The following is a 143,855-nucleotide window of genomic DNA, read 5'->3' as shown; positions in this document are numbered from 1 at the left end:
AAATTTTTTTCTTCTTTATTCCTAAGTTGGACCCTGCTTTGCTCTATTCCTGGTCACATCTCACAGCAGACACCAGGGAGCATGCATTTTCATGGGGGCACTGGCATTGTGCCAGCATCAAACCATGACAGTTACCTTTTTAATTTGAAATATAAGTATATCCTCTGTTAGACATGTCTGGAATCATAAAACTACTACTTTTTTTTTTTTTTTTTTTTTTTTTTTTAAGGTAGAAAGCTATAATTCCCTAAAATTTAAAACTTCCGAATAGCGTCAGATTGCAATTTCAGGGACACCTTGTCTTTAACAAAGACAAATATTGCATCTCCATTGAGAATTGCTCTTCAAATTAGAAATTCAAGCCTTAATCTCTCAATCAAACACCACTAAATAAAAACAGCATTTAACTTTTTCTATCACTGTTCCTTGAAATAGAAGATGAAAAGAAGAAACTGTGTTGTTGTAGCCTACTCCAGAAATTCCACATTACTTTGTCAAAGCCTTTTAATGTTGTAAGAGAAGCTTCTGAATTGCAAATAGCTGGGCTTAGAAGTCATAAAAGAATTCCTATAACACTTCAACCGAGTGCACAAATGTTACTTTTAAATATGCTGCTGAGATAAGGAAGACAAGGTCATCCTTGGAGGAGCTGTATTATCCCTTGAGGCCACAGACCACACCAAAGCTGGGACATCCTCGAGCACAGTGTGATATAATCACAAATGAGAAATCGTTCCTGTCCAGTGTGAACATTGCCATCCTCACTGACAATGGTACATGGGAGAATTCCAGTTGTGAGGTTATAGGTGGTAAAATGAGGCATGTGGCAAACTCCTGACAAGAGTCTGTAGCAAGGGTTGTGCTTTCTTCATGAAATTACCAGCAGATTAATCACAAGATCTGTTTTGTTCCTTCTGCTTGAGGCACAGCTCTTCTATAAAAAAGTGAGTAATACGTAGCCTCCAGAAAATTTGCTTCCAATCTACAGGATTAAAGGTCCATTAGTAGATGTCCCTATGTAACTGAGGGAAAAAACCTTATAATCACTTGTGGAAACCCATAAATTTATCTTATTTTCATCTCACCTTACTCTTTGCGCCTCAGCTGGACTACTTAGCAAAACCTGCCAGTCAGAATTCCCTCAGCAGCCACTGTGAGCTCACTGTGGTCAGGTTTTCCAAGCAGGCCCCTCTCATTCCAAGGCCACACACATTCTGCCTTTCCTCATGGGCCGAGTTCAGTAGTTCCTGCTCAGGAAAACACAGCCGTGTCTGCTCCACAGCGGTAGAATGAGGCCATAACTGCAGCAGATGTGCCCAACAGGAAACAACTTCAATGCATGAAAATATCAGAAATATAGAAGAGTAACAGCAGCCCTGGTTACAGCTCTGCAGCTCCAGCTGCTGCCAGAGCTCCTGCAGCTTTGCCAGAGCAGAGTGAATTAAATCAGCTCTGTCTTGGAGCTTCTTTGTGCCATAAATGAGGGAGGTACTTGGAGAGGTGCAGAGGAAAGGGCTCCTGCAAACCTGTCTGCCTTAAGCACAGCTTGGATAGAGGAGAAAACTGACATTTTCTCCTTTAATATGCAGTGCTGCGGTGAATTTTTTTTTGCACAGAATTACTTCAGTATGCAGGAAAAATCAGCAAATGTCTCCCAGTGTAAGAATTTACCTGAAGGGGGAGGGAAACCATTAGATCAGGAACAAGCCCTGTCTTTTTTTTCTGCCAAGTTTTGATGATAAAGGTTTCTTGCAGGAGATGTCAAACTAATTTGACTTCATTTTGGAAATATGCAGACACTGTTCAGTGTGTGATAGAAGTTGTCTGGAAAATGCTATTCCAGGAGGATTAGAAAGCATCCAACAGCTGTGCCAGGTGGCACATTCAGGGGACATTTGCTGCCTGCTAATGTGGAGGGCTTGAGGAGTCCATCCCAGGCAGGCAGATGCTTGCAGCTCAGCACTGAGCTCTGTGACAGTGTGGAAATCTTGGTTTCTTGTGGGTTTAGGGATTTTTTTCCATGTTTCCATTCAGTTATAAAACAATGAACAAGCCAAATGTGTTTGAAATACTTATAATGGGATCAGCACTGTAAGGCGCAGTACAGGCAGTTTTAGTAATAAAGGAAAGGCTGTCCCATGAAGAGTGTGACTCATGTCAGGTGAAGATCCACTCTCCAGGATTCCAGCCAGAGACATTGCAAGTTCCCCAAACCCATACATCCAGTCACAATAAGGAACATTCAAATTTAATTACTTTTTTAAGGTGACTTCATGGGTGAAGTGAAACCTCACTGCATTCCTGAGGTCAGAGTCCTTACCTTGGGTCCATCTTTAAGCTCCCCAGGGCAGGACTGGCCTCAGCAGGACCACGGCTTCAGAATTCCTCCTCCAACAAGTGTATTTATTGATTTCTCCTTTTCCTTAACATAGCCTTAAAAGACCCCTCAGGGAAGAAGCTGTTAAATTCTTCCCACTGAAGGAGCCCTTTCTTCTAGTTTGTAACTACCCACAGTAAGAGCTGTTTCTTGTAAGCACAGAGAGCTTAAATTAGTGTGGTGTGGATCCTTCTGGGGCTTGCTCATCATCAAAAGCATTTCTTCTGTGCTCTAATTCTTCCTTTTTTTGTCTCAGCAGCCAGAAGAGATGGCATGGCTGCAGGCCATGTGATGGGCTCTGTGGGCAGGCACAGAGCATCCTTTGTTTTGTTACTGGCAAGGAGAACCAAGTTGAGATTTGATTTCCGAAATGGAAAAGGTGATGGCTTGTCTGAAGATTTATGAAACAAAATACTCAAAAGAAAAACTGGATGGCTCCTTTGGTCATTTCTTCCTGAGTGTTCATCCAGTTCCCTCTTGCTGTGGTAATCATGCTTGGAAGTGCTCTGTTATCTTCACACTGTGTCTTCAGAAAGTCCTGGTGCTGCTCACGAGAGCCCTGAGTGTTTTTGAGGAATGGGAGAGTCATTCTTGTTTCCCCTCTGTGCCAGCAGCTGCCAAACAAACTTCCCACAAAGAGCTTTTACAAGATCGGGAGGAATTCTTTGTCAGTGGAAATGAATTGAAGAAAAACAGTCCCAAAAAGAGCCTTTCATCAAAAGTCCCTCTCACTCTGCTGGTTTGGGGCAGAGAAATCAGAGCTTAGATGTTCTGGCTGGAGGCATGGAAATTTATTACATCTGCCATCTACTGTGAGTGCAATTTTCTGTGAGTCTGCTGTGTGCTGCAAACAGCTCCATCTTGGTTTTGCTCCAAATGTATTAAAAGAAATCCACTGTGCTTTGTCATTGTATTTACTCCTGCATCTCACCATCTAAAAATAATTTAAGCTGAAAGGATATGAATTTTGTTTGTGCATGGAAAAAAAAACACATAATGGTTTCAACTACTGTGATTTCAAGGAAACAAAGATGACAATAACTTAGAAAGTCAGTGTGTCTGTGTTATCTATGGATTCAAGAAATGTTTAAAGCAGCAAAATTTAGAGCTATTTTTTCCATCACTTACACCTAAGCAAGTGAAGTCAAAAGCAAGTATAAATCAGTGCACAATTGTACCAAAGCAAGCAGCTTGAGAAAACAGAAGAGACTGGCAATTATCTCAAAGAGAAAATGCCTTTAGATTTAAATTCAGTAACAGAAATTGGTGGCAGTCATGGTGGAAAGCCTGTAGTTTTGTTTTAAGCCTCTATTCTTTTTCTTCACCACTGTAGCAACTGTTTAGGAAGCAATATACTGTAGATGAAGCTTGCTGAACTGGAGAATGGAGTATTTCCCTGGTGTCTCTGAGAGACTGTGGAACAAATTGGACTGAGTATGACAAGCTGCACAGTGTTATTTTAGTGGCTGCAGATAACTGGATTTCTCCTTCTAGGCATTAGCTGTCACTAGCTCCTGTATTAAGAGTCAGATCCTGCTGCTGGCCACAGAAGTGAAGGATCTCCAATGGAGCCTCAGCTGTGACTGGGGAAACTTAGAATTTATTGAGCAGGGGCTGCTCCTCAGAGCTCTGGCACCAGCAAAGGTGGCTGTGTGCAGTCAAGTTAAAACTGCGTTTATTAAACAAAATTCTCCATTGTTTAATACAGGTGTAACTTTTTTGTGCAGGTCCATCATGGTGATAGAGGCAAAGGGCCAGATTTTGCCAGATTTTCCCTAGTCCTGGACCAGGACAATTTGTTGGTGGAGTGATTTATTTTTGCCTGTGCTGCTTTTCCTGGCTGTGTTACAAGCTGTGCAGCTTCTCCAACACTTTATGTGTACTGGGAGAAGAGTGTGGTTGTGCTTGGGAAGGAGAACATCTGGTGGCTGGGATGAATTAGAGACAGCTGGGCTCTTTTCATGCTTCTGCCATTGATTTCTGGTTTGACCTTAAGCAGGGAATTCTGCACATTGTTCTGAGCAAGCCTATGGGGAGGCTGCAAGCCAGCTCCAAAACTGGGGCAAAATAGCTGTGCTAGGGTAAGAACCCCTAATTGCCCCTGTTCTTTGGACCTGAGCTGTGTTTTGACACGGCACCCCAGTACTGGGCCAAACTGCTTGTGGCAGCTTATTAGACACACACACAGATTCCCTAAAACTGGTTTCACCATGCTCTACTGCAAAGTGCAGGCATGTCCTTAATTTCTGTGTGGCTCAATCACACATTATTCTGATCATCTTCTGGTTTGTAATGAGGGGAAATAAAATGGTGGTTAAGTCTCTCACAAGCAGGGGTGAGGGGGAATTAGCAGAAATACACAGCAACAAAGAGAGCAACTCCCTGCCCCACTACTTAAACTGGACTGTATATATGTGTCAAGGGACCATATAGGAAAAAAACACAGGACACAATGAGCAATACTTTGAAAATGGATTTAAAAAATCCAAGAAAGCTCTATTGACCATATTTATCATCGTGCCACTGGTCTGTTATAGCAGTGACGGTGTTTAAAAGGCTGCACATGTTTACTTGTGCTTAATAGTTGCCTCCAGCAATTTACATCTGCTAATGCAAAAATAGATAAAGTTGTCTCACAAACCCTGGTGGCAAAACCCAGCATCCACTGTTTCTTTAGTACCTAAACACATGCAAGATTTTATGAATCGAGAACAGCGTATGCCATTTCCAAACACAGACTGCGTTGAGTGGAGCCAAATTTTTTCTTTATTGCACCTTGAAGTACTATTTCATTAGTGGAGGAGAGAACAAATTTGCTTTTTATCTCTTCCTTTACATTGAATTAAACCAGGTACTTTTAAATTATGGGCCTGGAATTACCAACACTTTGGACTTGTGCAGTTTCCCATTAAGTGTGCTAATACTGAATTATGTAACGTGTATTATTTCAGGTGGATTAATACATCAAATCTGTCTGCACCCATTTAGTGTCTCTTAAAAGTGCAAATGTATTTGATCTGGGAGAAGTCTTATGTATTTTATATATAGTGGTGAGATAGCAAAATTTCTCCAATCTTTCACATGCATTTATATCTCTCAGAATGACTAAGGTCAAATAGAAGGTACAGCCCCATCTCTCACCAAATAACAACTGAGTGCAAAATAAAATATTTGCAATCAGAACCTACCAAAAACTTGGCTCTGTGTGTAGTATTCAGACAGAACTTTGCTCTGCTCTTGAATTTGTTTTTAGGGCAGACTGATGTCTGAATTTTTTAGCCATTGGACAGTGAGAATTTCAGTTGATAGTTAACAGTGTTTGTTCTCTAATTAACTATAATTTTTGTGATCATATGCATTAAGGAAAAAAAAAAGCTTCTAATTTAAAATTCAGACACCTTAATAATATAAAATGCAGTCCTGACTTACTTTCCTCTGTAAATAATACAGAGAGCTCTTGTGTAAGCAGAAGCTCATCTCCTGGGTGCAACAGTGCAACAACCCAGGCACAAGCAGGTGAGCCAGGTCCCTTTTTGGGTGATTGTGGCCACAGCTCTCTTCACAGAGAGCAGCAGGCACAACTCTCCCAAGGATTTCTCCTAGGGAAAGGCAGGGAGAAAGCTGAGAGAAAAAGAGAAAATTCTTATCTCTACTTGCTGCGCCTGTAGTTTGGCACATGCGGAATGTGTTATGGAGATTGTTTACCAAGAGTGATTTGTTAATTGGACACCAGAAATGGTTATTTAAATTGATTAGCCAGTTAGCTCAAAGCTGGGATGTGACTGTTGGAGATAGTCATGAGTTTTTCTGTAGTATACTTATAATATAGTATTAGTGTAGTATAGTATAGCTTAATAAAGCAATTGTTCAGCCTTCTGAAATCACTGCATCTTATTCCCTGGATGGGGGTCACTCTTCTGCCACAGATGATCACCTGGTTTTTCTGAACGACCTCCAAATATGTCTGTTTGGTACAAGACCATGAAGGTACCACAGCCCTGGGACCTCTGTGCTGCATCCCATTTGTAAATGCACACCCAGGGAGACAGGGGAGATGTTAATACCAGCGACCAGGGGAGCAGCAAAACTGGAATGAGTTTTCCAAAAGTTTATATTTTGCTTGTCCTTATTAACTGCGGCTGTTGAAACTTTTAACAGCCACTCTGGAAATTGGATGGACAACAGGGAAAGGCAGCCAGGATCATAATCTTCTGAAGGGTGCCATAAAGATGGAACTGAAACTCCTCCTGAATTACCTTCCTCACACACGCACACATTATAATAGAATTAGTAATTCTCATGATTCACTGAAATGACAGTCCCTTGCCCAGCATGATTTAATGGGGTGGTTGTTCCCTGCCAAGGGCTGCCACCTAAAATACTGGATTTATGACCTAGCTCAGTAGCTGAAACTCTGTAAGGTCTCATTTTTAAAATCTAAGATGCTTGAATAATCTAGGCTGGCTCTCTCATATTTGGGAGGACTAGTGGAGAGGTAAAATGAGTTGCATAGAGTAGACCTGCAGAAATGTTTCTGACAGGAATATCCTTCCCATAACCAGTAGAGCCATTACTGATATCAAGGTATCAGGAAACTGTATTATTTTTCATTTCTGTTCATAAGAATTTAATCAAAAAGCCACTGGAACTTATTTCTTTCCTCTGAAGGACTTCCACCAGGTGCTGTTATCCCAGCTTTATCTCCTGAAGGTCTGTTACAGTGTTATAAAAAGACTGATGAGAAAAGGGAATTTTCCTACTAAAATGAGAATAAACCATCATTTTTCATTCTGTAAGACCTGCTCATACAAATGGGACACTGCTACCACACAAAGACAAATTTCTCTGTGTTACAGCTTCAGTCATGGAGTCCAAATTACCTGTGGAAGGGCAGGTCCCATCCTCCAGGTCCTCCTTCAGCCAGGCTCACAAGCTCAGCAAGCCAGATGGAGAAGAGTAATTTGCTTTTCACTGTGGCAGAACACTGATGGCTGTTAATGGAATGAGCAGCAGGTCTTGTTTCTTGTTCTCCTTGGCGAGAAGGAACAAATCTGAGCAAAAGCAGCCTCCGACCAGCCCCAGGTGATGAGTCTGGGTAAGGGCAGCCTCAGATTGGTCCCGGGTGACACAAAGGCTCCTGGGCTCCTGCTCTCCTTAGAAATGATGAATTCTGGAGAAGCAATGCCTTTGACACAGGAGGGAGTTACAGAGTCACTCACTTTGTAGCCCTGCACAGACACTGCCATGTGCACTCCTCTTCCTTCATTATTTTTCCCTGTAACGTCCCCTTCTTCCTCACAATTAGGTTGCTGCAAATGGTTATTAATATTTATAAACTGCTTTGTTGTCTTCTGCAGGGGGGAGGCTGGATTCCTGCTCAGCACTCAGCCATGACTGTCTCCCAGCCGTGCTGTCCTTAATTAGTGTTACCCAGCTATTCCCTGCATCTCCCCATTGCCATGGCAACGTTATTTAATTGCAGAGTCAGCTGGACCCTCTCACAGAGCATGGCCTGGCTCCTCTGCGTGTTCTGCTGCTCTCGGTGCTGTCAGGGGTAATATCATGTTTTATTCTAAACTGCTAATAATTATAATTTAAAATTATGAAGCAAAAAAGTACTGAGAGAAAGGAAAATAAGAATAATCAGCTCCTTGTCAATGTCAGGGATGAAAAACGGGCTTTCAAATAGTAAATAGCATAAGTGGGTTGTAATACCTGGTGCCTTAAGAGGTGTCACAAGAGGGTAGAATTCTAAAGAAATACAAACAAGAGGATTTGAGACTCCATAAATTTAATTGAAAAGTCCCATTAATTTCAATGGGAGAAAGAAAATAATTGTGTGTCAGAATATTACTAAACTAAAATTAATTTGGGAAAAAGCATTTCCTGTGTCTATTGCTGACTTTGTCTGGGGGGAAGTACTTTTGCATTACCATCAGAAAATTTTTTGAGTAGCATCCACCTTGCACATTGTGAGCTTTCCTCTTCTTCTGGCAGGAAAAATGTCACAAGGATTATTTTAATATCATTTTTCCTTTCAGGGGATATGAAGTTTTTGAAGAAATATTTATAAGTTGTTTTTCTTATTTTGGATCCGAATGAGCCATCCCAGTTAAGCATAAATGCACATGGAGAGCAACACTGCAGGCTGACTCAGACTGGGACAGAGTCAAAGAGGGAATTTCAGCTCAAATGGTCTAAATTTGGCAAAGTTAGTAGCAATGGAAAATGGCCTTGTAATGGAAGGAGCCTGACCTGCCTAAGGTGGCTAATTTATGTTAGCAGACAATGTTTTGTGTTTTATCCAAACCACAAGATAGGCATTGCTGTTATTGCTGTTAAGTGGACGTGTTGTTGCAGACTTGCACTGTGAGTTGACAGAAGGGATTTTGTCCCACTCTGTACCAAATCTTCTGAAATCTCATTGCCTGAGGAAAGGAGAGGAAAAGGAGAAAACTTCCCCAGTATTTGTGGTATATTTAAAGGGTTCTTTTCCTTTGTTTGTGCCTATCTCAGGACTGTCTTTTCTTCAGACAATGCCAGTTCTTCTGCCTCTCCCAGTCTGTCCAACTGTTATTTCAGACAGACTGGGAGTTCTCCTAATTAATGTAGCTATTTTATTTTAACTCACATCCAGTTGAATCTCAGACAATTTGGCCAGTGAAATTGGGACTCAGGAAAACACTGAGTTTGTCCCTACTTCTAATTTCTTGTTTTGCCTCCCCTCCTTCAATACTATTTTAATCTGACCCCAATATGACTCAGTGTAATTCAGCAGGAACAAGTGCAGCACCTTGTTCTGCAGCTCCCCATATGGCAGTGAGGGAAGGGAAGCTGGTGCCAATTGCAGATCCAATTGTAGCCAAAACAAGGTTGCCCCATTACTGCATTTGAGGCCATAATTTAATTTGCTAACCATGAAGAGGTGCCAGACCTGCCATTTCTGTGGAACATGGGACATCTGTTTAGTGCTAATGCTGATATGGGATTTGAGAAGAGACATCAAAACTTCCACTCGTTTCTGCTGTTGTATTTCTTCATTTAAAAAAATATTCTAGTTCACATCTCCTTGGTTTCAGTTTGGCATTACTTGAGGCATTTCTAGTGCAGGCAGCCACTCCACCAGCTGCTGTTTAACCAAATGCCCTGAAATGAGAGTTGCCTCTTGGTATTTCAGCATCCAGGTCCATTATGTGGGAGATGAAGTTCTGTTTTTTGACACTCTGTTCTAACACAATGTAAAACAGATTTAATACATGTGTCTGTCTTCACATTTTCTTCTTCACATGCCTTCTACTTCCTTTCAGTGGTTCAGAGCTGAGATGACTCACTCTTAAAATGATAACACAATTTGCTAAATGGAATGTCAAAATACACAGGGAGTTGGATGCACTCTCATGGTATAATTTTCCCCCAATGAGTTAATGTTTCTATGAGTTAATGTTCTTATTGGTAATATACAGTGTGGTTATAAAAAGTGAAAATAGAGCAAGTCTGTGTAGGAGGGAGAAAAAAGCATCAAGGTTCAGGTAAAATGCCTCTGGAGATTGAGTTGGAGACAGGATGATGGATTCAGCTGTTCATTCCCAAAGTATATAATGGCTGTAAGAACAGGCATTGAAAATATTAAAAATTAAAACACGGATTCCTTTATTACCTCTAAATGGCACTTGAGAAATTGGTGAGGTTTAAGGTTGCCGAGTGCACATGTTATGGTCTGGCCTGTGTGAACACCATTGGCTGCCATCAAAAGGGAATGTAATTACACTTCTAATCAGAAATTCATGTTTCATAATCACATCACACTTCCAAATGCATTTTTCCTTTTAGAGTTTCAGAGAGAAGAAGAGAGACAACCCAAGAGAATGCACGGCAGATATGTTTATAACTATTTCTACACATGCATTTGATTGGCAGCCTCTGAAGGGGAAAAAAACTGCATCTGGTGGTGTGGAGCATCTGCAAGTAAACCAGGATTTCCTGGTTCTCTTCTCACCTGTCCCTCAATGAATGAGTCCACAGACAAGCCAGGTAACACCTTGGCTCTTTTTACTGGTCAGCCAGAAATTCTAGTTACTCACCAGAGTCTGAGTAGTTAAATGGTAACAGTCTCTACAATTACAGCAAACGCTTCACAATTCTTTACAGTATTAGAAATACTTAGAGACTGCAGTGAACAAACATATAGCACATCACAGGTGAATTACTAAGTGCTATTCTGAATGAGGTCTGGGAGGGGTTCATTAAGTTTAGAGAGGGTCTTTTGCCCTGTATCAAGAGGTGGCTTTACCAACACACCTGTATCAGATCATGGTCGTCCAAATCAAATCAAAGTTTTCTCTCTGCTTTGCAAAAAGCTGTGCAAACCTTCAGAGAACTCCAAATAGCTCAAACGAATAATAATTTATTTTGATTACACTCACCCTTACACAGATTTCTCTGAAAGGTGGCTATAGGGTATAATTGTCTTTATATTTACATACCTTCTTCAAAAGAGTCTTTGGAGCTGCGTACATAATTCAGTATTATTTTTTGGTGAGAGAGTGGATCCAGATGAGTGCTTCCCTTTGCTCATTTCACAAATTCTGTTAGGTTTTTTTTTCACTTGATCAAGAAATAGAAGAACACAGCTCAGGAAAGAGTCTTGTACAAATAGAATTGGCTATGAGTTTTGTACAAGGACATCTTCTGGACCAGAGAAGTGCAGCTGATGCTCTTAGAGCTTAAGAGGGCACTTTCAGGTAAGCAGTGTTTCTCTGCCAGGCCATCTGCTCTTTCTTGAAGGATTCTTGATGTTGAGATGATGCTTAGTTTAAAGTAGTTCAACTCATCCTCATCACCACCATCTCAAAATCAGCCATGTAACAGTTCTGGACTTTTGAGAGGCGTGGGTTTTCCTTCATTGGACGTGATAAGGTATCGCTCACGGAGACGTGAAGCAGCATTTTCAGCTTCACAGTGTGTCACACAACAACAGGGTTGTTCTGAGGAGCACAGAGGTCACCGAAGCTTGGATGAGAATGGCTGCAAGGGACTTCCATTTTTTCAGTGACCCTGCAGAGAAGACAACACATATGGATATTAATGTCTTGCCCATACGTTCAGGGTTTTCTGTTAACCAGACCTTTCTGGTTTGAATATTTGATTCTGTGGAACCTCACACAATCTGTCTCAGTGCTAGGTACATTGTCAGTACTTCTGGGCTGTGTTTTATGACATAGATTTGCAGCATAGATTACCTTTTGAGGCTTTTCTTTACCTCTGGCAGATTTTATTTTATTGTGGGATAGTCAGGGTTTGATAAATCTGGTGCTACAGAGCCGAATGGAGTTAAGCTGCTGAGGATATTCCCAGCTTATGTGTTTGATGCAGTTTCCTGCAGTTCCAGGCAAGTGGCTCAGTGACCTGAAGGATCCTTCCCTGTCAGCAAGACAAATGCTTCTGGATTGAACCTGTAATGTTCTGATTTCATGTAATGAATCACTGCTACCAGCCTGCCATGAAATTATATAAAAAATGCAAGACAATAAAAGTGTTAAATGATATACCGAACAGCAATTTTCATACCCAATTTCTTTTATTTCTGGGACATTTGGGTGTTTTTCCTGTGTTTTTGTTTCAACATAGATTAATAGGTGTTTAGAAGTTCTGTGATTTGATGAACTTTTTGAAGTAAATAAAGGAGGTTTGAAATTCAAATAGCCAGACACAGCCCAAGCCAGATTCAGCGTGATTCCTGCTAGAGAAGTGGTATTTCAAATAGGATATTTTACCCCTCTGATCATTTGTTTGCAAATATTCATTCCCCTGGTTTCAACAAAGCAAAAGCAGCAAAGGATTATGCACCTTCTTATTTAATTTAGTGTTAAATTTTGAAAAAGTATTTTGGGATAAAGATTCCTCTTGTAATCAGGCTCCAAGCTCACAGTAGCTGTCATTCTGCAGTACTAACCTACAAAATTAATGTAAATCTTGCTTCCCAGAGGAGTTTGGGCAAGTGTACCAGGACAGTGAGTGAGACTGGGTTTGCAAGGGTCTGATAGGAACAGAGACCCATTGAGCATTGAGGGGATTTGAGTTCCTAAATCACTCTTACATATCTGAAAATCCTGCCCAGACCTCTGTGGGTCTATTCACACAGCACATCTGGCTGTCAGCAAGGGAAGTATAAGTGCTAAAAATTCCATCTTCTAATCTTTTTTTTTTCCCCAAAAAATACTGGCCTTTGAGCAGATCCAAGTCAGCAGATTAAAAGAGATTGTTCATAACAAGAAATCTGATAGAAGGAACTTCCCTGGAATAAGCTGGTCTGGGAGGAAGCCAAGTTAACAGTTCTTTTTAGCAGTACTATAGCAAGGCAGCCAGGTTACTGTAATGACCAGTGCTTAATGAGCAACTCCACACTATGTCAGGAAGGAGAACTTGGTCTTGTGGTTATTAAGGATGCAGTTTTTAAGTCATTTTGGGGTTTCAGTACTTCAGCCTTTCAACAGGACTTGCTTCCCACCAATGCTGTCACAGGAGCACCATCTTCATTAGCCCTTGAAGGATCCAAACAAGAGCCAAACTTCAAGGCACACATTCCTAGAAATCAAACTTTCAGCTGTTCACAAAGCTATGGATTTTCCCATCAAAAATAAAAAGTTGCTGAATGGTGGAACAAGAACACAATTTGACCAGCTCTAGAGCTGGGCTAAGGAGGCAGAGACCATTCATGTGTGTCAATGAAAATATCAGCTCAATATGAAGTGGAATTACAGCCAAAATATTTTTAAGTAACCACATGAGCTGTAAAGAGCAAACACCAGTAATGATTTCCAGAATGCCAAAGACCTTCTTCTTAGAGAGAATGGCTAATTTGCTGATGAGTTTTTACACTGTTTTTTTTTGAGAGTAGTGGCCAGTGTGTTCTTCAGGTGGACAGCCTTCTCTGGCACATCAGTTCTTGCAGGTGAATTTATGGTCACACGTCACCCATGGCTTTGTCAGGGGATTTGTTTGTTTTCTCTTAGAAGGCCAATAACAGAAGTACCTGTATTTAATAGGGAAATGAGGAACAGCGAAGCAATTTTTGTGAGCTTACATGTTCTGATCCGTGATAGGTATTGGATAGTATTATTCTTTCTTCTGTGAGACTTCATGAAATGGATTACCCAATTTTTTTTAATTGTCTAGTTGAAAAAAAGTCCTGAGAGTAAAGAATATTTCATTATACCAAGACAGATAATATTATAATAAAATTGATGTGATGAAGAATAGCAAGAATCAATTTTTATGCCTGCAACTAATTTTCTGAATGGGGAGCTACTGAACATTTCCATAATTAGTAGATTCCTTAGAAACTATTAGCAGATTGTTTTCAGGGCTGAACTTCCCATGGAGTTGCACTTCCACTTTTAAGTGCTCACCATCATCAGCTGCAGCCAGAATTCTGAGGGCACAATTTCAATGTTGACACCAAGAAATTGGCCAATACATTTCTAGATCTAAGAACGAGTTCACTGTGTTTATTTTTTTAATTTCAACTGATCCTCACCTCATTAAACAAAAATAAAGTCACTTGTGTGGTATTTTCTGGGCTTACAGGACACTAAACTGAGGCCAAAGGCTACATGCTCAGTCCTGGCTGTTGGAATAGGAAGAGAGCAGAGGTTTTCTCACACAGGTTTTCAGTGGGCTTATGAAGTTGGGCATTGATTGCAAATTCTGCCCCCATGCCATCTTTGTCTGCAGGAGAGTTAGCATTCATGGTGTCACTCAAAGTGAACTTTTACTGCCCACAACAACCTATTTCTGTAGCAAAGGTCACATTTGTTATCTATCAGGATGTAGCAGCACAGTGGAATAATGAGTTGCCACAATGAACTGGCCTTTTTACATTCTGAATGGGCTTCTAAATCAAGAAGAGGGAGCATTGACTGAAAATCATTGGGTCTGTCTGCTTGAAAGGTCACAGTCTGAAATACTGCAAGATCATTTCACCCTGGTTTATACAGTGGAGCAGCTTCTGGTACAGAGCCCACCACCTACACCAACTGTGCAGGTGTCTGGCCTTCTTGGGATTTGAGATGGCAATGGGAAAAAAGAAAGACTGCTTGGATCTGACACAGCTCATAGTCAAGGAAAGATAAAAATCAATAATGGTTTGCTGCGTTTTATATATATATTTTTTTTTCTTTGTGGCAAAATCCACCAGAGCTTGCAGTGGCTTTCCTTGGAGAGAGCACACACTTCCTGAAGTCCAAGCAGAGCTGCCTTTCCCAGCCAACAGTGGATCTCACACAGCCACATGTGGGCAGTACATCTTTCCAGGCATTTATTTTATCCTGCTCAGTACCCAATTAATTGTATCCATCTCCTTCCAGCCTTGCTTCCCAATTCTAAGGCTCTTCTCTTTTCACTCCTCAGTCAAGACAGGGCATTTCCTAAACACAGGGCTGCCCTTTTCAGTGTAGCTAAAGGAATTCACATGTTCTCATGGCCTGTGACAGCAATTTCTTGTTTGCAGATAGTCTGACATTCATCAGGTTTGTCACATGGAGATGCTACATAAAGGCAATACTCAACATTATACAAGTAAAATATAAACTTCAGTGTCAGGCAAATTAGGCTCTTAATAAATACAACTGCTGTTTGAATTGTTTTGGAAAGGTGTTTGGCCCTTGGCATATGAGTGAGCATCCAATGTTAGGCAAAATCTCTCTTTCCTCATTCCCATTTCTTTTACAGATGAGCCAAAGTTCATTGTCAGAAGCGTTTGAAACAAACAAAATGCTGCTATTTAAGTGAAGAATATTGGTGTAGACAGGGTCCGATTCTCCATCTGAAATTTGCTGTGCACTGCTGTGTTATTTACCTTTACAATGTCATGTCAATATAGTCAGGTTTTCCCAGGAGCCACGAAAATATTTAGTTTTACTGCTGCAAGACATTGCTATGACTTACAAAATATCCTGAGCTTCTGGGCCCGGGAATTTGACCTGGGTGGATTTGTCCTCCTGACACAAATCCCTCTGTGGTGCAAGGCAATGTCCCCTCTTTGGTGCAGGAAGCAGAGCTTTTTTAAGGCTGCTGGTCTGAGGCTGCAAAGCAATGTACTGAGAGTAAATGATTCCGTCAGATCTTTCCATCTTCCCTATTGAAACCCACCAAGCATCTCTGAATATCTTTTCCTCGCTGAGTACAGAGCAGTGGATAAAAAAAAAAATCTAGAAGCACATGCACCCCATGAAAACAAAGCAGAGCATTCCATGTCCCACATGGCGCTCTACAGAGGCAGGATGAAAGAAAAATGAATAAACCGTGTCTGACAGATGTTAATGAAGCACAGAGACAGTTTTTAATGAAGCACTGGAGAGTGGCCAGTCTGTTGTAGCTGGGACATCATGAGCCATACAGGAAAAGGACAGGCCATGAAGAACGTCTTTGCTTTCTCAAAAGTGTCCTTCTTTAAAGATTTTTGGGAGAGTTTTTTGTGGCATGCTCATGGATGCAGCAGGAGAACCTCCAGCTCCTGAGAGGCAGAAAAGGTCCTGTGCTGACTGGACATTTCTTGGATCTGCCTGTTAAATCCTCCTGCAGCTGCTTGGGGAACGCTTTCAAAAGGTCAGGAAGCACCACAAATTCCAAATGATAGTTCTTGAATTCAGCTCAGAATAAGGTGGCTGGACATGTCTCTGTTCTCCTGCTGTAAATCCTGCAGTTTAGAGGGATGCTGCAGAACAGCTCTTCCCCAAAAACCCAAAAAAACCTCCAGCCTTCCTCAGCAAAGGAATCAGCTGGTGACAGGGCTGCTGCTGCTTGCAGCAATGGGAGACTGTGCCTGGCAGCTCTGGAGCAGACTTTGTGTTGTGTGCAGCTTTTGTTTAATCTGCCAGGGGAGATCGGGATATATAAATGTATTATGTTTGAAACAGGAATAAAATATTAAACTGAATGCAATAATGGGATAAAGAAACGTGCGCAAGGTTAAATGCAAACTTTGTATATTAAAAAAAAGTCTAAACCAAATGAGTTCAGGGAACTTGTGGACCAGCAGTCTTAAGATGTATTCCACGTTATTAAATTAACTTCAGAATTTAAATTTGGCTTTTGTTCCAAGCAGAATTCTTAAGGAGTTGTGGCTAATTTTCAGCCTATTTAAGAATGTACACTGAGCCCTCCCCAAAGAGTAATTTCATTACTTGCTTGGTACTACTGCCGCTTGGACTTATAATCCTTTTGTTTAAATAACAAAATATTCAAGCCACAACACCTTCCTTACATGCAGCATCACAAAAGATTCCCCTCCATGACTCTGCTGGGGCTGTTGACACAGTGCTCCTCTGCAAATTTCAGAGTATTTCTGGAAAAGGATCTGTTTATAATAATGTTTGTGTGCAAATGATCCCTACAAGTCTTTGCTTTAATCTTGGTTAAATAGTGAAGTAATTAAATACTAATTCCTGGTGCGGGAAAAACATCATCCTCCCATGAGACAAAACAGGAACAGGCAATGTTTATGGCACTGGCATTTTAAAGCTAATTTAAAGAGGATTTATCACAATTAGAAAAAGAGTTAATGAGGGATGTATGCCTATTGTCTGGCTAACGGTGATTCACATTCCACCACCACCATCAAGCTGAAGCAGAGGTTGGAAGGGCCAACTCTGCCTGCCTGCAAGCATCCACGTGGCTGCCAGGGCTCCAGCAAAGCATCTCCAGCATCACTTCCCAAAGAACCAGCGTGAGAGCAGCTGTAAGGAGTATTTAATAGCCCGAGACAACTGCAATGCTATTGACAAGAGAAATCCTGTGGCTTAAGGGCACTATAATTAACCCTGCCTTCCACTGTGGTTTATCTAGAGAAGAAATGCCTGCGACAAATTTCATCAACTGCGCTGATGATCTGTGGGAAGAAAGGTTTGTAGAAATGTGACTAAGTCTTCTCTCCTGCAACACAAAATACACAGCTTACAGAAAAGAATCTAGTAAAAGAATCTGATGTTCCAAATTGTTTTTGCTTTTGGCAAGTTGTAGTTGAAGGTGACGCCTTGCAGAGGACTCCTGGTCTGGGGATCCACATGAAATGGGTTTGAGGTCTAATGCAAACACCAAGTAAATTGTCCCAAAAAGATTGGTAACTTTGGTGTCAATGTTAGCATTGGATTTTTTTCAGTGTTATATTTTAATGTGTTCTTCTCTTGGGACCATGGAGAGGATCATGCTCTAATGTGAAAGTAATTCAGCACATCCTGTTTAAAGTGGATAATTTAACACAGCAGTTTTGACTTTTCTAAGACTGAAGGCTGAATTCCATCAAAAATTAGCCTATTTCCAAGTTACAATACCTTAGAAATATTTTTCAACCTATTAACTTTTACCACACAGTACTACTATTACTTCTAACACCAATCACCTATATTTTTTCCCCACGTAGTCTACATCTTTCACAGTTCTAATTCTCTAAAATATCTAATCATCTTACAAAGCCATATTTTAAAAATTATGAAAACTTATTTCTAATTCAATCTCTCTCTCAAAAATGTCATCTCTATTCCATAACCTTCCTAAGTCAACACATCTTATCCCAGTGTTTACATATAAATATATAAGACCATGTAAACTTTCTATCAAGTTTCAAAAATTCTTTAGAAATCCATTTCTCACATCATGTTTTCTGTATTTAGGAAGCTCCAGTTCAACATTCAAGTATGGTATTAAACTTCTGAGGTTAATCTAGTTAGTTCTTTAGCATGTTATAGAAAAAAAAAAAAAAAAAAGAGAGAGAGAAATGTGGTTGTCCATGTTTTTATATTTTACAGCACTAATGATCCTTTGTTTTCCCTGTCCTCACCTAAAGTCTGCCCCAGCCTCTCTGGCAGCCCTGGGGCTATACCTGGACAACCACAACTCTTCCAGTTCCACACAGAGCTGCTTCAAAAGCTGATTATTTTCCTCGGTGGGTGATATCACAGTTATTTGGGTGCTCCAATTTCATGGCCATTGGGAATCCTTATGAATAAAATTTCCTGGCAGTGGCCTGGCCTGGAATGCTCCATCCTGGCTCCCTTCCAGCCCCACAGCAGGTGAGGGATGGCGTGAGTGAAGCTGCTGTTCCCTCCCAGCTGAAGGGTATCAGCTCTGACAGCACTTGCTGATGGCCACTGAACCATGAACCGTATTCTAAAAGTACTTCTGCTCTACTCACTGCCAAGGCAATTCATGAGCAGTTTGTGAGGGGGAAAAAATTTTAAAAGGGAGCAGGGCTAAGGAGGACATGCGAAATTTTGGAGGGGGAAGAAAGTACTAGGCAATGCTAACTCATCAAAGTAGGCCTTGAAATGGGTAATAAAGGAGATGAAACAGTAAGAGAGGCATCACAGTGAAAATGACTACAGCACCATCCACGTCTGTCTGGTGCACACTTCTCACTCCCTGATTTGAAAGCAATTTTTGACATTTGGGCTCCATCAGAACACTTCTTGTCAAGAGATCACTGTATAGTTTCACAAGTATTATTGAGGATTCACACAGTGCCTGTGAAGTAGATCAGTGAAGTTATTTCATTTTTTTCAGATGAGTAAATTGCATCATAGAAGTGAGGGATTATTTTTTTCTATTTTCCCTGAGACCACAGCAAGCCAGCTTTAAAGGAAGATCCCAAGAGTCCCAGCTCCTGCATCCTGCTTTTATAACCTGCACTGCACTATCTGTGATTTAACAGAGTCCTGGTAAGTAATTTTGGGGCATTAAATGCCATTTCCAATTAGAAGTGGGATGTGTCTATATATGGAGGTAGGTCCAGTGCATTAAAAGAGGAAGAGGAGGTGCTGCACAACAGGATTGTATTTGCCAGTGTCTTGCCAATCAGCCAAAAATATTCCTCAGCAGTCAGGGGCTGCTGCTCTTACCTTGATGTCAGGAATGTAGAGGAGTATTTGGTAAATCATTGGTAATGCTGAAAGGTTAAAGAGTTTTCCATATTACCAAGATCATAGATATCCCACAATTTCATGTGATGATGCCTCGTCCTGAGCAAAAACTTTGATTCTTGAGGATAGTCCAAAGACTCCTCAATCCTCTAAGTGGGAATTTGTGAATATCAGAAGTGTAACTCCTAAGAGCTGGCAGCAGTGCTTCCTCCAGCTACAGAAACATGTATTGACTAGAAAAAATACATTTTACATTTACATTTTAGATAAAGTACACATTAAGCAAAACATTTTTATTTGGGAATGTAGAGGATATACTGAATGAGAGACTATTTATGGAGGTTTGTTGGATGATGCTCCTGATCAAAATTAAACCCCTAATAAGTTTCTTTTTACAAATGAAAAGGGCTAAGCACTAAGATTTTCTTGTTAAAAATATAAAATCATTCTATGGAGTGTGTATTTACAACCAGTCATTAGAAAGATAGAAAGAACTGAAAAAAAAATAACAGGGCAATAACTATTGACTCAACTGATAGCTAAATATTAACCATCTTCATAAGGGGAAGGGAAATTACAAAGGCCTTGGCAAACTGAGTTGTCCAAGCTGACTGACTAAATCAAGAAGTTAAACATCCTTGGGTAAAGCAAACTATGCACCAGCAAAGGTCATTACTGTTTCCTCAAAGGGTTTGTCTCTTTCACTTTGCAATTGAGCTGGGGTTTTAAATACAGTTTTAGTGTGCAGACGTAAAACTCTTGGTCTCTGTTGAACAGAAAGGCTTTGAAAGGAATTTCCTCACACAGGTGTGCAGGTATTGGGGTGTTACTTGCAGCAGATTCACATCGGTGTATGTGAGGGCCACCAGCCATGCAATGGTTAAAGATCAGAGGTGTAATTAGCTGTTCTCTACTGGGCTTGCCTTTAGGCCCCAGAAATAAAAGGATTAGAAGAAGAGCAGTGGAAAGATTCCTTTTATTTGGTCTTCCATTTAGCAGTCTCAGCACCACCAGCACGCTGTCTGCTGCATCTGTGCCATGGCACCTCTCACCATTGCACTGCTATTTCAGGTTGTTCCAGTAGAATTAATTTCCTTTATTATGTCTGTATTCCATTGCCACAGGAGCTACTTAAAAAACTAGAACTGATGTAAAACACCAAGAAACCAGCGATCCCCTTGCTGGTGTGCAGGTAAACACATCTATATTCAAAAGTCTGCTGACAATATTGCACATATTCTGCAACCGATTTGAGCAACGGGAACAATGAGGGTCTACCTGCGGCTCAAGTGCCCCGTTCACAAGAGGATGGTGCATTGTTAACCCAATAAAAGCTAAGATTAAGGCTTCATACCACTGAAGTGAGTCCAGTTGAAAGCAAGCACCAATTTCCAGGTAGTGACCTTGAGCTGTGGGTGTTGCATTATCAGCTGCAGCTGAAAGGGATTTGGTTCGACCGAGGGATACGCACGGACTCACAGTAAAGAAATTATAAGTAACAAGGCACTGCATGAGATGCTGTCTGCCTTGCTCTCAGTCCCTGTTCTCCACAAAGTCAGAAAATTGATGGTAACTGCACAACATGTTATCGTTCATGGGTGGTTAGAGAATTCCAGTTTGAGAGGGCTGAGGTTATTCTTGCCTAGCAGACTAAATACTAACTATATTCCAGTCCATTTGTGTATAGCAATGGAAAACGTGATTTATCTGGGATGTCAGGAATGACATTGCCTTTCATTAGCCATAAATAATGTTATAAGGCTCTGCTCTACTGCTAGGTATGTTCATGTACTGTCAATTTCTGTGCATTTATACACATGCAGAATTAGTAAGGTGGAAATTCCTCAAAACCATGCTAGAAGAAACCTGTTAAGAGCTTATAGGAGGTATTTATTTTATGTTTTAAAAATTCAATAGGCTCCAATTAATCTGCCCTCTGGTAATCCACAGAATAGTGATTGAGCCAGACACTTAGCTGGTGTAATGTACTGAAGCTCTTCTGAAAGCAGCAGTCAGGCTGCTCCTCTAAGATATAAGAGGCCTAGGCTCAATTCTCTAATTTACAACAGGTCTCCTGTGTAACTTTGGCCAAATTCCTTCCATCTAGATAAAAATAGGGCTTTACAGGTAGCGAACAAAGTTCAAATCCCAACAATGCTCAGACTTCCTACACAATACTTAAGAGAGAAAGGCTCAATGGATGGAGTGCAGAATTAAAACCACAGTGGCTGCATAAAGAGGCACCCTCAGTACCCTCACGTAATTTCTGTGTGCTTTGGGAAGCCAATTCTATGAAAGAAGGCATAAATCTCCATATTTCCAGTGAGAATCCTCTGTTGGTGTTTGCCATAATAGCAGAGCACCAGTTTCTTACTGCTTCTGAAGGCAAGTGGAAATTAGGGGCCAAGCAATTCAGTTCAGTCACAACAAAAGGCTTTGTGGGCAGGCATGGAAGCAAAATTTTCCAGTCTCTGGTCAAGCCACAGCTGCGAGCGCATTTCAAGCATCAGTTCTCTGGAATTAGGCATCAGAAGAAGGATTTTGGAGAAATTACCAACTCCAACATTTAATCTTCCTATTGTTGCTTCAGAATTTCAGTGTGAGATTGAAAGGTAAGTGGATTAAGGAGTGTAAAGCATTCATTATTGTAGCAAAGGGGAACATCTAAGCAGCTAAAATTGATAGGTGCTGTCATTTATAATTGCTGAGAGCTTGAGCACCAGAGTGCGTTACAAGTGAGTGCAGTGGGAAGGTTTGAGCTCCTCAGGGTAATGGTCTGATCCCTGATCCGTACAGGTGCAGCTGTCTGGGGGGCAATTGTGTGCAGATATGCCAGTCTGGAAAGGTCTGCCCTGCAGACAGGACTGCAGAGCAAGCACTTCCACAGCAGTGATGCAAAGCCTGGGTGTGAGTGCTCTGCAAGCAACTGGTGAAAAAAGCAGTGGTGCCAGTGCCTTTTGGTGGCTTTGGCGTCTCAGTTCATTACAGAAGAAATCTTTATTGTGGACATAGTTCCGGGAATAAGCGAATGGAAAACGCTTTAGGGGACTATTATGCCAGAAGAAGGGTTGGAGAAGTGGGCCTGGCAAAGATTCTAGAGGCCAAAAGTAACTGAGAAACAAGGCGAGGAAATATTAAATCAAATCAGGAATGTATGGTGGGCCTTCTGTGAAGTGAGAGAAATGTTTTGGGGCAAATTCTGCAGAATACGAGAGGACAAGTATCTGAGGAAGGTGGGTGTGTGAGCATGCATGCAGTGCATCAGGAAACAAGTTTCATGCTCCTCTCATGCAGCATGCTGCCTTGTCAAATGACATCTCACCATAAGCTAAAAGTTATTTGCTTCCTGCTACACTTGATAGCATTTTCTTCATTCTCATCTTCTCCCCTTCTTCCCATTTGACCCGTGACAGGTATTAATATCCACTTTGACTATTCAGGAGCATTTTCTGACACAGAATCTCAATTTGAGAGAAGTGTGGCGATTTATAGTTGAGTTACTTATTGCTGGATCTCAAAAGCTCCTTAAAGCAGTGCTGCCAGAAGACAGTGATTTGTCAAGTGTGTCAGTGGCAGCCCAGGGCTGTCCTTGGTGATGAGAACAGCCTGCATCATACCATGGACAGCTCCTGGCTTTGGGCTTTGCATGGAACCAAACATGCAGGGAGAGCACCAGCCATCTTTCCTTCTCTACTGGTTGTGTAAATCCCTACCAAAATTCAGCAGCGGTGCTTAAAAGCATTAGTGTAAAGCCAAGGCATGTGATTCTCTTAGGCTGAGAGGCCAAAAGTACAGTTCAACTGCATTTCTTTTTAAGCAGAGCTATGTGTACCATTTAGGAGTCTTTCTGCTCTCAAGATCAGAAGTAGGGAATGCATATTTATGAGTGTCACTGCAAGGAAAAATGAGTGTACTGAATTAGGCAAAAAGATGGAAGAACTGCCTGTATTCAGTAGTGACCATAGTAGCAAGCAGCAGCAGACTTGGTGTGATGGTCCAGTATGGGAAGACCTCTGACATATTGATCATGGTAGAAAAAGCAAATCATCAAATAATTTTGATACTCTTCTGTATTAAATATTTCATTAAAAACCCCTCCACTGCTGACAATACTGCATCATTACCCAGAGACAGCTGTGGTGAAAGATGAAGTACAGACAAGCAGAAATTTCCAGTTTGTCTACAGCACTTGTGCTGTCTCTTAGAGTGAGTATGCACAGTGCATCCCAAAGCATCCTCTGCTTTTGGAAATAGCAGTGGGATTCCTGCAGTGCATGAACTGTGCCTTTAGACATAATGATAAGTGTTTCACACAACATTAAATTACTTGTAGCTGCATGGTGTTACAAATGCCACAGCTCCAGCTCTCCGGGTAAAATGTAAAATGTTTGCCAAAAACATCAGTGTGGAGGTGCAGCTAAAGCAGGGAGTGCATTCTGAGGTTTACAGCTGTTCTGGGTAGAAATTCAGAGATTTTCACCTTTAGTTTCAGAGCAGCAACCAGCACTAATTCCACCCTGATACAGAGGATGTACCTTACTGAATCTAATTTCAGCGAGCTCAGGCTCCATGACAGGTCACCATCCAACAGTTTCTGTGAACCTGCAGTGCAGAGGAACTCCCTGAGAAATGCGTGTGTTCCTCTGCTGCACAGGCTGGACGCTCAGGATGGCACAGAGGTGACAGTGCCACAAATCCCCATTTAGGCCACATGTGTTAATCTGTGAGTCCCACATGAACAGCTGGGGCAGTGTAGCACTGACCACACCCAGGTGTGGTGTAAATTAAAGAAATCTGGATCGTTTGTACTCACAAGGTTCAGTCCAACCACAAGCAACCTTTGTTTCTATGTCCAGATTAAGAGCTCGGGTGAACATTTGCCTCCCTTAGAAACAGGGAGAGATGTTCTTCAGCCTTCACTGAGTTACAGCGTTAAAATCTGCATTTATTTCTTTATTCTATTGACTGGCAGATATGTGGCTGATTCTTTCCATTAAACAAGTTGCAAAATTTTCTCTACATCCTGCAGTCCAACAGTAGGAAAATCACTGCCTTTCAAGTGGGGCCTTTTGGCAGGTCCCCATGACTGTCACCACTACTGGAAAGAGTTTTGGGTTGGGTTTTTCACTTCCTAGCTGTGGCGTAATTACTGTGTAATAAAACTTGCAGCTGATGGGAAATTTTTCCAACAAAACACCCCTGATGAGCAAATACTGACTTGTCAAAATCAAAACTGTCCAAAACTCTAGTTCTGAAATTATCAGCACATCTGGTTCTGCATGCTCAAAATGAAACCTAATGATTTTTTTGTCCTTGAATATTTTTCAGATACACTTGGATGAAAAGCATAGTTTAAACTGTTGTTTTGTTAAAGAAAAAAAAAACATTACAGAAATCCCAACATTTTCTCATTTTTACATGGAACTTACACATGACAAAAACCCAAAATGGATTTCTGAAGAGGATGGAGCCATAAATTGCATATGTATGTTAGTTTAAAAAACAGAACGAAACAAAAAAATAAAACACAAAGCGTTCAAACCCTGCAACTTTTTATTCTCAAGCAGAAAACCACCCCAGCAGAGTGAACCTGCATCCAAACGACCTCACTGTCTGCTCACAGCCTCTTTCCTCAGCTCACCTGACACTCTCCATGTCACCTCAATGGACGAGACTCACTGAGACTGTAGATAAAGGCTCCCATGGAATAGAATAATTGATGGAGAGCTCAGAATCATGGCACTGGGTTTTTCTTGTTTTTCTTAAAATCCTGACCTTGGCATCTTTTCAGGCTCTGCCTGTGTTTCCTGTAATGCATTTACTTCATTCAAACTTGTTTTGAAACCGCTTTGTCAGGCAATTGAAGTTATTAGTAAAGTTATGACATTTGTTATCCCTTATAAGAAATGAAAATTAGTGCTTTTCTTTATGAGAGATGCTCAGTGTAACAATAATTGTTGAGCAATCAACTAATTCTATTGATTACCTTGACATCACACAATTTTTTCTTAAATTAGCAACCTAAAAAACCAGTGGGTTTTATTTTCAGAGGAAAGAGGAGCAAAATGGCCCCAGCAAAAGCTAAAAACCAAACTAAGAACACACGTTCATAAGCTTTTTTAAAAACCAGATCCAAACCTGTTGCAATTGTTATTTTTATGCTGGGAAGTCCTCTTGCACTGCAGAAAAGTAACTGGTATTATGAACACTGCTCACTGAACATCAGCTAAATCTCCACCACTCGCTTGTTTAATCATTCCTGAGTTTTTCTACCAAGCACCTGCCCTTTAATTTGCTGCAACCCACCTGAAACATCTGTCAATTTTTCTTCCCCCCCATGAACTAATAATGCCGTAATTAAAATCCAGCAGAGAACTCAGCTGAGATTCCTGGTTAATTAGGACAGGAGGGGGCTGTGTGGGCAGCGTGGCGCTGCATGGCTTGGATTGGAACCAGGGCTCTGTGGGTGATGAGTTTCTGCCAGTCCACGAAGCTTTTGGATGTTTGTTCCAGCAGCCAGCACAATTATTTGATGGCAATCAAGTATTGCTGAAATTATTTAATTTGGGTGCAATGCCAGAAATTATTTTCTGCATGCGTATTTTTGAGGGGTCTGCGTTTAGATATTGTTTCTCTCTAAGAACCAAGGTGAGAAGCAGCAGTGCTGAACTAAATAAACTCTTCCTGAGAGATGTTTTGCCCTTCAGGTGGCAGTGGGAGTGTCACAAAGAGAAAAATGAGCTCCTTGGTAAAGGCCATACCTGCTGCTCATGGGCAGAGATTGAGGGTGTGATCTTCTTCCAGGATTGATTTCCACGCTGATAATTGCAACGCTGCCCAACTAATCAGATCGTTCCTGGTGCTGAAAACATCGGCTTGCTTCAGGTTTGATACTTGTTGATTCCTGTAGCTCAAGTTCTTATACACACATTGGAGATGTAAGGATTTGGAGATTGGCTGATTTCGTTTTTTTTTGGAACAACAGACAAACTTATTTCTAGTTTTATTGTATTTCAGCACACTTAGAGATGAAAACATCAATCTGAAGACCTCATTTATCAAGTAATTTTTTAATTTTAAAAAGCTTTTACAAATTAAGCTTTTTCAAGCTTGCTCGTTGGAGGCAGAGAAATTTATATTGCACCTCAGAGTGAGATATAAGAAATTTTCATCGTGAACTTTAATAATTTGAAAACAAAACTAAACTAAACTTGTAGCACATAGCAATGTCTGAGTAACCTCAGTGTCCTGCTATGCACCAGTACCATGTAACTCAAAAAGCATTCCTGATTTAATTGGGCAAGTGTGTTTTACAACTCTCCGAATTCCTGAAGGGCCTCCCACAAAATAAACTTCTTCAGGTAGCCTCTAATGCAAAGAGATGTTTGGCTGATTCATACATTCTTTATTGTTAGCTTAAATGAGAACTACTTGTTTGCCACTTTCCTTTGAGAACAGAAAAGTTCCCAACTTCTCATATGTTAGTTTACAAAAAATCTGAATTATCAAGTTCACACCTAATTTTCAATTTTGAGCTTGTTTTTATGCAGCATTATATATATTGACATATATATACACATATATATAGCAGTTGCATTCTATTGATGAGAAAACTATCTACAATTGCTACAATTTAAGATTAAGGGAGTTTTTCTTTCTTTGTGAGTTTTCCTGTGATAGTCAAATTGAGGATTCTACCTTCCAGTGGATAAGATATATGATATATTTAATATTTACCCTACTACAGAAAACTTAAGACTCACCATATTCTGCAGTATAATAATAATTTCATAATTTCTTTATAAATCTAGAATCCATTAGAGGACAATACACATCTGGAAAGAAGCTCAGGGAACTGGATGATGCATCTTTGTCTCAGAGAAGGTGAAGTTCAGAAAAGGCTTAGGTAAGTTTCCTGAATATACAATATTTATCTCCAGATAATAGAATATTTATCTCCAGCTTTGATCCAGGGAAAAAGGAGAGCTGTTTCCTGAAAGGGAAGAGAGGAAGTTTTTTGGATTAACACTATATGATGAGGATAAAATCCCAGAGAGAGGTAATGTATAATATCTTGGGGAAGAAAAGAAAAAACCAACAAAAAAAAAAAAAAAAAAAACACAAAAAATCCAAAACCAACTGAAAAATAACAACAAAATGAACCAACAAAAAAAAAAAAAAAAAAACAACAAAAACCTCACAACGCCAAAAAAACACAACCCCACAACAACAAACGAGCAAAACCCAGAAAAAAACAAAAAAATCCAGATTTTACATCCTAAATAGATGTAAAATACTTATTTTCTGCAAGATTCTAGCCTCAGCCTGATGTAAAAGAAGGTAGACATGATTTTAATTTCAAATTAGCTGAGACTCTTGTAGTGTATTATTAAAGGGAAAAAAAAAATTCATTAGAAATTCTCAGTGTTTTAGGAGTGGGAGAAATACAGATTTGTCTAAATTCACCTGAAAGCCCCAGGGCAGTGAGAGGTGCTTAGGGCATGTGGTCCAGGAAATGCAGCAGAGTCACGAGTGAAAATCTGACCCCCATCCACAAAAACGCCACCCCCCTGACCCTCTCCTAGCTTTTGATCACCAATGCATGGCATTTACTGAGGGGTTTTTTTTTTAATTATTTCGAATTGCAGGAGAACATTGCAATGCTAACCAGCTGTACCTGAAGCTCAGCAAGAAAGAAAAACCAATATGGCTGAGAGATAGCTGCTGCATGAAAAATGAGGAGATTCCTTGACCAAGCTTGCCCTCTGCAGGCCTCTACCTCTTTCTGGCACTGCTAGATTTGTTCCTTTTCCTAAACAGGCACATTAAACCTGCTGCTGACACAGCAGCACTTGGACATTTCTTCTTTTTTTTTTCTTTTTTTTTTTTTTAATATAAAATAGTAATTACTTAAATAGATATTTGGGGACAGCTCTGTATTCTTAGTGCAGCTGGGTCCCAAACATGAATTTATTTTGCCCAAATAGCTCCTGATTAGGTTAGCTGTTACGTGAAGCAGTGATGCTAATGGAGATGATGCAGAAGGGATTTGATTTAACCCTGGAGCTGTTTGTTCAAGTGAAGCTCCCAGCACAGCCATACCCAGCAATGGTCTAATGAGCCGCAGTGAGAATCCCACCGACTGCATCCCTTATACTGGATAACAAGGGAGAGTCACGCTGGAACAGGCTTCTGGTGAAGGCAGTGAGAGTAAATGCAGCCCTTGGGAGATGGAGGAGACACTGCTTTGCAGCTCCCCACTTCATGTCTAACGAATAAGGACCTTTTAAGAATCTCTCATTTTTAAACAAAACCAAAAAATCATTGCAACGGCTTTTAATTTTCCTATAAGAAGCAAAAGCAGGTACAGGTCAATGCCATAAATCAATTTATGAATGACAGCTGTTTAAGTATTTCACTCAATGTCCTCTGTGCATGTATGTGATTCTTTGGAAACAGGACTGAAACCTGAATAAGGTAAAAGTATGATTTTTAAAATAATTTATGAGATATAACTCTGCAATGTAAAGCCAGCAAAACTAAATTAATAAAAGAAACTCTGCATAACTATAGCAATTTGGTTTTTTTTTTATTTACAATTGACATAACATCATCAAAATCTCTGGTGAAAGTGATATCACATTGACAATTCTGCTTATGTTGGTATAATACATGTTAGCTGAGCTGAGGCAGACAGAAGCTATGCTGCTAAACACTTTTGTTTCAAAACATTTTGCAAAGCAAAGTTATTTAACCTCTTCCTTCTTTCTTCTTATAACACTCTCTATGTGCTTGCAAGGGGCCAAAAATATCCATTAATAGTAACTAAATGTAATAGTATCTCTTCAATATTAGTAAAATTGCAAGAAGTGCAAGGCTCTCCTGGGACTCTTTGACCACCAACTCGTGAATTCTGAGGATTCCAGCCCTGAGAAGGCTGAAGAGCCAGAGAGGTTTTGTTTCAAGCAGAACCTGAAGCCCACCAGGAGTTCACAGGTCTATACCAAAAGCTGATTTCAATGCAGTAAATGCCAATGAAAAAATGCTTTACTGGAATTTTTCCCCCGATTAGCTCAATAAAATATGCTCTTTGAAATGAGATCTGACTTGTGTTGCAGGTTTAACAAGGGCTAATTTAAATAGGCCCTCATTACAGTTCCAGGGTTAAAGAGCAAATGGGTGAAACACCTAAGTTTAGAGAATATCTTTCAAAATTCTGTGAACTAAAACAAATAAACTGACTTCTGTTTTGACAGCTGGTGTCTGGCTTTTAGCCAAGTAACAGGATAACAGAAGTGTGGAAAATTGAGATGTGCTCATTAGAGCAGTCTCAAATGGAGCCTCATCAGACTGCATGATGGATTCCACCCATTTACTGCAGACTGAGTAAGAAAAAGACTCCTACATTCATGGTACATTATCAATTTGCCTAAGAGTTCTTTAACTTGTTTTTCATAGGGATACTTGCAGGTACACCAAAAATGTGGTTTCCTCCTGCATTCACGTTAAAACCATCCAGTAGATGGGGCCACAGAGTTGTACAAAACACAAAAGAAAGTATGATTAGTTCCTCCTAAAAAAAACCTCTCGTAGTGCAAATAGAGCTTTGTTAATCCATTAAATTCTAATGTCAGGCAAATAATTTATTTGCTTATATCATGTCTTGACTGTGTGACTCATTAAGCTCTACTCAGAGGCTATTTAATATGATTCCGTGTGTGTTTGATACTGAAATAATTACAACTGTCAGCCAACAAAAATTACAGCTGACATCTTAATTTTCATTCATCGTTCATTCCCAGGTATTGTACAGGTGTGAGATAGGCTTGTGATGAAGAGACACAGTGGAAGTCATTGACAGTAATTGTAGTGAGGAAGTCACACATGTAGAAACGTGTGTGTGACAGGAGGAACATGTTAGTGGCTCCTGCTGAGCACAAAGAGGATGAATTTATGAATGTAACTTGGATGCACCATTGGGAATTTTCCCCGTTTATTTGAGATCTTTGCTTGTATTCTTTTTAAATGTGCGGATCAGAAGAGAAGGCGGTGTTTGGAAGCGCCTGCAGGGAGGTTGCAGGAGCAGGGGCGGCCCGGGGCTGTGTGCCGGTGGGTGCAGAGGTTACACTGCGTGCACACGGGATGCAGCGCGGTACCGGCAGCAAAGGGCTCTGAAGGTGTTCCTGAGCTTCGCCTCACGGAACGCCAAGTTCCTCGTGGATTCACTCGTGAAATCCCATCTGGGACCCGGCTGAGCCGCCTCTGCCTATGAGCGGGGGGCCCGCAGGTCCTGGGGCAGGACAATGAGCCCGGGGCTGTGCGAGGTCAGGGGGTGCTTTAGGTCCGGGGTGAGGGGCGCGGGGGTGGCCCCGGCGTCGCCCCAGGGCAGGGCGACATCGAGCAGCCGGTGTAAGGTGCTGATGTGAAGCGACCCGAAAGACGGCTTGGGTTGCCAAGGGAAAGCTTTGCCTGGCGGGAGTCGGGGGAAGCCCTCTGCCAGGGGATGCCCGGGTGGGAGCGCTGTCCCGGGGGATGCCCGGGTGGGAGCCCTCTGCCAGGGGATGCCCGGGTGGGAGCCCTCTGCCAGGGGATGCCCGGGTGGGAGCGCTGTCCCGGGGGATGCCCGGGTGGGAGCCCTCTGCCAGGGGATGCCCGGGTGGGAGCGCTGTCCCGGGGGATGCCCGGGTGAGAGCCCTGTCCCAGGGGAGCCCGGGTGAGAGCGCTGTCCCAGGGGGAGCCCGGGTGGGAGCCCCGTCCCAGGGGATGCCCGGGTGAGAGCCCTGTCCCAGGGGAGCCCGGGTGGGAGCCCTCTGCTAGGGATGCCCGGGTGGGAGCCCCGTCCCAGGGGAGCCCGGGCGGGAGCGCTGTCCCGGGGGATGCCCGGGTGGGAGCGCTGTCCCAGGGGATGCCCGGGCAGGACCCGACCCCGCGGGGCGGGCGGTGCCGGTGCCGGGATCGGGTCGGAGGGGCCGCGGCTGCACCTGGAGGCGGCCCCGCCCGAGCGCAGGAAGGGAGCGCCCGGCGGGGCGGGAGGGAGCGGCCGGATCCGGCGGCGGGGCCGCGGCTGCCGCCCCGCAGAGCCCGCGGGACGCTGCCGGCAGCGGCCATGGCTTTCGGGAAGGCGCCGAGGGACCCGTTCGGCACCGCCGTGGGCAGCCTGGTCGGTGAGTAGCGACGAGCGGAGCCCCCGCGCCCTCCCCGCTGTCCCCGCCGGGCGCTGACCCTCGGCTCCCCTTGGCCTTTCAGAGCGGGCCACGCTCGGGTCGCTGCAGACGGAGGAGTGGGGACAGTTCATGCACATCTGCGACGTGATCAACGCCACGGAGGAGGGGTGAGCGAGCGGGCCGGGGGCTGCGGGGCGCCGAGGTGGCACCGGCGTCGCTCGAGGGCAGGGCGACATCGAGCAGCCGGCGTAGGACGCTGGTGTGAAGTGACCCGAAACGAAACAGCGCAGGGAGCCCGTAGCTTTGGCTCCCAAGGAAAAGCTCTGCCTGTCGCGGGGCCATCGGGGCTTTTACGGATTAGGCTCGGAGGTTCTTCCCCATAGACGCACGGTAGAGAAAGGTGGTGGCGAAGGTTTCTTACCTGCTCGTCACGCTCTGCAAACCCACCTGGGAAAAGGCTTTGAGCACTTGGGTGCCTACAACAATATTTAAAACTCTTGGCTTTCGCCTTGGAGCTCGCCGCCGTGCAGTGTCTCTGGCGGGCTGTGAAGCGCGGGTTGGATCCTGTGCAGGGAGATCCATCCCATCCAGGACTGAGCTGGTCTCTTGCACCGACAGCCACAGCCAGGTTTGCTCAGCCGCTTGCTGCTCTCAACTTCCTTGTTTCCACCTGTAAAAGGGGAAAAAAGGAAACTTGTTCTCATGTAAGGTCTGCTTCAGCATTGCATCTTGAGAACTCATTCTAGTAGGGGCATATTTTAACACTAGATAAAGAGTTTTCTCCAGAACAATGAGGTATGGCTTACTTTCTGCACAGGTGTCTTTTTTACTGTATCAGCTTTTCTCTCCTCTCCTTGTTTTGGATTCCGTGTGCTCACCCGTGGTTCTTAGTACTTGGAATGTCTGTAATAATGACTTCCTTCTGGTTATTGCCATAAGCAACAGCACGCTGTGACCCTCAGTGTTAGTTTCTATGTAAAGTTTCCATGCAACAGAGCCTTTTTTTAAATAAACTGTTTCCTTTTGTGCACAGCTTAAGTTTGCAGAGGAGCTCCTTGTAACTTCCTCCTAGGCAGCTACTACTAGTCACAGTCTGTAACAGAATAGTAGGAGCAGCAGAACTGCTGCATCTAATTAGGCAAATTGTTATTTTAATGCAATATCCAGCTCCTGACCAGAGCATTTCCAGATGCTTCAGTGGGGGAAGCAAATGGGAGTGGGATTGTAGAACAGCTCTCTGAAAGGGAAACTTCTCCACTCCGGTGCCATCTGTCACTTGATGCTCTACTGATGTGCCTGGGTATGACATACGATTAAGAAAAAGAGAAATGTCTCCTATTTTTTTTCTTTTTTTTCTCATGAAGTATAGCACTTCACACAAAGAGATGCAGTAATGGTAAACACCCACCTAATTTCATTGACTTTGAAATGTTTTCAACAAAGATTTCTTTGGTTTTTTTTAAGTGAAACATTGTATTTGGGCCTATTGCTCCACCTTAGATTCTAGAGAGATCCTAAAGAGATGTTAGGACATCTCGTTTATGTTGATCATGAGTGTTGGGCTGGCCCTAATAATTGTACACTATAGGTAGTCCATATTAATGAGGCAAAACTGCTTCCCACGTGTGATAACCTCGATACCATCGTCCACCCTTTTCCTCCTACACAGATAGTTAAAAGATATGGGGTATATATATAGAAATAAAAATGTCTGGGTTAGAAATGCCCCTGTCTCTTGGCTGGGGTGGGTTGTCCATGCATCCCTGGTAGTTACTCAGATGAGTTAAGTGCATCCTGCAATTATAAGATTGGAAGTTATCCATGACACCCCTACTCCTGACAGCACTCCCAGGAGAATATTTTCTAATTGCATCATACATGAAAACTGCCAGTCAACTCTTGATGTATCTGGCAGTTGATATTTCATTTCATGGCAATAAAAGCTAGATATGTAATTCTATTCTACAACAGTGGAAAAATATCATTTTGGAGCAGACTTTGCAGAGCAAAACTTCATCTCTGCATAAGTCTCTGGAGTAATGCACAGTCTGCAGTAACAAACCTGATTCACTGCTTTGTTGTTCTGCTTCAGTGCTGAAGAGATTTTGCTGAAATCAATGGGGCAATTGCTCTGGTTTTATGTGGGTGTAAGCACAGGGGTGGATTTGGTCCTGTGTCTCAGGTTGGTAGTTTTGGTTCTTGGATGAAGTTATGAACTAGAAAACTTCACTGGTAACTTCTCCTCTTTCATTTCTTGTCACAGGCCTAAAGATGCAGTTAAAGCACTGAAGAAGAAGCTTTCAAAAAACTGTAACCACAAGGAGATCAGGCTTACCTTGTCTGTAAGTACAGCTATATTTATATTAATTAGACACTAAGAAGGCAAACAGTCTAAACGATAAGGTGGCATGCAAATTATCTCTGACACAACTCTCCAGGATGTTTTCAGTCTTTGTTGTTTGTGTGTGCAGCACTGCCACAGTGCAGATCAGATGGTTTGTTGGCATTCCATGGGCTCCTGGGTGATGCAAATTCTGGTGGCGAGGTGGGTAGGGAGCTAACTTGTTCTATGTAAAAGTAGGATAGTTCTTATTTGCTCCAGTGACTGTCCTGTGAGAGCCCCACCTGTTTGTGAAAGACATAGAGGTTAGGATATTACATAAAAGCTGCATTTGACCATTCTATTACTCACCTTGTGGTGCTGATCTTAGTCAGTCTAAGCACAGTGTGCAGCACTGGGGGAATGTGTGATATGTGCTTGGTAAAAGGAAATGTTATCACATATAAATGATAAACTTGAAGGAAAAGGTAACCATGGTGAGTTAAGTAAGGGAGCAAGAGGCAGAGGGAGCTGTGTGAAATTCAGACCTTGTGGCTAAAGGTTGGAGTGTCTGGGAATATCCTCACTTGACGTGTGGCCTCTTGAATCTGACAGTGTTCCTGAACTGCCCCCGGGTTTCGGGAGCTGTTGTGATTTCAGCCAATTTAAGATTTACTGGAGTATGTTAATGCAGGAAGTTCTAATACTGTCCTGAGTTTCTAACTTGGATCACTCTTGACTACCAGTAGTGCTACTGTGACCAGAGTCATATCTTTTGTATTTTAGGTTCTTGAGGATTTTAGCTTTTTGTTAATTGGCTAAAAGCATTTTCTTCACCATTTCCTTTTTTGAGGTTTTAGAGGCCTGTCTGGATCACTTTGAGTACTATTACTCATAGGTTTGGTATTTGTTGTGCAAAATCATAGTCTATATCAAGATGTGCTGAGAAGTGATTAGAGAAGATGGGTGGTGGATAGGGCCAAATTGTAGGTCGCTTAGCAATTGCCCAAGTGTCTCCTGACAAGTTAGAGATGCAGATAATTGTTAAACGTGTCAGTATAGACCTCTAGCTCACTCTGTTTCCGCACTTCTTCCCTGGCTTCCTCCACCACTGTCTCATGGGTCATATTTTTGTGTGTTCTGTGTGTTTGCATAATGGGAGCACTGGCTTTGCACTGTCCCTGCCATCCCTGTGTCAGGTCTGTCTCCTGCAGCGAGGTCCTGTTGTGGCTATCTGACACAGTCTCTGCTGATAACCCAGGCTTTAGGTTTGGGAGCTGTTCTTGAGTATTTACAGTGCAGATATGCCCAAGGTGACACCACAGCTTAGCTTTTGAGTATATAAAAGCGGGAGAAGGATCTTGAGCCAGGTCTATACAAGGAAGAACTTTATCACACTGAGCTGGGAGCTCATTGTATTGCAGACAGAGCCGGGGGCAAGTTCAGCTGGGAGTGCAATTCCTGTTCTGTTCCAGCCCCTTTCTCTGTCCTCACCCTCTCCCCATGCACATCTGTAACTTGCCTGCCAGGCAGTCACATTTTCTTGGCCCAGCTGCTGTTTTCTGTTTGCAGAGTTCTTATCCCTGTGTCCTTTAATCTTTTTTCCTTATTTTTTTAAATTTAAATAAGTTCCAGCCTTTCTTCTAACTCTCTCTTTCTAGTTTTAGTTCTTGCATAAGATCTTTTATACTTTCTCTCTCCCTGTGCCTCTGGCTTTTTTCCTTTTTCTTTTTTTTTTTACCAGTACTGCCGTTTTTTTACCAGTACTGACATAATTTTAGCATGTGTAAAATCTTTTCCTTTGATGACCTCATTGCTAGCCATGTGTGGCTTTTACATTTCCCACATCACTCTTCCTATGTGCTGTATCTTCTGGTTTTATCTCCTTAATTGCCTTAATGAAATTGTTCCTGTTTTCCATTTTGAAATGCTTAGATGACAACAGCAATTAACTGCAAATGGAAAAAAAGAAATAATTTTCAATCACTGAAACATAAGCTGTTCCCTCCCTGTGCAACTCTCATCTCTTAAAAATTGTTTTCCTCAGAGTTTTGCAAAAATAAGGGTTCTTTTTGGATGAACTGTTAGTGCCTGTATTTCTTACAATAAGTGTGGTCCTCTAGTTTTTGAGACTCTACATCAGATTGTCTCTCCTACCTACATTAGATAAAACTAAGAAGTATCTACAAATCACATTTCTTAGAAGTGCACTTTGATCCACTGCTAACTATTCAACCCTGGCATCCTTGAATTTAATATTTCTAATGAAGCTGCTTAAGGAGCTCATTCCCAGAGGATGCACACGGAGTGGAGTGTGGAAATCTCCATGGAAGCAGCTCGACTGCGCATGTCAGCCCTGATTTTGCCACTGGATGTGTTAAATCTCAGCAGCGTGTTCCTCCTCCTCGCTCTTGGATGATGCTTTATTTACCCGGAGGAAGAGGGCCGAGTGCCAGCTGGATGATGTGCTGGCTGTGGCTTGGCTTCAGGTGCTCTGAGCTGCTGAGGTTCCTGTGCAGTCACGAGGATGGAGGTGTTTATGTCAGGCCCTGGAGTTGCCTCATGCTCAGGCTTTGATAACACCGAGGGATCAGGGCTGGCACTGGAGGTTGTGCAATCAGAGTGAAGGGGATTAGAACTTTCAGGCAGGAATCCAACAGACTCTGTGTGTGTGTGTGTGTGTGTGTTACTTGACTTTTTATTGCTGGTAGACTTGAGGTACATAAATTCTGTTTATGTAATGAGTACTGAGACAGCTGTTCAGTCACCTGCACAGAGCTCCCTTGGTTTTGTAAAGCATTTGCTGCAGCGCCCCAGTTCTGATCCCTGTAAGGTCTCAGGAGCTGAACAGCACATGGGGAAATTGTTTATTGAATGTGTTCCTCTCACTCCTCCATTCAAAGCAGTGGGCAGAAATTTAAGATTAAATTACTGTTTCATCTTTGTATTATATTGTTGGAAAATATTTTAAAGGGAGTCATTCTTCCACAGAAATTGTGGATGCCCCATCCCTGGAAATGTTCAAGTCCAGGTTGGACTTCACCTGACCATTCACCTGATCTAGTGAATGGCAGGGGAATTGGAACTAGATGACCTTGAAGATCCCTTCCAACATAAGCCATTCTGTAATTACCTAGAATTAAAATTTGACAGGTATTTTTTCCTAAGAATATTTCCACTTATCCTTTTAATTTTGTGTAATTTTTTTGATGCAGAAAAAAATTAGCATGGCACATGTGGCCTTCAGATTTTAGTTTGTTAAGTTAACATTCTACAAAGCAGAGGATCTGAAAAACAAAAGCATGAGGAAGTCCTCCAGCTCCTCAATTAAATGAGTACTACTCTATTTTATTATACTTTATGGTATATGCTGACAAAGAAGAAAAGAAGAAGACATCAAGTGGGAGCAAAAGAAAACCAAATCTCAGTGTTTGAAATGTGAAATCTAAAAAATTCAAGACTTCTGAAAATTCAGTGTTTTTGAAATGCTGAACCTTGATCAAGTGTACCCAGCCCCTGCACTGTAATTGGTGAGTGGCAGCTGAAAGAGCTGCTCATACCGGTTTGGTTTGAGTGCTGCCCTTGGAAAGAGCACATTGCAGTTCCAAACCTCAGCTGGGCAGGCTTCAGGATGTGTTCAGGATGTGTTCAGTGGAGTGTAATCCTGGAGACGGATTAATGGCTTGTTCCCCTTGAGTCAGAAATGGGAGGAAGCAGGATGTTCATCTGGGTATTCTTGCAGCCACCTTGGGGCTGAGAAAGGTCCCTCACAAGCTGCACCCCTTGCTCAGCTTATGGACCAAACCTGGCTGCTTTAGATGTGCAGTGAGTCTTGGAGTCTGAGTGAGGTCTCTGTTGATAAGGAACATAGCTGACCTTCTGCTATACTCACCAGCTTCTCCCATTTTTTGTTTCTGCTTCACAGTTTAGCTTCACCTCTTTGTAGATGCCTTTTATCATTTTAGTTTTGTGGTTCAGTCCTGTAAACCAGAAGCCTTGGGTTACACAGTTTGCATCTTCTGCTGAGTGCAGATCTCTGGGATCAGTTATCCTGGACCACACCAGCTCTGTCGATTCCAGCACTTCCCACATCCTGTTTGCCATTGACAGGAAGTTTAATGGTTTGATTGAAGTTAATTTGCCAATTTTGTTATTAAAACGTGTTTCTGTTGAGTTTCCATTGAGCTGAGTGGTTGGCTTGGCCACCTTGGATCTGTTCCTTCCGGTGGAAGTGGTTGGGACTGTGAAATCCTATTTGCACCATAAATACCCATGTTGAAATTCTAATGAAAGGTGTTATTAGCATGAAAGTGGCTTGTTCATGAATAGTCCAGTTAAAAATAATTGAGTCAAATTCTTCTTTTTCTTACACCAGCTTAGTTTTTTCCCTGAGTGAGTGGGCTGGGCTGGCATAATTGAGTGGAGGATCCAGACCATTAGTTCAGTGCTTTCATTCAGTGGATAAATACTCAGTCCTCTAAGTAGGGAATTAATAATAGGGAGTAATATAACAAGTTTCCCATGCACTGGGTTGAAAATATTTTACACAAAGCATCTTTGAAGTACTGCACAGGCAAATGACTTGGCTTATTAGCATATGTTTCATGTACTCTCTATGAAAAGTAATGTTTTGAGCCAAGATTTTTTTGTAATTATCTTTAAGTTAGCTTTTTGCACAGCAGTCTGTCAGTGTCTCTTTGTTCTACCCTGTTTTCATTTTGGCAATATATTTTCTTCTGGTCTTCAACCTGTTGTCCTGTAAGTTCCTGATCACAGTGGAAGAAAAATCCCTGAGTCTTGAGGCTAAAGAATGAGTTAATAAAATTATTTCACTTAGTCAAACGTAGTCTGCTCTCAATAGGAAAGTATAGTTAACCTACTTTTATCAAGATCACCATATCATCCCTTTAAATACATGTATCCGTTTGAGAATACATTCTGTCTTGTGACATGATTCAGGGGAAATTTTGTCTCAACACCCATGACATTTTGCAGCCTTTTGTTAATGTCAGCCCTTTGCTTTCACCTTTCTATCTCCCCTCTTACGTTGGGAGTGAAAATGAAGCTTCAATTGAAGAGAAAGAAGCACAAGAGTGACAATCCCTGTGTGGGTCATCATCCATCTTTAGATTTGGGCCAGGCAAGATGAGTTCTCTTCCTGATTCTGCACCTGATCTGGTTGATCCCAGTTTCCTGCCAAGTCCCGGGTGACTGGGATGTAATGGCAGTTTTTGACTTCTCTTCTGCAAAATGGGAGTTGTAATCAGCCACCTCCAGATGTACAAGGGAGAAGTGTTATGTCATTACCACATCCTGCTGTGTTTGATAGGGCAGGCACAGTGCTTGCAGGGATCCTGCTCTGAGCATTTGAAGCATGTTTTTGGAAGCAGACTTCCCTCATGGCGTTGAATCTGAGGATTGAAACATTTCAGCTCATCTGTTTCAAATTAATGTGACCTTTGAAACACATGGAGAAATTGTGCTCCAAGTTGGTGAATTTGTTCTTTTCTATTTTATCATTAATCTCTCACTTACAGGGCAGATTAGAGGACAGGCATTTAGTAATCTGATTTTCTTCTCTTGCAGAGCTCTTCAGAATCAGTTAGACGAGGGTACCTATGTGCTAGTGAATTAATTCTATTGCTGAACCTGTGCAAGTGATCTTTAAAGATATTGGCAGATTTCCTGCTGTTAAGGTACCATGTGTTCAGTAAGTGCTGTGACATAGAAACAAGTGTGACCATGCTTCATATCCATTCCTACTCTTCCCTACAACTACTTGAAACAAATTAAACAAACAACAACAACAAAAGCTGTCAAGTTGTGGGTTTTACCCCCCTATTCTTTGTGTAATCAAAGGGGTTTTGTGTGTGCAGCTGCTTGAGATGTGTGTGGAGAACTGTGGCCCAAGATTCCAGTCTCTAGTTGTGAAGAAGGATTTCTGCAAAGACAAGCTGGTGAAACTGCTGAACCCGAGATACAACCTGCCCATTGATATGCAGGAGAAAATCCTGACCTTTATCATGGTGAGTCTGGAGTAAACTGTAGGTGTTCACAGAGTCTCTGCCGTGTGGCAAATGTTTAATTGTGCAACGTGTGTAAATCCTGCGAGCCTCTTTTGAATGCACACTTAACTCTGGAGCTGTTGTGGTTCCTGTTGCACTGAATGGACTTATCCAAAGTGCAAGAAGGGAATGACCTGTCTTTAGGACCATACATTTTAAAAGCATTTTCCTGACCCCCTGACTGGCCATTTCTGTGACTGTTACTGTCCCTGATATTTCAAACCCAGGTTTGGGCACGAGGTTTTCAAGGGATGGTGGATGTGAGTGAAGTAAAAGAAGTTTACCTGGAATTGCTGAAGAAAGGAGTGGAATTTCCATCCTCTGACACTAGCAGTGGTGGATCTAAGGTGAGGATACACAAGGACATTTCAGAAATGAGATGTGTTAATTTTATGGGACACAGAATGCATGTTTGATCTGGGTTTTTTTATTTAAATGCTTCAGGGCAGAATATGAGCAAATTGCTTAAGCACATGTGCAGGAATCAGTTTCAGTTATAACAGCTAAGATAACAATGAAGAAACCTGAACTATAGAGTAGTTTATTTCATTTTCAAGTACAGATTCATGGTTTTGTTCTCAGAAATGAAGCATCTCTGTCTTGAGACTTTAAAAGATCTGTGCATGCTGTTTGCTTCAAAATAAATGAGTGCTTAGTGCTCCAAACTTGTCAGCTTCTGAAAGCCTCAACAAAAATGAGTAAGGTTTTCACAAAAACACATACTGTTGAGAATATGAGCATCATCCATCTTTAAGATTAAATGGAGAGATGTAGAAATCTATAAGAAAATATTATTGTCTGTGTATCTCTCCAGCTTTGCACAGTAAGTGTTATTTAAGCCTCTGTCATAGGTAGTATTGTGTGGCATTTATGACATTAAATATAAGTATGGTTTGAACATTGTGCAGCAGCTGGAAATACAGTACATGGTTTAATGCCATTCTTTCTAGATTTCTTTTTTTTTTAAAGAAGAATTTTCACAAGAGCTTTGGGCAGTGTGAAAGCCATCCATCACTGTGTGGAATCTTGCAATTACAGAATTTGATGTCTATAATCAGTGCAGAGAGGAATAATTCTATCCTAAGTTTGATCTTCTGGTTGAATAGTGAAGTACACAAAAGCTTATGTATTTAAAGGTTGTTTGAACAAGCTGTGTGAAGAATGCTCTCAATAGATACTAATTTTTTCCCTCACCTGGTGCATTAGAGATGACTTTGTCTACCTCACTTACTTGCCAGTAAAAATCAATGGCAAACCTTCTGTTTGTCTTAGCAGACCTGAACACAGTTTTCACCTTAGTCTCCAGGAAGTGAAGGGTTTGTAGTGTATAGTGCAGGCTGGAGTTTACATTTGATGGTTTTTATTAGTCAGTTCAGATGCAGTGCTGGTGAAGCTCCCTCAGGCTGTTTCTGCTTTTCAGTCCAGGAGACTTTTGTGTTTTACCTTCTGCAGAGACCCAAACTTGGCCCTCCAGCCTTTCTACTGCTTCCAAGCAGTAGATCACATTCCAAACTGTCCTTCATTGCAAAATTGCAGTGGCACTCTGGGAAGGACTCTTTGCTCTTGGATGGCTTAATTATTCCTTGCTAGCCTGTTCTTAAGCCATTCCCACTTCAACCTGCGATGGAACTTATTTTGCAAACCCTTTCTAAAAATATTTGATTTCCAAGCCTCATTTCATTACAAAATATCCATTAGATTTATTTTTTTAAATAGGACTTGCTCAACAAATTCCCTGGGAGCACTGATGATGAGGAGTGTATAGTCTGAGACGTGTAGTCTGAGAGATGTTCCTCTCTCAGCAGGATGCCTGCTGCAGTTTTGTTCAACCCAAGCTCTGGGGTTTTTTTTCGTGTTTTCACAGGTTTCACCCCGGCCTTGTGCAAAGTCGTCCCCATCCTCTGCCATTCCTGCCAAACGTTCCTTCCTGCCTCTTCCCGCAGGCCCAACGTTGTTGTTGACTCCGGAGCAGGTGCAGCGCTGCAGGTTTAGGGGAGGGTGGGTCCACCTGGGATGTGCTGTCAGAGTGTGGCTCGAGCAGCCTGGGTGCCCCTGCAGGGACCCTCAGTGCTGGCTTTGTGGAGTCACTGCTCGACTGTGTGGATATCTGATGGCATCTTACAGTGCCCTTACGCAAATTGATAAACGCTGGTTCAGAGATAAGCGAGAAAGGCAACCTTATTTCACGTGAGGCTTGTGTGAAGAGGTTATTATAAAAAGCAGGAAGGAAAGGACAGTTCTCTTGCATGCCTGCTTGCCCTGTATGGAAGTAAAAGGAGGAACAGGGACATCAATGAGAGGGATTAACTGTAAGAAAAACAAGTAGTGCTGTCAGGCTTGGATCTTAGTTTGAGTGCACATTTAAAAGCTGAACTATTCATTTCTATGTCATGTTACCAGAGTAAAATAATGCTTAATAATAATAATAATAATGCTGCATATTATACCTAATGGGAAAGAAAGTGTGTATTAGAGGTAAAAATTATTCTTCTTGCTCTGTTCACCTACACAATATTCTCCTGTTGAATTCCAACAGATTGGGAAACTGTACAGTGAACTGGATATGGCAAAAATGAATGTGAGAGTCATGTCATCAATATTGAAAGAAAATGTTCCTGGCTCTGAAAATCCAGATGACATGAATCTTTTACAGGTACATGATAATTCATTGATGGGGCTATTTGTTTGGTTATAGTTGCTTTTTAAATTGTTATATCTTGTCTTTTAACATCTGAATTCAGATTGACAGATGGAACCCAACAACAGGTTTCTATCTCTCATTTTGCTCAGCTTTCTTTCATCTCCTTCACCTTCCCTTTGACATCTTGATAGTCAGGAAAGGACAATACAGCTTGCAATGCAAATTTCAGCTCTAGGGAATTCCAGTGGCAAAGGAATTTCATAATGGAGCGTTCTCTGTTGAGCGTGTTCTGTCAAACAGCCCCGAGAACATTCCAGATGGAGAATAGATGATGACACAGTGTCACTCTCATATCCATCCTGGAGTTTGCAGAGCTCTCTTTATTACCACCACTCCCTTAGGGGCAGACTGAGGGCCGGTGAAGAATATGAAGCATTGGCTTTGTGTGTGTGACCTCAAAGACTGGGAACTTGCTGTGCCACAGAGGAATTCATGTGCTCTGTAAGTGTAGCCTGAAGGAGGTGTATTGCAATAGTCCAGTGATGTGACAGTGGACCTGCTCATGCTCCTTCTGTGATATTATGTGCTTATGCTGTATTTTCCAGTTCAGAAATTAAAAGTACAGTGTTACTTCAGCATTGCAATAGTGACCTATGTTAATGGAAGCTTTTCAGTTTCACGTTGTCTCTGAGAACTTAAAAAGCTTTTACTACATCCTTCTGTTTCTAACCTCACCTCCAAACTGCTACAATGAGGAAGCATTTTTGACAGTTTTGCGGCATTAAGTGTTTTGAAGAACTGATCTAATTTTTGCAAGCCTTGTGTGCTTCTCCTCCCCGGTGTAGAAATTCTCCTGTGCAATGAACCCTTACTGGGTGCTGTTGAGAATACATTGATGTATTATTCTGGACCACCTCTGTCCAATCTCTGAAAAGGCTGGGAAACAGAAAAAGGTTGTCTTTTATTTCCTGTCTCCTGCCATGACACTTCATGTGTGGGTGCACAGATTGAGCTGCCCACAGTAAGCCAGCGGATTCTTACTGACGCTCCCAGTAATAAAAGTGTTGGCAAAAGGTTGACGACAGGGTGTGGAGTTTCCATATGTAGGAGAGTGAATGAAAACTCATTCCTTTCACTGTTGTTCTTTCTGTTCTTTTTCCCCTGTGCAAGGAGTGGTGTAAAACATCAGGCACGGCCAGCCTGTTCCTTGAACAATGCTTAATGTTCTCTTTTTGTTTGTGGCACTACCCGTAATGCTTGGATTGGACTTCTGTTCTCAGAGAACAAAATCCTTTAATAAAACAGCTGCTTGTTTAGACTTTGACTGAGTTGGAGACATTGATTTTAGTACTTCAGATTATCTGGAGTCCCTCAATAAAAACTGTAACAAGGTGAACTTGATCAGTGTTTACAGTTCTTTATAGTCATTAGTGGTCAGGCTCCTCTCTTTCCCCACCCTCTTTTGGACAAGGCTTAAGATATCATATTTCACTGGAAATAATGTGCTGGCCAATAAATAACTGTAGTTAAAGAATAGTTCAGGATCAGCCAAGAAGAGTAACAAACTTTTGTGCTGGATGGTGAATAGACATAATGAACAAATAGTGGATGGATGTGCAGGAATTTGGGTCCAGATCAGCAGCTGGTAAGAATCAGCAAAATGTATTGGAATTACTGGTGACTGTTATTCCAGCTGTTACTCCATCATTGTAAAATCCAGTTTTCAGACAAATCCATGCCTGAAATTAGTATCTCAATTTCCTTGTCTGCTGAGTATTGATACTTGCCAGTCTGTAATGGAGTCTTTAGAAATGCACATATTTTAAACATGAATCACATAGTAAAGTGTGCAGTTGGGGAGATTTTAAATGTAATTACAGACATTAGGGTGAACACAGTTTTGTGTGTTTTATCCTGGGCTGTGAAGCTACAGCACTGAAAAGTAGAGCACTCTGCAATCCTGACACAGATTTAGAAAAGGGGTGCAAATTTCTTTTTAAATAAATAATTGATTTACATGAAGTATTGTATTTTTCTGAGGAAAAATCAGATCACTTGGAATATCAAAGCAATTTCTGAATAGTAGTGTGCAAAGAGAGTCATTTCCCCCCTCGTTTTTTTCTTGTTTCTTTAAGCAGAGCCAGCCTGCATTTGCCAATGTTGTATGAAGGAGCAAAAATGTTGGCTGAGTTAAAGTTCCTGTTGCTAAAGAATTTGTTTCTTTGAACATGCAGAGTTTGCAGAGGGAAGTAATATAAACAGACTGTCTTCCACTTCACCAGGCAATAATGCAAAATTCTGCTTAATAAACTCCCATAATTCTCCTATCTGCTGATTCTCTTAAGGTTTGTGTTACTTTCTCAAAAATCTATAGATTAAGTTTATCCAAGCTTCCCACTTAAACGAATAGTTGGAGCTTGAGATTTTCACAGAGCACTTCTGACCTTTAGACTAATATTGTCTTTTCTTCAAGCAGACATTGAACAGGATTATGTCCAAGTATCCTGCTGAGTTTAATCAGCTTCAGCCAGGAGGGGGTCTCTGTTATTTTGCAATTTGTAATTTACTCTTTAGAGACACATATATCTTTAGAAATGAAGGTGGGTCGAGAGGTAGAGATTGTGTTGGAGTGATGTGGTGCGGGGAGCTGTGACCCTGCATTGCAGAGATCAAGGACTTGGACATTGTTCCATTTGCAGTGGTTGGTACCTGTGTGGTTTGTGTAAATTAAGGAATGTTCGCTGTGATTCTATAGTGCTTGAGTGTCTTATCATTCATCTCCAGAACCGACACACCGAGAGACCACAGTTACAATTTTTAATTTTTTTCCTTCCCTTGCCTTGGGCAGAAATTGTACAAGACCTGTCGGATGATGCAGGAGAGGATCATGGAATTGTTGGTGACAGTGGAGAATGAAGATGTAATTGTTGAGCTAATACAAGTAAATGAAGATCTGAATAATGTCCTCCTGGGACATGAAAGGTAAGTGCAGGGCCTCTCTCCTGACATTTGGAATCCTACCTGAATAAATACACTTATTGGAGAGATGCTTCCTATGCCTATTGTTGATCCTCCCCATGGAGACAGATTTTATCCTAAAATTCAGAAAAGAAATATGATTGCAAAAAGAGAAAATTATGTATTTCCTGCCTCCTAAACACCTCAGAAATGGTTCTGGAAAGTAATTAGGAAACATTAGAGTGGTGTAAAGCGAGTTAACAGCATAGGCAGGAAATCAGATGGAGGCACACAAAAATAATTTGGAATTTGACATCCCTTTTTGGCACAGTCCAGTGAATTTGTCAACAGCTGCTCCAAATCCTTTGGTGCTGGTGCTTATCTCTGTTAAGTGTCTGTGCTTCCAGAAAAGAACACTTGTCCTCCTTCCTAAACAATTTTGACAGCTTTACTGCAGGAATTGGCCATAGAGCAGCCTTCTGCCTCATTGCATGCTTAGGAGAGTTGCTTGCTGTTCTTAGATGGATTGAAACATGGTGTTCTGCTTGTCTTAGAGGAGAAGATGTTTCTCTCTTTCACACATGAAAGCACAGCAGTACTCCTGCTGACATCCTGGGTATTTGTCTGTTATGGCACTGGTAGCATGACTGCATGCCAGCAAAACTGAAATTAGTTTTCAACTTAAAATTCCAGTGTTGCCCCCCAAAATATAATATTAGTATACTTATGGAGAGTGTTCTGATTTAATAGGAGATACCCTTCCATATTAAGAAGCTGATCTCTTCCATGGCTAAAGAGTATTCTAGGAATCATTATGCATCAAGTGCGATTGTTTTGTATTAAATTTAGCAAATTTGTATAATTTAGTCATCTTTTCTTTTTAATCCTGTTCTGAGTGCTGCACTGAAAATATCAGTAATTCTTCTAATTGTCAGGCATAAACTTTGGGCCTAATCATGACAATGTCTTCATTTACTCTTTAATCTTGTTTACTGTAGTGTTGGTGGATTTTACAGCAGCTATCTTGTAAGAACTGTGTGATCACTTCCTTTAGGAGGTTTTTCCTTTTAATAAGCAACAAAGGAATTTTATTCAGCTTTTGCGTAAATCCACTGAAATCAGATGTGGACTTACATTTTTGTTACAAGTGATAAATACTGTTAAGGCCAGGAGCCTCAAACTGTGAACAGGAGTTTATGGATATAATTCAATAGATTCCTCACTAAAGATATGGTGAGGGAAAGAATTATTAATTTGGACAGAAAACTACTGTATTCTAGTAATGTAATGCTATGGATTGTATGGTACAGGTCTTCCTGAGTGCAGATCCACTGCACCTCAGAGTGGATAAGTATAAAAACGTATCTGGTTAATTTTGTGTTGCATAAGATTTGTTCTTTGTATTTCCCTCTGAACAATGAGGTGTGTAAAGTGCCAGCTGCTTTTAATGAGCTGCATCTGGTTTCACACTGTGCATGTTGTTGGAGGATGAGTTGTGCTGCATTTTCTGTTTCTGATAATTAATGTAGAATCCAAATTAAATCCAGAGCAATCTCAGCTGTGCAGCCAACAGCTCATGTGTGTAACAGTGCCTCCCTCTAGTGTCTGCAGCTTCTTGGTTCTTTCTTGATTTCACATAAATACTTTCTGCTCTGCAGTTGGAAAGGTTTTTTTACTGCTGTTTCTTTATTTATCTATACTCTTTTTCTGGGCCTCCCTAGTACAGTGACCCTGAATAGCAAATGCAGTTGGATAAACTGTCCGTACATCTGTCCAGGCAACTCAGGGCTCCTGGTGCTGAAACACAGTGACCTTCCAGATGTTCAGTGTCACCTGTGTGGGTCTGCTCTGGACCCACAACAGCACTGTTATCACTCCTAGAAAATACATATTTATGCAGATGGAAATTTTTTTTGTTTCCATTTTTTTAAAAAATTCCTGCAAAGGGCTGTGTGCCACAACAGGCGTGTGGGTTGTCCTGGGAGGGCATGAGGGAATGCCCAGAACTCTGAGGACAGAAGGCTTCCTGGGACTCAGCTGGAAGTGTTCTGGTCAGAGGGAATTGGATTTGGCACAGTGGATGTTCAGTTACCTGCCTCGTGTGAGCAGAGACAAACTGTCAGGACTCAGTGCATCCCTTTGGGAGTCCAGAGTTGCTGGGACCCCTGCCAGGGGGCTCAGAGACCCTGGCACACAGCCCAGAACACCTGTGGGTTTGATTATGACCCGTGGAGCAAATTATCATCTTTGTATGAAGACCTGAAAGCCACAGAAGTTTAAGCAGCGTAATAATAAAATTATCACTAGGTGAAAAAGTAGATTTTGGGGTTTTTAGAATAGGGGTTTTGGGAACAAGATGGGGAGACTTGGCCGTGTCCAGCCTTTCTTCTTCTTCTCTACCTCCATCTTCTTCTGTAATGTTGGCACTTTTGGATTGGTTTAGAGTAGAAGCTCACTGTCTACCTATAGGTGATAGGTATTGGAAAGTAATTGTAAACATGTTATACATAGTTTGTAGTATACAGAGATAACACCGCCCCGAGGGCAGTCAGTGTGCCTGGAACTGTCCTGCTGGACAGACCTTGGCAGGGCAGGAGAAAGAATTTTATAGATAAGATACAATAAACAACTCTGAGACCCAGAATCGAAGAACTCCAACTCATTCTTTGAATGTGCGGGCTGAAACAGAGACTTTTCACCTGTTCTCATCCGAGAACAAACCACTGCCAGAGGAGCCTTGGGTTTGTTTAGGAACAAGCAGATGGCTGTCTCCAAATGTGGGGCCAGGAAAAAACCAGCTGGTGTTGGTCATAGGAGATAGCAGGACCACAGCCCTGGAATGGGAGTCAGATTGCCCATAAAGCCAGGTGCCCCAGAGACAGCGCCTGGAGTGCTTGTTTGGTGCCTCTGGAGCCTTTTGAGAATCAAAAGTTGGTTATAACTGGTTTCATATTCTTCTGAAGCACAGCACGGGAATGTAAGAATGAACATTTAACTCTCCACAGGTTCTCACGGAACAGAGTTCGCTTCCTGGAGAACCAGAGGATACAGCGGGAGCGGGAGGAGGTAATTAAGGATGAGCTCCTGAGCTGCAGGATTGTGAACATTCCTTTTGCTCTGCCTTGAGAAAAATACACTTCTGATACATGCAGAATTTTATTCTCTGGTTGAGAGGTACCAGGAGACGGCAGAGTGACGCTACTCTTACTGATTTTTCTAAAGTCTCAGTTGCAGAATTTCATGCAAATTCATGTAGCTAAAGTAGAAAATAATGTCAAATGCAAGAGGGAAGCTTGGGCATGAAAAATGAGAGAGAGATTTATTCAAATGCTGATTTATTGCCTCTCCAGCTAAGCACAATTATCTGCCATGCAAAAAATGAGAAACCATAGGTTCTTTTCATTTGTTTCCTGTTAATGATCCAGAGACTGAAATACTGCTGCACTTTGAGAATTCACTTCTTCTATTGATTTTTTTTCCTGAGTCAAAGCTTTTTCTGAATTGTGAATAATGGCTTGTAGCAAATCTTTAATGACTGTCCTTTATTGATTGATAATTATGGTTGTTAATTATATTGCCCAAAGTAGTTTTGCACATGTTTTGCCTTCTTCTAAGCCATAATTGTACAGTCATCTTGGACTCAACGTGAAAATGCGTTGTGAATGCTGAAATACTGCTGACAATTATTAAAAAAAGGTAGAAGATGGTCTTGTTTTCCTTGAAAAGCCACTATTACTACATTCTGATTATGTAGGTGGGTGGTTTTGCTTGATGGATCCACTGTTGGGTCCAAATGGTGCAGTCTGTGCATTTTTATATTATTAAGCAGACTCTGAGTTTAAAATGCATCATCTTTTATTCATTTATTTTTCATCTGGTGTTACCAAACCTGTGTGATTCAAGCATGTGGTTTTATTAAACCTTTGGCTGGCTATGTTTTAAATTCCAGCACATTCACGGGAGAAAGGAAGGGAGCTCTTTTCTGTGTCCTAGGAAACATTATTGTGGTTTTGATTTTTTTTCTATCCAAAAAGGGACTGGAAAAAATCAATCTCCTAAGTACATATCAAATCTCATTAACACAAGTAAGTAGCATGAAAAGAATTGTACAGGATTGATCAGAAAATCAATATCAAACCTGTATCTAAACGTTCAGAATGGCTTTATAGAATTGAATCCTTCCTATTTTCTACTTCAGAACTGGTTTTCTTTACTTTTTGAAATTGATCTTTTCTGAAATGCGTATTTTATTTCATTAGCTAAATTTCACACACACAGAGTCCTGATCTTCTCTTATACTTAACAATTTTTAATATTACGATTTTAAAAGTTAATGTTTTGCGAAAACAGCGATTTGCTTAAAACTATGCAAGTTTAAAAAAACAATGCAAATTCCTTAAAAAAAACAAAACAGCAGGAAAAACCCCTTGTAACTTATTCTTTTTCAAATGTTAAGCTGTACAGGAAACAGCCATCTGCTCCCTCAAGTGATCTACTTGGCCTCTCCATAGATTCTCCATCTTCTGGATCTGCAGTGCTGCAAAGGGACCCTGCAGTGTCTCCTTCAGCAAGTAAGTGGTGAAGGAAGTTCCCTTCCACTCTGGTTCCCTAAAACCCACAAGAGCTTAGTGGAGGAATCAAGAAGTTCCTTGTAAGAAAGAAAAAAAAAAAATTATACTCCTTAACTTTAAGGTTGTTCTTTAAATTTTCCTAAAAGGAGAATTGAAATGTGCCCATAGGAACAAAATTGTAAGATATTGTAAGGTTTCATGTAATTTTTTTACAGTAATCTTTCTCCCCTTTTACATAGATTTGAGTAGTAGAATATGCTCTGTTTTCTACTGCAGTGAGCCTGTAAAACACTCTGGTAGCTGCTTGTTCTGTAGACTTGGCAGGAGGAAACAGGAGTTTTTTCAGGAGTGTTAGAAGGACTTGGCTTCAAGTACCCTGAATTACTATTTGCAGAAGCCCCTCCTTTACCTGCTTTAGAGAAGTCCATATACTAAAGCTAAAGGTGTGAATGTCCCCCTGCGAATAAATCCCTAGATTTCAATTTTAATCCTTTACAAAATACCAGCAAGAGTTTTAAGTGGTATCTGTCATGTAGAGCTCTGCTGATGCTGTAAATATAGAGATAAATACCTTGGATCTAAGACTTTTCAGAGTCATTAAAACTTTGCCTTTCATGTGGTAAACAGCAATCCATTTCAGAGCTGTGTAGGCCTTCCAAAGAAAAACTTTACTCTTTTAGTGCTCAAAGTACAAGTAGCTACTTTTGCATAATAATGTTTAAATTACCATTAATTATCACTTTGAATTTCAGATGGCCTATCTGCACACCCTGAAGATAAAACCAGGTCTCATCCATCAATTTACCCACAGCTGGATTCAGCAACTCCTACAAAAGCTCATCAGTCCCCGTGAGTAGTCTCTTATCAAGGAATGGGAATGGATTACAGATCCTTAGGGGTATTAGTGCTCTATAATCCATCTAATGAATATAAGAATCTCTGAGGACACAGACTTACTACTTTTACATATTAGTTCAGTAAAACAAGTGCAAATTCCTTCTGTGCTTGACATTGTTTGAGAGGGTTCAAAATACACTTACGCCTGCATCACTGTTTTGTCATAGACAGACATAAATGTAGCTGACTTTTGGCAGGGCAAGGGAGAAACGTGAAACAGGTCAGGAAAAGGGTTCAAGACAGGGGAGGTGTCTTTATAATTCGTGTGCATGGGCCACTGGTCCATCTGCCCATGCTGCTCTCAGTTGTAACACACAGGAAAGACTGACCAGCCAAAAAAATGTTGGAACAATCAGAATAAACAGTTTTGATAGTTTCTTACTTATATTCAATGTATTGCTCTCTCCTAGATTTGCAGCTGAAGCACAAAACAATAGTTTAAGCAGCCCAGCTGGACACACATACAGCAATGTGAACATCTATAGCAATGTGAGTAATACTTATGTTCGGGATGATCATTCTTGTCTGGCAGCTGTCAAATGAGAACTTCTGGATTTACCCCAACTGCAAAGATGCAAAGATCTCTTTTGTGGCTGTTCTCCATACCTCAGGGAATATTCTACTTGGCAACCAGGTCAACTTTCCTCTTTTGCTGCCACAGATCCTAATGTGGAGGCCTGTTTCCTTGGGTCCAGCACAATCCCAGGGGAATTTGCAGAAAGCTCTTGCTCTATTATTTAATTTGTTGCTATGCAAAGCAAGCTGAGCTCTCCTCCTGTTGCCATGATGTTACTGTGGTGTACTTTCTATCACAAATAAGATATTAAAAACAAACATAAAAAAAAAAACCAAAACCTGCAAAGCCCCCACAAAAACACAGCCCACGAAAAAGTCACTTAAACCCCAAGTACAGTGCAGGACAAATGTCATGCTGCAGAGAAACACCCATGACAGAAGGAATGGAAAGAGCCTGAAGGGACTTTGAGATAATGTTATGAAGGCAGTATGAAATAGAAAAGATTAGAAGCAGCTCCCAAACAAACATGCATAGTCCTTATTTTAAACTGCAAATAAAAGCAGATGTTTGAATCTGTGTGGTGGAACAAGTCACACAGAAGTAAATTATACACATGTGCTGTAGAAGACTAAGTGTTGCTTTGAAGGTTGTGTGGAGAATGAAGATTAATTGGGTTGCTAACTGTTGGCCTTGGAATTTTACCTGCAGTAGTCAGAGAGTTTAAAGATAAGCCAGCAATTATGTAAGTTAGGTCAAACCAGTCCTCGTGGAACAATCTGTTTATGCATTGTTTTGCTTGATGTCCTCAGTTGACGACTCTTTTAAGCCCAGTGCCTCTGAACCCAATAAGTCTGCAGGCTGGACAGATTGTGCCATCAAATGGACCATCACCAGCAGGTAATAAATACTGCAAATCACCTCTTTCATGCTTCCTTTTCTTGTTAGAACTTAAAGCCTTTACATAACGGCTGTCAGTGACTAGGAACAGCAACAGGCATTGACAAAGTCATATTGCTCATGGAGTCCATTACACATCTGTCCATTTTAGCATGTAAAGCAGCTGAATCCATAGCAGATAATGTGCTACTTTTGGGAAGACACAAAAAACATGCAGTAATCCTGCTTTTCATTCTCATTTGAATCTGAGTGTGTGTCTCTCTTTATTCTACAGCTACATCAAAGAACAAGTCACAGTCACCTCATTACTACGAGATAATGGAATTCGATCCCTTGGCTCCCACTGAGTAAGTAACATTTAAAATAGAATTTTACAATTCTGTGTTACCAAAGGCAAAATGCCTTTTCTTCTGAGAGGAAAGCCAGACCACTCCACTTAGGCTGAGTTGACTGACCAGCTGCATCATTGATGTAAATGGCAGTGGCTGCATCTTGTATGATTTCTTCAAATATTTCTGGCATAACCAATTAAGGAATAAACTATAGTGTGTTCACTAACTGGCATCTGTAAAAAATGGAAGAGTAATGCTCTATCAAAATTACTAAAATCTTATCCAGTGATATAGAAAGGTGAAGGAAATATAGTCAGGGTCCTGCTGGAGGTGGCTGATTGAACTTCAGCACAGGTAGTTCTGGAACAAAGTAACAATATGAATTCCTGTTCATAGCAATTGTTTTTTTTTTAAGAGTGTTTTTCTACTGCATATGAAAAAAAAATCCTTAATTTAAATATAAACTACAGAAGGGAATGGATGCTGTGTCTCTCCAGAAAACCAAAATAGTGAGACAGCAAACTAATACAAAACCTAACAGATGGCAGAACTCCCCTTTCTAACAGTAAATTGCAAAAAAAAAAAAAAAAAAAATTGACCTATCTGTACAAAACTTATTTCTGAGATAGGGAAATCTCAACAAAACTTCCATTGTTTTTTTTTTTTAATTAGTGCAGTAATTGCACAGTGGTGCCCTTGACTTTTGTGTTCTGCAGTCCTGTTCCCAAACTTGTTTGAACAAAAGTGACAGTATCCAGAGGTTCCTCATTAAATGTACAATCAGATAATCAGGGCAGGGTTGGCTCTTTGTTTCCATGGAGACCTGGGCATCCTGCAAGGGAAGCTACACTGTAAACTTCGGGCAGGATTTCCCTGGTGCCATTTGTCAAAATGAAATGTGATGTAGGAGTCATCCTACTCCTCCTCTTCCAGAGCTATTTATGAAGAAATTGATGTTGTGCTGAAGACAGAAGTTAAAAAGAACACGGACTGAACGTGGAGGTGGAATCCTTTCCTGAACACTCTCTAGTGCTGGTCCTGTGCAGTGCTTCCTGTAACTACAAGTGAATAACAGAAGAGGTTTTGCATTTTGACACAGTAATTAGTGTTGGAGTACTAAGCTGTGTGCAAGTTGAAGAGTTACTTGGCTCCACACCTTGACAATTTGTCCTGAATGTTCAGCTGTCTGCTCTTCAAGGTCACTTGCGTGGTTATTTTAAAGTATTTTGGGTGCCTGTAAAATGTGACTTCCAAATTCACCTGTGTATAAAGTAAGACTTGACACCTGGCACGAGTGAAAAAAGACACATTATATTCACAGAAACTGCAGAATCCACTTTCTCTTTTGGCCTCACTGCTACGTTCATCTCCCTAGAAATCTATGAGGGTGTTTTGAGATATAAATTGTTTTCCCTAAAATTGGCCTCTTAATAGATGTCTGAAGATGTGCAATGTTACTTGCTTACATCCTTAATACAGATTTTCCTTTATTTTCTTCCTAAAAACCCACAGTATAGTTGGATTTTTGTCTTAGGAAGAAGCTAAGCTGGGACACAAAGTGCTGTGTCATCAATAATTAACAGAACAGGAAAAAAACCTTCTTGTTCCTGTGTTGTTGTTACTTTTCTTTACTCAGTAAATATTGGAGGGGGATCAGTTGTTTCTTTCAATATTCCTGCCCTGCAGAGATTCTTCTGGTGAAGGAAAAATTAATCATCTACAATGCAGATGAGCAATACTTACCCATTTACTTTAATTAAGTTGTTTAATCCTGTTAATAACTGTTTTATCTTTTAGTAAGTGCCTTATCTATTTTAATGCTGAATGTAAACTGTGCACTTTAACAGGTATAGTTCTCTGAATTTATAGCTGATACAAAATTTGAGAACTTAGTTCATATTCTTACAAGATAAGCTAATTTTTTTGTGAAATAACTGCATTTTAAACATTCCTTATGTTAACTTTTAAGGATAAGAAGTTCTCAGCTGCTTTTGCAATTTCTATAGCATAAAATTCCAAATAAAAGCAAATGCTTACTGAGAAGTAAACTCTTATTGCTTCCAAGTTTTTCTCTCTTTGTGTATTCCCTGAAATATAAATGTAGGTAGCATTGAAAGTATATTTTAGTGTGAAACTGTGCAGTTTGCTGCAGGACCATTAGAACAACATCTTTCTATCCAAAACACAACCTTGAAGGAGTCTGGGAGTTTTTTAAGTTGAGGTGAAAAGGTGAGTTGCTTTACTCTCATTTTTCTTGTAATTTGTAGTGGTCTGGACAGCAGCCTGAGAAAACAGCTGAAAATAGGATTGGAGGTGGATTGATTTTATTTTTCCCCTATAGCTGGGTTGTACTGGCAGAACCCCCACAGTGAAGGGTAACAAATCAAACTGGGCTGTTGCAGTGTAATCCACAATGGGCGGCTGCTGACGGAACCTCTCCGTGTTTGCAGAAGCACAATGGTTATGGGATTAGCAGGGTGACCCCAACATCTGGGGAGAAGGATGCATCTGACTCCATGATAGCAAAAGGCTAATTAATTACTTTATTATACTATATTATTCTATACTGTATTACACTACATCTAAACTGAAACTGAACAAGAACTGCACAAAATCTCGTGACTGTCTCCTGACCGAGCGTGAGGACACAGCTTGCAGAGATTGGTCAAGAAAACAAAACATACCAGAATCCAATTACCAAATTCCTCCAGGTAAATAATCTTCCAGCAAGATTATTTCACAAAACAACAGGAGCAACAAATGAGACAAGAATTGTTTTGATCATTCTCTTCTCTGCTTCTCTCAGAGAATGCGAATCCCACAAATGGTCACAGAGATGGAAGGGAACTGGCTAATGACCAAGGTTAGAGCTGGTGTTACAGAGGGAATGTGCTCAGTACTGTGCAAATTTAGGCTTTCAAACTCAGGCAGAGAACCCACATTTTTATGGAACTGCCACTTGCCAGGGGCATACTCCTTTTCTTCTAAAGACAGTGGCCAGAATAAAGCAATGGGTGGAGAACTGCCATAATCAGTTCAGCTTTCAGAAGGACAATGGACTAAAGAAAACTGAGGTAAGAAGTTGGGTTTTTTCCCCCCTAGCCTGGATTCAGAGATTTGTCTTGATGTTACTTTTTCTTCCCTGAAGCATACTGGATTTATAAAGCTTGCTGCTATCTTCATATACATATATTTCACTTGTGTGGGCTTCATATGTTCTGCTGAATAAAATGCATTAGAGAGATGAAAGAATGAAAAGTTTTCATTAATAAACAGTGAAGCCCTGTATGTCATCCAGAATCTGTTTAACCAACACAAGTAACTGGTACAATAATGGATTTTAAAGATAGCATCCATTTATTTTCAAAAAAGCAGTTTTTGAGTTACTGTATGCGAATATAATTGAGACTTAAGTAACTGGACATTGCCTTTTCAGAGTCCATGCTAACCAACATCACCCTTACTTTAGTGGATCTTCTCTGCTGGAAGGTGTAGAAAGACATGGCCCAGCAGAGGAGATACTGGCTGATAATAATTTCTGTCTGAAAATGAGGAGGCTACTTGAACTTGCTCCTGGTTTGCAAGGCAGTGATGAAGTGTTATTGCACCTACTGCACAGATAATGCCCGAAAGTGACATAAACACCACTGATGTCTTCTGGTGGTAAAAGAGTCCCCCTGGAGAGCTGCTGCACTGCTGGGCAGGCTCAGGCCAACTCAGCCTCTGAATGGGCTGATCTTGGTTTTTGAGGAGACACCTATGGTGTTCATTCTGCTGCAATTCAGAGCAGTGATACCCTGCCCCACCCTCAAAGCATGTCAGACACAAGCCAAGCTTGTCTCTTGTGGAGGTGCCCAGTGTAGAGCCCTCTGCAGAGGCAAAGTGCACTCAACAGCACCACACGTACTTCAAATGAGTGGGACACAACACAGAAATAAGATGGTGTTTCCAGATGGAAGCCATCCCAAAGGTCTGATGTGCTTACACTTAAATTACTGTTCTCATGATAACAGCTTTAGAGCAGTCTGCTCTTACCAAGTGAACTACTGATGCAGTAATAACATGAGAGGGTGCATCACCTTCTGAACCATCTTCTCCTCCTGTGCCAGGCAGGCTCACACAGAAATAGCAGTCTAGCTTTGTTTAGTTATGAGATTACCTCAATTTATTATCTGCGTTTACCTTCTTCTAAAGTAACTAAAATAACATGCAAGTTATTTTCCAGAGCCAGCAATGGAATTTTAGATAGTTACCAACTGATTTTTTCTTCCATATTTAAAAGAAGATCTTAATTCACACATTGATTTAAGAATTTGCCTTGTGGTATTCAGATAACATCTTACAAGAAGATAGCCTGAGAAAAACCCTCTCTACTTCAGGAACAGTGTGTTCCCTTCCGCTGTCTGATGAAGAAATACTATCCCTAAGTAATAGGGATACATTAAGTTGGTTTCCAAAAAAATATATATATACATATACTTTCATAACAGCATGTGCCCATGGAGGTTTAATAGTATAATTTCATACTGCACAGTACTCCTGCAGTTTTTTCTTCCAAGGAAAAACGGCATCAAAACTGGCACTCAGATGTAGCAGAAGTCAGATTTTGTAGAGAAGGCCTGTTACTGATAGCCAGGAAGTGGCAACTTCTGTCCTTCCTTTGCTTCAAAGAAGGTGTAAGAGAGAGTAATCAAATCAACTTTAGCCATTTTAGGGTCCTCTGCAAACTCTGGGTCAATGTAGAAAAAGACAGGCATGTCCACTTCCTCCTGAGGATTTAGCCTCTGTTCTTCAAAACAAAAACACTGCAGGTGGGAGGAAAAAAAAACCACAATTAGACAAAAGCAATGATAAATTTTATCTCTGTCAACATGAAAGATATCTTAATGGTTTAAAATAAACTCTCATTCCCTTTACACCCCTAAAATCCTGGGAAGGATCAATAGTAATTTTGTTACTGTGATGATGTAGAAAAAAAATATATTACCTTTTAATCAAGTGTGTAAAGGCATCAAGGGGCCAGCTGACACCATTCTGCCTGCCCTCAGAGTGGTACTACATAACAGAGATTTTGGAGCCACTCTGATGGGATGAGCAGCTTGATGTAAGGGCAGTAAAGCTAAGAATGAATTGATGCACTTTACCATTTGAAAAAACAATGTATTTTCTTAAAATGTTGGCATACGAAAAGTGTTGTCCGGGATTAAAATGCAATTTATGGGTAACTGTTTTCTTTTGTGTAAAGGAAAATGCAATCTTTGCTTTGTTCATACTTACTTGTATTTTATTGAAATACTGTCCTGCTTCAAAGGGGACAACGTTGTAGGTGGAAATTCCAATTATTGGTTTGTCAGTAGGATTTTTTGCTTTATAAAATGCCAGTGCAGTCTCTCCTGGTACCACCTGTGTAACATAATTGTACAGTGATTTTATTTTTTTTTTTAATTCACTGCAGCCCTCCACCCCTCAAACCAAGTTCTTTAGACTTTATCTAGAATTAATTTTCTCTATTGCTGTTTCAAATTGGTTATTTCACAAATAGTTTTGATTACATGCAGTTCACCCATATTCAAAATTAAAAGCTTCAATACTGTTCTATGTATTTTTAATTTTACCCATTTTGCCTGAGTCTTCTATTATCCTCAGCAGTTCAACAGCACACAGAGCATTTTTAATATGCAGATTTAGATATGATGTGCATTTAATTTCTGAGCTTATTCTTTCAGTACTGGACTCAAACTATTAAGTAGCATAACTCCTTATTTTGAGAACTAATTTGAAACAGAAGAGTCAATTTGTGATTTTTTTAAATATTAAAAAAAAGTACCTATAAGGATAGGGCAATAGGAGAAATGGTACAGATTTAAATACACTGTTACACTGTATATACTGTTATACTGTATATTTTTAAGTATATATACACACTTTTATGGTGTATGTACAACGTGCATGTGGTGTATATACCATGAAGTGTATATATAAATATAGCTTCAATAACTTTTGATCGTTTAATGGGGTGGCAGAGGGCCAGCTACACACAATGTCCTTTAAGAAGGACATTGCCGTGCTGGAGCATATCCAGCAAAGGGTAACAAATCTGATGAAAGTTCTAGAGAACATGTCTGGGGTTGTTCGGTCTCAAGAAGAGGAGTCTCAAGTGGAACATCAGTCTCTGCAACTACTGACAGGAGCGTGTAGTGGTGTGGGGATCGGCCCTTCTGCCGTGCCTGCACTGAGAGCACCAGAGGAAACGGCCTTGGCAAGACAGGGAGATTCCCATTCGATATCAGAAACATTTTCCACTGTTGGTGTGGCCAGGCTTTGGGAAGGGCTGCCCAGGGAGGCGGCGGAGTCCTCACGGCGCTGGGCCTGGTGTGGGTGCTGTGGTTTAATGGTTACGGTGCCGCCTGCACGGTCGGACCGAGTGATCGGAAAGGTCGGACCGCGACCAGGGCTCTGCAGGGGGGAAGGCGGTGACTCACGTAGATCTCGCTCTGCTGCGGTTTGAAGTTCCACTGGATGCTGGCGTGCGTGTCGGCGTTGAACGTGACCCTGATGAGCCGGTCCCGCACGGGCTCCATGCGCTCGATCCGCTCCGGGTCGCCCCCCGTGCCCGCCGTCCCGCCGAGCCCCGTGGCCTGTCAGGGAAGGGCAGTGAGGGCCCCGCGCCCGCGGAACCGGCGCCGGCCGCGAGCCCCCCGTACCTGGCAATAGAGGCGGTAGAGCGGCACGGCCGCGTACGACAGCCCCACCATGCCCACGGCCGCCGCCGCGATGTAGCCCACGGTCGAGCGGTTCCGGCGCCGCCACTCCTCCTCCTGCTGCCGGGTGAAGGGGTTGGAGCCCCGCACGCCGCGGGTCCCGCAGAGCCCGGGCCGGGGCAAGGCCCCGAGCCGCAGCCCGCGGGCACAGCGCGCCCAGCCCCGCCCGCACAGCGCCATGGCCGCAGCGCGGGGGCTCTCGGGACGGGCGGCCGGGAACGGGGCGGGGAACGGGACAGGAACGGGGCGGGACAGAGGCGGGAACAGGGCGGGAGGGAAGGAGGGAAAGTAGAGACGGGGGCGGGCCGAGTCGCCATCGCATCATTACCCTGTGTGCCCACTCAGAGCGCGCTGACCGAGGGGGTCCCGGCGGAGCCGCCCGTGGCTGCCCCCGCCTCGCTCGCCAGCGGGACGGCTCGGGCGCAGGTTGTGTACGAGGTAACTGGAGCAGCCCACAGGCCGGCGGGGTTCCGCGGCTCCGGTTACCCGCGCCGAGTGGGCTGTGCTGGACGGGAGTGGCACCGAAGGGCCGGCCAGGAGCGGGGTCACCGGGAGCGCGGTGGTCCCGCAGGTACACCGCACCGGAGGTACCTGGTACCGGAGGCGTGCCCCGGGTCCCGCAGATTCCCGCTTGTCTCTCAGGTTATTCCGCGCTGGCGGCCCCAGGACGGGCGCTGGGTGCGGAGCTGCTCCGGGTGGTCCGTCCGGGGCCTGCAGTTTCTCCCCTGTTGTAGACGCTTGACACCGGTTGTTTGTTTGTTTCTTTTTCCCTCGGTGCTTTACTTCTCGTTAGTTTCATTTGTTCATTTCATGAACAAATTCAGGCAGAGGCACTGACACGCTGCAGAGGTAGCGAGCGCTGTAGCGGTAACCTGAGGACGGGCAAAGTCGGCCAAGTTCACAAACAATAGTTTTTCACACGGCTGGTGTCATGCACTGTAATAAAATTTGCTGTAGCAATACTTGAATTTACTGCTTTAGAGCTGTGTCTCTCTTCTGTGGTGGTTCCAGTAAGGTGAATCACACAAGGTCTCCTGGAACTTTTTCGTTTTCCACATTGAATAAGAGAATGATAAAGGCTCGCTGTAGCCATTCTGTGTTATTTCCCCTGTCTTTAGATTTTTTTTTTTTTTTTTTTTTGGTTTTTGTTGGTTTTTGGTTCTTTAGTGAGCAAAACCTGAAAGTATTTACTGCAGGAGCATTTGTGGCATTCCAACGCGGATTTAACATCTTTTTCACACAATAAGTACGGTCACGCAGGAATTGGAGGGGTTTTGTGGAGGCTGACACTGCACCTGGGGATTCTGCTGTGTGACATTGGTGCCAGGAGCTGCCCTTGCTGTGTGCTGGGAGAGTTCCTTGCCCCACTTGCTTTGGAAATAATTCCTGTTCTGCATTGTGGCATGTGAGGGTTCAGCCGTGCACCTCACAAGGTCAGGAAGATTTCCTACTGCTGATACAAACAGATATTTTTTGCATTAATGCTTTTTTAGCATTTTTTGAAATGACTGTAGTTCAGTACATCCATGGTTTTGTATTTCCTGTCAACCTGTCGTATGTACTAATAAAAGCACAATGTAAATTTCTGGAGCTTTTGCTACATTAGTGGTGCGTAAGCCCATTTTGTGTGTTTAAGCCCATTTTGTGTGTTTTGGCCTGTTCTACGTACTTCATGTGAGAAGTTCAGAGACACTAAATACCAGAGTGTAAGTTAAAAAAACATGAGAAAACAAGACACACAAAACAAGACTCCCTTTCCAAGTAACTTTACATGGGGAAAAAAAGGGATTGTCTTTGCCTTCAGCAGTTATGTTGTATCGTCCTAGAATTGTAATCTGGTTTTTCTCCTATTTTAGAAGATTTTGATCCTGTAGGAGCCTGTTCATATGTCAGAGCTCTTAATTTTGAACTTTTATTTTAATAGTGCTTCTAAGAAGATGTCCAGTGCAGATCCCCTCACAAATACAGAGAAGGAGTAAGTACTTTTTTTCCCTAGATGCAGAAATACAGTTAATGGATTGTAATATTAAAATTTTTGCAGTTTCATTGGTAGGATCTTGTCTTGATGAAGACTTAACATAACTTTGATATTGAAGCAGTCTGCAGTAACATCGTAGGAAAGCTGACACCAACACCAGTGAATTCACACTTTAAGGAAGGAATTGTCCCTTAAGCTTTTCATTATTTTAATTGGCACTTGGTTAGGACTTGTTTTGTAGAGATAAAACCCTGCATAGAGATTTCTTAATTTAATGCTTCTGAACTATGAAAGCATACTTGTATATAGTAGGTCACTTCTTTGTACATCTGGGGTACCTGCAGTAGCATAAGACTGGAGGTTTTGTATTACAGTGCATTACTTTTTCAGAATACTCTGTTTCTATACCTTTAATATTTTATATGTAGTACTTAGGAACCATTATATTTTTTACCCGTGTCACAGGGTATAAAAAAATTATGTTCATTCTATAAAACGTAATCTTATCCACTTAGAAGTGGGATCAGATTTTAAATGTCAAATATGGATTCAGTCATGACTGAAAAGTGTAACTCCAGACCCTTTCCAAACTGCAAATAACCACACCAATGCTCTCATCAAAACCAGAATTAAAACCAGGCACAGGCAGCTCTTGCTGGACTTACCATGTTTGTTGTACTTGTGCAATAGAATCCAGCAAAGAGTATTCAGAAGAATAAAAAAAAAAACTTAACATAGATTTAGAATTATGCCACCTCATAAACAACTTGATTGGTTAGAAAAGAAAGACCACAAAACATTCAAAAAGCTGACCTGCTTTTTACTGGGACCTGAAGAAGCCCAGTTTAATAAAAATAGGTTTAATAAAAGGTTTAATAGGTTTAATAAAAATAACTTTTTGCTTTTTAACAAGGAAATTGGAGAGCCTTGAGCCATGCATTAATTGGGGGATTTCTATGGCAGAAAATGTGATGCTAGTTGATCTGAGTGATGTATTTTGACAAATGCTCCTGATATTGATACCACAAATTGAATTCCACTGGTGTTAAATACAGAGGTCGTTTTGTTGGAGAAAATCTGTTGGTACTTTATCTTCTGTAACCTTGCCTGGAGCAAATCTAATTGATATGAGGCTTAAAATATCAATGGCTTTTCTGTAATGCTGATAACAGCAGCAGAGTGAGCTGACTGAGGAAATGCTGCAAAGGGGCAAATTTTCATCTCTGAATGGATGTGGTCACTGTGCCAGAGGGGCTTTTCAGTATTTGGGAACTGGGAAGGCTGCTTTATGTTCCCATCTCCATCTCTGACCTGCTCCTTACTCTGTGGTGGGTCACTCTGCTCCTTCTGTGTGTGCACTGACCACTCTCTGTGAACGCTGTTCAGCAAGTTCGCTCTCAGCAAAGGGATCCTTTCCCCAGAAGGATTATCTGCTAATGAAACCACAGTCACTGCAGCTTTAAAAAAAAAAAAAAAAAAAAAAAAGGTGCCTGAGATAAGCTTTTGCATTCCTGGCATAGCCAGCCCTCCTGCTGCACCTCCAGGCCTGACAGATGCTGTCTGATCACAGGGCTGCTCCTGGCTAGAGAGGATTCACCTTTCTACTTAAAGCCCTCAGTGAGCACAGGGCAGTAGGCTTGCATTTCAAGCTGCAGTCTTGTTAGGATCTTTTGAGAGAGGGGGAGTAGTAGGGGTACTTCTGTGGTAAGCCTGGAAGGAAACATTCATTAACCAAACTGGTGGCAATGATCAGAATTTCTGAAAATGTGCATTTCTCTGCAAGACCAAGTTTCCTATCACAGGATCTGACCTCGGGGAACAAGGGTGATACATTTGACTTCTTAAACTACATTATTCACAGTGTAATGACATAAATTTGGCAGTTTTGTTTCCTTTCACAGAAAAGTACATGTCAGCTTGTATTTCCAGAGAAAATAAATAACCCAAGTTCTGTGTTGACTTTTGACTGCTGTATCTTGAAAGTCTAAAAATCAAGTTAGATCATGGCACAAGCCAGTACCGTGATTGAGAATGAAAAGTAATAGCATAATGGCATTTGTTTCATTAATACTCCCAGTCTGCTTTGTTGGCTTTCCCTTTTGTGTGGCTGTGCATAATGCAGTCTGCTAGGAAGATTGCTTTAGAAAGGTCATGAGTTACTGCTTTTGGCCTTGTTTGCAGGGTGTATGTAAATAAATTTTAGAAGACCAGGAGGAAATAAGTTGCTTTTAATCATCGCATTTGCCTTTGGCTGCTGGATCTAGATTGCTTAATCACAGTGTAGTAAATTTTGTCCTTTGCATTTATCAATCTTTAAAGTTGCTCTAAATGGCCCTTTCAAAGGGAGAAAAAGTCAGCATTACCTCTCTAGGTGAATTAGCGCATGTGACGCAGAGGCTTTCAGAGAAGATTAAGTAGGCAGAACGCTCAGCTGGAGCTCTGTGTTTGGGTTTTTTAGTTGTTAGCAGAAATCATCCTGCTCATAACCTTTATCCGGCTGAGCTGGAAACCTCCAGTGCGGTTTGGTTGCGTTGTCCTTGTTTTTCCTGCTGTGCTGAAGGATGTCCTTGCTTTCTCCAGGAGCTGAAGATGAACCAGAGCGTTTTGATGGTCTCTCTCTCTTATACTGGTATGCTGAGCCATTCAGTTCTGAGGGCATTGCTGTAGTCTGTAATTGGGCAAAGTACAGGAAAGATCATTTAAAAGCTGATAATTTTCAGCTTCTTTTCATCAACAGCCCGAGTTTATAATTTAGATTTTTGTGTGTCAAGTGATATGTGTTTTGTGAGTAAAGTGTATTATTCTCCCATTGATAAACATAGGTAAATGTTTTGTTTGTGCACATAAATGGCTAATAATTTCTCAGGAATGGAGATCAGATGAATATCTGGAGCTGTGTGTTCTGTTAAGTACTAAAAGAAATAAAACCCAAAGTTGTTCAACTTCTTTGTGTATGCTGCTAAAAGTAATAGAAGCAGGTTCATTTTAATTGCCTTTACTGGAGCATCTAGACAAAATGTTGCACACTTAGTCTGTTAGCATTCCAGGACTTCAGCTGGAATGTTGAGTTTAGTATTTTTTAGTGTAAGAAGGTTATAGTGTAAATTGTGGTGAGTTTTACTTGTTTATTTCATCTCTTGCCTCACATCTTCTCGATGTGCTAAAACCTTCCTTACAGGTGCTTTTGCCTGGCCTCAAAAAATTAGTATTGACAATTGATTATTTAATTTGCATATTTTTCTGCAAAAAACATTGAATTATTTTTTGTTACTACCGCCAACTGGTTTAAAAGCATATTTCCTTATTTATACTGTTGAGCATGTTTCTAAAGCTCTGGGAGAAATATGCTAACATTTCACAAATACTGAAATTGATGACATAAAATAAATGTTGGATGGGTGCTGAATACAAGTAATTTTAGTGAAATTGTTAAAGCTCTGTTTATTTTATTAGAATTATGACAAGTAGCTTGACTTGAAGATCTGTGTTATATGGGGGAAAAAACCCTAACACTGAAAGCCGACTAGATGTGATATGCTAAACAAATTCGGGGCATTTGAAAATCTTTGCTTTTGCCTTTATGTGATGAAGTAATTTTAAACTGCATGTGTTGGAGGGATTGAGTTTTTAGAGCATAAAGAGACCTGAGTATCTTGTAAAAGTTGTCTGTCCAAAGTGTCAGTTATTTCTCATTGTAGGTGGCAGCATCACAATTCCAGTGTTTCAGAGGTATCTTACTCCTCTCCACTGACTAATAAGAACAATTAGTTGTGTGTTCTTTGTGTCTTCTTTGTGAAAATCCGTTTTAGTTCCATTAGGATCTCTCTTTGGAAAGTATTGCCAGTTACTTCTGAAAATGTAGGTTCTTTCCTATTGATTGTCCTATTCTTAGATTTGATCATATTTCATTATTATTTTATATGGTAGTATATAAAGAGGTTCTACAATTTCTGGCAAACTCTAAACTTCAGACTTAAAGTCTGAGATTTGATCTTTTCAGACTTTGCAAAAGTAAAACCTCTGTGTCGGTTTGTGTGGGGTTGAAGTAACTTCTGGTCTTGCTTTTTAATTTTTATTAAAAAATTGCTGTATGAAAACTGCTGAGAGGGAATGGTAAAGCAAAACCAATAGCAGTAGCAGCAAAAGGCAAGAGAGAAAACATTGAATAATTGCCTATTTTAAAGATCAGTATACCTTGTTTAAGATTTCAGAGCAGGACAAAGCATGACTGGGATGCTCTCCTTCAGCCTCAAAACCAATTTGTGGAATAATTGCAGTGACAGTCCTGGGTAGAAATGCAAAATACTCTGTTCTTGTCGTGTAGTAGGAGCTTGTCCAAAGAGTATTCTTAAATAAATATTGAGCTTGGGGATTTGTTCTTCCTTTCAGGCTGTGATTAAGTAAAAGCAGTTTGGTTCACTTTTAGCCTTACAGAGGGCACCTTATGCTCTGACATGTCATGGCATGGTCATGTGCAGTCCTGTCAAACACACACCACATCCACTGGGTTTCGTTATTTCTTTTTAGCCCGTGAAACAAATACTTCAAGAAATACTGCAGTGAAAATGATACAGTGCTTGAAGCATAGGTTTACTTTTTGTTTCTAAAGGTTATTAGAATTATTAGGTATCTTTTTGTGGCCAGCCTTTCTAAAGCAAAGGCTAATTTTGCAAATACTTGGAAATACAAAATTTTGGGAAATTGTTGCTTTTCAGAGCTAGTGCTTATCATTTGATTTAAAAAAATCTCATCCAGTTTTCTTCTCCAAACCCAAAAGAGCTGCAGATGTTCTTTAGAAGCTGGATCTCTTGGCTAGTGCTAGAATTTAAGAACATTTGAACCTTCTAGAATTCTCTCCCTTCTGGCACAGCACCTTTTAATGATGTCCTCTGGCTTTTGCAGATGTACCCAGTTTCAGGCACAGAGTTCAGGCTGTGTGCTGGATTAGGTTGTGTGGAAGGATTTGGGTCACTGTGTCCTCCACTTTGATCTTCTTTCCCACCCTGCTAATGAATTCTTGTTTTTACATTTCACTAGGACCTTCTAGAAAATACAACACTATCTAATGGAGAACAATATGTAGGTCAAAGCAGAAAAACCTCAGTGGTGCTTCTGCTATTTTCTAGAAGAGATCTACTGAGTCATCTTCAAAAATATTGCAGTGAAAGGACAGAGGAGATATAATACAACTAACTTTTTTTTTTTAGCCCATAATTCATCTACATGAAAATAAAACCTGGTAAAGGGTAATCTGGATTTATTTCCATTCTTAATACTCTGCATTCTCAGAGCAGTGTTCTGGTCATGAGTCTGATGAAATTGTAAATTTAAGTTTCAAAACTCTTAATTTTACTTTGTATTCTTTTTTAAGTCTGTTGCATGATCAACTGCCTTCAAAATATTTCTTTGCCTTTAGATAATTCCAAGTGCCATGGAATTGGTGTTTCCCCTTGAAGTGGGAAGGTACACAGAGGATCAGGCAAAAGAGTTTGGAAAGAAACCTTTTTTACAATAGAGACAGAAATCAATGTTGAGTGAAGAAATTAGTAGATTTGGGAAAACATTATGTCCATAAATATAAAAAAATATATTTTAGATATATCTGGAAATAATTTTATGCATTGGCTTAGCTATGCTTTTGTTCAAATATTCATTACCTAATGAAAACTGATTTTACGGTATGTTTTTCTTGCCTAAATGAAGATGGACCAGCTTGTGGAATTTTGTTTCTATTTAATCACAATGCCTTTATTGCACAAAGTGGGATTCACAGTTCAGCCTGAAGTGCTTTGGGGGAAAAGGAAGTAAATTCTGTATATTTATTGTACCTTTTCATCACAACAGAGTGATTTTTGGCTGGGGAGGTGGTGGCTCAGAGATATCAAACAATATGAAGTTGTCAGTGAAGAAAGTTGGTTTGGGTTTGTATTTGAGTTGAAAACACAGTCACTGTAATTTCTTCTCTGTTAACACAGCTCTACCTACGTTTCTGTAATTTGATTTTATTTTGTTCCCTAGGACCATTATGGGCCCCCATGGAATAAATCGAGCCGTTCACCGCATCTCTTTCTCTGATTGCCAGAATGGATTAGGTAACTAAGATTGCACATTCTGTTACTCTGAGTAAATCAGGCCTGAAAACACCTTTGGCAGCTCATACCTGGCATCAGGAAAGTTTATTTGCCTTTCATGGAGTTGACTGCAAATGCATTTAGCACAGTAGAAGAACCAATTCTAACCACAGGTGGAATAACCAATTTTTCCCTTTTGTTTTTTGTTTGTTGTTCAGGAGTTAAAATTATTGGAGGTTATCGGGCACAAACAGCAGAAGATTATGGCATTTTCATAAAGAGAATTCTGCCTGGGGGGGTGGCTGCTACAGATAGTAAGTAATTTTAACTTTTTTTGGCTACAAACACACTGTGTATAAAAAGGTGTCAAAAGAAGTCTTTATTTTACTTTGTGGGTAAGGATATTTAAAATAATACGGTTTGGTCAGGATCTGTGAGGTGTTAGCTTACTTTAAGATAGATAAATGAAACTTGGAACCTTTATGGGAAAAGATTTTAATACACTCAGGTCTTGAAAATGTGTTCAAATCTAGATATGGCTGGTGAAAGCCACCAGCAGTCTTTCTGGCAATTGGCAGCTCTGTTGAGTGAGTGTTGTGATGCTGAATCACTTTTAATGTATAAAGTATAAGAGTGAGGTTTCCTGTATAAACCTAGTATTTTTAATTAGTTCTGATAATTTTTATTACTATTTTTTAATGTTGGTGTGCTGGTAGTTAAGGTCTGTATGGAGAGAAGAAATTACTCTCAGTAGAGTGCAATAATTAAGCTACAGAGTTCCATCCTAGGTCTCTGTACGGTTTTTTTTTGAGATGCCAGCTTGTCTTGTGCAAAATGATCATTTGAAATAATCTGCATCCACTTCCTAAACTTGAGATTTTCAGGAGGTTAAAGGTAGAATTGGTTCTAAAAATTCCTTTAGCTGACTTTATTGATGTCTAAAACATTAATATATCTACACATGGTAATTTACAGTAATGTTAAGAGCAAGAGTCAAATAAAATTAGTTCCACAATTGTAAAATATAAATTCTAGTCTCAAAAGTATTTATGCTGTGTGTAAGTAGTACAAATAACTAAATGACAGTTATTTTTGGTGGCTATTCTGTTGTTAGTAAGATTTTGATTTATAGGTTCTAGTCTTATCTCAATTATCTGCCTTACTTAGGATCAGATGCCAAGGGTCATAAAGTTGTTTAATGCATTAAGTCACATAAAATTGAAAGGAAAGGCCTGGGTTAATACAAAATGTTCACCATTTTCTTGTTGATTGATCCATCACTGTTGGTTTCATTTAAAGGCCGTTTGCTCACTGGGGACCTCATTCTGGATGTCAATGGAGAAAACCTGGTTGGAGTAACAAATGAAAGGTATCTTCATACTGATTTCTGAAAGTTTATTAGAGCTTGGAATGTTACACATGGATTATTTTGGACACTGTCAGTGACTGATTGAAAGAGCACAGCTCCCCTGAGATCCTTGGAGTTCTACTCACAAGTAATTTATCCTGTAGATCTAATGCAGCAAAACTGTTGTAGAAAAGTGAAGGACTTTATGTGCTTCTGTAGCAGCAGAATCAGCTGGTTTGTAATGACACAGATGACAGCATGTGTGTGAAAACAGCAGTAGAAGCTGTTAATACAACTATCTGCTGTTCAGTACTGATGAATGTGAATGGTGGCAGCAATCATGTAATGGCACAATGAAAGGGGAGAGAAGGAGCTGTAGGTGGTTTCTGTGGATGGATCTGCAGAGATCAGTGCAGCTTTCAGTGTTGGAGATGGAGATTGAAAATGCAAAGGAATTGCATTTTCTTTTGTATTGCTGGGGGATATTCTGAGCCAGGCACACCTGAGCAGTTGCTTTTGTTGGGGTGGGCTGTTAATCCTGAAGGAGGCTCAGGAAGGCAGCAGGATGGCCCAAGGAGGGATGGGGACAGAAGGGAAGGGAAAGAGAGGTCAGTCCCAGCTTATTGCTGTCAGCAGATGCACCACAGCCTGTCTTTTGCTCTGTTCCTTGGTGCTCACTTTAAGTTTTGCTGCTGCCAAGCTCTTTTCTCTGTATCTGACCATGCAAATTATTAACTACCTTAGCAATTTGTCCATTTTCCTGCTCTTCTAGCACTGCTCAGTTCTTGCCAGCACCCTGGTATATTTATTTGGCCTTTTTCTGCCCCCTTCTAGGGCTGTTGACATCTTGAGAACAGCCTCAGCCTCTAATCACATGTCTCTGCTCGTTGCTAGAGATGAAGAAGCAAAGTAAGAGAAAAATTGTTTTAACCTCAAAACTAATAAAAGTCCAGTGCTGTTTCTCAGGGTGGGTGGGTGAGCTTGCATGAATTTTTGTTTCAGATTAGTTTTAATTGCAGAATTCCACCACATGTCACATTTTACTGCATGGTGTTTGATACCAGTTCATTCTGAGATTACTTGCATCAATCACTTCAAGTAGCAAGCTCAGGCCAACTTCAGTTTACAGAGGAGGATTGGAATCCAGCTAATGCCATTAAGAATTATCTGCTGTGATAGTTTTTGAAATACTCCTCACATTTTAAAATGATGAAAAATGAGGATTCTATTAGAGCTACCAAAGAACTGTAAGGTTTAAGCTTGTCTTGCCTTCTGACAAAAGGCAGATTCAGTTGTTTTTTCCCCTCAGAAGTTTGCTTTTCAATTTCTAATGAGCTTTGAATAGTTTGGGTAAGTAGGTTAAACTATTCACTGCAGCAGGTAGTCTAAAGCACTTTTCATTTTAAGGACATTTTAAATACATATTCATTTTAAGGACATTTATGTTAAATATTGCTCTAACCTGACTGATGAAAGTTTAGCATATAAACCAGTGTTGGTAGAGAATCATCAGCAATGTGACAAACCAGGTCTGTGTCCCCTTTTGACTTAAATCTAGGGAGAAAACAGCTGTTATGTAATTGTTTTTGATAATCATTGCAAGAGTATCTGCTGTTATTTGCCTTTCCTGGGATGTTCCACTTCCAGAGTAATCTCCCCATAAAGGATTTTTCTCTAAATTCCTTTAGCCTTTTGTCCAAGTTAAGCTTCCTCTTTCTGTTCCTTGAATTCAACATCTAAATCACTCTGTAGCCTCTGATCTCTCCTTTTTTCAGACTGCCTAGATAGATGCGAGGTCCACTCTTAATCTGCTTTGATCTAAAGCATACTGGCCTAGTTCCTGTAAACTCCTGGAATAATTAAAATCCATCAGTCCTTTAACCACTCTGGGGGGGAAGTGCAGTGGCCTGGGCAGAATTGGTCACTCCATGCAGTCCCTCACCAGCCACCTTATGATTTTACATTCTGTGCTTAAAGATTATTTGATTTACATTCAGCTGTGTTTATGTGTGTACTCTGGGGCCAGCATTAGCACAATAAATGTTATTTTTTAAAAAATAATGCACCCAGCATTTTTGAACAACCTTCAGAAGTCAAACTAGAATTACCTGGGAATTACTCTCCTTGCAATTAGTTAATTTCTTTTCTCTCTGGCTAATTCTGTATATTAATTTGGTGATGTTTCTGGCTTACATCACTCTAGATAATATTTATCTTTTAAATCAGTTAGCACTGAGGTAATCAGAGCTCAGATTAGAAACTTTTTTTCTTAAATTAGGCTGGCTTCAATATCAGATAAATCAGGTATTTTTGTATTTTCTTCAATGCCTGTCATGCAAGATGTACATCTTTGCCTGTCTGTTACAATGTGAATGGTGTCTGCAAGGAATTTCTGCTTTTAGTAGTTAATAAATATTTCTTCTGTCCTCTTGTTTTTAAGGAGCCTTGATCTTTGTCAGTCTTTTCTGGGTTCTTGTTCAGTGTAATTGAACTAAAAGCATTCTTTAAAAACAAGAGTATGCTATAGGTGTATAATCTGATTCCCTCTAATATAAAGAAATTGTTCTGGAGCTTGGTAGTACCACTGTCTTATTATCTGTAGTTGACTTTATTGCAAGTTTTTAAAGTTTTGTAATTCAGGGTAAAGAGAGGTAAAAATAAAGCTTTTGTACCAATAGTCCATTTTGTCCACAATCTGTTTTATTCCCATCTTTATCATGCATTACATGATTTATTTTTTTTTTTGCCTTTTCTGGCCATTTGACAGGGCTTTCCTCTTTCAGTGGAGGTTGAGCTTCCTTCTCTGAGGAGGAGCAGCTGTTCAGTACAAGCAGTGCAGGTTTCACAGGATCCATTCAAACTGACAAAGAAAATCTTTTTCTTGGCACAGGAAAGAATTTCATGACCTAATGGATAAGTATGGCTCTCACAGTGACACAACCTCTGCAAGAACTTCTCCAACACATCATTTAGCTGGTGAGAGATCACTTCCCAGCCTGGAACAATCCTGGGGGGCAAAAATCACCCTTGGGTGGAGTAGAAACTTGTACTTAAAATTGCTTATTTTAGTGGAGGTGTATTGGAGGAAGTGGCTGTAAGTCCAACAAAACACCCATGTACCTTGAGGAACTTGTGTGTCAGTTTCCCTAGCTCTTTATTTAAATATACTGGTATCTACTTTCAATTTTGATTAATTATTTATATGAAAAGTTTTTTTGTATTTGTAGCTGAAATGTGCCACAAAATGCTAATAGAAATTTGATCCAGAGCACTATAAATTCTAATCTTTCTGGAAATGCTGCCTAATTGAGATGCCTTTATATAGCATGGGGGATTAGTTTGTTTTGTATTTTACACCCAATTTGAAAGAAATAATCACTTGTTATGTTTTAAAAAAATATTCCTGGAACTCTGGGTGGCTCTCAGTTCTTTACTGTGCAGGCATTTTTTTTGTTGTCTTTTTTCTTATATGAAAATAGTCCTACTGAACTTTCTTACATGAGTTGAAATTTTGTGTTTTTTTCCCAAATGCGGTTTTTATTCATTTATTTATTTTTATTTCTTTTATTGAAGCAAAATCGAGAGACAGCCTTTCTTCTGGGTCATCCTCAAGGTCACAGAGTCCTCAGTTGCAGTTGAAGGATAACATCACCAGCAGCAGCAGAAATAATTCTGTCCCACCACCATCTCCAAAGCTTCCAAAGTAATCTCCAAAACTGACTGAAATGCTGAGGAAATGCTGTTATTTGGCTGGTCAGGAAAATTTGGGTTGAGCACTAAGTGTTAAAGTTTGGTTTTATTTTTTAACTTCTAGTCCTGAAGCTCATAATACCATTGACATTGCAGACTAATAAGTTTCTTTTCTATGTATTTATTGTTCATGTGGCAGAAGAAGATTAATCAGGTTAATTTTTTTGTGTCTCCTAATGAATTAATGTTCCTGATTTATATGTACCCAGATACTCCCATAAGCCTTGGGATATAGTATATATTTCTACTCTATATAGCAGACAGGAGTTTTTAGCCTTGTAAATTAAAGTATAAATTCTTTTTGTAATTGTCAGAAGTGCCTGAGGTGGCTGATTTTGTAGTAAATAGTGTCATATTTGAACGCTAAGATTAAATGTATAATATTTCTATTTGTTACTGTAATACATATTTGCAAAACCTGTAAGATAAAATAAGCTACTGCTCCAGTTTTTATTATCTAGTTCTCTGAAGTAATTCTGTTTTTCTTTCTCTTTGTGTCTCTAGTGACAGTGCATTTCAGATTATCTCTGTTTGCAAAGGAACAAGCCTAGGTTTGAATATTGTGGGAGGAATTAACAGAAATGAAGGGCCTTTGGTATATATTCAAGAAATTATCCCTGGTGGTGATTGCCATAAGGTAAAGACATTTTTTCCCTTCCTTCCCCTTCAGACACCTGTGGTTTTTTGCCTTCATTGCTTTGGTATGCTACATCTGCAGTTATACTTTAAATACAAAATGTGTTTGTGTTCCTCCTTGCCCTCTCTTTTAACAGAATTATCTCACTGCAGTGTGACAGATTTGCATGGTAATGAAAATTTATTCATAAGTTCATTTGAGGTAAATGAGGATCTTATTCCTCAGTTTATGTATGAGAAGGTACAAAGCCAACTTCTATAAGAGATTGCATGATGCAAAGTAATGCAGGAAGGATGGGACAGAGCTACAGATTGCACCTCTTTATTTTCTTGGACACTCAAAAAACCATATTTCCCTGAAACTTAATTTAGATGGATCCTTGCAGTTGGAAATCGTTGTGTAGGCAAATTAGAAAAAAATATTCTGAAAGTGCAGACTAATAAAATGTATGAATTTGTGTTGGTTATTGTTTTAATTTGTGACAAATGCAGTATGTAAATCCAGGGGGATTTGTCAGTGTAAAAAGTAAATAAATAATGTAATATCCTGGTTCAGGTACTCAGAACTGTTTATCCAAGTGTCTCCTCTGGCATCCTGAGTAATTATGGTTATTTGGAAGTGTAGATAACCAGCCCTTGCCTCTGGCCCAGCAAGAGAGGATGAGCTCAGTTCATGAGCAGTGGGGTTCTGTTTGTCCCCAAGCAGTTCATAACTATTTGTTACTGAATTTCTGTAGACTGAGTTTAATCCTAAAATGCAAGCTGGAAGATACAAATACAATATTTCTCAAAGACCTCTTTCACTAGGTAAATGGTAATCATTTATCTTTTATTTTCTCCTATTTTGTTGTGTTTTCTAAAACATTTTTCTCACTGTGAAGATATAATTTAAAGCCTATCACACATAATAAATAGACTGAGGCTAAGACATCAGTTTCCATTAGGCTCTAATATTAGCAATAATAGAGGTAATTTCCCAGTACTGGTTATCCTGTTTGGGAAGGTGAAACAGGAAGCATATTTTAAATGTCTGCCACGTGAGGGCACCGTTGGATATCTTAGAACATGCTAGATGAGAGCAAAATGAAAGATCTACAGCTTTATTCTTTAACCAAAACCAAAATACTAAGTGACAAAAAAAAAGATAGTAAATTACTGACATAGGTGTGAAACAAAACAGCAAAAATTATGGTATGTGGGTGTTAAGCAGGTAAAATTATACTGGTTTTAAGAAGATATTTTATTTATTTCCTATGTGTCATCTTCTGTACACTTTTTTTTTCACATAGAGTAATTTTGTGTTTGATTTCTTAGAAGCTGAAGAGCAGAGACATGTTCTGTGTTACATGATGTGTATTACATTAGACAAATGTCAGAACTCTGTAACCATAGGTGAATTACATGAATTTCCAGTTGAATTGTGGAGGGCTCTCTGTAAAAAAAGAGTCTCTGGCTCAGAAATGTGAAATGTTCTTGTGCTGGTAGAGAGTTTGCAATTAATTCAACAGAAGCACAATGCTGACAATATTATTTCTGTCATGGTTTTGACTGGTGAGAGTACTAATAGATCAGTCTGGTTTTCTCATTAACATGGCTGGTGAGTGTCTGAAGAGTTCCATGTATTGCCATGAACATTTGATTTTGAAATACAAATTAATCCAGCTCAGAGCTGAATTAATTAGTAAAGAAGCTTCCTAAAGTCAGATGGGTCAGTGCTGGAAAAATCTCTTGTTTGTTTCCATGTTTTTTTGTTTTTTGTTTTTTTTACAGAAATGTTTAGCTGAGTCCAAAGTTCTTCTTTATACAATTTCTGAGGTCTGTTTTCTCTGATGAGTTTTTATAATGACTGCTTTAATGGTAAGGGATGATTGTTTAATCTGTTTATTTCTGGAGGATTGTCAAGCACAGGCAGAATGCAGAGCTGTTCTTGATATTTTTTGTCCTAATAGAACCAGGGGAATTTGTCCAAGTGTTGTGACTATACAGTTCTTTCTGTAGTGTTAGCAATTAATGTCAAGTTTGTGGGTTTGGTTTTATATTTGTTATTTTAGGATGGACGATTGAAACCTGGGGATCAGCTTGTGTCCATCAACAAAGAGTCCATGATTGGAGTCTCCTATGAAGAGGCAAAAAGTATAATCAACAGAACAAAGATGAGGTATCTGTTACTGTCAAACGGCCAACCATCCAAAATGGTTCAATAGATCATATTTATGAGCAGATTAATGTGAAATGGGGTTTTGTGTGCTTAGAAGAAATGAGGAATACTAATTTTTTAAAATACTCAGTTGTAATATTATTTCATAGAAAAGATTCAAGTGCACCTTTTAGACCTGCAAAATTATGACACTTTAATGTTAAAAAAAAAAAAACACAGTATTTGTCTTTGTAATGATGGGTAGCAAAACATCCTTTTAGAAAAATAATTAAATAAACCCACACGGTGTTTGGAAATGTGTAATTTTTGCAGAAGTATAACCTTATGAATAATATAAGTATACAGTATGTTGAAACTTTTAAAATTTTCATTCTAGGTTTGAAAATTTTTGGGAGATAGCTTTTATTAGGCAGAAAAACGTACAGAGTTTTCCACAGAATCTGCAGCATCCTTTCAGCCTCTTAACATCTTCTGTAGCACATGGAGAGCACCAGGCTGCAACTCTTGGTCCTCTTCCCTCTCCTGCTGGGAGGCTGCTTTCACCATTCCCTCCAGATGCTGTGAGTGTGCTTCTTAATCCTCTTACAACAAACTGAGCAAATGCTTGTTTTCCTCCTAATCGTAATTGAGTTTCTATTTTATTAAGAAAATGACTGTCTGTTTTCCTGCTCAATATTGTCTTTGGACTATCAACACTTTTGGAAAAACCATGTTGTATAACAGGAGAGTAAACCACACTGATGAGAGGAATTAGTTGACTTGGGGTAAGAAAACAAATTAAATAAGCATTAATTGTGTTCTTAGATACTAAGTTCTCCTTCACTGTTTCTCTGAGGTTTTGGAATTAGATACAAATAGTTATGTATTTCAGAGACAAAACACTCCCTGCTTACTACAAATGTGTGAGTACAGTACAATTTCACACTTGCTCTGTGACAATGAGATTTTTGCTTAAAAACAGTCCTAGAAGTATGGGGGTTTCCCCCATTCTTTTGGCTAAGCTGCAATTGTTTTAATTCATACAGCTCACCTTTAGTGTGAAGAAGTAATGTTGACCATGAGAACAAAGATTTTAAAACTAACATTTCAATATTTGATAGCAGGTTTTCAGTTTGTCATATTTTTAAAGATAAATAAAGTATTGCCTTAGAAGAAGGAAGAATAAAATGTTCTCAAATATGAAATCAAAACAGGTGAATTTCTAATCTTACATTTGTACTTAAAATGCTTGCCCATTTTTCTTTCCTACTAGGGATATAAACTGGGTTGCCTAGAGAGACTGTGCTGTCTTAATCTGTGAAGGTTTTCAAAACCCAGGATTTTGATGAGGCCCCAGTTGATTTTTTCCAATGCTGTTCCATACCACCACCACCCCCTCCATGCCTTTCTTTTTCTTCTGGGGTTGTTTTGATCTCCCCAGCCCTTTTTTCTTCCCCCAGTCTTCCTTCCTGTCCCTTTTTTCATGAACCTGTGTTTCTGCTTTGGCTTGTGATCTGCTTTAGAAATGGTATTTCATGACTTTTCGTTTCCTCTCCTAGATGGAAACTGGAGTCAAGATGGGAGAGCAGTCTCCAATTACTGCTCCAGACAGCAATCCTGCTGATGTGTCTGCCACGGGTAAGTGCTGATTTCATTCCCTGCCACCCTTTTCCTTGCTCATTCAATAACAGTCAAACAGAACATAGTGCATAGTGAGACTCAGTAGTCTTTAAAAAAAAAGGGAATATTGCTCTGTTTTTATACTCCTAAATAAAGCACTGAGATCAATGGATTTTTAGTAGCTTCTGTCAAATATAACTTACATTGTCTCTAACAAACAGCTGAAACCAAACAAAAATGAGTGATCACAACATTTGCTATACAGCAGTCATGATAATAGACTCAGTAGAAACCTGATAATGAAGACTCACATATAGATCAAGATTAGGTTGCCATAGAAACTGTGCTTTCTTGATTTGATGAAATTCTGGGCATGTATGCTGCTTGCATGGCTTTTTTGCTTAAATCAGGGCAGCATATTGAAAGGCTAGAATTAACATGCAGCTCTCTTAACAGCTTTTCCATTAGTAACAAATACAATCTATCATGTATATTTGTGTTTTAGAGTCATGACATTGTAACAAGGACAAGAGTTACTTTGATCACATCTTGAAATATTTTGAAAACAACATTTAAGGAAAAACAGGGTTTGTGAAACATGGTCAGAACCAAATCTGAGCTGAACAATTGTAATTCCTGTGGGAAACAAGTATGTTGTGTTTAGAAACAGTGTGACACAATAATGGGAGTCCCCATTGGCACACTGATAGAACTGGCTCTGTTCTGTATTTCTCTGTGCACACCCGAATATTCTTTTTCTTCAGGCAGTAGCAATTAAGCTTAAGCTGAACTTCTCAATCTCATGTCTAACATACTGAGGAGAGGAAGAACAAATGCACAGAATCTGATTCATTCCAGATATCTCTCCACTGATAGTATTTAAATTGTACCTGCATTTATTATACCCCATATTAGATATTCAAATTTAAAATGAAGCAGTTCCCACATTGCAAATCTGACCAGTTGGTTCCCTGCCATGAAGGGTGAGCTGAGCAAATGTAGGTTGTTGAAACTGGCAAAGTTTTAGTATTGAATACACCTGAAGTTTTTACATATTGGCTATGACAAACACTGAATCAAAGGAACAAGACAAAAGTCTTTTTTTTTTAATATATTCAGTATATAAGACTCTTGGTTAATATAATTCAGTACACAGGAGCTTATTTTTTTGAAGATACCAGGAGGGGCACAGTCTCTGAACACATCTGAAGAATGTAGGGAGGGAGTAGAGCAGAAAGCACAAATACTTGCAGCTCTAGTCATGTTTCATTTTCTTCTTATTTAACAGCACATCTTTAAAAAACCTGCCACTTCTTTCATGCTGCCCTTTTTCAAGGATAAACTTTCAAAGATAACCTTGAAAAATTAAAGCATCTCTTAGATGAGATACTCTTGTTTTTAACACTTTATAAAAAAATCAGCATAGTTTTGAGAAGTTTTTGCCCAAACTCACACACGAGGCTTTTTCATTCTGAGCTGAAGGGAAATTGAACCAATTCCACCAAGGTTCTAGCTCACTGCCTTCAGACTTTTAATATAGGATGTGAGAGGTGTTAATGTCAGAGATTTTCAAGATATTTTGGTTTATGCTTTTGGCATGTAAAGAGAATGTAAATTACTTGGAGCTTGGAAACAGATATGCTGTGAAACTAAAAAAAAATTAAAAAAAAAAAAGAATTCTCTGTGATTCCTTCTGTTCCTTTGGAGAGAATCTCAAACTGCAAGATCCTTTTCTTGTCAAACACTGGTCTGATTTCAGTATCTTTTTAATTCACTAATGAAATGATGAATTAAGACCTACATTATATTTATAAATAAGGAATGCAAACAATGATATTTTTTTTTATTTGCATGCGTCTAAAATCCAAAGTGATAGTCCAAAAAACCCATTTAAACTTGTGTTTCTGCCTATAAGGGTAGAAAGGGGCTGATGGGTGATGGCCTGATGGACAGGAGTTCTTAGAAAAGTGTTCCTTCCCAGGAAAAATTACCGAGGGGCCTGTGGAGTTCAGCCTGAGCTCCATGCCATGTGTGGGAGCAGGTCGTTCCCTCTCTTCCCCAGTGTTTTCTAGATCACTCCATGTGCCAGTTGCCAGTTACACTGAGGGTGTGTCTTGGAGGTCTCTCTTGGAATTCACAAGTGTGTTTCCCTTTCTGTTTCCCGAGTATCGGTGTATCTCTGAGAGAAAATACCACAAGGAGAAGCCATATGCTTGATGGATCACTGAAAGCCGTTCCTGGTTATTTTCTGTTCATTTCCTACTTGTCACTTTTCTATGCAAAAAAAAAAAAAAAAAATTAGTGGAAGTGATTGATACCCATAGTTTTTGTTGGTTACAATTATGTCCTTTAAAAAACGAAGCCAGTCTAAGGATTAACATGTATTTTTGGCAGGTGGGTATTTAGCTGGCATCCACTTGATGAGCAGAGCTTCAGAACAAATTTTTTCAAAGCAATAGTTACCACTGCATTAATATTATTTTATTTTTTTTTATCTCTTAGTTATTGCCCCCAGCCAGAATGATGATTATGAGCCCCAAGGAAAGAACCTGAGTATTCATCTCAAAACAGAAAAGCTGGAGAGGGTAAATACTTAAAAATCTTGATTTCTCCTTCTTCCCCCTTCATGATACAGGTAAAACATCTGGACAGTATTTCTAGGCTGACAAACTTTAAAGTATAAATGACACACAGAATTATCTATTCGGTGGATCTTTCATGTTGCAGGCCAATATTTCAGTTTATGTATTGGGCAAATTACTGTTTTTGTTAATCTAATTACTGATTAACTCTTCTGGGAATCAGAACTTCCCTCAGGATTTTTAAAGCAGTTATTAAGGACAAAGGGGTTTGCTTATTACACTCATCTGCATTCAAGGTTAAATAATATCTGAACATCTCTCAATTAGAAGGAAAAGTCACTGAGTGGCTCTGGAATAAATGTGTTGTCAGTGAGAGTGTACCAGGATACAAAGGCTCTTTGAAGTGTAGGTCTTTAATTACTCCCCCATGTCCCTGCAGTCATTATCCTTCGTCCTTTCTTTTTTCACTCCAAAATAAGTTTTTCCTTCCAGGCACTGAATTATCTTGGGATTCAACTCACAGATGAACAGCAGCAAGCCCTAAGGCAGCAACTTCATAAAGATTCTAAAGGAACAGTGTCTTTTGGAGGTATTAATTTGTTAATTACCATAGAAAATAATGAAAAGTAGGAATACAAAAATTATAGATAATAACCATTAATATATTTCTTGTCAGTATTGGGCTGCTGCAAATAAAATAATAATTTGAGGCAAGAACCTTTTTTTGCTGTAAAAAAATAAGCTTGAAGTTCTACTTGAAACTAAGTAATGGGAATGCAAATCACAAATTTATTTTATTAAGAGCAGCCTTGGGAAAGTTTTATTTTGTGCTCAGAAAATCTTGAATATTTTGTTCTGACAATAGGGAACTGTAATAGTTCCAGAAATTATTTGGGAGAGTTTTGATGGTTAAAGAAGCTTCTTGAGGCAAGTAAACAGATGGATCACTTAATTTCAGTATGTGGGAAGCAAGAATATTTTAACTATTGCATATAGAAACAGGTTTGCAGGGAGACCATCACAATTCTTCCAGCTAAACTTAATTCGGATGAGAATGAGTTGCTTCTTGTGGTTGTAACAATTTTGGTTGATGACACGCACAATTTAAAAATATTTTTCAGAAACTGTGAGACATGATGGTTCTGATGCTAAAACTGATGGAAATTTCCCTTTCCCTAAAGTCTGTGAAAAACACTAGTGTGTGAAAAATAGTATTTTATACTTAAACATCCAAAAAGATCTTCAGCAAGAAAAATACTGGGTGTTCTATCAGATTTTATGTGGTTTAAACTGACCTTTATATTTTCACATTTCTGTCATAGTGTAGCAGAATTTTTAAATCCAAAATATATGGGTAATCCAAGTCATGTTGATTGTGCATTAGAGACTGCTTGTGTTTAAAACTTTCAACTTGGTCAACATCAATTTCACCAAGCCTCTGTCAAGGGTATAAAGGGTCTGAAAAGGAAACCATGAGCTCTGAGCTAGCAGGAAATTTTTCCTTTTTCTTGTCTCCTCTGGTGAAGTCAATGGATTGGAAGGGCAGGTGTGTACACCTGGTGTGCAGACTTATTTCATTTTTCACAGACACCTGCCAAATGCAGAACCTCTCAGGTACCTTGAAGGTGAACTTCACACCACCTTTGTTTTCTTTTCTCCTTCACAATTTGATTTGAGGATCCTTAATTCCAATGTGTTTGGCATTTTTATTCTCATCAGCTTTACCAGAACTTTCTCTTTGAAGATACCTCTCTGATTGTCTTTTTTTTCCTTTAGAAAATTGCATTTATCAGAGTGGCTGCTCGTGGTGATATTGGCAGTTGTGTTGCATCAATGATCTGTTACTAAACTGAACTTCCAGGCTACAACAACCAAACCTGAACTGGTTTTTTTTCCTAGATTTCATTGAAGTTTCAAGGAATCTGTTGTCTGTGCAGTCAGATGAAACTGATGATGGCCACAAATCTGAAACCTTTGGGACGGGTGAAGTTGCCAGCTTACAGGACTCACAGGTAAAATATGTGCCTGGTCAGTGTTTGAACAGTTGGGAGGAGATTATTGGAGAGTTTATTGTATGTAAAATAACTCCAAATCTTGGGCAGATGTTTGAAACAGCTTTGCAGCATGGGGTTCTTTAAGATAACCTAGTTTCTGTGAAGCTTTTTTTAAGCAGCCTAATTTGTAGAAAGCAGTTAATGTAATTAAATTGTGGTTTGTTGTTGTAAGTCTGGACAACATTGATTTTCTGAGGTTTCTTAATAGAATTTGGATTGCTACAACCTGTGTGATTGAGAAACAATTACTGGGCCCAGTGATTTGAACTACTGCTACAGTGAAAATCATTTTATTTTAGAGGTGACTTTAAAAAAGAGCATTTTTAGTATATTAACACTAAAATATAATGCCTTATTATTTAAAATATGGAAATAGTGACACATTCTTGATACTTTTAAAAACACTTTATTAATCCATTTTAAAAGGAAAAGTAATTGTTCATTTGGAAGATAAGTTGTTTAAAATTTTATTAAACATTTTTAGCATTTTCAGATCTATAAATCATCCTAAAATTAATATTTTCTTCTCCTTTTATTAACAAGAACTTTTAATATAAGATGTTAAAGATTATGGAAGACATAGTTAGCAATCCATTCCAACCTTATATATTTGTGTACACACAGTTTGTAACCTGTGATTCCTTGGAGGATGATGTGGAAAAACTTAAGAAAGAAAGAAATGAAGCTTTAAAAGAAATTAGCAAATTAAAGGTAACACTTATTTTTTTATTTGCTTTAAATTATTCAAGAGACTAGGGGTCTTTTTTGAGTGTGTGTAGGAATTTATTGGTTATTTGAATTTCATGTGCAGTTTTTCACAGATAAATAAAATGGCCGTGCAGACAGTCCTAGTCACGTTTGAAGATTGCTTACAATGTATTTGTGGAGACAGTGTATTTTAGCCAGTTTACTGAATGCTAACACATTTTTTAATCTGGTCTATAGAGAAATGAGACTAAGCAGACATTTCACAGAAGTGAATGTATAGAAATGATTGATTTGCATGGCCATTTTTTTTAAAAATGATTCTAGTAACTGCAGAGTCTGAGTGTGTGCTGATACTTCTGAAAGGAATCAGAACTGGAGGATAAATTAATCTGTGTGCAAAATTAATACATCTTTTCCCAGACATTACAAAATTCCCATGTCCTAAAGCAATAAATAGGATTTCTTAATACCCCAGGTTGCTACCACATTCCCATGGTCCTGAATTTCTTTTTTAACAAACCTTAAGATAGGAAGTTTTGTTTTCAGCTTACATAACTCTGGTTCTTCAACAGGAGTACTGAGCTTGGGACAAAGACAATTTTTAAAATTGCCCATTGGTCCAAAAAATTTCTTGCTGTAAATTACAGAAACATTGGGTTGAGATGGCCAGAGGTCAGTTCTCTGTTCTATGCACAATGATTCTTCTTCTGAGAGCTTTGTACTGAAATGAAAAAACCCCATTTACATTGAACACAGGGAATTCTGACCAGGTGTCCCTAAATTGCTGATGTGGAAAACTGACAATCATCAATCTATAATAAATTTACTTATTTCTTACACTCTTTTGCACCCATCCCAGAAATGTTCAGTAAATAATACTAAAATACTCAAGAAACTTAAACAGCCTCAATGAACTCACAGAAAAGTTATGTTTTAGAGATGCTTTTATCACTGGTTTTATAAAAGTTGTTGATAGAAGTTAAGTATTGTTATCTGTAGTTTTGAAAGAGGTAATTGCTTTAGGATCAAAACTCCTTGTCTTTCAAACTTATTTATCATTCTTTTTTTTTAATAGGAAGAACTGTCTGAATCTGTGAACTTACAGAAGCAGTTAGCAGAGCAGCTTCAAGTAGTCAAGCAAGTATGTTGAAATCTCTAAAAATTATAATCATGTAAAAGTTTTTAAATTTTTTTGTGGAAGGGAGATAGGAGCACTTCTTTTTCTCTTAGTGCTCATATAGGGTATAATTTCACACTGATTTCAACACAAAGATGGTTCTTGTGCTATAAAGAGCTTTTAATTAAAAGTGAAGAATTGATTCTTCACCTTTTAGAGCAGTAATCGATTTCTCTGCTATTGAATTGAGATAGGAATCCTGAGACCAGCTGGATCAATGAAGTGGGACAATTATGTAGTAGAACCTTTCTAGTCTTAAGTGTTCTTAAAGAGATTTTGCTGCTCTTAGGCAACAGTTGCCTAATTTACAGTCCTAACATTAACTACTTTATATGTCAACCAGTCTTAAGTGTGAAAAAATTACCAGGAAAAAAAGTTGTAGTCAGGGTTTTCTGAGGAAAGTCTCCAAATTTATCTATAATTATGAGCCAATAAATCAGAGTGTTTGGCTTCCTTGTGTCTCTTAAAGGAAATTCCCAATTAAATGTAAATCCCATGTAATTTATAGCCTGGATTCAAACCCAAGGAAATTTCCTGTTCCCTCTTCCTCCTGAACACCCTGTCAGCTTTTCCTTCTAATGAGCTGGCTGCTTTCCTTCCCTCCTGCACTGCTGCACCTGTTCTTTGTGGGTTTCTCATGTCACATGTCATGTAAAAATGCAATATAAAGTTTTGAAAATCCCCTCTATTAAGATTAGTTTTATATCTTGCTCCTAAGATTCGTTGAACACCTTCATTATTACCTTTATTCCTTGAATATACAAGAGCTTGCTTGGAAGCTTTTTCCATTAATATTGTGTTGTTTCCTTCTGTACACTGTGGGAAATAAATTGGGTTATCTCCTGGATATAATTTACTTGGAAGATTGTTCCAGTAATGCTCTTGAATTCCCATCTCTAATGGGCTGACTGTGTTGTTCCAGACCAGAACACTTGTTCAGTGTTATTAGTCCAGGCTAAAGCTGGTGCAGAGTACAATCCCCAGTACAAACCTGCTTTTCCTGGGAAGGCAGCCTTGGACAGGGCTGCTTTAAGATGTTTTAATTTCAGCAGTGCCCATTTGCCACCACTCGAGGTCCTCCCGCTTTTATTTTTCTCAGGTACTGTCGTGCTGTGGTGAGATTCAGTTTTGCCCTGCAAACCTCCCAGGGATAAATACTGATTTTGTTGTAGGCATTGAAAGGGTTCCATGTAGTGAAGTGAAAGAGAAATACTAAATTATATATAATTATAGCATTGTATGATCTATTTTAAGAGATAAAAGTGGGCTTTAAATGGGCCTTTTCTCCTGTTTATATTTGGTGCACGTTCAAGTGCATTATATTTATTATTATATATATTTCTGTTGTTTAAAAACAATATTGGCACTGAGATTCACACGGATAAGTTTTTTAAAAATAGGCTACTTATAGTACAAGTTGCCATTTAACTTATGATGTGCATTCCTGCTTGAGCTGGTTAGTGAAAGGAGTTAATGAGTACATTATTGAACCCTAATGGCCTGATTAAAAGTAACAAACAACCAAAATAAACAAAAAACCCAATTTAAGGCTGTCCTTAAGGTCTTCTGACTTTAGCATAATTTAAACATTCTTTTAAATGACTGCTTTCCTGAAAAAACAACGTTTTAAATGAGGATTTAGGTTACCAATCATATATTGAGGTATATTTTGTGGTATTTCTCTTTTCTACTAATTGTTAATTGCAGAGATTACAGATTAATTAAGACAGGGGTACAAATATTCTGGTTAATGAACATGCTTTGTTAGTACCAATTCATTAAACAGTGCTTGACTCAGTAATGAACAGCATGAATAAACTCTTAAAATTAGAAATGCTGCTAAACTTGCAGTGAGGTAGTAATTATTTTCTAATATTGATGTGAGACAATTAAAATCCATTAATTGATCTGTTTTTGCTTTGAAGTTGTGATGTAGCACTATATCTTTGGGGCTTCCTTGAAATCATATGTAAGCTGGGATTGGCACAAAACACAGAAAGGCATTTCTGAGTACCTGAAGTCTTGCCAGGAGCACGAAAGTGAAATCTGTAATGGTGTCTTGTGTCTTCCTGGAGGAGTTGGGCTGGATCCTGTGCTGCCTGAGAGTCCTGGGGTATTTCAGCCTGAATGATCCCTTCTGTAGCACAGCTTTTTCTGGGCACTTTCTGTCAGCTGGAGCACTCAGCTGAACATAGGAAATGGGAGAGGTTGTGAAGATAAGAAATTGTTTGTGGCATCCCAAACTCCTGGACTTGGTTCATAGTGCTGAGATTTGCTATCTGTGGTTGTTTTCTCTGAGGGGAAAAATAGGGGCTTTGAATGACTGCTGTTTTGGAAGCAGTATCTAATCTATTTTACCCTGCCTGAAAGAAGTGTTTGGTTTATTTCATTAGGTTTTTTATTTTAATACATAGTAAAGATATTCAAACGTCTTGTAAAGGATGATTTCAATATACAATTTTTGTAGAATTAATCAACAAGCATGATTGGTTTGTAACTACAATTTTCACAGAGTTTAAAAGAATATCTTAGTTTAGGTGTTTGTTGTGGCTGGAATAAAACTTGGATAAAACCTTCTTACACTTGAATCTATCCAAAGAAGAAATAGAACCTGGCTTAGGAAGAAACCTGTACCTTAAAATTGCTTTTTTAAGGATTCAGCTTCTCTCCTCCAGCTGTTAGCTCCTTATTGGCTGTAGTGGCTTCATACCAGATCAGGACAATGGGTCCCATGAGGTGTTTATATAAATGAAATATTAGCAGCTGCAGATCCCCTATCTGTTGTGCCTTAGAATCCTGGATTGGTTCGGGTTGGAAAGGACCTTAAATCTCATCTCATTCCACCCCCTGCCATGGAGAGGAACACCCTCCACTATCCCAGCTTGCTCCAAGCCCTGTCCAGCCTGGCTTTGGACACTTTATCATACATTTGAGTGGGACAAGAGCTCATGTTGCTGAAGTGGGTATTACCCATCAGTTCTTCACTGGTGGGGCCCCCTTACCTGCCAGGTGAGAGAGCCCACTGTGTGCCCACAGTGCCAATTCCAGTAAATGGAGAATGGAAAAACCCAATGCAGTAATTTCCCTTTGTGCCCCTCTGCTCCAGCAAACAGCTCTGGTGTGTCAGACAATTTTACTAATTCAGTTGTAGCGTGTGTAATTGTTTCATTGTAATGTAAGAAGCCATTGTTCCTTAATTATTCCTTTAGGTCTTTCACTGTTGAAATCTGGTCATACTTAGTCTGCTATTACAGAGAAATTAATATTCAACATCTGGGGTTCCGAAAAAACAATGGAGGAGTAAAGGCAATTCTGGATTATAAGAGATTAAACCTTTATCTCAAGGATGTCTTCTTTCAAAATGAAGACCTCCCTTTTCACAATAGCAATTTTCTCCTCACTTTTCTCATGTCAGTTTATTTAAATAATTCCTGAGTGTGGGTTTTTAAGATGCCACCCTTTCTCAAGGACTCTGTGTTCATTTATATTAGTCAAACTTAACGTCAGAGCATCTTTTCACTTTTGTCTCCAAGAATCTTTTTCCCACCTCCAGCCTGTTTCCCAAGGATGCCTCTGCTGCTGAAGGCTCCCAACTCATCCTCTGTAGCAGCAGGGCCCAGCTCTTCTTGCTGTTGATTCATTTTTTTTCTTACATTGGCAAGAAAGTGCCCACCCCAAAGGCAGTAATTTGATTTCCACTTCTGTAGGTTGGTAACTTCTTAGAAGTCCCTGTGTTCCCTGAATTGTTTCTAGGAAAAAGGAGTGCCAGGAGCAGCTTGCAGGAGGGGTGGGGTGATTGCTGTGCTTTCAGGGAGTGTGAGCAGTAATGACCCTCACTCACACTGCTCTCAGTGCTGTAAACACACAACTTTGAGGAAAAACACACACATCTCAGCTTGGGATGAGTCTGTGCTTCCAGGTGCAGCTGGTCCTTGTGTAGTTCACCCAAATGCTTCCAAAGGAAAAAAGAAAATCATTCTACTTGCTGTCAAATTAAAGGTCACTTAAATGGATCTCTTAGTGCTTCTGCCCTGTAACAGAAACCTCTAAATTATGCAACACCAATGTCACCTGTGTGCACTAATGGTGTTGCTGTTCTGCATGTGTGGTTACTTCCACTGCTCTATTTTCTGAGAGTCCAGGATGTCCCTGGCCATTGTCCAAATTGGTATTATATTATATTGCAAAGATGAGAAGATGATGTACTGGTTTTATGTCACTGAGATTAACTGATTTGTGGCCCAGAATATATTGTCTATTAAGAATAACAGTGTAGAGGTTAAAAGTCATATGAAGCTGAGATTGGTAGAGCATTTTACAGAAAGAACATTATCACAAAATATAGGAAAACCTAACTTGAAGGATATTGATTGTACAGGACAAATGCTTCTATGTTAGGAAATAATTAAATCTGCATTTTAAAGTTTAACTGACCTCTCTAGACGTTTCTTTTACGACAACTTTTATTTGCAATTGCTTCCACAAAACAGGAAGATCTGGTCATCTAGGTTTTTTGGAAACAGCAGTTTCAAACCTAGTTTCTGGAAGGTTATTTCCTCCCCATGGAAAAGAGTCATGGTGTGTTTCTCTTCTATGGGAGGAGAAACACCCCCCTGTTTTCCCTCTAGTTCCGTTCCCAACCAGGATATAATTATAATTATAAAATGTAATAGGTAGACCAGGAATAGAATATTCACCTAAGTATCATTAACTGAGCAACTTCTACAAAAAAACTTCTAGCTCTGTGAATTCAGGTATTCAAATCTGATAACTTTAATTATTCAGAAAATTGATATAAAGTGACTTTTCCTACAGATTAATTAATAGCTGACGGAAAAGATGGTTCAGTGATTTTGGTGCCAGTGAGCCTGTACATTTTGGTGAGCAGTTTGTTTGTTTTATTCCTAGATGAGTGTAAACAAACTCCATTGTACAGACCTTTAGTTTGGCTTTCTAATTTACTAATCAGTTAATTTCAATTAATATTCAGTCCTAAAATGAACTGAGCAATATCTTTCTTGAAAGGAGATTTTGCAACATTTAGGGATTACGTTAGCTGAATTAAACGCTAACGGTTTCTGATTTTCTGTACATTATTTATATGTAAGTTTTATCTATCACTCTTCTGTGATAATCCAGGATATTAGGAACATAATAGGACCAGGAAAGAGGTAGAAAAATAGATTTTGAAAAAAAGCACTGATTCTGAAAAGAGTGTGGACTGAATTACTTGCATTAAAAGTCCATCCACATGATGTGTATGCTGTGACTAGAGTGTGAATTTAAGCAATAAAAATAAAATGAAGTAACATCTCATTAAGGTAATTTTTGGTGTGAAAGCAATGGGGCAGATCAACAGCATCTGGTGCATTTCAAGAAAACTTTTCATTCAAGTAGATTTTCAGTAATTATAGAACTTGTAATTTAATTTATTAGGAAAATTATGTCGCTGTACATAGCTGCTTTTCATTTGCACATCACAATGTTAAAAATTAGCCATCAAACCCTCTAACCACGACCACTAACAGGCAGCCCTGATGCCAACTGCAGTTGTTGTGAGCTAAATCTGCTCTTTTTTTTTTTTTTTTTTTTTTTTTTGGTAGCTGGAGTTGTAACTTCTCCTCTGAATTATATAATCTGCAGGAAGCCAAGGCAGCTGTGGAGGAGACGCGAGCCCTGCGCAGCAGAATTCACCTTGCAGAGGCTGCTCAGAGGCAGGCCCGGGGCATGGAGCTGGACTATGAGGAGGTGATTCGCCTCTTGGAGGCTGAAATTGGAGAGCTGAAGGCTCAGCTCACTGAGCATTCTGGCCAAAATAAAGTAAGCAAAGCCTGTCAGAGTTACCATGGTTTCCTTGCTGTTGTCATGTATCTGGTTTTCATTTTCTTTTCATCTGCTTTTCTAAAGTAGGTCACTGTTTGTCTTGTATTATTCAATAACTGGGATGATGTGGATTGGAGAGGGTAATGTGAAGTGTACAAGGCTTCCTTTATCCAGACATCTTTGGGCTGGAAAAACGGGAGCTCCTGGTATATGTGGGTTATAGGTCAGAGTGGCACATCTCAAGCATTAAGCATGGAATAGTTTCTGAGCTGCAGATGTATTGTCTTTAAAGAGTACACCTTGCATATATTTTTATGCTTTTGTACTCATGTGAAAATGGCCTTCAGGTTTATGTTTCTGTTAGGCAAATAACAACCATGTAAAGTCCAGTCCTGTTCCAAAGTAAATTTAGATGTAATCAAGGTAATCATTTGAGTCCTGTTCCAAAGTAAATTTAGATGTAATCAAGGTAATAATTTGAATGCTACTAATCCTGCAAAAAAAAAAAAAATTATTTGAACCTCATATTTTAAGTCTACTTCACTACTTCATCTCCAGCAAGGCATTTCAGAACAGGCTAAGAAATAAAATACTTGATGCACTTCAAAAAATTTTTTCATAACTCCTGACCTGTGTTTTTGACACAGTTTTAACAAGTGCAAGCAGGTTGGCATTTGTGAGGTTACCTTGCTTTTCTCATGAAAAATGAATGTGCATATGACCTGGTGAAGAAAACCTACTGAAATGTTGTCTTGTTTCATCCTGAGAATTAATTTAATATTTCAAGACATTAGAAGGTAAAGTCAAGCTCTGGGGTAAACAAGCTTGCAGAGAACAGCTTAGGAAATCCCTGTGGCTCCCAGGAGGAATTCCAATTATCTGAGTGTGAGTGATGAGGTAAATCACACCCTGGATGTTTTTTCTGAACATCTGGGTGAGATGCTCCATCTTTTATGTCAGGTGTTCTTGCATCTAGACTCTAGAAAACTGTTTGTTTTCTAGGACTTCTATAAATTGCCAAATTTTAAGAAATTCATACAGTGTGGGTTGCTTTCCTGGAGGTTTGTTCCAGAGATTCTAGCTTGAGTTCCTGAAATTCTGACTGAGTACTACAATATCTGTGTGGAGATTCCAATCTCTGCATTTCTTATCCAAAAGAAGCAGTATTAAGTAGGTCCCAACTCCATTTTATAGCCTTTTGTCCCCACCCTGCTGTAAAAGGGGAGTCAGTTACAGGAGCCAAGTTTTAGGCAGGGTCACACCTGGTTTTTTTTCTTTAATGCATGAGTAAATCTCCTGCTAAAACACATCCACTAAATGGAATATAACATATGTTGAGGCATAAATAAAAATCAGATTGGTCCCTCTCACTTTTTTAGTGGGAAAGAGTGAGTTCTTTCACCAGCTTCTTCTCCAGAGTTTACAGTGAAATTATCAAAAAAAGGTGTTTGAATCAATAAATTCTTAGACATTCAGGGGGGATGATGATTCTGCATCTTTGTACAAATTATTTGCTTCCAGTGAAGTTAGTAAGTGGGGTTTGGTGATTATTTTGTAGGGGTTTTAGAGTAGGTTGTGGGCTTTCAGAATGATCACCGGCAGTGTGATGAAAAAGTTTATTTTTAACTACAGTGCTTTTTCTGTATTTTGGAGAGATCTTTCTAGATCTTGTGTCCAGCAGACAGCTGTGCTGAGCAGAACATGCCCAGGTCCACGTGAGGACTTTACTCACGGTCCTGTCACAGGAACAGTGCCAGGAACTCTAATGAAACCCAGAGCCTCCAGAGCTGGACCTAACAGGGCTCACATCTTCTGCACTGAAGGAGGGAGGGATGCATAACACTGATCAATAGGTTATACAAGTGCATGCAGAGACATCCTAGGGGGTAATTTCCTCCAGGATGTGCCATAATTACTGTGTTGGCGGATGGATGTGTGGATGCAAGCTAGGGGACTGAGTTTGTTCTGGCTGTTTATGCACCCTCCTGAGCTACTGTCACCATTAGGCTGGTATTTTTGATCCATTTATCAGTCAGTTCAAACTCTCTTAATTTTCAGCCCTATTCCTGTTGTTCTCTTCGAATTTTAATTTACCTTTCTATCATTTGCCAAAATCTGTTGCTGTTTGGAGCTGATTCGCCAGCTGCTCAGACATTCCAGTTTTATGTTTTACAGAAATGTAGAAAACAGCGTGTTAAACATTCCAAACACTCTGTTCACACTATGTCTCTGTGTGAACCATGGGAGGAAAATTATTAGAATAAAAGCCCTAAAATACTTTTCCCAGGAGAGCATTCACGACTTGAGAAAGAGGGTTACAGTGCTTGACTGCCAGCTGCGGAAATCCGAGTCGGCCAGGAAGACCTTTGAGGTGGCCACTGAAAAGTTGCTACAATTTGTAGAGGTAACTCTGCCTTTCATTTTTAACAATATCTTACTTGGAAAAGGGTTTTGTTGATGTTTGTGAGGAATGAGTGTAGTAAAATAGCTATAAACCAGTTTGCAGAAATCCTTTCGTTCCTACAAATATAGATGATGTGTAAGTGTGCACATCCATCTGGTAGTTTACATAATCTTTGGGTTTTGCTGTACTGGACAAATGAAATTGATCAGATAATTTTCTCCACCTAAACTCTCTGAATTTCTATGAAACTCCTCAGAAGAAAAAGGCAGAAAAGCTAATAGTTGATAATTCTTTAGCATGTAATGAAACAACAACAAAAAGAGGGATATGGTTTTATTTACTTCATTTAAAGGGATTATAATATTTTGGTTTTTATTTTTGCCCTTCAAGCTGGGAGAAACTAGACTACTTAATTGCAAATCAAGTCCCCCACCCCCAAATAGAAGATCAAACTATAAGGTATTAACTTTTTGACTGTGTTGATTTATAAACTGTTAACTTCTTGACTGTGACCAACAGGTTGTGCATGAAATACTTTCAGATAACTCTACTTCCTCAACAATTTTAAGGTAATGAAATGGCAATATTAATAGTGAAAAACTCCACTATTGTTTCCAAGTCTCAAAGAAATGCCTTGTAGCTAGTTTTTTCTATACTTTTGCTGTATAGTTCTGAGTGTCATTTTATTGAAGGAGAGGAAATGGTGTGAATTATAAATTAGGCTTTCAGGATACAGCTTCATTAAAAACCTCTGAATTAAATTAAATTAAAACAGTTAGTAATTACATAGCTATGATTGTCTGGATGTTTCCATGAAGTAATTATAATGTACTAATGATTAGTTAAAATGCAAGGAACCTTAACAGTGGGTTACAATTTTTTAATTTTTTTTTTTAGATTTTCCTAGGGGATTTTGCATCACAATGAATGCAGTAGCATATAAATAAATTGATAAAATGTATATCCATTTATATTTTGTTACTTTTCTTGTTTAAAAAGCTGCTGGGAATATTCAAGAAGATTTAAGCAGCCTTTGGTCCTTCAGAAAATTGGCATGATTGTGGCTATATATTGCAGATAGCATTTCATTAATATTTATGTAACAGTAAAATTGTTCCCTCTCTTTCCTGCAGTTTTTTTTCAATGCAGCTCTCAAGAAAATTAAATGTATTTAAGTGAAGTGAACTGGAACTATATTTCAAAATACCTAGATAGGCTCAGACCCACTAGGATATTGTAGATAATGGGTGAGATGCAGTTCCCATTGGCACTGCACACAACAACGATGTTGTCTGTTTTATAAAGTTCACAGAATTTATTTTAATGAATGGATTAATTATCAAATACTAAGCCGAGGTGACAAACTGACCCACTAACAGCAGAGAAGATAAGAGTTGGGTCCCATGAAGCAGTGTCCCTTCTTAAATGCTGGTATGAAAATTCCATTCAAGTTCCTTTCCTGACGCCCTCTGAGTCCTTGATACTGCATTTTGAGTTCTCAATGTTATTTGAATTGAACTTTCCAAAAACCTTCATTGTTCAGCCAGGACTGCTGCTGGGGCTGACCCACTGGTTTGGGAGCATGAATCTTTTTTGTTCATACAGTGAGAACAAAAGCACTTCAGAAAAACAAGTTTACCTTGTTAAAAGGAGCCGTTTCCTCTGTCATATTACAAATAAACACTTATTTTTTTATTATCTTAGTGACAGGAGGACGTTGTCCACTAAAGCACTTCTGGCTCGGCTGGGAAGGGTCGGACCCACTGTCACAGCAGCTCTTGCAGCAGAAGCCAGGGACCTTGCCAAGTCTGTCCGTGCCATTCTGGAAGTAGATTGTGAGTGAGTGTGTCCATCTCTGTGTGCTTTGAAATCTGCTATCAGTTCATCAGCCAAGAAGATGGATAATTTCATTTAAAATTGGATGTGAACTGGCTGAATAAATCATTCCTAGCATGGAAGGACAGAGCAGGTTCAGTGTCAGCTCAGGCAGCATCTTCATCAAACTATAATTAGAATATAAAGTTATTCCAGAGTACATTTCTTCACAGGAAAACTTACAGCACAAAATTAATGCCAAAGTGAGGAATGTGAAGATTACCAGAATCATGTAAAACTAGCAGAATTTCATTACTTTAATGCTCTGTTTTTCATACTGGAATATTTACAAAATGTTATTCTGCTGGATTTGCATGAACATGTATCAAAGTGTTTTAATGAAGATGTTGTTGCTGTAGGGGGTGAATGTAGGCAGCAGTTCCATTTGGAGATATCCATGTATGTCCTCAGGTCATGAACAGAAAGCTGTTCCCATTGGTGAAAATGATGGTAATTCATGAGAGTGACTGGAATGACCTGCATCAGTTGAAAGTCTAAGAAACAGGTTTGAATTATCATATAATTCCTGGTTCAGATCATTGAAATAATTGTGTATTTTGATGGTATTTGCCTATAGTTGGGCAGGCATGTCAGTTCTAATCCAATTTTGATTTACAAAAATGGAACAGAAATGGTACGTCACAGGAGGTTTTGGAAAGGTGGTTAATTATGGTTGTCCATAATTCTTGTATCAAAGGACTGTTCAGGAATTAATTTAGAAAGAGACTGAAAAAATGGTTGTTGAGAAAATAAGATATGAAAAATAGTTTTTTGATGTTATTTATGAAGCATTGATTTATTACTCATTCTGTGGCAAAGAAAGCAAAATAAGAAGATAAAATTTGTTCAAAAGTGTCCAGAATATTAGAGTTAGAATTACTGGTGGAGTGAAAAGAATAACAGTGACCAGGAGAGGAGATAATTGGTTTTCCACCAATGATAATCATAGTTCTGTCACACTGAATTGCTCTTATTACACTACGCAGAAAATTGTGCAAAGAAAACTTTTGGTTTTAAATGCAGCTGAATTCTACCATGTGGTTATGTCCAAACATAATGGGTAGAATACATGCTAGAAAGCTCTGGAGCCACAGCAGGGATCCATTTTATGAACCTGAGAATTAAAAATAGATCTGCAGAGAAGGATTTAAAGATTGAACGTCATCTTTCTGAGTTCATTCTGATTTGGAGAGCGTTACAGATAAATTTGGGCTCTGACAGGCTTGGGTATGAGATTAAAGCTTTAAACCTCACTGGCTTTTTTCTCCCTCTCCCTCCAAAAAAAAGTAGTTAAGGCAAAGGAACTATGGAATAGCATTCTGTCTGCAGTGTTCTCTGCCAGCTTCTCACTAAATGTTTTCCATGTGATCTGAAGTTTTCTTGCAGATGAACTGTCATAGAAAGTGGGCTCTTGTGTATGTGGTATTTCATAAATATCATCCATCAAAGAGAAAAGTGTAATAGAGACTGCAGTGCAGACTGAAGGGTTTCCTTCTCCCAGGAAGGTGTCCACAGCATAATAATTGGTTATTGAATTGTTAGAGAGAGAACTGGAGTTAATATTTTTCAGGTTGCTCAGTGGATCAGAATGTCTGGCTGGGAAACCTCTGTGATACATTTTACCTTCTAAATAGAACTTCTCTTTCATTATTTGCTTCATTCTTGTAAATACGAACTAAAGGAGCCCCAGCCAAAATTCCTCTTTGATTCATTTACAATACATGTGAAACAAAGTCTGGGTGCCAAGAAAATGTTGCAGAGTGTTTTTCCAACAGAAAACTGCTTCCTTTGTAAAAAAATCTTCCTTGACAACCAGGTCAAAATGACATATTTATAAGTTATCTGCACAAACTATCCCCTTCCTCTGTAATAGCTGACATTTTGCCTGAGGGAAGAGGCTTGAAGAATTTCAGTGTATTCCTGAAAATCTTCAAGAACACGTTGCCTTGTGATACTGCTGCAGATCAGCTCTCAGCTCTGCAGGCTGAGTGACAGCTCTGTGAAGGCACTTGGGTGATTCTTCAGGCGAAGACTCTGGGAAAAGAACAACAGCTCCTTTTCCAGGGCTTACTGCTTCAGGATCCTCCAGACCCCAAATGCAAATAATGAAGTAATAAACAGAATAATCAGGCTCATCCCTTGAAAGAGCCATTCTTCATCTTCTTTAAGGACTGTAAGCTCTTTTTAGAAACCAAGCCTTGAGAGGCCGTTCTGCTTTACAGAATGTGAGCATCTCCTGAACACTTGAAATGACTTCCATCATGCAGAGGATAATAATGCCTCAGTGAAGAACTGCAGCATTTAAAAGTAGTTGCTGCCTGCACTTAGTAGACCATATGGTGCAAATCATGCTACAAAGAATAGTGATAGCATTTTCTTCTTTTCTATTACAAATTTAGAAAAGGAATACACTGGGTACTGGTAATGACCAAAATCTGATTAACCCTGGAACATACTTATCTCCTCATCAAAGAGCAGGCAATCAGCATTTTGAAATGGGCACTCATATAACACAGCTTTCAAGTAGTTTGGCTGCTGATATCCTCCCTGTGCCTCTGACACTTCTGTCCAAAAATACAATCTTGCTGTAATTGACACAATTCCAACCATCCACATCCAGGAAGTGCTCTGAAGCCAGGGTCTCCACTCAGTGGGAACTCAAGCACTGAATTTTGAGCTTTTTTATCCCATCACGTTCCCGTAATTTGCTCTCAGCCTGGGATTTGACATGAGGCAATCATGCTGAAGTTCACTCAAATAATATCCCAATTAATACAGATTCCAAAACTCCTACTTAATTTACTCATATTGATCTTGCCAGTCACTATGCATTTGATTTTGAAGATCCTACAGGCAGAAGTTTAGTTGCCTGGATCTTATATTCATTTCCCTGAATGCTGACTAGATAAAAGAATAGAAACTGCTGCTGCTCAGCATCCATTAGTCCCTGTTCTCTTGATGGTTAAAATTGCTTTTGATTTTTGGGCAATGCCTTAGATCTTTGGCATTAAAAGCTGAAATATTGGATCTATCCATTTCTTCAGTTTAGGGATTTTTCAGCTATAATGTGTTTAAATGCCAAAACCATTCCATAGTCAGGAAAGTGTCAGTTCTCCCTTCCTGTTCTTTTGACAGTGTGGGTGGAACTAAGCTACAGAGTAACAAGGCTTCACAAATAACAATTTTGCTATTTTGAAAAGGGCCAGTATTATTAAGTATTCATATACACACAGGCCTGGTGTGTTTGTCTATCACAACAGAATAAATGCTATTTATTTATACATTTATTATACATTGTTTATTCATACATTTTTGCTATTCTGTTCTTGAATCTTGTATTTTATGAACACAGCAGTGCTGTAACTTTGTGCAGGTAATTGGCTGTAGTTCATCAGCCAGAACATCAGCTGCTCCCCCTCCCCTTTCTGCCTTCTGCCTGTACATCAAAATCCAGCTGTTACTGTGGCATGTCCTGTTAACTTCTGTTACTTTGGCTCCTGATATTAAAGATGCTGTATCTTCTTGTATTTTTAGTATTAGGCAAAATTATTTCCTGCAAGGTCCAGCTTGAGGGAGGAGTGTGCATTGAGGGAAGTCCTCTGACATTCTTTCTGCTGATGAACTACACCTGTACCTGTCCTTCCCCCCTGGAAGCAGCATAATGACAACTAAAGAGATAACTCTGTGTGTTCATTGTTCTGGCAAGGCCATAAATATTTCAGTGAATTACTGAAATCAGAAATAGAAGAGCCCTGATAAATTATACAGAGTGTATCCTGAACACAGCTGTACAGCTCCCTTTTTAGTAGTTTTTGCTAGCAAAAAAATTAATATCACTGCTGTGTGCTTTAAAGGTAAAAAGCTTATATTGGTCAGCTAAACATTAGCTGAGACAGTACTTCCACTAGAAAATATTGATTTGGTGACATTAATATGTATTATTTCTTTGAAACTTTTAACCACAACAGAAGAAATGAGTTTTCCCAAAAGGAAATTTATCAACTGTTTTATTCAAAGGAAAATTTCATGGTTTTTCTAGTCCCTGAAGGTTGATTTTTTTTTTTCCTCCTAACAAAAATACTTGACAGTAAGATAGTTTCATTTTTGTCAAAAGTAATATGATTAAGTTATTCAATGAACTTTTTGCTGTTGAATCTTATTTGAGTTGACATTAAAATATAGAAATCTCAGAATTACATTATTTTAATTTTTACAATAAACATCAGTTATATCCAAGTTGAGAAGTAGATCTGTTTCACATTATATTTCAGACCTTGTTAAATTTTTGCCTTCCTTTGAAAATCAGAATGTTTCATTAAAAATTTGATACCTTTTTTGCAACTCTGTAGATTCATTGCAAATCAGATCACAGGAAGAAACCCAAAGGTTTCTTTAATTTTTATGCAAGTACAACTTATGTACTTGCATAAAAATTAAAATTCAAAGTTGCATAACAAGGGAAATGGCTTCTGTAATCTTCAGGAAAAAAAATCCAATCATATTTAATATCATTTTACAAGGATGCAGTCAAGAATGCAAAAGCTTTTTTCTACATAACTATTTACTTGCAGCAAGACTTTTAATTTTCTGGAAATCATTTAAATGTCCAATTTTGCCTGCTTGGTAAAAAAAAAAAAAAAGAAGAGTTGTAATTCTGACAGTGTTCATAGAACTGTAATTTCAAAAAGAAAATCTGCCCAAGAATTTGAATATGTTTCATTGCAACAGAAAATAAATGTTGCAACTAAGAAATGTAATACTGAACAGTATTGAAAATACATGAAATTGAGTGTGTATAAAAATTAATTTGAAATGGGAGCACTAAACCTCTGAGACAAGTCCATTCTCTCTCCAGTCAGTAAGTCTGATACAAACTGCTTTACTGATGTCATTCCTACACCTTGATTAAAATTATTGCCCCAATTTTAAAAAGGAATTTGAGTCATGAAGCAGCTGAGTTGTTCGTTCACAGGTAAGAACAACAAAAGCTCAAGGATTTAACAAAAGTCTTCTGAATTTAATACTTACATTTTTTTCTGATTAAGTGTCTTATTGATGGGAAATCCTGAAAGGAGCTTTTTTTTTTTTTCCTTCCTGGACAGTATCGTACAATTACTAGAATTTAGTGTTACACCAGAGATGATGCTCTCCAGCAGCCTTTGGTAACTGTCAGGTTTATCAGTGACTTGTAAAAATTCTTTTCTTCTGGTTTATTATTACTGTGTGTGATGTTTATGCAGTGACTTTTCATTGAACAAAAATGCCTGGGCTATGAAACATTGTCAGGGAGCACCTTTGCACTGTCTGCCCTGGAAATCTTCATCAGGGAAGGAATGACTGATGAGGAAGCACAGACAGCCACACGCTCCCTTTCAGGTTTCTGACAACATTTTACTGAGTTGGTTTCTTGCCTTCTTTATCATAATTGCTGCAGCTCAGTACAGTAGGTCTGCTGCAAAGTTTCAGTGCTGTGTGCTGGATCCACATTAATTTTGTAATGCATGGTTATCCACATATTTTTTAGGTGTTTTAGACTTAGAGCTGTGGTTTTCAGGCTGTACTGGGTCATCAACCACTGAGCTGCAAAAGTCTCATGTCTGATTTACAGCTTGTCTGCAGAACCTGGACTCTTTTATATTCTTTTCAATTGCAAGATTCGTTATGATAATCTGGGATAAGTTTTGATGTTGGGTGGTGATCTCTGACTGAAAAAAAAAAACAAAAAAAGAGGCTTCCAAGCTGTAAGCATCATCATTGATGAAATACTGATATTTAAGTGCTTCTCTGTACTTAGAAGCAGTGCCTATAATGTTATGGAAATAAGTTATGCCAGTGCAGCCAAATCAAGGCTAATAAAAATAGAACAGAAAAAAAATTCAGAATAACCAAAAAAAAAGAAAAAAGGAAACAAGACCACAAAAAACCCTTTTTTACCTTTCACTGTGGTTTTGTTGTTTTGTTTGGTTTTAGTGTTAATTTTGGGGTGTGAATACAAGTGCTGTCTGATGAGCCTTGAAAACATTCTCTAAACCCTGTTTCTCTGGCCAGGATTGCCTTGGGTTTATAAGAAATACTTCAAAGGAGTCAAGAGAGGAGTTCTTTGGTGCATAATATAATTAAAATGTATCACCTCCATGAACACAAGACATAAAAACGCCTTGCAAATGGGAAGCAGAACAAATGTCTGCATATAATGTAAATTACACAAAAGTGTAGAAAAGTAGCACTCAGTAGTTTGCCAACAAGGCATCAGAAAAGATTTAGCTGGGAAGGACCTGCAGCAATTAGACCGTGCATCCGTGTGCCTCCAGCAACACAAATTATTATTAGCTCAGACAAACAGGTATTTGTCTAACATATCCCACTGCTTCTGTGGGCCAGCTATTGCTATCCTTAATTATCTTTGCCACCAGATACCTTTTCCTTTGGCTTAAATCCTTCTCACTGTGGTTAAAGCCTGTTACTGCTTGTCTTGACCCCACTATTTCCTCTTAGTGGGAGCATTTAAAATATTTGAAGATCATGTAGCATCTCCACCCTGTTTGCTGTTCCCCCAAATGAGTGACGCCAGTTTGGTGAATTTTTCTCTGCACCACATCTCTCCTGGCCACTTCCTTACCTTTGCACTTCTCTGACTTCTCTCCAATTCATCAAAGTTATATTGAGTTCTGTACTTGAGAGCTTCCTGCAGGAGACAAAAATGGAATAACCTTGTTTGCTTTAATATGAACTCACACGATGTCCCAAATGGGGCTTCCTTTCCCCTGTAGCTCCACGTTACTGGTTCCTGTGAAGTTTGGACTTTCTTCTACTCCCAGAACCAAAGGTATTTGGGTGTGCCCACTTCCCTCTGGGCAGCTGATTATCCACATCTTGAATACAGCACTTTGTTGTTGTCTTTATCCAGCTGCACCCTCTTTACTTCAGACATTTGATCCAGTTAGTCAAGCCCTTACAAAATTCTAATCTTGTTTTTCAATGGCATTTCAAAGAAAGGTCCTTTTACCAATGGGTTTTAAATCCTGAATTATCCCCAAACTCCCCTTCCTTGGGCTAAACCCACGTTTTGTTGAGTGTGAGTGAGGAATGACATTCTTTTCACCTAACTGGCCTTACTTGGGGGTTTTGTTACAGGGCTCAGGAACTAGACCCTGCTTATTCAATTTGGTGTCCAAGTATCAGAACATTACAGTGATTATGGACAAGCAGAGAAGCCAGATAAAAGCTGACACTAATAAGGACAGAATAATTTTAGACTCTGATCAAATCAGAAAATACATTTAAATATCAGTTGTGAACAAGTTACATGCTGATTTATTGGTGATTGAATATGCATGTTAATCCCCATGTTTCACAGCCCAGAAAAACACAATTTAGTGTCTAAAGCTTGGATTTCAAGACAGTTCTTTAATGTGACCTAGATTTCAGAACTCTGTTGTTGCTGCTAGAAAAGCAAATTATTCTCTCTCCATTCACTTACCTTTAATGAGAAAAGATGAGTCAGCTTTTGAATAGGCACTGCCTGTCCTGACTTTCAAATCAAAACATTTTAATAATGAAAAACAAGTGATATAATAATATCTTAAAATACAGATGACCTAACAAGATTAGTGCAGTCTCATTAGGATAATTTCCAGCATTTTTAATCTCTGAAAAAAAAAAAACTTCATTAAAAATCTACAGACTTGTTTCATTCAGACTGTGACCCCTCTATGAAAAAATTAGTTGACTTTGTGCCTCTTCCCATACAAGTTGTATTTGCTTTTGGTAACTATGGAGACTGAAGTCAAAACTCTCCAGATTCAACAATTTTACTGGATGGTAAATACTTCCTGAACTGTCTCTCTATTAATTTCTGTTGACATAATGCTTAGAATTTTGATATATTAATCCTTCAATATAGCATGGTGTTTTGACATAAGGGAGGAAACAAACTTTGAAATTCTGTGGCACGGAAATGCAAATGGTTCCCAAGTTGGAGAAGACACCCAGGGGAGGCAGGAGTTGGTCTCTGCCCCAGATCAGCGTCTGCAAGGCAGAAAATACCCTGGTGAGGCAGGAGTTTATCCTTGAGGGCTCAGTCCCAATGCAAGTCTGACATCCCCTGTTTGCACTGGCAGGGAGAGCTCAGGTTGAGCTGGCTGTGGGCAGGGGTGGGTACCCCAATGTCCCCCTGTGGGTCGGGGTGTCAGTGAGCACCTGTGCCACCCTTTGAGGTGACCAAATCCAAAGTGACCCTTGCAGTGGAGCTGACCCAAAGCACTGTGTGTGCTTTTGGCAGGCAGGGCTGAGTTCATTTTCTTTGAGCATCCTGAGAGATCTGGATTCATGCTGACAAGGGGAAGGGGGATGAGCAGCATTCCCTTTGTTGGGAATCAGTGTGTGCTGGAGCTGTCAGGGCTCATCTTGTCTCAGAGGGCTCGTAGGCTTTGCTGTCAGCTCCTGCAGTTGTCACATTTTTTCACTTCTCCTCAGTAGGTAGGAGTGAGAAGCTGAGGGCCAGCAGAGTTCCTCAGACGTACACGGCACAAAAGTGTGTTCATTTAAATGGAAAGAAGTACAAGGAAAGTTGATTGCCAAGAATGAGAGAGGAAGCTTTTTCAAAAGTGTGTTTTAAGGAGAATTTGCTAGAGGAAAACATAATTACTTGGTGCTTGTAAAGGAGACCTAAAAGAGGTACAAAATGCATGTATGGCTCACACTAGATGTGTTACCTCATGGCATGAGGCATATGGATCATTAACTGGGAGTTAAGGAGGGAGATTTTTGCCTTGCATTAGTGATTGCTGTGGGTATTGTGTTTGGTAACAGAAATTTTCTTTTCACTGTAAATTTTTCCTTTACACTTCAGGTAAAGTTCAGTATGCTAAATGGAGGCACTTTGTGATTTTTTCCCCCCTTCGGATTTATAACAAGAAAGGAGATCCATCTTAGATTTTAAGAACTTTTAACATTATTTCTAAATTGTTTAAAATTATTTCTAAAAACCTTTCTTTTACCCATGTGTAGCTAAAAGCTTTTTTATATCAGGCTAAAAGGATGTCTTGAGTTGATATATTCTTACAATTCTTGCTTCAAAAGGAAAAAATATTACTGTGGTCAGTCCTTGCTGTGAGATGAGCTGAGCAGAGAGTGGTTCTGTCTCTCTATTGTAGGTGGTTTATGCCAACCCCTTCTGCAGTTTAATTTCATCATCAGTGCAAAAAAAGTGAGATATTACTTAGCAAGAAAGGCATATCATGTAATACTATTGCTTTTTAAATCTCAGACAATTTCTGCTCCATTCCAATTTTAGGCAGTCATTTTAATTTGTTACCAATGAATGCTTTCTAATTAAACTTGCATTTAACGATCACATGCGTCAGTGAGCAGTGGCAGCTGACAGTGATGGAAGGGGGTGGAAAGCACAATGGATGCTGACAAGAGAACTTGATCCAGTGAGGGAAGGAGATGGGTGAATTCCAGAACAGAGGAATCAAGGGAGCACGAAAAGAAGGAAACTGGGGAAAAGAAATGATTTCTTGGGACATACAGTGAAGTATTCCAGGCTATTCCTAATTACCTGGTTCTGGTGGTGAATGCCCTGTGTGCAGAGCCTTAAATTTCTGCAATAAGAATGGGTTATTCCAGGTTCTTTTTAATAATCTGAAAGTGGCTTGTACCAATTCAGAACAAGAATGTTCCCCAGAGAGTAATGCCATGAATTTAACTTCTTTTAGCCTATATGGCATTGGTGTGAAATTCCCCAGTGCAGGACTGTTTCCCTAATTTAAGAATTAATTATGTGTTCCCTGTGTTCTCTTCAGCAGTTCAAGATTCATAGGTATAAACAAAATTAATTTCAATTTAATTTATGCAAATATTCCTCAGAAATTACTTTGTAACTTGCAGTGTGCTCAGTCAGAATGGAAGCAATAATGCATTCTTGACTCATCCCAAGTGGACAGCATCATGTTAACAGTCAGTAGTGGGAAACTGCAAAGAAAAGCTTGCAATTAATTCATAGAAAGGAATATTTAAAAAAAAAAAAAACTGGAAGGGGCTGAGAAAAATGTAATGAGGAACATGTGTTTACCATTTTTCAACCTTAGCAGGGAGCAGTACCAGCCCTGTGATCCTCGGCACTGCATTTCTCTCACTGTGTCACTAATTGAGACTTGGCTGTAGAAGCCTTTAACACTAAAATAAAACAAAACATCTTTAACTTGGCAAACAAAACAGATGGGAGCCACTGGAGGACATGGAACAGATTTCTTTTTCTTTGCAGCCTTTTCTGTGAAATAGGTGGATTTCTGTATTCTGCAGTTTTCTGATTTTTCTGTATCGTCTCCACCTTATCAACAGATTCTTGAGCACAGTCTGCCAAATAATTTGGAGTCGTTGATCACTGCATCCTTTTGTATTTTCACTGGATAGCCAGTAGCATTTTAGAAAGAAGCAGTGTAGGTGAAAATTACAAAAATCAGCATCAAATAATCATTATGTTAAATGCATTTTTAAAAGCAAATACTAAGAGCCAATGGATTATACAAAATCCAGTGTTTGTTTGGTCAGAAGAAGCTGCTCTGAAATCCCTCCCAGCTTCCACTATCCCTCACTTTTGAAGGTTTATGCTCTCCTGAGCTAATGCATTAACAAATGTATTGCACCCATTACTGAAATGTTACAATATTGAGGGACAAGCAGCTTCATGGTATCTTGGCCTCCTCAAAATCCATTTTTGAACATCTGACCATCAAATGTGTGATGTGGAAAGACTTTGGAAGCCAGTTGATTAGAAGCATATTGAAATAAGCTTGGCTTTTTGATCCAAGTTGCTAAAGAATTACTTTTTTTCCAAGAGGTAATTATTTTGTATAATTTTGACTACTACTAACCTCCTGCACAGATTAAAATGAGCATCGCTTCCTCTGTTTGCTTCTTATCTTGTTAAGCACCTAAGAGTTTTGTGAAAGTAGATAATTAGTTTCTCTGAAAAATATGTACTTTGGGTTTTTTTTTTCTGTTGTATTTCCAACACTCAGCTTCTGAAAAGGTACAATTTTAAAGATAATTCTTTATCCTTCTTAAAGACGCAGCATGAACCTCATTGCTCAGGTGACTGTAGCACTCACTCATTTCTGCAGAACTTCAAATTGTGCAGAGTTTGTCGTGACTTTGGATTTCCTTGTTAGGTAGGAGAGGAAAATGTCTGTAGTAATGTCTGACCACATGTGCTGTTTGAGGTCATTCTTGTTTCCCTAAATTTTAGTCGGTTGACTGGTCATTGTTCATAAATTGCAATTGCTTTTGTGTTCAAACTGTTTCTAATTAACTGTACCAAGCTTTTCACAGACAAGTATTAGAATAGAAGAAAGACATTTATAACAGTTTGTCATTTCAGAATTACCAAAAAGATCTAAAAGTTGTTCATATAATCCTTCAGCATGAAACACAAGCTATTTAATAACCCCTCCTAAATTTTAAGTTGTAATTGTTTTAATCCAAGATTAATGAGTTTGCCAACGTAGATGGGTCAATATGTTATGATTAATAAGTAGTGGAAAAACACAAGCTCATCTTTCACCATGCCCTGAATGTCCAAAGTAAGACAAAAACTGTTCCTGAAGCCTGGTTTCTAGGAACTGAGGGGACACAAGCCAATCTGCCAACCATAGTCCAAATCAGCAGAAGTTTCAGTTGCTACTATTTCCCAGATGTCTCTACTAGAAGACTACTGAGTCATCTTTGTTTTATTAGGTGACCAAAAACAAAAGAAAAAAACAATTTTTTTTTAATGGAATTTGATATGTGAAAAAAAGGAATGGAATGTCCCCTCAGCAGAGTATTATTTATGAAAGGAAACATATTTGGTTTTGGGAAGAGCACTTGAAATGATCTAAAGTGACACACAAGCAAAAGCCAGGAAGTGCATATTCACTGCTGAAAGCTGTTTTCCTGAACCTGACTGTTCATTATTTAATTCACAAAAAAGCAGGAATATTACCGATTAAAAACAGCTTATATTATTGATAGCCTCAAAAAATACAATTCCATTTTGTGCCTGCACCCTTCTGAACACTCTGGATGAACAAGGGTGGATATTTTTCTGCTGATTTTTGCTTTAGTTGTGTCAAATTCCATAAGTCACAGAGAGGAGTTCTTCTGCTAGTCTCACACCATGATACCTCTCTGGGATATTCCCATATTCCAGTAGCACTTAGCCAACTAAAACCAGGCAAGTTAGAGCCAACAAATCAGACCTTCATCTTTCCATCCCCTTTGCATTGCTTAAATAGCTCAGAAGAGAAGAGCCAAAGGCACTGGGGATCTTAATTAACACCTTTTCCTTTATTATTGAACCCACTGGAGGAAGGTTTAAATGTTGATAAGAGCTGAAATTGATGGCTATTGAAAAGAGATCAGAATTCAGAACCACATTTATCAAGTGACAGAGAAAACTGGTTTTAATGTCCTTTAGCAAATCTTATGTATCAGAAACCCTTTTAGCAGGTAATTCCTGTTTCTTAAAAAAACCCATCATTTTTGAGACTTGATACTAAATACAAATAAATTATCAGGAGATGAATAAAGGGTATGAGCTGGCCCATAATCTAGTATGTAAAAAAGACATGTACAACTGAAAAAGTCATAAAAGGATATGTAACAAAGACATCCTTGTTTCTGTTCTTTATCAAAGAATGGTTCATTGTGATACAGAATATGTGTACAATGTGGCTTTAGCATTGCAGGTAGATACTACATCCCTTAAACTTTAATATTAAACTTAATATTCCAGATGCTGACTGTTTACCCATAACAGGAAGGGAATCACAGGCAGAGACCCTTTTAATGGTGGATAGCAGAGGTGTGAACAATGCTGGAAATCAGTTTGTGTTTCACAGTAAGAGCACTTAGGGTGGGATTGGCACCCCTGGGAGGCAGCTGTCCCTGAGCACTCCTTCCAGGTCCATCAGTGCTGTTTGGTGTCTGCTGTGATGGGAGGAGGGTTTTAAACTCTGGCCCCAAGGTCAAAAGAAAGCGCTTAAAGACATGCTTATCTAGAAGCATCTAAGTAGGGCAAATCTAGAGAGAATCCTAGTGCACAGTGCATTCATTTTAGAGATTCTTACTATAGGCTCTAAATATCTAATTTCCTTTGAGTAATTTTGTCAAAAATTAAGCAAAATAGAGCGTTTATGGACTGCAGAATTTTGATGTCAGGATTGCAGTGGTTGGGTCAACTGAATGTTCTGCTGTTGTATCTGCTTTAGTACTTTCATCTGCTGATCTCCACATACCTTTTGCTTTAATAATTTTTAACTAGTTTATTTGATGGTGGGGGGGAAAATCACCCAACCACATTATTGCAGTTTCTAGGTTTGATAACTTCCCAGGAAAATGAGGCTTTTCCCCCAATACCTGTATTTCCCCCTTTTTCCTTTAGAGACATGAGGGGTCATGCCATGCGTGGTGTTATTGAGGGAGAGCACACACATTCTCTCTTGGGAGCTGGAGGCAAAGTCTTCCATGTCTGTCACTTCCTACAGGTTCATAATTGGGGCTGATGCTCATCTCTGTCTTTTCTGGGACCCACAGTGTCAGTGCTGGTGCAGGTTTTGTCCTGTTAGGCCAAGGAGGTGACGATCAATGAGCTCCACACTTGTCAGGGATCAGGAAGGTTCTGTTTGCCCGAGGGCTTCATTTCCCCTCAGCTTTATCCAACTGCAGAGCAGTGGTTATCCACCCAGTGGTTATCCCAGCTGGCAGCTCAGGGAAGGAGGAGCAGTCCCCAGGGACCCTGGGGTCTGTGCTGGGGACTGCTGGGGCACAAACAGCAGCAGCTGGTTCTTCGGTTGTGTTTGTCACAGAGAATTACAGACATTTCTTTGGCATTAACCCTAATTAAATGCGCATACTCAGAACAAAGTGCTGGTAGGTTATTTTGTGTTTTGACTAAAGCGCTCTCTCTCAGGAGACTGCTCTTCCTTTTGCGTGCACAATTGCTTTTGCAGTTTTACCTTTTCTTTACCTTGCAGAAGGTAAATAGTCACAAGTATTTGAATAGCAAGAAGCCCTCTGTTTTCTGCTGAAATGAACTAGTTTTTAAATACTGTAAATCTGTGATTTCTTAAGATGATCTATGCAGACAACTGAAGCCAAATATATTATTTATGAAGATTCATCAAGGAGACTGTAGCAGTTCACACTAGAGATTATAAATATGCAGGAAATCTGAGATTGCTGGAGTTTATGTAGGCTAAATCCTGTATATTTCAGACTGTTTTTCTGACTTTTTCTGCTCCTTTACCTCCCATTTACTCCAGGTGAGAGCTTAGCAGCCTTTCAAAGCAAGTCCTGGGACAAGCAACAAATTTGACCCTGGAGGGTGTGAAAAAATAAAGCAGGAGGAAATAGAACAACTTATGAATGATTCATGGAGACAGTGAGCTTGGAGGAAGTGGAGATGATGTCTGGGGAAATTCGATGCAAAACATGAGAGCTTCCTAGCTACCAGGGGAAATACAAGAAGTAGAAGTACAAATCTGAAAGGGAAGGAAAGTAATAAAGAGAACAGCACTAAAAACCTAGTGGAGAGCAAGTAAAAAATTTGGAAAATAAAAGCATTAAAAAACCTATAGATGTAGGTGGAGTGTGGCAGCATACAAAGAATGGATAGGATACACAATCTAATGCATACAAAGTCAAAAAGGCAAATAAAGCATTGGAGATATTTCCAGAGTTCCATTTCTAGGTGACAAATGTATTCAGTGAATTTGAAAAGCAAAGTGTTCAGTGTCTAAGGGAAGAGTACAGAACATTTATTGCTACCTATGTACAGTTCTTCAGTTAGAAGAGGAAAAAAGGCCATAATTTTAATCAAATCACCAGTGGAAAAAAGTGCAATTATCACTGATAAATGAAACAGGTGATGTAGGGGATCTGTGTGAGCACAGAGCAGATCCTGGGCTTTCACTCATAACTGAGCAAATCTCTTGTCATTTATTTGGACATGCATGCTTCATGCAGGAAAAAGGAAAGGCCAGGGCAGATGGAAGCAATTGAGGGATGAATCCCATAGCCATTTAAATAATCAGAAAATACCCATGCTGGATAAAGGTCCCATCTTTCATGGGAGAGGAAGGAAGAACCAGTGAGCATGTCTGGCATATTTATAGTTTAAAATCCTTTTCTTCCTCCCTTCATAATGGAGTCAGAGCCCGAGAGCTGCTACACAGCAGCTGCTTTGTGTTTAAAGGGAAGTGGCTGTGGATTGTTCTCTTTGAAAGGCAGTGGGTAGTGTGTTTTGAGGAACAGATTGTATAGATCTGTTCTCAACTGAAAATGGGAAAAAGCTTGATACAAGTGACTAATGGGGGTGAAACTGATAGAAAAAAAAAAAATTTAATCCAATGGGTTTTTTCTTTTCCAAGCTGTACTGGCTGATCACAGTGCTGTTCTAGTTCCCAGTTCTCAAGTTCTGGAGTTCTGGTTCCTTGTTGCTCCTCACTGGGTGCCTACAGGTGTAATTCCTTCCCAGGAGGTTTGCAGCAGCTCCAGGGTGCCCAATCCTCATTCAGTGGCTGTAATGAGCTCTGTTCATACCGGAGAACTGAAGTTAGCCCTCTCCAGACTTTTGAGAAGAACCACACTAGGGAGAAAGGTGTGACAACAGAAGAAAGTCAGCCTTTTAAAAAAGAAATTTAAAAAAATAAACATGTGCACTTAGGGCAGTCCTTGGGAGGAGGCAGCTTTCAAAGCTCAGATGGTGCGTGCAGTCCAGCACATTTTCCAAATAGAAGTTTTAAACCAAAAGCAGGCTCACAGATGGTTCTAATGAGCTGGTCTTTGAGATACACTGGGACTTGAACAAAAATAGTTTAACTCCTAAAACACTAACATTTCGAGATGAGTTTCAGGCAAAACAACTCAAGAACAATTTATCTTGCACATTTAAATTTTATATATATTTCTAGTCTCAAAAAGCCCAGTTTTTCAGGACCTTGCACTTGCCATTATGTACTTTACAGTACAGTATCACAAAAGCAGGAGCATTTTGACACAGGGACTGATGCTTCTTCCTCCAGCACTTTTCAGACCTTACAAAGAGTTAGTTCTGAACAAATAGTTATTAAAAACATAAAGATTTGCTAGGAAATTTAATTTTTAAAGGAATATAGAATAGTACCCTACTAGAAGTATTACTCATCATTCTAGTAATAGGAGTATCATCAAATGACACTTATCAAAAATATCATCTGTTAATAAATCAAATCATCAAAGCTAGTAGCTTTGTGGCACAGCAAGTATTTGTTAAACGGTATTGTTTATATTATTATCTGTTACAAAAATAGGAATTGATTTATAAACTTTTTATATTTGAAATGACAAACATAACTTACAGTATCTCAAAACTATGTTCTCTGTTTCACTTGAGTTTTGAGAGACTTCTTATTTCTTTATCTCCTCTTAGGTCTGCCTTATGGATGGGAAGAAGCTTATACAGCTGATGGAATCAAATATTTTATCAAGTGAGTAGTTCTGGGGAAAACGGGTCAGAGTTGAAATAGAAGCACATCAAACTAAACATATTTTCAGTCCTGGAATTAATGGAAACATTTATTGCACTGTATGCTGTTTTTTCTAGAATATAGTGAAGATTAATTTATATGATAGGGTTTTTTTAATAATTATTCCTCTTAAAGACTGAAGGAAATGGTGAAAAATATAATTCACCTCCATTCCATATATATAATGATCTAGGTAATAGTAAATTATTCTAGCTGCTGAGATTTCCACGGTATTTAATTCTTATAGGTGCCAGAAACACAGTTTTGCAGGTGGAAACACAGTTCTGCAGTCTCCTAAAAGAGAGGAAGGGCAGCAAATAAATTATTTTATCCCAAACTCTTTCAAAAGTCACGTAAATAACACTGAACTTGATGCATTAACTGGCAAAGAAAAGCAGGGGTTTTTTCCTTTTTTTTCAAGCACAGTGTTCAGTTGTCCTTGCCTCACCCCGTGCTGCCTCGAGCGAGATGTATTAAAGCAGACATGTTTTTTTCTGCAGAGGTTTCCAAACACACTGTATATGATCCTGCATTCCAGCTCTAATCAAAGGCTGCCTTTTATTTTCAGACAGATGTAGGTTACTACATGAGATTTATACAAAAAAAAAAAAAAAACCAAAAAGTAGAAAAATAGCTTAGGAAATGAAAGTGAATTAAAAGCCAATTTCATAGCAATGGAAATAAATGCAGGAGCAACTATTAAAATAGAGCACTGTTCCCTTGGGCTCTCTGTTCATGCAGAGAGCCATGAGAGGACAGCTGGGAAGTTGAGGTGGATGCTGGACTCTTTTCTGGGTAATGCTATGGGTTTGTGTCTGTGTGACTGGAAACTGAGCTTGAAGATGGTATTATCAATAAAAGCAAATAAAATTTAGAATCAGAACAGAAGAAATGACACATTCTTGAAGCATTCCCCCTGGGATTTTTTGTTTGTTTGTTTTTTCCTGTGTTTGTCATGGTTATGTATCTCAGTGGCTCAGCAGAAAGCTGGATTTGCTGGATATGTGCAGACAGGTCTTTCTGAGCTCACTTGGATGCTGAACCATTACAGATGTGACAAGCAGATGCTTATTAGCAACAGCAGAATCTCAGCTACTCTAGGTGGTGCAGGCCTAATTTGCAGAAAGCATCAGATGTTTGCATCTTATTTTATCCTTGCTGCAGCTACAGATTGGAAGTTGGGAGTTCACATGAAAAAGCTTTTTCAGGAATTTTTGTAGATCTCACTGTTAGTGACTCTCTTCATTTGCTTCTGGTGACAGTGCCCAGGTTTTCCATTGCCGTTACCTTCTGTAATCTGTCCTAAAAGATTCTGCCTGTCAGTCTTTGTGAGGAAGAAAGGCAAGGAAAATTTATCCATTTAATGGCAGAGAAGGGTGTGGAATCACCCTTCACGACCACTGGCTAAAAACTTCTCCTGAGTGGAGTCACCACACTGAAGTAGTGTTAGAGTTCTCAAAGCAGCTCATTAGAATGGAATTAACTGAGCATTTCAATAACACATCATGGTAATTAATATTATTTTTAACTGTTTCCTTGTTTTGCTTTCATCACTGTTTCCAAATGCCTTTGCAGAGTGTAAGCCAGGCTGTTTGCATGCCTGGCAATCCATACCTCTTACTGCACTCTGTAATGTATATGAAATCAGCTGTCAACTGTTTGGAGCAAGGAGCACGGCTTGCACAGTCCCTTGTTTCTAACACCAAATGGTGGAGGTTTCAGGGTGAAAACCAACACTGAAAAGATCCTTTTTCTAGAAGGAACTTAGCTTGAGGGGACATTTTATCAGCTGATCCTTTCCAGTAGGATTTAATCTTAATTGTTTAAATGGGGATTATCAGAATAGTTGATACTTCACAGCCCTGGTACTAATGCTGTAACCTTCTTGTTCTCTTTATGTCAATCCTTTTATTCTACTTTAGAATCCTTTCATTCATTTTTAGCCCAGTCAAGGCTATGAGGGGCTTAAGAGTATTTCAACACTTAGCCCACTTCCTGTATACAAATATACAATCAAATATTATTTTAATTAGCAGTTGCCTTCAGTTCCAACATGCTTTATTGGGCCATCAAGTAGCTGAGTCCATAAATCTATACATTATAAATCTAATGCAGTAAACACCCCAGAAAGGAATCTTAATAGCACATAAGCTTGAGACAGCTTGCTGTAAAATTTCCATAAATATCTCTGAAGGGGTGTAGCAATATGAGGTGCATGAGAAATCAGAGTTTAAAAGAAGCAAACCAGCTGGCTTGTGTTACACACTAAAGTGAAACCCACTTATGTGAATAATTGACATGAATAAAACATTTACATCGGGCTGAGCAGCTCCCTGTACCCACCAGGGAAAGCTGAATCTTGTCCATGAATCCTGACTTCAGGAAAACTTTTGAAATCACCACTTTTATCCAGCAAATCATTTCAGCTTCAGTAAATTATTTTCAATCAACAGATTGTCAGGACTAGGCAGTGCTGCAAGTGTGAGAAACCACCCTTTAGACTTCTAAAACTGACCTGAGCCTGGGCTGGGCAATTAAGCTCATTTTTACAGCTTTACCATGGAATAGCAAACTGGAATTGAAGCCTCTCTGAGTTAAAGCTCAGTGTGCACTAGGAAAAATGCTAGTTCAAGTGTCTTACTAAAATGAAATAAATTAACAGTTACCAAAGGACAAAAATTCCAACAGTAGATAGGGATCAGCTTCACTGCAAATGTAACTTCCCTCCTTCCAGGCAGTAAAGGTGGAATTTGGGCCCAGATATGTTTTAAGACAACTTGTTTTACTTTAAAGTAACAGAGAGGAGAAGCACTGTTGTGTTTTTACGTAGCAATACCACCTGTCATTCACACATGGCACCAGATTCGTGCCCCATCAAGAGAAACAAGGCACTGGTGCCTGTTTCCTCACCAATTTACACTTGGAATCTCAATCCTTTTTATACTGGCTGGGTATCCCATTCCAACGTTTAGTTGTTCTCACAGTGAAGAATATTTTGTTGACCTGGACAAAATTTCCCTTGAAGCAACTTGTGCTCCTTGCTTCCTGTCTGTGCCCAACATCTTTGTGAGAAGAGTGGGCTGAACACACCAGTTCCTTCAGCATTTCTTCATGTGCCAAGTTCTCTGACCCTCTCATCACCTTGGTCACTCTCCTCTGGATCCTCCCCCATTTTTCCATTCTGTGTTGAACTTGGAGGATCAGTGCATTGAAAAGACCCCACAAAATAAGGTAAAAAGGTTCATTAATTAATTTTACTATGAGGTGATTGATGAAGGCATTTTTTATGTTACTGATTTTCCAATAGACATTTCTGTCCCAAACAGACATTTCATCTGTAAGTCCCAGAAACACAAAGGGGCCAATGAGCCCTCATAAAGTATCACCTACACCCAGATGAGTGTGAGAGCACTTAGAGTCAGCTGGGAGGCATTAGGATGGGAAAAGTTTTGTAAAGAGGGGAAACGCCATCTTATTCACTTTTGAAGTTTTCGTGTGGCTGGTTTTGCCCAGACTTAGTTCAGGTGTTAAATGAGTTTACAAAGTGTTGTAACAAAATCTCACTTTTGCTGTATGCTCCAGCACTAAAATCCTGCGGTGCTAACAGTGTCTATTCATTCTGCCACTGAACTGATTTTGTGAATTAGGAATTTCTGGGTTTGATTTTCAAACAGGAGAAGGAGTCTGTGCAGAACTGCCCTCCCAGGGAGGCACCATAATCCTAATTAATGGTTTCATCCTGATAGTCTAAAATCACACAAGAACAGCATAAAACCCCATAGCTGGGACACACTCATTTTTCCCCAGAAAACCCATTCTAGTTAATCTCTTCCATCCTCCCACTGTGTTCACCTTTAACATATGGCAGCTCTGTATCATAAGGCTGGCACCTAAAATTAGGCAGGCCCTTGCTATGCTCCCTCCTACTCCCACCCACTCCTTGCATATGTATGTGGTTTGTAAGGACCAGCTGTGAATTTGGCCCCTGTAAACACTGTTTCTCTAGCATTTTAATAGGACTAGATTTCAAATATTCTACATTAGCAGCTATTTTCCTCAAGAATGCTCATCTTAAATTTTCACAAAAGACAAGTAGAAGTTCAAGTATTTTAAAACTTTTAGGATCTTTCCCCTTAGATGTATTAGGGCCTGTGATGTTTTCTGTCTTACAACAAAGGGGAAACAGTAATGCTTTGTTTAGGGTTATCCTTCAGCAATTTATCTAAAATTCAGAAGTTTCCCATGGAGGCATTGTGTACTTCAGGTGCTCCACTGGAAGGTGGAGAATTTGCTCCAGGTTAAGTAGAAGCCTAAAGTCAATAGTTAGAAAATACAGATTAAGAAAAACCACACATTATGTGTTCAGTGGATTTTAAAATCATGCCTAACAAATCAGGTTTCTACTTGGAAAGCAGACATTGTATTTAGATACTATAAAATTTTATTTTGTTTGGTCTTGCTTGGGAAAGAGACACCATTCACTTTACTGAAAACTGGGCATTCATAGAAACTGTTTATCATTTTAGCTGAGCTAAGAATAGCAGAGCATGTGTGATAGATGAAGAACTTCTGTAGTATAAACATTGATGGTTTGCAGCATTAGAGTTAAAGGTGTCATCATAAAAGGAAATAAATCACAATTGATTTTACTTACTGCATGGTAACTTGAAAATATAAATTTGTTCTTTTCCTAAATGTTCTCTGCACATTTCTACTGTTTTATAAATGAAGGATGCAAATCCCAACACACTGAGGTGTGTTAATTTCTGAATTCATTCCTGAATACTCTGGTGTATTACAATATCCTGGTTATCTGCAGGTTATCTCTAGCAAGGGTTGTGGCTCTTGCTAGAAGAAATCAGTTAAGTTCAAATCATAGCAGACCTTATGTAGAAGTAAATTTCTCCATGTTCCACTTAGTTTTCAGTCAGTTCAGAGTAGCAAACTAAGAAAACTCATGATCTGCCATACTGATTTCAGCATGGAATTGAAATTCCCCTGGACTGAATCCAGTGCCAGCTCTGTTCCCAGCTCCTTGTAAAGCAGTAGGCAAGTTACTTGCACCAAAATTAGCAGTTATCAAGTCATCATTGTAGGTGTCCCCATCTTAACTCTGATGTTTTGTGGGTAGGGATGGGTAATTTGAGGCATGCAGGGCTGGTTCCACCAAGTTCAAAGAAAGCTGCAGTTACTTTGCATCTCTTAAAATTTGGACTTTTCCAATTTTACATTTCATTAAAAAAGAGGTTGTTTTTGAAAACAATTCCTTTTACCTGTCATCCTCAAATTCTCCTGAATGAAAATAAAGAATAGTTATATAGTCACAAGAAGTGGCAAATATTTAAATAGAGCCCAGAGCTGTGTCCATCCATCAGCTCAGCATCAGCTCACACTCCTTCTGCAGAAGCTGTGTGATTCTGGCTAGTCCTGACATGTTTCTCTTAGATTTTTGGAATTCAGTTTCTCTGATTCTCACTGAAATCATTTTGCATGACTGTAAGTAAAATAATCTCAGATGTAGAACTAGGAAACTTGGCATTGGATTTTATGATAACATGAGCTTGTAATACAAGAATGTTAAGACCTTAAGCTGCTTTTAGTTGGGCAATCTTTTTTTTTCCTGGGAGGTTGTTTGTTTTTTAATATCAAGAACCAAAATGGAGAAACATTCTCTCAGCTTCTGGCCTGTCACAGAAGGCATCTGTTAAAATTTCTTTTGTGAGAAAACACAAGAAAGTGAAATTCTTTTGCTCCCTGGGTTTTGGGAGGGCCGTCAGAAGCAGATCAAAGCACACAGCAAGGTTTTTTAGGATGTGCTTGATCTGGAGCAAAGTCACTGCTCCAGGTTCATGTCAGTTTAGTGCACAAGGAGTTTAAACAAAAGCCTTGAACGTGCTCTGCTGCATTTGCAAATACACAGCCCTGGGATTCTAGTGCAGCTCACTTCGAGACAGGACTGTGAGTAACTGCACACATTGAGCCAGCACTGCCAGAGGAGCAGCATTGGCTGAGGGGAGAGATTCAGGGAGATTCAGGTAGATTCAGAGATTCAGGGAGATTCAGGTAGACTCAGAGAGATTCAGGGAGATTCAGAGATTCAGGGAGATTCAGGGAGATTCAGGTAGATTCAGAGATTCAGGGAGATTCAGGGAGATTCAGGTAGATTCAGGGAGATTCAGAGATTCAGGGAGATTCAGATAGATTCAGGGAGATTCAGGTAGATTCAGAGATTCAGGGAGATTCAGAGATTCAGGGAGATTCAGGTAGAGTCAGAGATTCAGGTAGATTCAGGTAGATTCAGAGATTCAGGTGGATTCAGAGATTCAGGGAGATTCAGGGAGATTCAGAGATTCAGAGAGATTCAGAGATTCAGGTAGATTCAGGTAGATTCAGGTAGATTCAGAGATTCAGGTAGATTCAGGTAGATTCAGGTAGATTCAGAGATTCAGGGAGATTCAGAGATTCAGGTAGATTCAGGGAGATTCAGAGAGATTCAGAGGGATTCAGGTAGATTCAGAGATTCAGGTAGATTCAGGTAGATTCAGGTAGATTCAGAGATTCAGGTAGATTCAGGTAGATTCAGTAGATTCAGAGATTCAGGTAGATTCAGGTAGATTCAGGTAGATTCAGGGAGATTCAGAGATTCAGGTAGATTCAGGTAGATTCAGGTAGATTCAGGAAGATTCAGGTAGATTCAGGTAGATTCAGGTAGATTCAGGTAGATTCAGGTAGATTCAGAGATTCAGGTAGATTCAGGTAGATTCAGGGAGATTCAGGGAGATTCAGGTAGATTCAGAGATTCAGGTAGATTCAGGTAGATTCGGAGAGATTCAGGGAGATTCAGAGAGATTCTCTGAGGGAGACAGATTTCAGGTGGTACTGTCAAGCTGAGAAGTGCCTGGGATGTCTCTCAAACCTTAGTTCTGATTCAGCCTTGGCTCAGATCCTGCTGTTGTTAGTGATTTTATTTTAGTTCAGGCAATTTGTTTATTGTTGACAGTTTTTAATGATGCAGCACACACTGTTTGGCTGGATAAATCTTCTTCCTAGTGATTACTGCCCTCTGAAATGGCTCATAGATTTTTCTGAGTAGACAAGGGTTTAATTGGTTTAATCAAGGAATAAATAGCAAGACTGTCTTCTGGGGTTTCACTTTATATCCCTCAATCTTTAATTAATACTCAAGCAAAATCTGCAGTCTTGGAGGGAAACACAAGAAACATTTATGTTGCCTCAGGACACAGCTCCATGAGGTGACAAGTGCTCTTGATCTTATTACACCAGTAAAATTAAGGTCACTGACATTTTCCAGGACCTGCCCAGCATCTCCTGGGGTACTATTAGAGGTTGCATGTTCCTTTTGTAAGAGGGTACAGGCTTAAATGAATTTTAACAAAAAAAGGAAAAAGAAAAAATGAATGTTTCCATTCAAATAATCCTATCTTGATAAATGCAGTGCAAAAACCCTTCTCAAGCTGCCTTTAGGATTCATGTCTGGTATCTGTCATCCTTAGATGCTCTCAGGATTGATTGATTGATTGATTGATTGATTGATAGATAATACTTGCATCAATGTCACTCAGTTGTTTTATTTTGCTCTAATTGCTTACCTGCTAAATTAAAATGCTTTAGTTACAGCTCAGAATAAGTTATTCCTGGCAGATCCTCCCAGCATTTGCTCTTCAAAATAGCAAGAGTTTTCCAGTGCTTGACAGCATTTAGTGTCTGCTTTCCAGCCCCTGGCCTTTCCAAAGGGGATTCCAGCCATGACAGACACCTTGGCTGGTGTGTGCTGCCTCCAAGAGCTGCAGAAACAAAATATGAATATACCAAGTTTAAATTCATAAGGGACAACAGCAAAGTGTTAAAAGCACTGGCTCTGGAAAGCTGAGAAATAGTTTAAGTGCATTCCTAAAATGAGGTGCAGCACCAGCAGCTCCATATTATATTTAATAGAGTAATGGAGTGATTTAGAAGCAGGTAGAGATTTGAGGGCAACAGAATTGACCACTTGCAGCATTTTGGCCATCGTGTCTACCAAATATTGCTGTATTCATCTAAACTCCACAGCCATGTGAGGGAGCCAGCTATTGCCTTGATCCCATGGACTGCCTTCAGGAGCAGCAGCTCCTGGAACTCTGCTCCATTGTGACCTGCTCTGATGGGAAGGGTGATTCTCCTTCCCTGCCAGGATGTGAAGGTCCTTAAGATGCTGCTGCAAGCTGAGACAGCTCCACTATAGTGCAGGATCTATGTTTGATTATGTATTTTCTAATTATACAACATTTCCAAATGTGCCCAAGGAATTCTGATCATGGCTTAAGAGAGTTGCTTTAGAGAAGCATGAGAATAAGAGCTGAGAGCCTTCTCTGAGGTGTGAAATTTGGGGCAGTGGGTTTGAAAGGGATAAAGGATCCTTGCAAAGCAAAGGGGAGCAGGATCAGAAGGACCTGAAAACAAAAGCCAAAGGCAGTAATTCCAGCAAATCTTGTGTGGAGTCCAGCACAGAGTGACACAGAGGCTGTGCTAGAGCAGGCAGGGAGGAGGGAAGAGCCTCTGCAGGGAGGGTTAAGTTTCAGGACCTTCATTCAGAGGCATTGTTCTTTATTTTCCTGTAGTTCTGGCCCTCTTTGGCCTCCAAGCCAGCAGTGCCCAGGCCTGCATGCCAGTGGGTAAGAGGGGGTGAGGAGTTGGTGTTCCCTGCCCTCTGGCAGATGGCACACCCTCCTTCCACAGCAACTGCAGCCCTTCCCACGGGGAGATGTGTTCAGGTGCCAAAGCACCACGTGGAACAGATTCCTGGCTAGTGTAGAGCACATCCCCTTCAAACCCATTGCATCTACATCTCACAGTGCTGTTTGCTGCAGTCTTTAATGAACATTGCAGTAGCAATGAAGCACCAAAGGGTGAAGCTCCCAGGGTGTGCAGTGTCCCTGGCTCAGCAGCACTGGGGCCACCAGGCTTTGCAGAGATCAGGAACAGCTTCATCAAGCATCAGTATTCTTCAGCTGAGCACTCTGGTGTGTTAAAGGGCTAGTGAAGATCGGGAAATCAAAAAGCAAAGGCAGGTTAAAAGTTTAGTGAAATTACTGCTATGGATTACATGGATTTAGTTTATGGGGTATGCTCATTAAGGAGGAAAACGTGGGGCTTGTGTTGTTTTACATGAGCAGAGTTTCGCTTTCATCTTCCATACTGCTCAGTTTGGTAGAGAAGAACAGGGCTCATCTGAGGCCAGAATTTGGCATTTTAAGTTCAGATACAGCTAAATCCTTTTTGGTCCCTAATGAGTAATGGTCCCTATTCATTAGGAGAGTTTGACTAATTGCTTAAGGTGGCATCTCCTCTCCTGAGCTGATCCCAGACAAATGGATCTTGCACAAGGTGGCTCCTTTTAAATCTCAGGAACCCTGGTGCAGTTGAAACATTGAGCCAGGTGTTGTGAATGTCATCTCATATCAAAATGAGGGAAAACCAACTTCCAATAATGCATGTTAGGTTTGTAGGGCAACATCCTGCACTGAGACCCACAGCACTGGTGCTGTCTGCAGGACTTCATAGTTCCCTGTTAGGCTCCAGATTTTGGCCCTGGCTGGAGAGCACAATTTAAGGTGAAAAAGATGTCTTGATAATGCTTAAAATCTTTTTTTAAATCTGCAGATATTTTTTCCAATTGCTTTTCTCTGAATTTTTGAGTTATTCTTTTCTTAAAAGATTGTCTGAGATAGTAGTTTTAAAAGAAATAATTTTCCATGTGAAGAAGGAAGAGCCATAAGGAGAGTAATTATAATGGCATTTGAAATAATCCGCTACTATTTCTTTGCCAAAACATCCCTCTGTGCTCATGTTTTGTTTTCCCAAGCTCTGAAATTTGTCCTGCAGTTTGCTAATGTTAAAAAGACAGCCTAATCTACTGACATATTTCCAGATCAAATGTTTCTGTTTTCTAGCAATAAATTTGGCTGCCCTCCGACAGCAGTGATTTGTTTGAAAACCTAAAAATCTTTAAATGTTGCTAATTGCTCTGAAAATGTTAAATTAGACTTTTGAACAGGAACATTTGCAAATGGAAAATGTTGTACATTTAAACTTTGTAATGCTGGCTTTCCAAATACTCCTTTAATATTCAAATCAGTTGCATCAGTTAAACAAAACCTAGAGGTAGATTGGGACTCCCTCTCACTTTTTATTGCTGGCCCTAACACACAAATCAGAGAGGATGTATTTCTAATACAAGAATGTTCTCCAAACCAGTAAATCTGGGATTATCTCTTGGGACTGATTATGTCAAAGCTCTTTAGTCACAGCACTTTTGGAGAGCTAAAAATAAACAGCAGCAGGGTTTATACATTTATTCTCTACCTAAATAATCTGCACGTATTGTGTGTGTCTGTCTACAATGTGAGACATGGTATCTGGACTTAATGTTTATTTATAAGGGCTCTTTTCCTAGGAAGGATTTTGGCAAAGGGTTTAAACCAAACTGTCTTAAGAGAATTGCCTGTGGGATAAAGTCTAGAGCAAGTTGAAAGGGGCTGGGTTCAAACCAGCATCAGCCTGACAACAGAGCAAAACTTGGGCCCTGTGTCTTGAAAGTGAATGAAAACTGCTTCTTTTCTTTCTTACCAGTGATGAAACAATCTTCTGCCATCAAATACAGAGAAAGGTAACCCAGATTTCAGTGCCACAGTTTTGCCCTGTTAAAGATCTGGAGAATTTTGTGCATTTAATTTGTGTGAGAGCAAACTGAAGTTCTGAAAGCAGCAGCGGGAAGTTGGGCATGCTGTCCTTTGCCTCCTGGCCCTGGAGAGTGTAGGAGAAAAATCTTCTGAAGAAGAAACACTTGACAAGGAATTTTTAGTTGGATATGTCGAGAGATCTGTGGATGCCTTTCCATGTAACTCTTGACTCCTGTGCAGTCCCTCCCATTGCACAGGGTTGATGCTGCATGCTCAGGAGAAAATGGAGCCAGGGCTTCAGGTACACAGCAGGTCAGGGCACGCTACACGAGGAAGTAAAATGGGAAAAAGAAAAATATTCTAAATTCGTCTTGTTCTTATTTAAATTCAGCAATGGATTGCTCAGAAATGGTTTGATAAAAGCAGGCAATATAAACACTTAAAATAGTGCTGGAGGCAATAAGTCTTGCATTGGCAGAGGTGGAATGGATGGAATCCAGTTCATTCAGCACCTGTAATTCTGCAGTATTGGAAGAAGTTCTGTGTGTTATACCAGTAAATCACATCCTGGGACTTCAATTTGGAGCACATCCCCAATACTGAGCCTTATTGACTGAATATTTTAATTGGGAAACAAGGCATTTCCTGACATTATAGAAAACATTGCAGAAATATGCAGCAAAGATATTTTTCTGAGTATATTTACAAATGTAAATATATTCATAATATAAATATGAATGCATACATTTCCCTGTGTTGTGGAATAATGGGAACAGTGTTCTTGGTTGCACAGACTTTATTACCAAGTCTCTCATAAAACATTGTAAAACAACTCTTTTCATGTTCATGTTGGCTGTCACCTGACTTTCTAAAGGTAAACATTGGAAATGTTTGGCAAGTTGCTCTTATTCCTAGTAAAAAAGTACATTTGCTTTCTTAGAATGAAAGAACTACTGTCCTTAAGAGTGATCATTGTCTGCTGCAGTGTATTTTCTGTAGGAATATGTTTTTAATTTTTCCTTTTGTTTTAATGCCTGTGAAACTGATCCTACAGCCCCAGTAATGCATATTTTTGTAACAAAAGAAGGAATGGAGTCCATCCAGTCCTGCTCCCACCAAAAGAGCACTTCTGAACTGGTTTTGCACATAACTTGAGCTTTGGGGTTTGATTTTTGGGGTTTTTTTTTTCCTTAATGTATGAGAATAGAGAGTATGGCCTTTGTATTCCACTTTGTTTTCCTTGTGTGGTCCTTGCTCAGGCATTGCCTCAGTTGAGGTAGTGCCTGAATTCACACATCACCTGTTCAGAGCAGGGATTTACATGAGGATTATATTTACCTTTTGGTGAACACTGTCATCCTCATCACACCCAGCAGATTCTAAGCTCAGTGCACTCAGCTGAAAGGTGTGAATAGTCTGATCATGGTGATGGCAACAGTGACCTCAAACCCATCACCCAGTGTAGTGGAACGCTGACTCGAATTCCGGCTTCACTGTCTCTGTACCTGTACTCAGTTATTCATGGCAGTGTTCTCACAGAGAGGAAGACAAAACCTGTCCTCACTTGAAAAGGTAAATCCAGAGTAGTTCTTCAAATTTGATTAAAGCAATGCACCTGGAAAGTGAGTGCAGACCTGGGGTTTAGGGACACTGTTAGGACATGTGAGAAGAGCCATTTGTCCTTCATGGCATTTATTATACCTACAATATTTTTCAGCTTGTTCTTGTAGTGAACTTATATTACAAAATTAATCTTTGCGCTGACTTTACTATAAAAGCTGTGAATTTATTAGCAAGATTTTTTTTCCAAGTGAAAAGAAGCTATTTCCTTTCCCAAGAACACATTATTCCAGAAGGGAGAAGAGGCAGTGTGTTGCCCACACACAGTATGGCTCACATGCACACACCACTCACAAGGTGTGCAGTGTTCTCACCACAGACTCCAAACCTGTCCATGTGTCTGTCCTCACTGAGCCCTGCTTGGGCTCTTTCCATTCACACAGAAGCTTTCCAGAGACTATAAAGCAGCTTAGCCTGCATGTCAAGGGTAAGGTTTAAACCTTAAAAATCAGCACTGATGCCCTTTTATTGTGTGTGTAAAGGCTGTGGGAGCACGTCCAGAATTTGGGCTAGAGGACATGTAGAAAACATAATTTTTTTTTTTAGTTTTTACTCTTTCTGCAAGGGGAATTAGTTAAGGATGCTAGAATAGTAATCATGGAGTTGTTTGGGTAGAAGTGATCTTAAATACCCCCTCATTCCAACCCCCCGGACAGGGGCACCTTCCACTATCCCAGACTGCTCCCAGCCCCATCCAGCCTGGCCCTGGACTCTTCCAGGGTTCCTGTTCTAAAGAGCTGAGTGTGTTTCTACAATGGGATTCCACATTTGCTCAACTTCCCCTTGACCACCCTGCCTCCCTCAGGCTGTAACCAGTGAGATGGCCTTGGTAATATCCTGCTGTGTTAATTGTCTGCAGCGGCAATAATTAACAAGAAATGTCACCAGTCTGCGTCAGGAGTCTCATACAAAAGCCTTCTCTTTATTGCAGTGGGAATTGGAACCTCCAGTCCAGGTTCTGGCTCTCTGCAGACTCCACGTTTTGTTTTTAGCCAGAAAAAGACAATTCTGTGTTTGAAGGTGTCTTAATGATTGTTACAACTCCAGACTCCGGCTGGAATTCCTTGTTTTGGGATGGGGAAGCCTCTTTGGGGTTGCTGATAGCATTTCTTGTTGGTTTTTAGCCACGTGACACAGACCACGTCCTGGATCCACCCCGTGACGAGCGCCCTGAGCTTGCTGTGCTCCGAGGAGGAGGAGGATGGCATCAGAGACCCCAAGAGCTGAGGACAGCTGTGCACACAGGAGTTGGTCTGGTTTTAGTCCCTTAGTGAGCAGATGCACAGGTTTTAATCTACCTGCTTTCTAGTGTGATGTAGTAGTAGCTGGTGACATTTCTCATCAAGCTGGAGGAAGTTCTGCTGGTTTTGAGGTGGGTTTGTTGATGTGTGCTACAAAGGATGCAGGTGCCACAGGATCGGTCTCACCTTAGGGCACAGTCCCATCTTTTCATGATTTCCCCACTGACCCATCATTTCCCTGACCTGGAGCAGAATTTTCCAGGGCAGCTGAAATTTTCACAGCTCTGAGCAACTTGTGATTTAAGGTGGTGGTACCACTGGTGGTAGATTCCAGATTCCATTCCACTGATGGTTGACTGAGAGATGCAAAGTGAGGTGGGGTTTTGAACCAAAGTTAGTGAGAATAATGGGGATAATTTAACTGCAAACTCATATTTCTATGGGAAAAATCTTCAAATAAGTTTTGCTACTAGAAATTTAGTGATTTATTATGAATATTGGCGCCCTGATGACTTTTTAAACAAATACTAAGATTGGTTGTTGAGATTTAGAAAATGTGACTTTGATAAGTTGTCAAGTAAAAAGAAAGTTTTCATAGAGGACATCATACTCTGACAACAATATGAGGCAATATGAAAATTATTCTACTTTTGTGCTCTGCTAAACCGGTACAGACACACATCAAATACTTCAGTGGAAGCTGTGAAGTTTCAAGTACAATGAAACTTGTGAAACCACCTCCAGGATCAGCAGAAATCAGTCACCTCCTCAGAACTGGTCTTTTAAGTAGAACAAAATCATTTTGTACACATCAGTGATGTTTTAAAGAGGATAAAGAAAATGATGGGGGGTGCAAGTTAATGAACAGGTTTCTGTGTACCTCAATAGCACAGGATATTTTAAATCTCATTATTCACAGCACAATGTCTGATGTCAGCTTTGTCAAATGTATGATTCTGTGCTGCATTTTTCTGGAGGCTCTTTCTATGTGTGTTGTGTATATAATGGTGGGTGTTTCTAATGAATGAGACAGACTGAACCTGCAGGAGCACCGATGGATATGCCAAAGGAAATCTCCATCTCTGCTTCAGTCCAGGAGGGAGAAGGGGATTGTGGCAGTGTGAGGAGGGCACAGGCTGCAGTCACATTTCTTCAGGTCTGTCTTCAGCAGGTGTGGCATTGGAGTCAAGAATCCTTGTCCTCTGAGGAATGAATATGAAAACCAGACTCACTCTCAGTTCTGGTGCCTTGACCATGCTCTCTGTCCTCAGCAGTGCAGAGCTGTGCCAGGTCAGGCTCCCTGGAACAGTTGATCCTTTTGAACCAAAATAATTCACCTTTTTTTGAAATCCAAGTCAGGCCTCTGAATAGCAGCCCAGTAATCTCCTGCACTTGGCCAGAGAGCTGGAGAGCACATCACCAAATGTTCTTCCTGAAGCTCACAAAAGAGGCCTTTACAGGCTTTGCAGGAAGTAGACGTCAGGGTATATTGAATAAGCAAATAGGAAAAATTTGTTTTGTACTTTCAACTAGGTCAGACCCAAAGTATCTGTGAATCTACACAGGTGGTGTGGATTAGGGAAAAAAAGCTTGCTCAGCAGACCTACAGTAACTTACATTTCTAAGAAAACTTCTCCTAGCAATAACACATGAATGGTTTAGCCATATTTGCTCCAGTGGCTCCTGCATGCTCCACAGCCTCCTTTGTGCTCCCAGAGAGCTCAGGCCAAAGGGACAGAGCATGTGCTTCAGTCTCAGGCTTGGACAATCCAGAAGCATTTTTATTTAAACCCCTTTTCTCAGAATGGCACAGACTCATGACCTACAGAAGATATGTCATCTGAATTCCTTGTGGTGTTTGCTGTAGTAGTCATTTGGATGCTTTATGGCAGCACTTTCTGTTCCTCCTTCAGTGATGCCCAGCCTGCACACAGATTGCACTCCCCAGTCCTGCCCAGGAGAGGTTTGAGCCACCACTGCCTCTTGCAGCCTTGGGTGCCCAAGGGGAGCAGCTCCTTAGGGCTGGGCAGGGTGGCTCAGGGGCTCTGCAGGGCAGGGAGAGCAGCTCAGAGCTGTCCTGTGGATCAGCTGCAGGGCACAGCTCCGCACGTGCTGCTGTGCACGGGGACAATCTGCCCGCTCCTCTCACTGCCACCGCCCACACACCCCGTGTGGCACAAACCTGCAGCCTCGTCCTCTCTCTCTCTCTCTCTCTTATAAACTTGCCTAGAAATTAAAGATGTTAGAAATAGATCTCTGCATCTCTTCAGCTGCTCCAGTGAGCGTTTCCCTCCTCAGATAATCCACCAGTTCACATTCTCCGGGGTTGAGAATACATTTTCTTACCTACCATCTCCAAATGTTCCAATCTATTTTTGTACTCTGGTATACTTGTTTCCTAGGTTATTTCTCTTGATCTCCCCTTATCTCTTCCTTTATGTGAAATAGTTTTGTGAAAATTATTTTGCTTAAGCTGAACTGTGTATATTGAGAAAATTATTCTAGCATAACTTGGAACAGAATTTGTAAAGAGCAGTTGTCAACATATGCAGCACTGTAAACGGCAAATTTTCATTTTTATTCCTGAATTTAAAAAATTGAGTGGAAAAGATACTAAAGTGCATGTGATAGCCTTTAAATTAATAAAACTACACCTTTATATTGTAATGAATCTGTCCCACATTCTCCATATGTTGAAAAGCCTCTTGTAACAGACTGCTTTAGGAATGGTTTGGTTAATTCCTGGCACTCAGGAGGTGCCTGGTGCCACTGGGGTAAGGAAAGGAAAATCCTTTAAGAAAAATATTTGTGGTTGTGGAACAAGCTGGGCTGTGCAGGGCTGACTGTGGGCAAGACTCTCCAGGAGCTCAGGAAATGCTGCTCTGGCTTGGCTTGCGAAATGTTTCATTTTCTGGGAACTGATGGGATTCTTAACCCTCAGCTCAAGACACACAGGACTCCAAACCCAACTCCAAAATTCAGTGGCCTTTTTGCAAGTGCTGCTCTGAGTGACTTTGGTGTGGCTCTATTTTAAGCCAGCTCAGGAGCCTTTGTTGAGTTGTGTGCTCCTGGTCCTTGTGTGTTCCCAACTCCAAAGGAGTCACACCAGTGACACCAGTTCAGCTGGCACCTGTCAGGCCAGGCACTGGGGCCAGCTTTGCAGAGATGTTTAGCAGCTTAAACATGTTCGTGGAGTTAATGGGAATTAGGCACCTAACCTACTTAGATGCTGCTATAAATGCTGCTAGGCATGTTTAGGTACCTAAATACCTTAGTAAATCTTTCCCCTGGCTGCTTGCAGTGATAGTGCACCAAAAATCAAATACCAGTGACTAAAGCCTCACCTTTGTCCTCTGTAACCAGCTTTGCCTTTCCCTGAGGATTCTTTTCATGTAACACTAAAAATACCAGCCAGCTCACAGGTTGTACCATCCACGCTCTGCTCGTGTTTTCTGGTGGCTTGATTATTTATTGTTCATTCTAGATTTTTTTCCCACCAACAATGGCTGATGTTGGCATGGATTTAATAGGTTGGTATTTTCACAACACTCATCTAAGACAGGATATTTTATTACAAGATAATACAGGTGTTATTTTAGTTATTTTATTACAAGATAATATGCTGTTTACAGCAATGCTCGAGACTCTAGAGAATTGAGTCCAGCATTTTTCCAAAGCAGACATAAGCTGTGTTCTTCCTTCATCCTTCACCTGGATGTTTGCTAGAGACGTTGAACTGCAGCTACACAATCCCACAATCCTTATTATTCACTGAGGGCTCCAGCGAGGCAGGTTGCTGCAATGACCCCTCATCCTGATGAGGGGGAATGCAATTTCTCCAGCCAGTCACTATGGGGAATTTTGGTTTCATTGTTAGGCTTCTTGGCTAAAAGCAAACCATGAAAAATCAGTAGTTTTGATGCTGTTTCACATAAGTCACTATTTCACCCTGACCCCCAGAAGCTGCACTCTGATCAGAGCTGTCTTCATCTCCTCTCAAGTACCCTGCCTGTCAGCTACTCACAAGGCAGTATTTCCCTGTGGTCCAATTATTATTATCATCAAGAACTATCCTTGCTCTTGTATGTGAAGAGAATTCATTAAAATGATTGAAATGGAAAAAGAAATAAAATTATGTTTCCTGCCTGAAATAGAAATGTAACAATAACAGCACTTCTATGGGAAAGAGAAAGGATCCAAGCAAAGTATTGGGGTTCCTGCTGATGTTTTCATTTTCACTCCAAAGGCTGGTAATGCATCCCTGTTCCTTTCCAAGCCCACTGTTCCTGAGAACAGCAGGAGCAGGGAGTTCTCCAGGGACAGGGAGATCTCAGGCCCTGGCTGAGCTGCACATTTTATCTCCAGGCTGAGCCCTGGGGACCCATCCTTAGGGGTGTCATTGGTCACTGTGGGGCTCCCCCGTTCCCAGCCACAGACAGCTGCTCATCACTGATGCCATGGCACGAGCAGGGGAGCCCAGGAAGGACCTGCCTGGCACTCCCAGGCCATATTACACCATCAATGCAATGCAGAACTCTTGACAATAATAAAAACACAGAGGATCAGGAAATAGGTCCCTAAGTGTTGAAGAATGCCTGTCTTGTTACTTGGCTAATTGAAAGATGCAACCAAAAGGAATTTTGGTACTAACTGAGAATGTGTAAATGCAATTATCTGTTACTCCTTTCTCTGCTCAGCTTTGGGCGTGCACTCCGGTCCCTTGAGCCTAAACTCTCCTGTGCTTAACCCATTCTGGCTGCAGATGCTGAAGCAGCACAGTCCTGCAGGCTCTGCTGTTTCCAATAACCACTTAGAATCCTGCAGAGAATGATACAAAAGCCAAAAATGAAATCAATAGTAAATGTTCACTAACAGGAAAACTCCTGTGGCTGGCTGAGGGTAACAGAAAAATGTTTTACTGCTGTGCTCAGAGGCTGTTGGGTACAAAACCCTGAAGTCTGTTTCAGGCCAGGTTTGTTATTGTTGCTTGTCCCAATGTTTTGGATACACAATTTAACCCACTTACAGGAAACTGGAGGAAAAGGCCTTGGTGATTTCACCACATTCATAAAAATGCAGGTTCTCGTTTATAAGAAAAGTCAGTAGTCATCCTGACTGATGTTTTGAACAGCACCTGTGGCTGCTCCCAGGGAGCTGTTCTGGGCCAGGGGTGCTTGCCTGGAGCACAGGGGGAATCAGCAATTCAGCTTCTGATGTGGCTGAGGGAAATTACAGCTCTCCAGGTCAGGAGAAGGGCTGAGTTCCTTTTTCTGCTATAGCCAGAAGGGAAAGGGCTCTGGGGCTGGAGTGAGGACAGGGGCACCCTGCCAGGGGCATCACCACCTCCATAAGAGCTGGATCCTAGGAAGTGTTACCAGGGGAGCTCTTCCTTGCTCTGACAACTTTTAGCTCATTATAGTGGAAAACGCTGAATCCAAAAACCAGTGTGCTCTGCAAAGCCACCAACAAGCTGTGGCTGCAGGCAGGGAGGTGAGCAAGCAGAGATGTGCAGAGCAGGCTGTCATTCCTGGCCAAAGCCAAGGCCACGGCTCAGCCTCCTCCCTCTGTGCCCACTGCACCCAGAAATTGTTCTTGGACCCATCCATCTACAGCTCTCCTGCCCTGGCCAGTTCTGATCCTTCCCCCGGAGCAGAGCAGTGCTCAGCTCACTCTCCCTGTCACTGCCACGTTTCCAAGGGAAGGACTGCAGCTCTAATAGCTCCCAAGTGGGTAAATTGAGTTTGCAGTAATCCCAAATACCTGAGATAAGAAGCACAGCTCTGCCATGGAGGCTGAGGGCTTTAGAAGCAGGGAGGCACAGGGACTCAGATGGATGTACGTGCCTCATGTCGTGTCCCTGCCAGGGCTGGAGCCTAATTGGATTTCACAAATGTGACTTCTGTGCCTCTTGATCACAAAAACAAATTAAACCCCAAGAACTTCTGAATGAATCCATACCTGAAAGTTTGCCTCAAAAATTAAAAAGTCTCATTCCAGCTCTTCCTCTGCCTCAGCAGGGAAACAAAATGAAAACTTTGGAACTATTGCTTCAAAACAAATAAGAGAAGCAAAACACAGCCAGCAGATCTGAATTCCTGGGTGCACTGAATAAAATCAGTCATGTGATAATGATGGGATTTTCTAGAACACCTTTTAGGCATGCAATTTCTGCATTAAATCTATTCAGATGTCCCTGGAACATCTGCTTCTTCTGTAAAATGGGAGTAACTGCCACTTTTTACACTGCACTGACAGCTACAGATAACAGCCTGGTAATTGCTAGCAGGAGCTACTGCCTAACCAGGGATTTTCTTCAAAATTAACTTGCCAAGATTTTTAAGACTATTGCACACGATAACCCTGTGCCGGTTCACACAGCTCTGGGAGGTGGAGTTCGTGTTAAATTCTAGGTAACAGCAGGATTCAAAGAGATTCCAGCCTCCCTTGAAGGCAGATCAGACGCGGCCGGTGCTTGGAGCCGCGGCAGCAGAGGGAGCAGAGCAAATCCCAGATTTGCTGTTAACGTGACCTAAAATCAGCGGGAGCTGCTTTAGCACGTGGGTGCCATGGGCTGCTCTGCTTCCCTCCAGGGAGACACCGGAGCACCTGCTGAAACCCTGGGCAGCCCCCAAAGAGAGGAGCCATTTATAGGCACTGGCTGCCCGGGAAGATGCACAGCTCTGCAGCAACACGGTCCTGGCTGCTTTTCATCTCCTCCCTCTCTGCCTATGTTTATTCATGAGTCAGGGTGCAGGAAGATGAAAAGGCTGCTGGCAGACTTCTCCCCGGAGTCTCCTCTTGGAATGGTACCACATTTCCAGGGAAGCCTCACTTGTGCTCCCAGCAAGGTTGATCCTCGTGGGAATGCTGTCGTTCCTCTGCAGCTCTCAATCAGGCAAACATTGTCATCCATAGTAACATTATCATCCAGTAAACCTCATCTGCTTTGGGGAGATCCAGAGCTGGAGTGAGAGTTTACTGCTCTTGAAAAACTCAGTATTTTGATGGATTAGGCCAGTGCCAGGCTGTCCCTCTGATCTTTACAGCAGCCACTTGAACAGCTGAAAACAGCACCTAAAAACCAGGGGGCTGCTGGCACACAGGGCTCGAGCAGAGCAAGCTCTGCTACAGAAAACCCAGCTGACATCTTTCTTTGTGAAAGGGAATAGCAGCTAGTGGAACAGAAAAGAGAAATCCATACCTGAATGGAAGTGACACTAGGAAGGATTTCTGAGCTCAGAATAGCTCCTGCCATGCTCTGTCACAGCCTCACTCCGTGAGCCAGGGAGAGGCTGCCAGGGTTCTCAATTCTTGTAGACAAAGTCCTCTGCCTGGAGAACCTGCAAACTGGAATAAAAATCAGTCTGATTTTTGTAATTTTGAGGGGAAGTGTTAAAAATATTAAAAAGAAATCACATCTCCTCTTAACTAATATAAAACTGGAAAGCCTAATGGGTTTTTCAGTTGATTTCAAACTCCCATCAGTGTTGTTGGTGCTGCTGCTGTATCACAAAGGGGTCTTTGCTGACAAGTTTGTTCTCTAAACAAAGCAAAACCACAGCATTTTATGTCTGCAACCACAGTGTGTGTTAGTTACAGGGTCCTCTCCCATGAACTTTGCATGTTTTACTTTTTATTCAAATTTACAAGTACACTCAGACAACAGAAAATCCTATGTTTATAATAAAAGCAGTGTTCCCTTTTCAGAAAAGCCTTTTCAGTGGTATGGATCACCATAGACCCTTTTCTGATCCTTATGTCACAAATAAGACATTTCCACAGATTTCTTTGAATTTCAAAGGCAGTTGCTGTGGCAGGGAGCTGTAGCAGCTGCGTTTCAACAGTGAGAGTGAACTGTTGTAGTACAGATTACTCAAGAGCAACTAATCTTAGTGTAACAAAGCCTTTGATTGACTTCCAAAGGACCTCAGTGCAACTCTTAAGTAAATCAGTCTCACCTACTCACAACACAGACCAGTCAAGGTGTTTTCTTGCAGGACAGCATCTCACAGTGTCCCTGTCCCAGGCTGGACCCCCACCAGCCACGTCCATCACCTGCTCCAAGGGGCTGAGGTTGGCTCAGCTCTCAACAACCCCCAGCACCTGTCAGGATCAAAAACCCAAATCCAGCTGGGGTCTCAGCAGTTCAGTTTTCCTATGAGGAGCATTTTAAGAGGGTTTGTGCAGAAATCTGCAGTGACTGAGGCTGACTCTGATGCTGTTACTGAGCAGACACTGCCGAGCAGCCTCTGAGCAGCTCAGTGAAGGGGCTTGAGAGATGGAGGATCTTCATCCAAAAGGATGTTCCTGTGAGGTTCAGAGAAGTCTGAACTGCTGTAAGACTTCCTACTGGAAACAAGTAGCTGGCTGCTGTGTACAAGAGGATTGCAACCTGTCAGTGTCAGAACAGACCTTGTTGCTTTACATACCTAAGAAATCCCACAGTTAACTCTGGCAAATACTCACATGGCATACAGGCATTACCCTCTTAAGATCCCCCCTACCTGATCCTACAAGGAACAGGGACAAAGAGAGGGACACAACACTGATGAAAAGTCAGTGACTTTTCCAAGGTCATGCAGCAAGTGGTGGCAGGGGTTGGAGAGCCAAGGTCACCAGCCTGGTGCTTCCACCCCTGCACTAAACTGTCTCAGTAAGTGAAGGCTCCAGATCAAGTGTAAAGGTTTAAATTACAAAGAAATTTTTATTCTTCAAAAACAGTAGTTCAAAAAAGTTTTTAACTTTTTAATCTCCTGCTCAAGTAAATAAAAATAATAAGACAATATGAACTTCTTGCAGAAAGGACAGGTTTTCCAGGAAAGAATTTACACAACTAGTTGACAAGTCAGTTAGATAATGACCAAGATAAAATAATGATGCTGGATATCTGAGTAAAGCATCAGAGAAATATTCCCAAAATCTTGTCTAAAAGTCTGCAGCAGCGGACGTTTTTTTTCTGTTGCATGGAAGCTTCTTGGCCATGGAGGCATTGCCCTGCCCGATGGCTCCAGGACAAAGAGGAAGGATTTCCCCAAGGAAAAGAACAATCCCCGAGTTGTACAAGCACAAATGCAGAGCTCTGTGAGGGGCTGATTGTGCTGAATGGAGCCAGCGGATGGGACTCTGTATCCATGGCAGCTGAGGAGGTGACTCACGGCACCACTATAAATACAAACTTGCCTGCAAAGAGCACACGAGTAAAATCTGCATTTGTACTGTGTTTGCACAACAAGCTTGATACACCCGGCATTCCCAGGGCATCCCTCAGGATGAGATACTGGTGTGGAACAGGAGAGACCCCACGGTCCCCCTGCTCTGCCTCCCCTTGTCCCAGCTGGTGGCACTCAGGGACGTCGCACCCCGGCAGCGGCAGCACATCCCGGGCTGAGGGGGGCATCGTGCCATGCCACCCAGGAGGGCACCTGGGTACAACTGCAAGAGCTCAGCTTTCAGTAATTCAAAATGTTTGCTTCACTCAGGAGCAAGCCCCTGGCAAGGGCAGTGAGAGTGATGGCACAGGAGGAGGAGGTAAATGGGCACACGGGACAGCCATTAAACAGCTGCACACCACCTCACCTGGGTCTCTCCTGGGAAGGAAGAACACAGCACTAGAATGTCTGAAAGTTCCTAGAAGGAACCGCAGCCCTCGTAAAGCCATCAGGCAGAGCTCTGCTGGCAGCCTGGAATTCGCATCAGCAAATTGTTCGGGATGCTGGCGCTCGCAGAGGAGACTGCAACTTGCCTGCCTAGGAGGAAAGGGGGAAAGGCAAAGAGGCAGCGTCCCCAAAGTGACAGAAGTGCCCAAAGTGACAGAAGTGCCCAAAGTGACAGAAGTGCCACTTGCCTCGGAGCGGGGGGCTCAGTGCCCCTGGCGCGGGGGCAAAGCCCTCTGTGGGTTTCAGACCACGCTGCTCCCCCGGCCGAGGGAACGGGGCTGGGGACGCCCCGTCCCATTCAAGCGTTCTGAACACTCCAGCCCAGCAGCACAGGACTGATGAGCCTGAGTTTGTGAGAGGGGCAGAGTTTATTTGGGGGTTTATATTCATTCTGTTCTGGCCTGTTCCATTGGGCTCTTTGCTCCGGCTGAGCGGTGATGGGTGTGAGCGGGGAGAGAGCCGCGTTCAGGCTGCTCTGCACTCAGAGCTCTTTAAGAGATAGAAATAGGACTTTTTGAAAATATTGTACCGAATTCTTAATGATTTTTAGGAGGCACAAATAACGCTCTCATTACAAGAACCTTCTTCTCTCCGCACTGTTTAAATATCCCCTGGCTCGGCAGTCAGAAAGCTGATTTGGTTCAACACTTTTTAAAAAATGCTTTGAAAGAAATAGTGATAGACAAGCACTTCCTCTCCATTCAGGGTCACAAACCAGATGAAATCTCACTGCTCTGGTAATTTTTTTCAGGTGTTATTGTATGGCTTGAGATTCCAATAAAATGGAAAGATAATCAAATTGGAATCCTATTAGTATGTACCTTTTGTAAGGTTAGCAATTTCACAGTATATTAATTTTTTCCTAGATTAGTTTAAATGTGTAGCAGCACTTGATTTAACAGAGCTGCATGGGCAGACAGTATTTCAGCACCGTGAACATCTGTTCCGAGTTACCAAAATTCCAGCTCAAAAACAAATATTTCCCCCATAAATCAACCCAAACATTATTCTGAGTGTTGTAACAGATGCAAAATGATTCTGGCTCCTCTCTGCCCTGTGGTTTGGCTCTTTCCTTAAACTTGATGTGAATATATTTATTTAAACACTTCAAGAAAAACACATCTGAAATGGCTATTTAAGCTTCCTTGGAGTGTGTCTGATGTTGGTTCAAGGTTTATGGTCAGTTGACAGACTGCCTCATTAACGACAGATTCTATTAATTAGTGGAAGCTCTGGTTACAACTTTGCAGATAAACCTGTTCTGGAGCATCACTTGAAGTCCCATTCAAGTGTTCTGAACACTTCCAGTACGGATGAGCCTGAGTTTGTGAGAGGGGCAGAGTTTATTTTGGGGTTTATATTCATTGCCCCCATTGTTACTGCTGCTGGTCATCTGTCATGAGCTAAATGAATCAGAAGAGGTATTGATTTTTCTGGCATAAAGAAATGAGATTTGTTTATTAAACATGAAATTTGGAAAGAGGCTTTACAAGAGGGTTCCCAGTTAATGGTCTGAGTATGTGAATAAAAATGGTTACTTAGGCAGAAGCAGCAATTCCATACTTGGAGGTGTTTAATTGCATTAAGCTTCATATGAGCAACTGGGATACAAGATTTTTTTTTTTAATAGTTTATATGTAACGGCTCAGCCAGACAAAGAGAAAACTGAATTGTGGTACCATAAATAACTGCAAGCTCCTGTATAGAGAAAAATCCTTTTAGTTCGTCCCTCCTTGCACAAAATACTATTTGGGGGCAGAAACAAGGCCATGCTTTGAGGATGACGTTTTGGAGTTGTTAATCATTTTCTGTCTTAAATGCTTGGAGAAAAACAGTGTGTGTGGACTAAATATAACCCTGCCTTTAGTGCTGGTTGGGAAATGGGAGTCCCAGGCCAGTTCTCTCCCACAAACAATGGGAACACTGGCCCACAGAGAGACAGGATAGCAGAGGGAGCACTGCAGGACCCAGGAGTCTGTGTCAGTCAGTGGGAACCACACAGGGAGTTCAGCCATAAGAACCTGCATTATTCCCTTGAAGGGATGCCAAAGTTGTTATGAAGTTGAGGGCTACATTTTCCAAGGCAATTTATTAATAAGGCATAGCAGTAGAAATACTAGGGAGCTGCAGATATGTAAACCTGCATAAAAATGTGCACTTTGTTCAACATTTGTATTTGTAAAGAGATCAGAACCCATTCTATATGCAGTAGGCTACATGCTTCTATGGCATTATACATTAGCTTTATACATTGTTAATTAGACCTAATTTAGGCCTCAAAAAAATCTCATTAAAATTCTGATTAGTGCTGTTGGCAAGAAGCCATCTAAAAAGCCTCTATTTCTTTCTTTGATAAGTTTGAAGCTGCTATAACAAACAGTAAAAATAAGATCACAGCCTTCTTTCTCATGCCAATCAACATAATGTATTCTCCAGGTCAAAGTCATTTAAGGGAAAATACAGGAGGAGGACATCTATCTCCCTCCATGGATGCTGTCAGGTGGCTGTAGAAAAATAAATGTTTATGCCCTTTGGCAGTTAAAAAACCCAAACAAACAAAAAACCCCAAACCTAAGAAACTTGTTATGAAAAAGACAGTTTAAAGCCTTCAAAACTAACTTACTCTGAAGCCAATTAAGTAAGGGGTTTTTTTAAAGGTTTAAAAATTAATGGGAATAAAAATATTACAAAGCTGGTTTAATATTAAAACAGTTTTGTCTGATGTTTTCTGCATAACTTACTGCCTGATGCTTTCCATACAGCTTGTAGTCTAAATGCCTGGCCAAGAAAACATACAGACAAGAATATCTTTAGTCCAAATACAGTCAATTATGCACCCACATTGCTGCAGATCAGAGCAGATAACTTTAAAAGAAATCATGGCATAAAAAAAAAAGTCAAAGGCAGAACAAAGCAACAAACAATAGCAGAGCTGCTCTGCTTCCTTGTGCCTGTGGATGTTGAGGGGTTGTTAAGATACAGCTGCCAGCTATCACTGCATTCATCTCAATTAACTTTCCTTCTGATAAACACCCAGCCATGCCACTGAAATCCAGCCTTAGTATTTCTATCAGTAAAGCTGCTTCTGAGTTGGAATATACATTTTTAAAAAGGTCCAACTTACTCTATTTTTCAAATAAAGTAGGGAGATAAACACACACAGAATCCAGGGTGCATCTAGCTCTTAAGACAGTGTTCAGTCTCTGTGTTGCTCTGATATTTGCATAAGCAGGTTTTCAAAAACCTGGGAAGCCTGGTAGGCTGATATTTAACATATTCTGATATGATATGGCAACTAGTCACCAGCTGAAATTCCTGATGAGAGATTTAAATAGAACAAAATGGGCCATGAGAGAGGTGGTAATTTAGCAGAATGCCCTGGCTGGGTGTACCTGGGGTACCCACAGGGCACTGTGGGCTGGCAGCTGTGTCTGGAATCTGCTCAGGTACTGCATGGAACTGAGAGGGGGAGTGCATTAAAAAAGAGGGGGAAAGGAGCACCCCCAGTCTCAGAAACAATATTTAATTAATCTAAACCTGCAGGACAAACTGCATACAGTTAATAACGTGCATTTCTGCACTACTTGCTGCTGTTACAGTAATTCTTTCATTAAAAGACATAGCATGACTTTCATGCCTTTATATTTAGAAGCCTGATTTTTGTCTGTAGGAATTTTCCCAGTCTTCCACAGAAGGTCAGGCTTTCCTGCCAAAGATAAGAAAGGTTTATCACATTTCTGAGTTCTTAATAATTTAAACCCATACGATTAAGAACTGGTCTTTGCTTTCTGCATTTTGTTTTTTCGAGAGGGAAACCTGGGAGCAAGGTGGATGTCACAGAATTAATCACAGAAAGAAATCCTAAGCTTAGGGCAGCCTAGCAAGCCTGAAGCCCAGGGCAGCAATCACTTCAGTGACTTTGAGACAGCTCGTTGGAGAGCACGGGTTTGCAGTATCAAGCTGTACAGATCCCGAGCTGATAAGCCTATGCATGTGGAATTCTTCAGGCGAAATTCTGCCTGACCTTCCCCAGCACCATGCCTCCGGCAAGCTCTCTGAAAGCAGCCATTTGAAGTCAGAGAAATCTGGGTCATTGACTTCAATAGAAACTCTGATTAAGGAGGGGATGATGCTCAGCTCCTGTACCTTTCACTCCTCCCTTCTGCTGCAGCTCTGCCTGGGGATGGGCTGTTTTATTCTGTGTTCGTGGGTGCTCTTCTGTCTCCAGTAAAACCAGTGCCAGATTCCAAAATCAAACAGCCTGAGCATGTAAGAACAGCTATTTCTAAACTGTCTTTTTGCAGCACGCAAGCCAAGAGTGAAAAAGAAAGGGGAATGGAGTGCAGAGGAATAAACGGAAGGATCAAGTTGTTTTTCCCATTGGCACCAGCTGGGAGTTGTCCTTATTGAGGGGAAGGTCTGACTGAAAAACGGGCCAGCTACTCCCTTATCTGTTGTCTCAATCCAGTTCTGTCATCTGGCTGCTTACACCTACTGGGTCTGAATAATTTGCCAAGGCACCAAAGGCACGAGGTGCCTGGAACGGCCTTGAGAGTCTGGTTAATGCTTTACAGGAGGAAGGTTGCTTTAAAAAGCAGAGCAGAGTTTTGTTCCAAAACTGCAGTCATCACTGAGAGCCACACTTACTGAGTTCAAACCAGGTCAGCTGCCCAGGCAAGAACATGTATTTGATCTACCCTGTCATGGTAAAGGCTGCCTGCAAACTTTGGCAGAGAAAATTATTAATCTTTCAACTCACAGCATATAAGCAATGACTAGTAATGCCTATTTTTCTGAGAACTGGAATGCCTTTTGGAACCACCCCAGATTACTTAAGAGAAGTTCCTCTGCCATCACCCAAAAGCAGTTCCAAACCTGTCTCTCCCACATTCAATTAAACTTTAAAAAAAAAAAATTAAAAAATAATTTTAAAAACAGGCAGGAGCGTGGTTCATTCAACAGGCATTTTTTGTCTTGTGAGGAGCCCCAGCAGCTCGCTAAGGGGACAATAAATATCCATTTTTCAGTAATTCAGTGCTGTGGGTAGTGGCTTTCACTTGGAAAGCCAAGTGAGGCTTTGAGCAGCACCTCTGTGGAGGGGAGGGAGCTGGGGGCAGGCATTGCTCCTCTGTGTCTCTCGACCTTCTCTTCAAAAGCTGCTGCTCTCCAGCTCAGCTGGGTGTGGATATCTGAGCGTTCTCATGTGGCTTTTCATGGCCCTCCACGTTCTGCGTCACACAGCTGGAAATGCACTGCCCTGAGAGGCCAGCCTGGGAACTTGCACTGTTTGGGACAAATCAGAACTAAAACAAGGCTGAATCATGAGCCTTTTCCAATTCTCTCCTGTTTAGTTTTCTGGGGGGGCTGTTTTTTGGGGTGTTTTTGGTTTTGGGTTTTTTTAAATTGTTTTGTTTGGTTTGGGGTTTTTGTTTGGTTGGTTTTCTGTTGGTTTTGGGGTTTTTTTGAGCATCTCAACTCAATCCTCTAATCCATTATTTTGGCTCCCAAAGGGCTGAAGTGCAGATCCACTCAGTGGATGAACCAGTGGGTATTTAAGGTACTGTAAACCATTTGCTTTTTCAGTCTGTCCTGTGCCTTGACCCGAACACTTGTTCTGCATTATTTATCCTCTCCATCTTGCAGCTTGTTCTCTGCCCGCCTACTGTTGTAACTCTTTTCTCCAGACAGAACATATTTAACAGAGGAATGAAGTGACAGGAGCAGTTCAGCTGTGACCATGCAGATACCTGACTAGAAGCTTTGATCTCAGGTTTGAGAGATCTCTCACTGCACATGCAGTACTGGCTCCCATTTAACCCTGAGAGAGAAAGAGAAAAGCCTGAATTCTTCAGACCAGTATGTATTTAAATACACACAGAGTTCTAGATCATAAGCTTGACTGTACAGTCTCTGTCTCCAAGCATGGCAGTGGGTGTCTCTCCATCTATCAGTGACCATAATTCTGCTGAGCCATGATTAATGCATCATCTTCCTGCCCCACTTTTATCCATGCTTATGGAGAAAATACAGGTAAGTGCCTTGGAATATACTGGCCAGATGGATCCCTAAAAAAGCCACTTTCACTCCAGCTTTCTCTATGCAGAAAAAAAAAATGCAGTCATGTTTCCAGGACATATTTCAGAACAGAATTCCCAATTTCCATTACAGGCTATGCCAAGGCAATGTGTAAGAGAATGGGAACTGCTGCAAAACAGAGGAGAAAATGAATCTCATGAACCGTGCTGGAGATTTTTACCTAAAGCCTGCAGTCCCTCCTTTCTAAAACGAGTTTAAAATAACTTGGAGTGGGGCAGGGGTGGTTATTGAACCTTTAGCAAAGGGGCACGAACAGATTCTGACGTAAGGGCAGGACTGAGTGCAGGCCAGGCCAAGGGTTACCCAAAAGCGACATCCGCGCTCCCCGCTGTCCCCGCAGTCACGACCCGAGCCAGGTGTGACCCGCAGCGCTCCGTGCGCGGCTCCAGCGGGAACAGCTCCGAGCGGCAGCGGCTGCCGGAGCTCCCGGGGGCGCTTCTGCCCTAGGGAGGGCTCATCCCGCACGGTGCCCCGGGGCCGGACACGGGGACACGGGACAAGGCGGCGGGCGGGAGCTGGGGGGACATGGGGACGATGACGGGATCTCGGCGGCAGGAACACACGGCATGGCAGGGCAACAGCAACAGCCCCTGGGCAGGGCAACAGCCCCCGGCAGGGCAACAGCAACAGCCCCCGGCAGGGCAACTATAACAGCCCCCGGCAGGGCAACAGCCCCCGGCAGGGCAACAATAACAGCCCCGGGCAGGGCAACGATAACAGCCCCGGGCAGGGCAGCCTCCCGCCTGAACACTCCCTTCCTCCTGCAGGACGCCGCTCACACCCCCTCCCCGGCCGGATCCCTATCCCTCGGCAGGACAACTTCCCTCAGCAGGAGCCGTGCCACCGGGACACCCCTTTTCCTATACGGACACCCCCTTTTCCTATACGGAACCCCCCTTTTCCCACACGGACCCCCCTTTTCCCACTGGAACACCCCTTTTCCTATATGGACACCTCTTTTCCCACACGGACCGCCCTTTTCCCAAACGGACCCCCCTTCTCCTGTACGGACACTCCTTTTCCCACACGGACACCCCTTTTCCTATATGGACACCTCTTTTCCCACACGGACCCCCCTTTTCCCACACGGACACCCCTTTTCCTATATGGACACCCCTTTTCCCACACGGACACCCCTTTTCCTATACGGACACTCCTTTTCCCACACGGACTCCCCCTTTTCCCACACGGACACCCCAGCTCGGCCGTGCTGGGGGTGGCGCGGGGGGCGCTGAGGGAGCTGTGCGCGCGCCCGCCCGCGGCCCCGCCATTAGCCCAAAGTAGGTCACGGCCCGCGCGCGCGCGCTCACGTGACGGCCCCGCGCGCGCTGTCCCCCGCGCCGCGTGACCGGCGGGCGGGGCCGGGGGCGCCGTGAGGGGAGCGGGGTCGTGTCCTTGTCCTTGTCGCTGTCCCTGTCCTTCCCTCACGGACCCGGCGGTGCCTCCTCCGGCACCGCGGCCAGCGCTCTGCAGGTGTCGGGGTGCCCGGGCCCCCGCCCCGCGGTGCTCGGGACGCGGTCCAAACCGGCCTCTGCCCGTGGGGCTCCGGCTGAGCAAGCCCCGAGCCCGCCCCGCAGAAGCCATCGGTGTCCCGGGGTGCTCGGGGACCCCGGCTGGGACGGTCCAAGGCCGTGATAAGGACCCTTGAGTATAAAGATTTTTCGACTTTAAAACGGCCTTGTAGATTGTCTTTGCTAAAGAAAATAATCACACTAAAAATAAAATAAAATAAAAATCTTATGGCACATTAACCACTGGGTACTTGGTTTGAAAAGAATTGGATTTTTCATACAACTGATCCCAGTGATGGAAACAACCATGGGAAATATAAATATTGGTTGAGATAATTTTTTTTTAATAGGGCACCCATCAAGATATTTTCAATACAAAAACTAAGCAGCTGCATAGTCTTTCATAAGCCATAAAATAGACATTTTAAGGGTGAATGCTAAGCTAAGAACACATGCCAGAAATTGGAAAATGGAGAAATTCAGGTACTGTATCATTAGCTCTGTTTTGTCTTGGTTGACTTTACCTGGTGTGCACCATGTGGGGTCAGCCAGTGGTCAAAACAGCACAAAGGAATTAGCGGCCACCTTTGGAAAAGTGTAGCAAGTAAAAATCAGTAATTTGTGTGTACAGACAACAACGTGGTGTCCTGACAGCCTGGAATTTAGGTTAATTGGGATGAAATCTGCCTGTGTAGCATGGCTGGAGTTAAATTACCGTTCCTGTTGTGTGAGACTGAAAATTACAGCTCCAATACCCTGCTCAGGTACTCTGCTCAGCTTTGCTGGCTGGTCTGTAAATCAGGAAGAGTTATTTTGGCTTTTGCATCCAGGAAATTCCCATCTCCTATGTGTTGGGAATGCAGGGTCTGTAACTACACACAGTGCTCAGAGAGGCTTCCTTTTGTTCCACATTTGCACTGATCTACCTATAATTTACCCCATTCGGTGAAGCAGTGAAGGTTTCCTGTCCTTCTGTGGGGTTGAAAATGCTGTTTCTTTCTGTTGAGTTGGGTCAATAATCATAAAAACACAAGTAGTTTAGCTTCCACCAGAAACTAATCTTGTTACTGGCGTTTCCCAGTATCCCCATTACTTTTCCATCTTCTGTTCTATTTACTCTGCTGCTTATCGTATCTCCTAAATGTAAATCGTATCTCTATTTTTCTTTAGGCAGCAGAGAAGAAACATTCTGTACCACATCTGCATATGGATTGGCAATCTCCCTAATCTTTGTGTCACTCATCTGTACCTCTGTAATTAAAGGTTTCCACTACCCAGCAATTTGGCCGTCTGAGGCAACGTTGGTACGTGTGCAGTCATTTAATAATCCACAGCTTTTTTCCTTGCTTGGGTGACACCTAAAACTCCTGTGCTGCTGCTATCACACCCCTGCTCCAGTTGTGAACCATGTGGCATCTGTGGCATCCCAAGATTCTCCCAAGCCCTGCTCAGCCGTCCCCTGAGTCTGTTCTGTCACTTGTCTCTGGTTCTGCAGGGCCGGATGGTCACAATCCCCAGACTTCATGTTTTTGGTTGTGCCAGTGCAGTTTTATTGATTTGAGTGTACTTTGGACTTCCATCAGCTTGTTTTAGGCAGTTCATTTAACAAGACACCTAATAATAGATGATAGAATTATAGAATCTCCTGATTTGGAAGGGACTGACAAGGATCATTGAGTCCAACCCCTCTGCACAGACACCCCAACAATCCCACCCTGTGCATCCTGAGAGAATTGTCCAAAGGCTCCTGGAGCTCTGGCAGCCTTGGGGCTGGGCCAGTTCCCTGGGGAGCCTGGGCAGTGCCCAGCACCTTCTGGGGGAAGAACCTTTTCCTGATATCCAGCCTAACTAACCCTCCCTGACACAGCTCCAGCTGTTCCTGAGTCCTGTTCCCGGTCACACATGTAAAAGATACCGTAGATACACAAGGGGAGAACATAACTGTTCCTCAGGCAGCTTATATTTCTAAATACTGGGCAGTTTATGCACATAACTTATCTTTATTTGCTTCTAGAGAATATTTATGATTATTTATATTTGTTGATGGTTAAAAGCTGACTTTTGAAGAAAGAGTCACAAATAAACACAGATGGTAAAACTTTGCAAAATGTGATCCAAAAGAAAACCCAAATGAGGATAAGGGAGATACAGATGCCCACAGGCACCTGAAGGGTGAAGTTACTCTGGGCCTAATGCAGTTCTTGCACAGCCTGCATGGGCTGAAGGCCAGAGCAGATGGAAAGTCATCTGTGCTTGAATGAGGATCGTGGTGAGTGGGGAGGAAAGTCCCACTTGAGCAAAAACGGGGCCTGGGAGTCTTAGTGGATGACAAGTTGACCATGAGCTGGCAATGTGCCCTGGGGGGCAGTGGGATCCTGGGGTGCTTTAGGAAGAGTGTGACCTCTCCCTGTACTTGACCCTGATAGGCACATCTGCAATGTTGGTTCTCATCCTGGCTTGCTCAGGACAAGAGAGACAAGGAGCTGCTGGAGAAGGTCCAGCACAGGCCCAAAGATGGTTTGGGGTCAGGAGCATCTCTTACAAGAAGAGTCTGAAGGGAGCTGGGCCTCTTTGGTCTGGAGAAGACTGAGAGGGGATCTCATCAATGCCTATAAGTATCTCCAAGGCAGGTGCCAGGAGGATGGGTCCAGACACATCCTCCTGGCACCTGCCTTGGTGGTGCCCAGTGACAGGATGAGGAAAAATAGCCTTAAACTAAAACACAAAATGTTTCACCTCAGTGTGAGGAAAGCTTCTTTCCACGGAGGGTGGCAGAGCCCTGGAACAGCTGCTCAGGGAGGCTGTGGAGTCTCCCTTTCTGGAGATGTTCCAAACCCACCTGGACACGTTCCTGTGCCACCTGCCCCGGGTGCCCCTGCCCGGGCAGGGAGTGGGACTGGCTGATCTCCAGGGGTCCCTTCCAGCC

The 143,855-nt window shown here is 40.7% G+C and overlaps 3 protein-coding genes across 4 annotated transcripts; 2 read left to right on the top strand and 1 right to left on the bottom strand.

Moving 5' to 3' along the window:
• The first annotated feature begins 31,347 nt into the window (after positions 1–31,347).
• TOM1L1 (target of myb1 like 1 membrane trafficking protein) lies at positions 31,348–54,700 on the top strand. Of its 2 annotated transcripts, XM_059485753.1 has the most exons (15): positions 31,348–31,454; positions 31,537–31,621; positions 33,718–33,796; positions 39,651–39,800; positions 40,067–40,186; positions 41,704–41,811; positions 42,376–42,492; positions 45,329–45,462; positions 48,444–48,504; positions 49,895–50,009; positions 50,762–50,858; positions 51,317–51,395; positions 52,233–52,320; positions 52,595–52,667; positions 53,586–54,700. In XM_059485753.1, the coding sequence occupies exons 1-15, from the start codon at positions 31,397–31,399 to the stop codon at positions 53,644–53,646; spliced, it is 1,425 nt and encodes a 474-aa protein (XP_059341736.1). In that variant the 5' UTR covers positions 31,348–31,396; the 3' UTR covers positions 53,647–54,700. The 2 variants fall into 2 exon arrangements, with proteins under 2 accessions (XP_059341736.1, XP_059341737.1); XM_059485754.1 differs by lacking the exon at positions 31,348–31,454 and having other exon boundaries at positions 31,593–31,621; positions 39,634–39,800.
• Positions 54,701–55,986: 1,286 nt separating this feature from the next.
• On the bottom strand, positions 55,987–59,613 carry LOC132081949 (cytochrome c oxidase assembly protein COX11, mitochondrial). The gene is made up of 4 exons (XM_059485934.1): positions 59,357–59,613; positions 59,135–59,290; positions 57,930–58,055; positions 55,987–57,457 (listed from the first exon to the last, which is right to left on the bottom strand). The coding sequence occupies exons 1-4, from the start codon at positions 59,591–59,593 to the stop codon at positions 57,275–57,277; spliced, it is 702 nt and encodes a 233-aa protein (XP_059341917.1). The 5' UTR covers positions 59,594–59,613; the 3' UTR covers positions 55,987–57,274.
• A 104-nt stretch (positions 59,614–59,717) lies between these two features.
• Positions 59,718–126,333, top strand: STXBP4 (syntaxin binding protein 4). The gene is made up of 22 exons (XM_059485579.1): positions 59,718–59,851; positions 67,410–67,483; positions 67,681–67,776; positions 68,762–68,831; positions 69,645–69,719; positions 71,701–71,786; positions 72,384–72,513; positions 73,065–73,197; positions 75,248–75,354; positions 75,731–75,914; positions 76,893–76,971; positions 79,456–79,538; positions 80,028–80,124; positions 81,435–81,547; positions 82,214–82,300; positions 83,373–83,438; positions 89,118–89,294; positions 91,585–91,701; positions 92,221–92,270; positions 93,406–93,536; positions 110,030–110,087; positions 123,550–126,333. Exons 2-22 carry the CDS (start codon positions 67,417–67,419, stop codon positions 123,650–123,652), a joined length of 2,109 nt encoding a protein of 702 aa, XP_059341562.1. The 5' UTR covers positions 59,718–59,851; positions 67,410–67,416; the 3' UTR covers positions 123,653–126,333.
• Positions 126,334–143,855: the final 17,522 nt, after the last annotated feature.

The sequence above is a fragment of the Ammospiza nelsoni genome, chromosome 19 (assembly GCF_027579445.1).
Source record: "Ammospiza nelsoni isolate bAmmNel1 chromosome 19, bAmmNel1.pri, whole genome shotgun sequence".
NCBI lineage: Eukaryota > Metazoa > Chordata > Aves > Passeriformes > Passerellidae > Ammospiza > Ammospiza nelsoni.
This window is presented reverse-complemented; position numbering and strand designations above follow the sequence as displayed.

Coding starts and splice junctions, on each gene's coding strand:
- LOC132081949 (XM_059485934.1), bottom strand. CDS start 59,593: ATGGCGCTGTGCGGGCGGGGCTGGGCGCGCTGTGCCCGCGGGCTGCGG. Junction 58,056..59,134: donor CGCAGCAGAGCGAGATCTAC/GTGAGTCACCGC, acceptor TATGTTACACAG/GTGGTACCAGGAGAGACTGC. Junction 57,458..57,929: donor AGTATTTCAATAAAATACAA/GTAAGTATGAAC, acceptor TCCCACCTGCAG/TGTTTTTGTTTTGAAGAACA.
- STXBP4 (XM_059485579.1), top strand. CDS start 67,417: ATGGGCCCCCATGGAATAAATCGAGCCGTTCACCGCATCTCTTTCTCT. Junction 67,484..67,680: donor TGATTGCCAGAATGGATTAG/GTAACTAAGATT, acceptor TTTGTTGTTCAG/GAGTTAAAATTATTGGAGGT. Junction 83,439..89,117: donor AGCTTCAAGTAGTCAAGCAA/GTATGTTGAAAT, acceptor TATAATCTGCAG/GAAGCCAAGGCAGCTGTGGA.
- TOM1L1 (XM_059485753.1), top strand. CDS start 31,397: ATGGCTTTCGGGAAGGCGCCGAGGGACCCGTTCGGCACCGCCGTGGGC. Junction 40,187..41,703: donor CTAGCAGTGGTGGATCTAAG/GTGAGGATACAC, acceptor GTGTTTTCACAG/GTTTCACCCCGGCCTTGTGC. Junction 52,668..53,585: donor GATCCCTTGGCTCCCACTGA/GTAAGTAACATT, acceptor CTCCTCTTCCAG/AGCTATTTATGAAGAAATTG.